Source organism: Solea senegalensis, linkage group LG9, assembly GCF_019176455.1.
Source record: "Solea senegalensis isolate Sse05_10M linkage group LG9, IFAPA_SoseM_1, whole genome shotgun sequence".
NCBI lineage: Eukaryota > Metazoa > Chordata > Actinopteri > Pleuronectiformes > Soleidae > Solea > Solea senegalensis.
The window spans coordinates 1,993,630-2,133,202 of NC_058029.1; the positions used below are offsets into that span (position 1 = coordinate 1,993,630).

Sequence of the window (139,573 nt, forward strand, 5' to 3'; positions counted from 1 at the left end):
GGGAAGGGCATCGTCAGGGATTTATTGATACCAATACTGATACTGGTGCTGGTAAATGATACAGATGCTTGGTCTTGTTCTCTGTAATTGGTGGAGAGCTGTGAGACAGCTACAACTACTGGGCTGTAAACGTTTTACCATGTTTTCCTCCAGTCACCTCTTTTGGATGGAAAGATCCGATGGAGGATGAAAGGTTGGACTGATTTTGACCAACATTGTCTTTTGGGATTATTCCCTGCATTTATTGTGTTACCTTCAGGTTTGCAAGCAGCAGCAGAAACATCAAACACGTTGCACTGGTTTCCTCGTAACTTAAACCTGAAAGTCAGGGTGCAGCCACAAGGGACCGAGATGACTGGATGTGTCTAACATTCTAACATTCATATATGTTTTGATAGCCGGAGGAAACAAAAGCATGTCTCTGCCATGGCGACGGGAGTAAACAATGCAAAGTCACATCATGTAATCACTTTGTGTCAGCAGCTTTTTCTTCATTAGGGAACAGGTTGTAGGAAGTGGGAAACGTCAGCAGACTGAGGTAGCATTTTCTAACACTGATATCTATAGTGGCACCATTTGTCCAGACACTTTATGATACTTCAGCACTGACAAATGAGGAACCTGTACCAAGTTTGTACCAGTTCTTGATACCCATCCCTATTTGTTGGAGAAGGATTTTAAATGTAGACTTCACTGTTCAAAGGAAAGAATAAAAAGACAATGTTGTGACATCAGTTCATTTAATTATCTACAATAGTTACGTTTCTTATACGTTTGTATGCACAGAATTGTGCATTAATGTGTGCCATGTGTCAGTCCATGCAGCACGAGCAGCATTTGGTTGCCTCCAAACTCTGCTTCGTACTTTGATCCACTTTTTCTCGACAGCATCACAACTCTAATTTTGGTCTCCCAGTGAACTAATGAATGCATGTGAGTCATGTGCTCGCACTTCTCCTCCTGTAAAGAAGGTTTTGTGTTCACAGTGGGGGGTGACAGAGAAACCACCACAGGGACTGAACAGATGACCCGTCGTCGGTTTGGGGAGCATCTCGCTGCCAGTGGTTCTCAACAAATATGTTTTAAACACGCTTCAGTTTTTATCATGGAGGTGATTTACTGCACTTTTTGTGCTGAAAACTCACCCAGAGTCACAGATCACAGAGGGAGGATATGAACCTTTGATGATTGAGGTGCAGTCTGGAAAAGTGCTAAAGAGAATTAATATGTTTGTTGACTCACTGTAGTCCAGTGAGACAGTGAGACTGCAGATTATAACAAGCACATGACTCCACTCGCTCATCCCTTTCTTAAGCTTGTCAGGGAACTACGGTGGCCTTTGCATAACAGAAAGGATGTCATTCTTCCTTTTGGGTAAACGGCCGCCTCAAAACACAAAACTCTTTCAGATAAGTTTTAATTTATGACCTGGAGATGACGATGGTGTGTCATCGACCAGAGGGCCTGGACCAGTTAGAAGCTCTAACCAACTTCAACAAAAGAGAGCTTCAGGTTCTCTACAGGGGCTTCAAGAATGTAAGTGACGTTAAGGATACCAGACGGACTTAAACCAGAACAGTCTGTGGCATGTGGATCACTTGATCCGGTACTGAAAAGAATAGAATCAGTATAATCAATAATCTGCAGTAGAGATCATCTGTAAAACAATGTGAATAATCTTTCTTATCTCATATTGTATTGTTATTCTTATGTGTTGTTATTATTATATTGTTTAATTTTCCTTCTAAACTCTAAATACACTTTTTAGATTAGTGGATCTGAGTCAGCTTATCATCATCCTCATTGGCCCATAGATGATTCTGTTGGTTTCTCAGCTGTAAGGTGAGGCGTTATGCCACGGTGCAACAGTGACACCCTCGACAGAAGGTCACAATTCGTTGTTGCAGTCACACGTGCTAAGATGAGGGGAGTTTTGTAATGGTACGCTATAAAACTAGTCTAAATGAAGTGTCCTCACATATACTTGCAACCATAGACATATCGTCTGTTTATAGCTTTGATTCTATTTTATCACTCTCTCCTCTGCCACATCATTTGTTAATCTCTGTCCACCTTGGTTTGTCCTTCCAGCAGAGTGAGTCTGTTAAATTCATACGTTCTCCTCGCTCTCTCTTTGTCTTTGTCCCAGGAGTGTCCAAGTGGAGTTGTAAATGAGGAAACCTTCAAGCAAATATACTCACAATTCTTCCCTCACGGAGGTAAAGAGAGAGAGCGTGCGTTGTAATGTTTGTCTTATCCTCTCTCTCTCTCTCTCTCTGTGTACCGTCACTACAGAGATTTTCTTTTTCCACCTCGCAGATGCCAGCACCTATGCTCACTACCTGTTCAATGCATTCGACACAGCACAGAGCGGCTCCATCAAGTTTGAGGTTTGTTTTTGTTTATTTAGTTAACCAAATAAAAACAATTGTCCTTTTTTCAGAGGTGGAAAGTAATGAATTACATTTTCTCACATTACTGTAATTGAGTAGGTTTTTTGTGTACTTTTTAAAGTCATTTTTACAATTTGTAATTTTACTTTTACTTAAGTATGATCTTTTTGCAATTACTGTACGTCCCTATGTTTTTAATCACATCCGTTACTGGGTAAAAAGTGAGTGAGAGTGAGTTGAAGCATTTGTGACCTTTGACCCATTTTGACTGATACATTATGTGTTTACATATTTTATTTTGTCAGCACTTTGATTTGTACAGGTTTGCCTTTCATTCCAAACAATTCATGTGAGATTTTGAAGAACCCCAACCTTGTTAAAAAAGTAACTAAGTAACTTTTACTCGGAGTAAATTTTAAACCAGCTTCTTTTTTCTTTGATCTATTTGATATTACCTGGTAAACCACTACAGAAGAACATGTGTACTAGTTGTATGAACGACACTTGATACAACTAGTTTGTGGCCAATATATTACCTGGGTTCAGAGGAGTTTGCATGTTTTCCTGTGTGTGTGTGGATTTTCTCCAGGTTCTCTCAGTTTCCTTCCAGTCCAAAAACATGCATATTTGGGGATTATGCAAATAGGACCCTCTATAATGACCGTAGGGGTGAGTGTGAGAGTGAATGGTTGTTTGTCTCTGTGATGAACTGGCGACCTGTCCAGGATGTACCCCGTCTTTCACCCTATGTCAGCTGAGATTGGCACCAGATAAAGTGGTAGAGGATGGATTAAAATCTGGCATATTGTTCCGTACTACTGTTTGCATGAATCACAGGAGACTTAACTCTATTATTCACACTTGGCTCGCATAGTCGTCTATGAATCTCAAATCCGTCAGTGCTGAGTAAACATCATGTGACACCAATGATGTTGTCGTGTGTCTCGTGTCAGGATTTCGTCACAGCTCTGTCCACCCTGCTGAGGGGCTCCATCACCGAGAAGCTGCAGTGGACGTTTAACCTCTACGATATCAACAGAGACGGCTACATCAACAAAGAAGTGTGTTTTTCATTCACGGCGCTGGTCCTTACACGCGACGTTTGTGTCATTATTGATCACGTGCCATTGTTCTCGTCTCGTTTCTGTTCACGTCAGGAGATGACAGACATCGTCAGAGCCATATATGACATGATGGGCAAGTACACTTACCCTGTCCTGAAAAACGACGCACCCAAACAGCATGTGGATGCCTTCTTTCAGGTGAAGAGTCTTTTTTCCCACTGTTTCTCATTAAAGCAAATTAAAGAGAGAGAGAGGAGCAATATTTGAATTCACGATAAAGAAAATGGCAGGAAATACATCATAGTGGTGGAGACGCTAACTAGATAATGATGCGTGTGCTTTTCTCTCCACAGAAAATGGACAAAAACAGAGACGGTGTGGTCACTCTCGACGAGTTCATCCTGTCTTGTCAAGAGGTACTCGGAGTTTTCTCTTCACGTTCTCTCCTCTCCTCCCCTCAGCTCTTCTGACACGTCACAGAAAGAGAAACACTACATTCAATGATGCTTATAGACAAAATGTTTTATTGTCTCCACCTTGACAAGTCGTGCAGAACTGGATATTCATTATAGCGCTTATAGCTCTAAAAATAATGCTTTTATTCACTGTGTTTGGAGAGCGAAAGAGAGAGATGACTGATTTGTTTACACAGCCTTCCGGTAATGAGCCTTTGGTGCCCTCTAGTGGCGAGTAAACTGAATTACATGGTGATTGTTGCATGACTAACTCTGATCTGATTCTTCAACTCCCCTCTTCTTCTCTGTGCAGGATGAAAACATCATGAGGTCTCTACAACTCTTTGAGAATGTCATCTAGAGAAAAGAGGGAGCCACTGAAACAGACAGAAGCACAGAGCAGGAGGAGAGGAGAGAACGAAAAGAAAGGGAAGAATGAATGAGATGAGGATAAGAACACGCGGGGGAGAAAGAGCTTGCCGCGTTCCGTGTGATGGTCGCCACAGAACTTCACGGAACGCATCTTTGCTGTGTGAAATCCATGGCAACCACTGTTTTTTTGGAAAATGTCCTTCAGACTTTCACCCTTCATTTGACCTTTCCGTGAACATTCATTCCTGTAGCCTCCAGGTTCTCTTGTTTGTCTGTTGTCTTGTTGGACGGTGTGTACTTCATGTCATCATGTAAATACTATCAGTTTATGTCAAACAGGACTGGAACTCCAGCTTAGAAGTGAGATCAACTGAGTGCATACTTTGTGCATTCGAGGCTTAAATAATGTTCTTTTTTTTGTGTCAATACAACAAACGTGAGCAATATTTGTGAAGCATGCAAGACCAGAGGCCTACAGTTACTTTAACACATGTATAGTGCCATAAAAGAAAAACCTAATCGTCTTGCTAAGTGGCTCCGTTCTGGAGGACAGGTCCGGGTGAAGCAATCTCATCTGTGGTCCGACAAACACCAAATTCAGACGCAGACATGTGCAGGCTTGCACAACTGAGTGTGACGTCAGGCGGCCTGCCACCGCCTTACATCTGGTCAATACTTCAGACTCTGTCTGACACTGACCTGAAATACCAGTGAACGTGGTTTTCAGCAGTGCTGTCTCTAAATCCACCAGACTCCTCTGTTCAATATCGACATTTTAGACATTTTTAGACAGCCGAACGCATGTTTTCAGGATTTTTTATGTCTTTTTAACTTTGATCTACAGTTGGACATTGTTGGCTTTGATTCCTGTGTCGGACGTCAGGAGAGTGTTAGGAGTGTGACTCACGATGCTCACAGCGACAGCCGTGATGGTCTCCTCGTCCTCCTCGTGTTTCTGCAGGTGTTTCTTCAGCAGACCCGGTCGGTTGAAGCTCTTGCCACACAGCGAACAGGTGTGTGGCTTCAGCCCCGTGTGGATCCTCACATGGTCTCTGAAGGACGAGCGCGTGGTGAAGACCTTCTCACAGAGAGCACACGTGAACTCCTTCTGCTCTCCGTGTATGAACTGGTGCTCGGTCAGACCCGACTTGGAGGCAAAGCGCTTGGGGCAGAGCGGGCAGGAGAACGGCCTCTCTCCCGTGTGTATCCGCTCGTGTTGTACGAGATAACGCCGCTGGATGAATCCCCGCCCACACACGGAGCAGCTGTGGGGCTTCTCTGTGGCGTGACTCAGCCGGTGACGCCGTAGGCAGCTGCGCTGGGCGTAGCTAACCCCGCAGTCTGGACAGGAGAACGGCTTCTCGCCGGTGTGAACGCGGAGATGTGCTGCCAAGTTGACCTTCTTCGTGAAGCACTTGGCACACACGGGGCAGCTGTGGGGTTTTTCTCCCATGTGTGCGGCCACATGGTCCGCCAGCCGGGACTTGCAGATAAAATCCCGGTCACATTTTGGACAAGGGTGACGACGTCTTATCCGATGTCTCTGTTTTTTCGGCGGTGCGGTTTTCTCTGGTGAAGATGGCATCTGGACGCCTGCATCCATCGCTGCTCCTGTACAAAATTACAGCAACGTTAACGTCTCAGAATCATCCAGAAACAGCAGCACAGTCACATGATCCTGATCTACATGAACTAGGGCTGCAACTAACAACTGATTCATCTTGAGTGCTTGTTATATGGAGCAAAGAAAGAAGAAAATATACTAATTTAAGAAGCTGAAAAATCAGAGAACCCTTGTATGAACTTATCCTACGAGAAGACTTATTACAACCACATTTTAGTAAGACACTCGTCTGGACACTGACAGAATACAACTTCTTGCCTGCTTCTTCTTTCACTAAAATGGCTTTTATTTTCTTCACAAAACAAAACAATAAAAAATAGTTGGCACTTAGAAAACACACAAATAAAATAAATTCTATCTTTTAATAATAATAATAATAATAATAATAACTAGTACCGCAAGCGGTAATTGACGGGTTCGAGCTTGACGGCTCGCGAGTCCCCGTGCGTCCACGTCGCAGCGCGAGTCCTCTTCCTCATCTTCTGTTCATTCACCGCTTGTGGTACTGGTTATTTTCAGCTGCATCCCCGCGCAATGTCAGGCGTGTCCTTTTAAAATGGCCGTCTTCCTGTTGGGTGAAAGGCGTGTCCGTAAACGTGTTTAGGGAAGGTACCTTGACTTACATAACAAGTTTCATGTGGATCGGAGAATGTCAGACTTTACTTCCTGTTTCGGGAGTTGTACTTCCTGTAAGGAGGTCATCCTTTACAGACATGTTCAGGGCGGGTCTGAGGTCTGAGGTCTAACAGTGTGATTTCGTCTATAAGTTGTTATTTTTGTGAAAAACAACTGATGGTATCAGAATTGAAGCTGAATTTTAGAAATAACTAGTTATTTTTGTGATAGAACATCTGATGGTATAAGAATTTAGGGTGCATTTTCTCTTTTTTCCCTCTGTTACTTTTTCTCTCTTCCCATTTTCCCTGTTTTTTTTTTCCTTGGCCCCTCTTGCAGTACCTTTTGCCCCATCTTTCCCTTTCAGAGCAGCATGAGAAACTGTAAATGTTAGATTTGATAGATTTGTAGGCAAATGCCTCCATCATGTGGCGAACAAAGGTTACTGCACTGACGAACCACTCAGTAGAGTGGATCCTGTGCAGTGTTCTTATGTCAACACCGTTGAACGATTTGTTATCATATTCAGCAAGCATCATCTACCATGTGTTTTACATGTTTTCATTCATTTTGAGTATGATACAATGAAATTTGTTAAAGTTATAAGGGAAATTGTGAACTTGTATTTTCTGTTACCACCAGAAGGCGCTGTTTTCAAAATGTACAGTTTTTGCATAAGCATCTTCAGCAAGATCCCATCATCGATCGTCACGAGTTTGGTTAAGATCTGACCTTCCATCACAAAGTTATAAGAGTTTGTTGTTGTAGCGAAATACCAGACGTCATATTGTCTGCTGTCAACAGGGGGCACTATTTTTGAAAGTGAATATTTTCATATAGGCATCTTCAGTGATTGACTATCATCAATCCTAGCAAGTTTGGTTCAGATTGGAATAGCATTCGCAAAGTGGTAGCAGTTTGTTTTTTGTCGCAAATATCTGACTTTGCAGTGTTGTCATTGCAACACTGTTGAACAATTTGTTATCATATTAGGCACGCATCATCTACCATGTGTTTTGAATGTTTTCCCAAATTTTGAGTTTGATACAAGGAAATTTGTTAAAGTTATAAGGGAAATTGTGAACTTGTACTTTCTGTTACCACCAGGTGGCGCTGTTTCCAAAATTTACAGTTTTTGCATAGGCATCTTTAGCAAAAGCCCATCATTGATCATCACAAGTTTGGTTAAGATCTGACCTTCAATCGCAAAGTTATAAGAGTTTGTTGTGTGTTGCGAAATACCAGACTTCCTATTGTTTGCCACCACCAGGGGGCGATGTTTTCTAAATGTACAGTTTTTGCATAGACATCTTTAGCAAGGGCCCATCATCGATTGTCACTTGTTTAGTTAATATCTGACCTTCCATGGCAAAGTTATAAGAGATTGTTGTGTGTTGCGAGGAATCGTGATTTTCGCCAACTTTCCTGACCTTCTTCTTGTTAGCCGTGATACTTAATGAAAAGATTTTGATACCTTTGGATCCTCAACTTGTCCACAGTGACCTCACAAAGTTTGAAGGTGATCCCATTAAAGCTCTTTGACAAGTGCGTTCACATACCATTGGTGCGAAATGGCCAAAATCTGCTAAAAATGTACTTTCAATCCAAGATGGCGGCTTTCCTGTTCGTTTCAGAGCTTAGGCTGCTTTGAATTTTTTGACCGTCCCGACCTAAGGAACGCGTGAGTACCAAGTTTAGTGCATGTACATTAAACGTGCTCCTCAGGAGGACAAGTTTTACGGGTTGTAAGAGTTTTGCCTTTTGTTGTGAGAAATATGAATGAACGCCAACTTTGGCGCCCCCTATCTCGAAAACCATGGGACATTTTGAAAAACTTTTAATAACTTTAGATCCTCAACTTGTCCACAGTGACCTCACAAAGTTTAAAGGTGATCGCACAAAAGCTCTATGACAAGTTAGTTCACATACCATTGGTGCGAAATGGCCAAAATCTCCCAAAAATGTACTTTCAATCCAAGATGGCGGCTTTCCTGTTCGCTTTAGAGCTTCGGCTACGCTGACTTTTTTGACCGTCTGGACCTAAGGAACGCGTGAGTACCAAGTTTCATGCATGTACATTCAACGTGATCCTCTGGAGGACAAGTTTTACGGGTTGTAAGAGTTTTGCCTTTTGTTGTGAGAAATATGAATGAACGCCAACTTTGGCGCCCCCTATCTCGAAAACCATGCGACATTTTGAAAAACTTTTAATAACTTTAGATCCTCAACTTGTCCACAGTGACCTCACAAAGTTTAAAGGTGATCGCACAAAAGCTCTAGGACTAGTTCATTCAAATACCAGGCGTCATAGTGTCTGCTGTCACCAGGGGGCGCTGTTTTTGAAAGTGAATATTTTCATATAGGCGTCTTCAGGGCTGGACTATCATCAATCCAAGCAAGTTTGGTTCAGATCGGACTCGGATTCGTAAAGTTGTAGCAGTTTGTTTTTTGTCACAAATATCTGACTTTGCAGTGTTGCTGTGGCAACACCGTTGAACGATTTGTTATCATATTAAGCACGCATCATCGAACATGTGTTTTAAATGTTTTCCCAATTTTTGAGTTTGATACGATTAACTCTGTAAAAGTTATAACCGAAATTGTTTTTTTTTGTATATTTTGTTACCACAAGGAGGCACTGTGCTCAAAATTTACGTTTTTTTCACAGACTTCTTCAGCAATGGTCCATCATCAACCCTAGGTAATTTGGTTGGGATGTGACCTTCTATCGCAAAGTTATAAGAGTTTTGTTGCCTGTGGCGAAACATTAAAATTTTCACCAACTTTGCCGGCCCCTTACTCTTACGCCATAATACCTATTGAAAAGATTTTGATACCTTTGGATCCTCAACTTGTCCAAAGTGACCTCACCAAGTTTGAAGGTGATCCCATGAAAGATCTAGGACAAATCTGTTCAAATATCATTGGTGTGAAATGGCCAAAATCAGCAAAGCATTTACTTTCAATCCAAGATGGCGGCTTTCCTGTTCGTTTTAGAGCATAGGCTACGCTGACTTTTTTGACCGGCCCGACCTAAGGAAGGCGTGTACCAAGTTTCGTGCATGTACATTAAACGTGCTCCTCAGGACCACAAGTTTTAGGGGTTGGAGCAGGTTTTTGGCCCGTCCACTTTCACCAGGGGGCGCTGATTTTGACTTGAAATATTTTCACATAGGTTTGTTCAGGGCCAGACTATCAACAATCCTAGCAAGTTTGGCTCAGATTAGACCAGGATTGGCAAAGTTGTGACAGTTTTTTTTTTTTGTATTTTCTACCACCACCAGGAGGCGCTGTTTTCAAAATTTATTGTTTTCGGCAATATAGTCGCCTTCAGCAACTACCCATTATCAATCATAGGAAGTTTGGTTGGGATTGGATCTTCCATTGCAAAGTTATAAGAGTTTCGCTTTTTGTTGTGAAAAATAGGAATTTATACCCACTTTGGCGCCCCCTATCTCGTACACCATGAGACATTTTAAAAAACTTTTGATAACTTAAGTTCCTCAACTGGTTCACAGTGACCTGACCAAGTTTAAAGGTGATCGCACAAGAACTCTAGGATTAATTCATTCAAATACCAGAGGTCATATTGTCTCCGTCACCAGGGGGTGCTGTTTTTGAAAGTGAATATTTTCATATAGACGTCTTCAGGGCTGGACTATCATCAATCCTAGCAAGTTTGGTTCAGATTGGACTAGGATTCGCAAAGTTGTAGCAGTTTGTTTTTTTGACGCAAAAATCCGACTTTGCATCATTACCATGGCAACATCATGTAACGATACGCCATCATATTGAGCACGCATAGTCTACCTTGTGTTTAGAGTCCTTTAACCAATTTTGAGTTTGATACAATAATTTCTGTAAAAGTTATTCCCGAAATTGTAAAAGTAACTTTTTTTTTTAGATGTTCTACCACCAACAGGAGGCGATGTTTACAAACTTGACAGTTTTTGCATGGCATCTTCAGCAAGGGCCCATCATCGATCGCCACAAGTTTGGTTAAGATCGGACCTTCCATCGCAAAGTTATAAGAGTTTTGTTGTGCGTTGCGAGAAATTGGTAATTTACTCCAAATTTGGCGCCCCCTATCTTGAAAACCATGATACTTATTAGAAACCTTTCAATGACTTAAGCTCCTCAACTTGTCCACAGTGACCTCACCAAGTTTGAAGGTGATCCCATGTAAGCTCTGGGACAAGTTCGTTCAAATACCGATGGTGCGTAATGGCCAAAATCGCCTCTGTTTTGGCGTGCAATCCAAGATGGTGGCCTTCCTGTAGTATTCACAGGGAAGTCGTCATCGACTTTTTTGACCGTCCCCACCTCATGAACATGTGTGCCAAGTTTCGTTCATGTACGGTAAACCCGAGAGCAGATGACCTAATAGAAGTTTTTTGCGTCAGTTTTTAGCCCCGCCCTCTTCCATTTTTTGACGCACATTCCTTGAAACATGATATACGTAATTTTACACCAGGTCTGATGGGGTTGCAAAATTTGGTGAGTTTTGGGGCATGGGAAAGGCCTCAAAAACGCGATTCATTTGGAGGAATAATAATAATAAGAATAACTAGTACCGCAAGCGGTAATTGACGGGTTCGAGCTTGACGGCTCGCGAGTCCCTGTGCGTCCACGTCGCAGCGCGAGTCCTCTTCCTCATCTTCCGTTCATTCACCGCTTGTGGTACAGGTTATTTTCAGCTGCATCCCCGCGCAATGTCAGGCGTGTCCTTTTAAAATGGCCGTCTTCCTGTTGGGTGAAAGGCGTGTCCGTAAACGTGTTTAGGGAAGGTACCTTGACTTACATAACAAGTTTCGTGTGGATCGGAGAATGTCAGACTTTACTTCCTGTTTCGGGAGTTGTACTTCCTGTAAGGAGGTCATCCTTTACAGACATGTTCAGGGCGGGTCTGAGGTCTAACAGTGTGATTTCATCTATAAGTTGTTATTTTTGTGAAAAACAACTGATGGTATCAGAATTGAAGCTGAATTTTAGAAATAACTAGTTATTTTTGTGATAGAACATCTGATGGTATAAGAATTTAGGGTGCATTTTCTCTTTTTTCCCTCTGTTACTTTTTCGCTCTTCCCATTTTCCCTGTTTTTTTTTCCTTGGCCCCTCTTGCAGTACCTTTTGCCCCATCTTTCCCTTTCAGAGCAGCATGAGAAACTGTAAATGTTAGATTTGATAGATTTGTAGGCAAATGCCTCCATCATGTGGCGAACAAAGGTTACTGCACCGAAGAACCACTCAGTAGAGTTGATCCTGTGCAGTGTTCTTATGTCAACACCGTTGAACGATTTGTTATCATATTCAGCAAGCATCATCTACCATGTGTTTTACATGTTTTCATTCATTTTGAGTATGATACAATGAAATTTGTTAAAGTTATAAGGGAAATTGTGAACTTGTATTTTCTGTTACCACCAGAAGGCGCTGTTTTTAAAATGTACAGTTTTTGCATAAGCATCTTCAGCAAGATCCCATCATCGATCGTCACTAGTTTGGTTAAGATCTAACCTTTCATCGCAAAGTTATAAGAGTTTGTTGTTGTAGCGAAATACCAGACGTCATATTGTCTGCCGTCAACAGGGGGCGATGTTTTCAAAATGTACAGTTTTTGCATAGACATCTTTAGCAAGGGCCCATCATCGATTGTCACTTGTTTAGTTAATATCTGACCTTCCATGGCAAAGTTATAAGAGATTGTTGTGTGTTGCGAGGAATCGTGATTTTCGCCAACTTTCCTGACCTTCTTCTTGTTCGCCGTGATACTTAATGAAAAGATTTTGATACCTTTGGATCCTCAACTTGTCCACAGTGACCTCACAAAGTTTGAAGGTGATCCCATTAAAGCTCTTTGACAAGTGCGTTCACATACCATTGGTGCGAAATGGCCAAAATCTGCTAAAAATGTACTTTCAATCCAAGATGGCGGCTTTCCTGTTCGTTTCAGAGCTTAGGCTGCTTTGAATTTTTTGACCGTCCCGACCTAAGGAACGCGTGAGTACCAAGTTTAGTGCATGTACATTAAACGTGCTCCTCAGGAGGACAAGTTTTACGGGTTGTAAGAGTTTTGCCTTTTGTTGTGAGAAATATGAATGAACGCCAACTTTGGCGCCCCCTATCTCGAAAACCATGGGACATTTTGAAAAACTTTTAATAACTTTAGATCCTCAACTTGTCCACAGTGACCTCACAAAGTTTAAAGGTGATCGCACAAAAGCTCTATGACAAGTTAGTTCACATACCATTGGTGCGAAATGGCCAAAATCTCCCAAAAATTTACTTTCAATCCAAGATGGCGGCTTTCCTGTTCGCTTTAGAGCTTCGGCTACGCTGACTTTTTTGACCGTCTGGACCTAAGGAACGCGTGAGTACCAAGTTTCATGCATGTACATTCAACGTGATCCTCAGGAGGACAAGTTTTACGGGTTGTAAGAGTTTTGCCTTTTGTTGTGAGAAATATGAATGAACGCCAACTTTGGCGCCCCCTATCTCGAAAACCATGCGACATTTTGAAAAACTTTTAATAACTTTAGATCCTCAACTTGTCCACAGTGACCTCACAAAGTTTAAAGGTGATCGCACAAAAGCTGTAGGACTAGTTCATTCAAATACCAGGCGTCATAGTGTCTGCTGTCACCAGGGGGCGCTGTTTTTGAAAGTGAATATTTTCATATAGGCGTCTTCAGGTCTGGACTATCATCAATCCAAGCAAGTTTGGTTCAGATCGGACTCGGATTCGTAAAGTTGTAGCAGTTTGTTTTTTGTCACAAATATCTGACTTTGCAGTGTTGCTGTGGCAACACCGTTGAACGATTTGTTATCATATTAAGCACGCATCATCGAACATGTGTTTTAAATGTTTTCCCAATTTTTGAGTTTGATACGATTAACTCTGTAAAAGTTATAACCGAAATTGTTTTTTTTTGTATATTTTGTTACCACAAGGAGGCACTGTGCTCAAAATTTACGTTTTTTTCACAGACTTCTTCAGCAATGGTCCATCATCAACCCTAGGTAATTTGGTTGGGATGTGACCTTCTATCGCAAAGTTATAAGAGTTTTGTTGCCTGTGGCGAAACATTAAAATTTTCACCAACTTTGCCGGCCCCTTACTCTTACGCCATAATACCTATTGAAAAGATTTTGATACCTTTGGATCCTCAACTTGTCCAAAGTGACCTCACCAAGTTTGAAGGTGATCCCATGAAAGTTCTAGGACAAATCTGTTCAAATGTCATTGGTGCGAAATGGCCATAATCAGCAAAGCATTTACTTTCAATCCAAGATGGCGGCTTTCCTGTTCGTTTTAGAGCATAGGCTACGCTGACTTTTTTGACCGGCCCGACCTAAGGAAGGCGTGTACCAAGTTTCGTGCATGAACATTAAACGTGCTCCTCAGGACCACAAGTTTTAGGGGTTGGAGCAGTTTTTTGGCCCGTCCACTTTCACCAGGGGGCGCTGATTTTGACATGAAATATTTTCACATAGGTTTGTTCAGGGCCAGACTATCAACAATCCTAGCAAGTTTGGCTCAGATTGGACCAGGATTGGCAAAGTTGTGACAGTTTTTTTTTTTTTGTATTTTCTACCACCACCAGGAGGCGCTGTTTTCAAAATTTATTGTTTTCGGCAATATAGTCGCCTTCAGCAACTACCCATTATCAATCATAGGAAGTTTGGTTGGGATTGGATCTTCCATCACAAAGTTATAAGAGTTTCGCTTTTTGTTGTGAAAAATAGGAATTTACACCCACTTTGGCGCCCCCTATCTCGTACACCATGAGACATTTTAAAAAACTTTTGATAACTTAAGTTCCTCAACTGGTTCACAGTGACCTGACCAAGTTTAAAGGTGATCGCACAAGAACTCTAGGATTAATTCATTCAAATACCAGAGGTCATATTGTCTCCGTCACCAGGGGGTGCTGTTTTTGAAAGTGAATATTTTCATATAGACGTCTTCAGGGCTGGACTATCATCAATCCTAGCAAGTTTGGTTCAGATTGGACTAGGATTCGCAAAGTTGTAGCAGTTTGTTTTTTTGACGCAAAAATCCGACTTTGCATCATTACCATGGCAACATCATGTAACGATACGCCATCATATTGAGCATGCATAGTCTACCTTGTGTTTAGAGTCCTTTAACCAATTTTGAGTTTGATACAATAATTTCTGTAAAAGTTATTCCCGAAATTGTAAAAGTAACTTTTTTTTTTAGATGTTCTGCCACCACAGGAGGCGATGTTTACAAACTTGACAGTTTTTGCATAGGCATCTTCAGCAAGGGCCCATCATCGATCGCCACAAGTTTGGTTAAGATCGGACCTTCCATCGCAAAGTTATAAGAGTTTTGTTGTGCGTTGCGAGAAATTCGTAATTTTCACCAAATTTGGCGCCCCCTATCTTGAAAACCATGATACTTATTAGAAACCTTTCAATGACTTAAGCTCCTCAACTTGTCCACAGTGACCTCACCAAGTTTGAAGGTGATACCATGTAAGCTCTGGGACAAGTTCGTTCAAATACCGATGGTGCGAAATGGCCAAAATCGCCTCTGTTTTGGCGTGCAATCCAAGATGGCGTCCTTCCTGTAGGATTCACAGGGAAGTTGTCATCGACTTTTTTGACCGTCCCCACCTCATGAACATGTGTGCCAAGTTTCGTTCATGTACGTTAAACCAGAGAGCAGATGACCTAATAGAAGTTTTTTGCGTCAGTTTTTAGCCCCGCCCTCTTCCATTTTCTGACGCACATTCCTTGAAACATTGATATACGTAATTTTACACCAGGTCTGATGGGGTTGCAAAATTTGGTGAGTTTTGGGGCATGGGAAAGGCCTCAAAAACGCGATTCATTTGGAGGAATAATAATAAGAATAATCTTAGCGATTATAATAGGGTTCTTGCGCAACCAAGTTGCTCGAACCCTAATAATAAGAATAATCCTAGCGATTACAATAGGGTTCTTGCAACCAAGTTGCTCGAACCCTAATAAACACAAATAGACAGTATCTGTAGTGCAGGATATTGTGTATACTCAATAATAATAATGATCTGTAAATATGTCAATATTTACCAGAGTGACCAGATAGATAGATAAGGAAAATGGAAACATTAAATAAGATGTTAAATAAGGTATAAAAAGCTAAATAAGAGAGATAATATATAAAATATTGCTATAAAATGTATAAATATAAGGTCATACAATTAATTGATTTTAGATTAATTAATTGATGCTAGAAGATTCTCTTATTTTTCAGCTTCTTATTTTTAAGAACCAAATAAGCACTTATCAACAGATTAATCGATTGTGAAAAAATTCTATCTTTTAATAATAATAAACACAAATAGACAGTATCTGTAGTGCAGGATATTGTGTATACTCAATAATAATAATCTGTAAATATGTCAATATTTACCAGAGTGACCAGATAGATAGATAAGGAAAATGGAAACATTAAATAAGATGTTAAATAAGGTATAAAAAGCTAAATAAGAGAGATAACATAACATATTGCTATAAAATGTATAAATATAAGGACATACAATACAGCTACACAGGAAATAAAGAACAAATGATTAATTCATGAATTAGTTTACGTATTTGAGTGAGTGGGAAGCTGATGTTTGTGTTTATTTACGTAGCTGCAGCTAGGTGTGTGTGTGTGTGTGTGTTAGCACACTGAATGAAGCTAACAGCTAGCCAGCGGTGACTCAACACGTTACCGTGTTCGCTTCTACGGTTACGTCATCGGCTCTTCTGTTGACGAGAAGTGAAACGAGTCTTCCCGGAAAAGTAGCGGCTTCTGTGAGAGACACTTTGAATTCGCCACAGCTAACGCTGACGCTTGGTTGACTTAGCTTAGCTTAGCTCCGGCGGTCACAGTGCTGCGGCGGACACTGTGCTGCATGACAGCTGCTCACCTGCGCCCCTCACTGGTAAACGCGTGTCACTTTCAACTCACGGTAAAACCTCAGAAGAAGTTTGACTTGTGACAAAAAAGTATTCCAACTTTATCACACTTACTCTGACAAAAAAATGCACTTTTTCGTGTTTGTCTAATTTGTTCCCCTCTTCTCTCAAGTTTTTGGGCAACAACTTGAGTGCAACAGCGACTCTTCTGGACTGGAGGGTGATCGGACTCAAACCGAAGTTCATATAGAAAATCTGTGATTTTAGCCCACGGTGGACACAGGAGATCAAACACTGATTTAAATCCTCACCTAAGAAAATACACACTGGCCTAAGTCTACAATATCCTAAGAACATGTCCACGTCTTTATCTCACAGACCTTTCCAACAGGAAACTGTTGTAAACCACTCTCCCACATCAAACCCCATAGAGAAAATAAGTGATTTAAAGGGGGCATATTATGCAAAATCAACTTTTTAACCATTTCAATACTTATATTTGGGACTATGGAGGCCCTACCAGTCACCAAAGTGTGGAAAAAGAATACTCAGTCATGTTTTTGTGGTCCCCCTTAGTGTAAGTATAGGCGATAAAACACTTGATGTTGAATTCCCTGCGCATACGTACAGAGCTCCACCTTAGCTCCACCTTGTCCCTGCGAGAGTGCAGGCGAGGGAGGAAGAGCGGTATTATGTCAACACGGAGGGACAAGTGTGCTGTTGGTGGCTGCACAGTGGAGCACAGTGTTTTACAGAGGATTTTATATATGAAGCTAATGTGCCGGATAAAGTCAGCAAACGTGTGTTCATGTGTTCGCACCACTTCGCATCAGATCACATCACAGCACACGAGTTGTTGATCCACTGCTGCCTCTATCACTAAATTCAAATGTCTTATTAGGTAAAATTCAGCATCTGAAATTCTTTGATTTTTATTCAGACTTACCTCAGTGACACAAAGTGACCACAGGAGGCAGCAGTGGGCTAAAATCACTGATTTTCTTTATGGACTTTGATGTGGGAGAGTGAGTGGTTTACAAACTTCAGTTTCCTGTTGGAACAGTCCGACAGTGAGATAAAGACATGAACATGCTCTGAAGGTATCATAGAGTGGCTAATTGTTGCTTTTTTTATGTGTCCCTGTGTGTCCACTGGTACTGAGATGGAGCCTCTGTCCACACACGGACAAAAAAAACACACTTAATATTAACACTGCATCAAGTAAACATTTTTGAGTTTGTTGTCATGACGCATCTTTATTGGTTTCACACAAGATATTTACAGTTCAAATGATTGAAGTTCACTGATGACACCAAGGCAGATTCCTGTCACACAGTCTGTAGTTGAGCAATCGTCGCTGCCATAGCGACCGCCACCCTCACTATTGTTTCTTCTTGACCACATGAGCACAGTCGTATTTGCCTCGCACCACTTTGAGCTTGACGCCGGGCAGGTCCTGCGTCCTGCCGCCCTCCACCAGCACCACGTTGTGCTCCTGCAGGTTGTGTCCTTCTCCCGGGATGAAAGCCACCGCCTCCTTACCGTTCGACAGGCGCACACGCGCGCACTTCCTGTTGGCAGAGTTGGGCTTCTTGGGCTTCCGGATCATGGTCTTCAGGATCACGGCCTTGAGCTGCGGGCGGCCAAACGTCGCACCGAGGGTCTTGGGAGGTACTTTGGGTTTGCCCTGCCTGTGCATCTGGTTGAGGGTGGCCATCGTCCTGGAGAGGAGGGGGCGTGGCCACACAGAGGCATGATGGGATGCTGAGGAAAGAAAAAAAACAAAAAAATATATAACTGCATCGTAGTCTAACTTGCATACGGAGTTTGATGGAGTGTATTAAAGGAGAATTCTGTGAACATATGTTTATAAATGTATTGTCGTGTATGTGAATATTCTGTCCTACTTTAGCTTAAAGTTCTTATTTTCACCAATAAATGGCACTGAAGAACTCAAGTGGTTGCAGGAAGATCAAAAAAACATCTCGGAATTCCCGTTCAAGTTTATAATAAATAACACACATTATTACACATGCACACGCGTGTACGTGTTATGACGGGTGTGTAAAACATCAGTTGTACCTAGTTCTTAGGATTTGGTTTCATTTGTATATTTATTCCATTCTATCCCTCTGATTATCTATTGAATAGAAGGAAATTAGCATTGCTTCTCTCAGAATGTTAAACATGTCCTCAAGGTGTTAAACTTTTTGTTATCTAAACTTTATGTGTGTTAGGTTTAGATAACACAAATTTAACAACAGAATAAGAGTTAAAACCAATGAAAAAGTGTAGTGCTTTAGTCTTTTAACCCCTGTCGAGGACATGTTTAACCCCCCACCACAAATGCACACACACCCACAACACGCACGTATGCATCACGTCATAACATGCACACGTGTGCACGTAAAATAATGTGTCTTTCATTTAATACTCAAATTATTTCTTATATTTGATTATTTTTTATAAAAAGGGTGAATTCTAAGCAGTTAATTATGATTAATTATTTTGACAGTGGATTCATCAGTTGATTATTTCCTAAATCATTTATGAATTATTTTGGCCATAAAATATCAGAAAATGTTAAAAAATGTTGCCAAAACCTCAAAATAGTCTTGTACCCACAAACCAAAACAATATTTCTTTGTTGGAGCAAAGAAAGCAGAAAATATTCACATTTAAGAAGCTGAAAAATTACAAAAACCGGTATTCACAATTACTGGTAGGATCGATCATCAAAACATTAAATTAGTGATAATTTAAGAATCGATTAATCGCTGCGGTTAATCATTAAACCATAATATACTAAATGACCTGAAACCAATAAGTGAGACCATAAAACACTCATAAGTCTGGCTAACTAGTCAAACCTGGCTCTAACAGCAACATTAATCACCAAATAAACCCATTTGTGAGGTTCTGTTGACACAGGAACACATTGAACTCAGAGTGACATCATTCACAGTCCACAATTATGATAAAACTGCAACTTTTTTTTCCGTCTGTGGTGCAGGTGCAGAAACTCACCTTGAAAGAGTGACGTCAGCAGTGGCTTCAGGTTCCACAGCGACGACGACATCCCTGAAACACAGACACAGACTGTGAAACGCACACATTTACTCATTCTATCATGATATTGCAATAACTAGAATTAAAATAACAGAATTTGCTTGTTTTTATATTGAATGGTGTGCATTTTGCAACAACTAAACTCCAGATGTATTGTATATAATTTGATGCTTAATTAAATACATTTAATAATGAGATGAATATAAACAAATATTATTATTACAATAACTATTATTATTATTATTATTATTATTATTATCAATAACAACAACTATTGTTAACGAACATATCTAGTATTGTAATCTGTCTATATTCTATAACCTCAGCATACGCTTTCAAGCACTTTTATAAACCTTGTTCTAAAAAATGATTCATGGGTTCAAAGGTGCAACAACATAAACACACAGTACATCATGATAAAGAAAAGCAAAATATGAAAGTAGTTAAGCTGTAAAAAATCTAATAAGATCCATGCCAATAAAAAAAGTGAAGTCCAGATTGAAGTGACTTTAAATGTTCAGTAGTGCTGGTAGATCTATTTTGAAGGGATAAATTGATCTATATCTCAATCTCTAAGGCCTCAAGGAGCTAACAAATGTACTTTTTATTAATTACGGAACACAAGTGTCTTTTTTTAATCTCAGTGATCCCATGAGTGACTCAAACAACAATAAGATGCTGTGGAACACTACAGGTTAAGTTTTAGACACTATTAAGAGACAGTCACTGTTTGAAACAGTGTTGTAGATTTAATTTCTATGATTTAACCAGGAGACTAGCCGCTAATAAACACCTGAAAATCATACTATTGTAAATGTTGTAAGAGTGAAACATAGGTGCCTTTGTGAAGAGTGACCCCTGATGATAAACTCGTCAGGGGTCACAAGTGTTTGCTGAATGGTGGCATTCAGCTTCCTGAAGAGCTGTGAATCTAAAATGCCAGTTTTTTTTGAATGGAGTCTGGTGTTCCGTTTGGAGCAGTGATGAAAACATAACCGGACGTGGCTGCAATTCACGCGTAGCGTTTAAACGTACACGCAAAAAACAACAACCTGAGGCTACGTGCTAATGCTAACTGACAGTGTTTCCAGTCTATCGGCTAACATGCTAGCAGCTAAGACACTCCACAGAGGTTATGAGTGATTTTTATCCACACACCTGCTCAGAGTCGCGAACAAACTGCGCCGAATTCCGGTGAAAAAAATCCCCGCGAAGATAAACTTTAAAAACACAAAAATCAGAATATCTTTAATGCATTTTTAATCAGGAAAAATTAACCAAATACTTCATGTCTCAACGCAAGGGTTGAGGGGTGAGGAACTCACCTGGAAGTACTCCTCGAAAATAGTACTTCCGGTTCTGTCTTACGCAAAAAAATAAGAGTTGTGTACATTTTAAGTCAGTGAAAGTAAAAATAAAAACATCACAGCAACTCTTAAAACATTTAACTAACACGGAATACGCAAAAAGTTGACTTTTGAAACAAATACATTCAGTTTGAAACACATTATAACACATTTTCTGTAAAATCGTAACACAAAAAGTCAGTTGTCCCATAGATTTTGTCCCAACACATTTATAATATTCTTTTTAAATTTCTTAATTCTCTTTTTGAAAAATATTTACATTAAAAGTCATTCACTTACAGTTGACCACATTGTTAACCCATAATTATACTACCAAAACAAAGACAAGAACATTTTTTTTATTATTTAAATTTACATTTTAAATGAAATTATTTTATTGACGGTACATTTTATTGTTATTTGTGAAATGATTGACTGACTTTCATCAGTGAGATAAAATAAATAATTTATCTGATAACATGAATTATCAATGTTCACATAGAGTAATAAACATTAATCACGGTTGTTGATCGTAACAGATCACGTATGTGTGTGTGATGAGTCATTTAATGAGCAGAAAAACAACAGACTTTAATCCTTTTAAGAAATCTAGACGTGTGTGTGTGTGTGTGTGTGTGTGTGAGGTTTGTCGAGTAAAAACTCTTCCAAAAAGTCAAAAGAGATTCAGAGACAAAGTCATGTGACCAGATGTCATCACATCTGAGTATTATCAGATAAACCTGAGCTAATGATGAATATGGTACTTTTTTAATGACAGTATATGTGTTACTATAAACAGTACACAGACTTCATTGTACGTGTTATTTTCTTTGACAGTACATTTTTAAAATGACCTCTTTCTATGTTTAAAAAACTTATCTCCTAGTATTTTCTCTGACAGTTCCTGTACCTCCTGGTACTTTTGTTGACAATCTGACTATTAATGATAGTACCTGTACTTCAGGGTACTTTTTATTGACAGTACCTTTACCTATTTGTTTAAGAGTACCTGCTTTTGATGACAGTAGTTGTACCTCCTGTGCCTGATGGTAGTTTTGAAGAATATGTGTACCTCCTCTTTCATTTGATGGCAGTACATGTACCTCCTGGTACATTTGATGGCAGTACTTGTACCTCCTGATACATTTGATGGCAGTACTTGTAACACCTGGTACATCTGATGGCAGTACGTTTTACCTCCTGGTACCCTGGTACATTTGATTACCTATGGTACATTTGATGGCAGTACTTGTAACTCCTGGTACATTTGATGGCAGTATGTTTACCTCCTGGTACATTTGATGGCAGTACTTGGAGATACATTTGATGGCAGTACTGTTACATTGATGGCAGTACTTGTATCTATACATTTGATGGCAGTACTTGTATCTCCTGGTACATTTGATGGCAGTACTTGTACCTCCTGGTACATTTGATGGCAGTACTTGTACCTCCTGGTACACTTGATGGCAGTACTTGTACCGCCTGGTACTAATGATGTAGACGCTGTTGTCATCATAACTCTTGTTACTGTAAATCAGGTTTATCGCTCGTCCTCAGGTCACAGATCACAACCGTGATGAAACTTCATCTGTTCAGCCGAAGGTCTCGTCCTTCACCGAGGGTCAGCTGATCTCTATCACAGAGCCGTGGTTACACATTAACCTGCCCACAGGTGTGTGTGTGTGTGTGTGTTTGGTTCAGGTGTGTTATTTAGCGAGCGTGTGAGTCTGAGCTGCTTCAGTCTGGACGAGGATGAAGACACTGGAGCTGCTCCTGGTCGTCGCAGCGGCGCTTTGCGTCGCAGCAAAGCCGCTGAACGAGAGGACGCCTAGAAACAAGCTGCTGCTGATTTCCTTTGACGGATTCAGGTGGGACTATGACCAGGACGTGGACACACCGAACCTGGACCAGGTGTCAGTGGACGGGGTCAAGGCCAAGTACATCACCCCGCCAATGCTGACCATGACATCACCGTCCCACTTCACCACCATCACGGGTAACAGTTTACTTCTTTTATTCTGTTCTTCTTGACAATTTCAATTATTTCTTTTTCAACATTTGAAAAACTTTTGTCTCAGGGTTGATTTAAACGTCTCAGTCAGGATCTTGAATTTATGTAAAATGTTCAATTAAAAACAAAGTCTTACCTGTAGCAATAATAATACTACTAATATTAATGGAAGAGAAGGTACAAATACCACTGTGTATAAAAACTGTAAAAGTCTGAGTACGATGAGAGAAATGACAACATTTCAATATTTGTATATGAAGTAAACAGATTAATATTAACTTGGGTTGATTATTTGAACTAAAACATTAAAAACAAGCAGATGAAGTAGAAACATAAACTGTTCAAAATGAAAATAAACAAGTGTCGATTTAATATGAATCTAGTAAACGCTGTAATAATTATCAATGACGCTGTCTTATCGTTTTATCTCTCCACCTGAGATTAGATAAAATCCACAAAGTCCAAAGTCTATCAGCTGCACACAGGAAGTGTTGTGTTCATATTTTGAAATATGAGAGGAAACTTCTAGAAATTTAAAAGTACGAAACACAGCTGTGGCCAAAACCTGTTAAATCTGATCTTCGTTGTTGCAGTTTTGGCTGTATACTGACAATAAAGATCATTCCATTCCAACTTGGCCTGTTACCGGAGGGTTGCCGAATAGAATTCCGGCCAGGTCAAGGGTTGGGCTACCCCTGAGCAAGGTACCAATCCCCATTGCGGGGATTGACCTCAGCCACAGCCAGTGTGCGCCTAGTCTGTCCTAAGCCCGAAAAAGTGGAAGGGTTGCATTATGAAGGACATCCGACAAGAAAAACTTTTGCTAAATCAAATGAAATATACCGTGACGACCCCTAAAGAGGGAGAAACACGCGAGTGGACACCAGTGTGACCGACCGCTTGTATCGTCCAACATGAGCCTGGTTTCAGACGGAACTTCCATTTGGAGAACGTCAACGAGGTGTCGGATAAATTGTGATCCAGACTAGAGGCTTAAAATCGGGAGTTCAGATTCTGACGGCTGACGATTTTTCTCTGAAGTGAAACTTTACTTCCTGTGTGTCAGGCAGGTGGGTGGAGGATCACGAGGTCGTCCACAATATGATGTACGACGCCAAGACGAACCTGAAGCTGCCTCACAAAGTGACTCTGTCCAAGTCAAAGTGGTGGGACAACGGTGTCCTGCCGTTGTGGATCACCGCACAAAACCAGGTGAGTCGTCAACTATGAGCCATGAGAAACGTCAAGTCAAAACATAACTCATAACCAAAATTTTGCATTTTAGGGTCTGAAAACGGCTTCCTTCTACTTCCCAGGAGGTGGCGCCAACTACAGCGGCCAGGCGGTGAACCGAGCACTGGTGGAGCCGCATGGTCTCCCGGATGACAATGAGACAGAGTGGCAAGAAAACATCGATAAAGTGATGAGCTGGTTCTCAGAAGAAGACTTCGACCTGGTGACGCTGTACTACGGCGAGCCGGACAACGTGGGCCACGTCAAAGGCCCGGAAACCGCAGACAGGAAGAAGATCATCGAGCAGATCGACCGCACCATCGGTTACCTGAGGAAGACCATGGGTCAGCACAACCTGACTGACAGCCTCAACGTCATCATCACCTCCGACCACGGCATGACCACCATCAAGAAGAAACCCCTGGTGGACGAGATCGTCCTCCAGAAATACTTGAACTTACTCAAGCTCGCCAGCTTTGAGATCCTGGACTACGGCGGGTTTGGTATCCTGACACCACGGCCAGGAAAGGAGCAGGAGGTTTACGACGCTCTGTCCAGAGCGCCGAATCTGACGGTCTACAAGAAAGACGAGATCCCGGAGGACTTCCATCTCAAGAAAAGCAAACGCTTGCCTCCCATCGTGGTCGTCGCAGATTTGGGATTCAACCTGAACTCAGTGAGTTTCACCTTTAAACTTTCACTCGTGTTTACATTCATGTTAAAGTCAATGACAATAATTCAGTTTTCTTAACATCGTGTAAACATGTTAGTCCGATTATATCGAGCTAGTCTAGTCGGACTAACATACCTGGATAATGTGATTCATAGTCCGATTACTCCTGCATGTACACACTTAGTTGGACTGGAGTCGGACTTGGAGTTCTGCGCATTCACCAAAATGTCCTCCCCGCTCTTTGACCCTGAAATAGAAGGAGACGATGTATAAACTGCAGTACCGTTGTTGGCCACCATACAACGGCGGCATCTTTCTTCAGACAACACAAGGACCGCCGGCCAATCAAATCACGTTTATGAGTTAGGGCTCAAACATCGCTGCTCGAGGTCAAGGCTGTTCTGGCCTAGCATTGACATTAGCAACCCATGCTACAAAGTCGGCCATGACACTGACTGTTTCCTTTTTGTTTCCCGCCAGAGATTCATCGTCTACGTGAACAAAGGCGACCACGGTTTCCACAACAGAGAGATGGACATGAAGACCATCTTCAGAGCGTTCGGACCCGACTTCAAGAAGAACTTCCTGTCGGAGCCATTCGATAGTGTCCACATTTACGCACTGATGTGTGAGCTACTGCAGATCCAACCGGCGCCGCACAACGGCTCGCTAGCAGTGACGGAGAAGATGCTGCTGCGCAGTGGTGAGGAGGGGAACTGCATGTTTCACATTATTTCATATGTATCAGAGACATCCCATCAAAAGTACTTAATATACCACAGTTCTCCTCATGTAATCAGATTACCTTACATGTCAGTAATGAGTGTATTGCATATACTACAGTCCTTTTCATATAATCAGATTACTATAATTACATATTCCAATGTACTAATTTAGATTACTTCATATATCAAAGTACTTCATTTAATCCAGTACTTCTTATATAATCAGTTACTTCATATATCAAAGTACTTCAATTAATCCAGTACTTCTTATATAATCAGCTTACTTCAGAGTACAGTCCCTGCCACTGTACTCATCGTGTAATCAGATTACGTCATATAGCAAAGTAATCAGATTACTCCATGAGTGTGTTGTTAATGTCTGTTGGTTTCAGGGGGGTCAAAGGTCACAGCTTCCATTTCTGCTGCCCTGCTGCTGCTGCTCTTCACCATCATCTGACTGATCCAGGACTGGGGTTCAGACTGATCCAGGACCGGGGTTCAGACTGATCCAGGACCGGGGTTCAGACTGATCCAGGACCGGGGTTCAGACTGATCCAGGACCGGGGTTCAGAGCGATCATGTGAAACATCACGTCTCCATCTGAATTATAAGACTTTAATATTTATGCATATCATTTGTTTTTATGACTTTGTCAATAATTCACTGGTTCATTACGAGCAGATTCACCAGTTCATCTGAAAAACATTTCTTTCTTTTGTTTAAAATTAATCATGTGACATTTTTGTGCATTAAAAGACTGATGTTACGTGTGTGTGAGTGATGTGTTCACATGAACCAGAAGTCAAACGAATGAATGAGAAATGACTTAAAAAACTCTGATCGTCATCACCAAGTTGATTTTATTTAAGCTTCGATGACGACTGTGACATCATTCAACCAATCACCGTAGCAACAAGGTGACACGCACACGCACACACACACACACACACACACACAAATAAAAGACAAATCACAATCAGAGTAAAAACTTTAAATTTTAAATGAGAAATTAAACATCAGGATTCCCTCAGATCATTGGACGCCTGTGCTTCAGCAGCCAATCACAGCGCAGCAGAGACCAGAACCAAAGAAACCACCAGCAGCCGTGTTCACTCGCCGGAGGGCGGAGTCTCTGTGATTCATCATAAAACGATGAGAAAAATAAAACGTTCACCTTTGTCGCAGGAAAACGCAGTGTCTCAAAAGTGAAGTGGAGCCTGATTGGTCCTCCAGTGACCTTTCACCTCAGTTCAGAGAGGACGGCGGATCACAGCAACGTCTCCGAGTCCACGACGCTGTGTCCGTCTTCGTTTTCCAAGTTAATCTGGATGCTCGGCAGCTTCTCCATGCTGGAAAACAACAACAACAACAACATCAACGACGACAACGACAAGAGCAATAAAGAACCTGCCACTGATGAACCACTCACTCCCCCGCACCAAACCTCACAGAAAAAAAATCTGGGCCGTTTCTCAATATCCATACTTGTGTGTACTTGTGTGTACTTGTGCGTACTTGTGCGTACTTGTGTGTACTTCCGTACTTGTGAAAACGTCATCAGCCTCAGTCCAAGTGCTGTTCCAATTCTCAAGTAAGCGAACAGCGAGGACGGTTCTCAAACCCAGAAGTGTTCTCACTCCGCCCATTTTTACCAAGTATGCATCGGAGGTGACTTAAGCGTACTTGGGATGGCCATGTATCCCAGAATACATTTCGGCGGAGCATTGCAGCAGATAATAGAAATATAAATCTGAAATAAATATTTTTCTTTGTCCCGGAACAAAGTTTTAACATCATTTGAGGCGAGAAATTAGTCATTTAGAATTCAAACATGTGGTTTGTGTATGAAGATATGACGTATTTATAGTTTGGCAGCGACGTTTGTCGGAGGTGATCAGCTCCGCCTCTGCGGACGCTCAGCGCTCACTGTGCCCAGCACAGAGCAGCGTTTCCTCGGCCTGTCCTGATGAAATGATCCGCTGGCTCAGACGTTGCTGTCATTACATGCTCGGTGTGATCCATAGATTTGTTGTTGACGTGTTATTTTGATTTTAATGGAAACGTTTTGACCTGACAGTTTGAAAGTTTCTTTATTATTAATTTTTTTTTAATTTCAACTTTGAATGTTAGATTTATATTAAAGTCGCACGGTCATTGTATCTGTATTTAAATATAATATGTAAATATTAGATATGTAGAGTAGTATATATATATATATATATATATATATATATATATATATATATATATATACATATATATATATATATATATATATGGACATTTATTAAAAGTATTTCATATGTTAATTTATCAACACCGTAGGTGGCGGTAATGAGGCTGCAGCACTTGGTGCCAGCCACCATTCAAACAGCGGAACAATACATACATACTTGCATACTTGAGTGTTGAGAAACAACCACATACTTGTGTACTCCCGTACTTGGCAAGTATATACTCCCAGCGTACTTCTCAAGTATATACTTCCCAAGTAAGCAAGTACATAGTATTGAGAAACGGCCCTGGTTTTAGCTGCAGGGACACAGGAGCTGCTGGTCCTCTGCTGCCTCGTGTGGTCACTTTGTGTCACCGAGGTCAATCTGAACGTTGGATTTCAAACAGTGAAGTGACAAAATAATGTGATGGCGGCAGCAGTGTGTGTGTGTGTGTGTGTGTGTGTGTGATGTTAAATCAATGATTTTCTCTATGAGGTTGGTGTGGGAGAGTGAGTGGTTTACAAACTTCAGTTTCCTAACAGTGAGATAAAGCATCACTTTGTGCTTTCCTCACAAAAACCATCACAAACTACAGTCATGACGCGTTGTACTACTAATAATGGACCAATCACAGTTGTGCATTTACCTGTGACAGCGTTTCAGAGCTTTGCTGCCGTCAGACTTCATGGTGACGGATTTCCAGATCCCGCTTTTCGCCATTTCGTCCGAGATATTCACCACAGACGGGTCCAAGCTGCAACAATCGTAAAAACAAAGAGCGTCGTAAAAACCGGAGACACATGCCGTCGTTTCTATTATCGCCTCACACAAGTGTGAAAGACTTTCTCGTAGGTGAAACGGGCGCGGAGACATGACACGCTTCTTCTTTCATGACACACTTACACGTTACAACACAAAGATATCACTCCAGCGCACGCACCCACATCATGACACACACAAAAAGACCCTTGTTTATCGCCACATCCTCCTGACAGCGACACGCCCGTCGCCCGTGTGCCAACGCCAGCGTTCCAGAATCAACTCATGAACAATCACACAACGGCTCCTGATCCACGCCGTCCGTCATCCACTCACCGTCCTTTGAGGCTTTTGATCGGGAACTTGACGACGTCGCCGCCGCTGTACAGCGGACCATCGTCCGCTTCCTCCAGCATCTGCTGAGCATTCTGGGAAAAAAAAAAGATGATGAACACGTTAAATTTCTCGACTTTCTCTGCTTCTCCTCCAATCACTTTTGAGTCTTCACTTGGAGGAGGAGCCTAAACACGAGGAGGTGTCAAAACAAGAGGAGGAGCCTAAACAGGAGGAGGAGCCAAAACAAGAGGATGAGCCTGAACAAGAGGGGGAGCCAAAACAAGAGTAGGAGCCACAACAGGAGGAGGTATCAAGACAGGAGGAGGAGCCAAAACACAAGTAAAGGAATGTTGGAGCCAGATGAAAATCACCTCCTTCTCCTTCTTCTTCTTGTCGTCGTCCTTCTTCTTCTTGCTCTCTGGTATCAGGTCGTCCAGCCAGCTCAGCTCTCTCTTGGTGAAGCAGAAGTCCAGAAGCTTCCTGATGAAGACCAGAGCCAGAACCTGCAGAGGACAGGAAGAGAAGGCATCACCGCGGGAATGATGAACGCATGATGAACGCATGATGAACGCATGATGAACTGGCTCAGTGTCTTGTCAGTTTTGACCTCACCATCATGGGGAAGATGACGGCGGCGGCCGACGCTTTGATGACCCAGAGGACGATGAGGCAGGACAACTGCACCATGGTGAAGACGTGGACCTTCCACAGAGGGACGTAGCGCAGGTAGATGAGGTCCGGCTGGTGTTTGGCCGGCATCCCGAACAGTTTGATCCGGTCAAAGAGCTGCAGACAGAACCACAGGAAGCACATGAACTATCCCATATAAAGACAAGTGGACCATGCAGAAGACGCAGGAGAGGCAGCCATGTTTGTCCACAGCAGGCGCTGCAGGACAAATGGACAGAAACTGACCTGGATGCCTTTCAGCGAGGACACGCCCATGTAAAGGAAGACTCCGTACAGGACAGGCATCGGGATGAACTGAGGACAGAAGACAGTTTAACATCAGACAGAAGCTGCTGGTCCTCTGCTGCCTCGTGTGGTCACTTTGTGTCACTGAGGTCAATCTGAACAAAGCACTAAACTCTGAAGTGACAAAATAAGACATTTGAACTGAGTGAGTGTGTGTATGTGGTTTACAAACGTCAGTATTCTTTATTCACCTTGAGGGCAGAGGTCATGAAGACGGAGCAGCCCATCAGGACAAAGATCATGAAGCCGGTGACTCTCTGCTCTCGGATGCCCAGGAACTTTGGCTGCTCGCCGGGCGCCGCACACTCCGACTCCAGCTTCAGACTGTTGACGTGCGAGATGGAGAGAACGGTCGCCGCCACGAACCACGGCAGGCCCATGATGGAGCACACGCCCAGCATCACCGCCACCACCAGCAGGTCCAGGTGGTAGCCACAGCCTTTCTGCAACCACACACACAGTCAGACAGGGCTGGGCGGGGCTTAATCCTTCATCTGACAGAGAGAGAGGAACCCTCACCTTCAGCTTGTTCTCCTTCCTGTTGACGATGACGGCGGTGATCTGCTGGTCCATGAAGATGAGGATGGTGCAGAGGAGAGCGGGGACGGCGGCAGCGAGCAGTGTCCACCAGGGGTTAGAGCCCAGCGGTGAGATGAGCCAACCACGACTGTTCGACGTCGGCTGAGGAGGAGGAGGAGGAGAAGACGAAGAAGAAGGAGAAGAGAGGAAGTGGAAATGTGAATCTGAACTTTGTCAGCCACTCGCACACTCGTCATAAAACAGACAGGAAAGTGAAGCCGAGGAGGTTGGACAGAAGGAGCCGTTAGCCACTAGGGGGCGACTCCACAAAAAAGAACTCTCAGTCGACGTCACAGGTTGGTCTCGGCTCAGCTGAAAGTCGTGCTCATGAACAAACACACCAGCTTCTGTCACTGATGGAACAATGAGAATAACATCAGAAACTGTGTGGAGTGTTACCTCGAAGCGGTCGGGCACGTTGAGTTTGGGTGAAGGAACTCCGACCAGATAATCCAGCAGCACCATGATCATGATGGTCAGGAAGACGGCAAAGTCGCTGATGGTCGAACGAACCTGGAGGAAAAAGAGAAGTGATCATTTCAGATGTGAGGTTAAAGAGACAGCTTCACTTATCTTCATCATTGTGAGAGGAGGAAGACTCTGCAGACACTGGACCTTTAAAACTACATGTGTGACCTGTGTGTGTGTGTGTGGACTCACCTTGGTGGGGAAGTATCTCTTGGTCTTGAACTGTTTGAGGAAAGCCGAGAGGAAGAACGTGGTGAAGAAGAGGATGACGGACCAGAAGAGGACGTCGGGGACGTAGGGACCGTCGTGGCTGCAGGCCGAGCCCACAAAGACGCCACGGAAACGCGTACAATCCTAAAAAGACAGACAGACAGACATGAGCTGCAGTACCACTGAATGTCCACTAGATAGCTGTGGTGATTAAAGTGTGACTGTTATATTCATGAAGTCATTCACAGTAAAAACAACAAAGACAAAAGTGTTTCTCTGTTTTTGTTACGACACAAATCTGCTCTCACTGTGTGTGTGTGTGTGTGTGTGTGAGATTCATGTCCCACCTCCACACTCAGCTCCTCCCACTGGACACTTTCTGCTGTTACATTGTTGTTGCTCCAGATGTGCAGGACTTCCTCTGAGGCATTGGCAGGTGAAGAACAGTGACACCTGCAGGAGAGAAATAAAACTGATTTTCATCTTTTATTTAACTTTTCTTTATGTTGGAACAACATTGTCTGCTTCATCTTTGCTCTCAGACAGACTTTTCTAACAGGAAACGGGAAGTTTGTAAACCCCACACACACACACACACACAGTGACCACATGAGGCAGCAGAGGACCAGCAGCTCCTGTGTCCCCTCCAGCTAAAACCACTGATTTCCTTCCTCTATGGGGTTTGGTGTGGGAGAGTGAGTGGTTTACAAACTTCAGTTTCCTGAAGTCTCACAGTGAAATAAAGACGTGAACATGTTCTTAAAGAGAACATAAACTTAAACTGACGTAGATTTTATGATTTTTTTTTCCTGCTGCTACGTTTGCTTCGTAAACCAGAGAAGAATCTCTTTAGTGAATCAAGTGTGCGCGACTCCGCCACACTAGGGGGCAACATACAACCCTCGGACATTTGAAAATTGTGTGGATGACTTGGCTCCGCCCCCTCACCCGTAGAAAGTGAGGTTGTCCAGGTGGTTGTCCATGTTGACGGGGTAAAGCTCCCCGAGGTGGAACAGCTTCTCCAGAGCTTCGTAGATGAAGATGATGCAGATGAGCGCGGCGAACGCTTCCTCTGTGAAGCGAGTGATGTAACACACCAGAGAGCTGGCGTCTGTGGCCACCAGCACGAGGCACAGGAACGCCGTCCACAGTCCAATACTCGTCCTCAGAGACAGGTAGGACAGACCGTAGTCTCTGTGTGGACCAGCAGAGGACAGGTGCAGAGGACAAGGACAGAGGACAGAGAAAGCAGAACATGATCCGATTTAAAGATACAATACGCAACATTTCTTCATTAAATCAAAGAAGACTCAAACACATAAACATCAGTTTTTCTATTACAGACACAGATCATGGTGTTATTGAACTCAGCAAATGATTATGAAGGAATTGAAAGACGAGGGTCAGAACACAAAGTGGCTCTATACGCAGATGATCTGTGGCTGTTTATCTCTAACCCTTCCAAATCAGTGAATGCCATAATGTCAACCGTGGGAGATTTTGTCAAAATATCTGGGTACAAGCTCAACCTTTCAAAAAAAAACAATGTTCATAATTAACCCAAAAGCCAGACAGAGCATACATACTCTCGACTCTCTGCCATTTGCAATTTCAAACCAAATTAAATATCTGGGAATAAACATTACTGACATTTTTTCTGATTTATTTAAACAATTTCTTGAAACTGTACGACCAAACAACGCATAACTTTGATAAATGGGCAAATCTTACCAAAGTACTTATTTCTCTGTTATCATGAACAAAGCCTTCTTTGACAAATGTGACACAGCAATATCCCAATTTATCTGGAATAAAAAACCTCTGAGAATTAAGAAAGCGTTTCTGCAAAGACCTGCAAAGACCCTTGGTGGTATGGGGTTGCCTTGCTTTCGGCTCTTTCGGCTGAGTGAGCAAAGATCCAAATCCAAAATAGCTTTCCTTCCTCTTTAGCAGCAATGCTTTTTTCGGCTCTACCAATACAAAAGTTAAAGATGAAAAACCCAAGTATTTCACACTCAATTATAATTTGGTATTGTTTTTAGAATTGTTCAGGACTTCCACTGATAATAAATAACCACTCATTCCCTCCATTACTTGACCTGTCATTTCGCAAATGGCATTTACAAAGAATTCGGACAATCAATACGTGAGCAGAATTCAAGCGAGAATTTTCACGTGGAAATTATTTGTTTTCTAACGAAAAATTACCAGAAAAGTCAGTCAGTCATCATCTAACCGCTTTATCCTCCACCAGAGGGTCGCGGGGGGTGCTGTGCCAATCTCAGCTACATGGGGCGATAGGCGGGGTACACCCTGGACAGTTTGCCAGTCCATCACAGGGCCACATACAGCTAGAGACAAACAACCATTCACTCTCACACTCACTCCTATGGTCAATTTAGAGTGTCCAATTCACCTAATCCCCACATTGCATGTTTTTGGACTGTGGGAGGAAGCCGGAGAGAACCCACGCACACACGGGGAGAACATGCAAACTCCATGCAGAAAGGCCCTTGTTCCAACCGGGGCTCGAACCCGGGTCTTCTCGCTGCAAGGCGAGAGTGCTGACCAGAAAAGTGTAAAGTGAAATTCTGATGAATAGTCATTGATCACAGCAGTTCTGCTGACTGACATTATCTTTGTTATGTAACCGATCAAAGAGCACAGCGTCATGGTAACTGAACAATGACCCCATCAGTACATCATCAATAAGTAACCACAGAGATATGATGATGATGACGATGATGATGAGGATAACTCGGAGTCTGTGACACAAAGAAGCATTTAGCAGCTGAGGAGGAGGAACTAAACAACAAGATGAAGATTTTCAGTTTGGAGTCATCAATAGGGCTTAATCAATTAATAATTTATTAATAAAGTAACCTCCAACTTTTTTCAGCTTACAGTTGAAACCAGAAGTTTACATACACTATATAAAAAGACACATATGACACATATTTTTCTCACTGTCTGACATGAAATCAGACAATCACTTTTCCTGTTTTAGGTCCGTTAGGATTACCAATATTATTCTATTTCTATTTGCTGAATGCCAGAATAATGAGAGAAGGATTTTTTTTTTTAGACACTTTCTTCAAATTCAGAAGTTTACATACACTAAGATTATTATGCCTTTAAACAATTTGTGAAAGTATCAGAAATATCAGGAAGAAAACTGTGGACTTGTACTTATTTTCTAGTTTCTTTGATTTTTCCAGCTTCTTAAATGTGAATATTTTCTAGTTTGTCATTTTTCAGCTTCTTCAATGTGAATATTTTCTACTTTCTGTCATTTTTCTGCTTCTTAAATGTGAATATTTTCTACTTTGTCATTTTCAGCTTCTTAAATGTGAATATTTTCTACTTTGTCATTTTTCAGCTTCTTCAATGTGAATATTTTCTACTTTCTGTCATTTTCTGCTTCTTAAATGTGAATATTTTCTACTTTGTCATTTTTCCTTCTTCAATGTGAATATTTTTCTACTTTCTGTCATTTTCAGCTTCTTCAAGTGAATATTTTCTACTTTCTGTCATTCTTCTACTTTCTTAAATGTGAATATTTTCTACTTTCAATCATTTTCAGCTTCTTAAATGTGAATATTTTCTACTTTCTGTCATTTTCAGCTTCATCTTTCTACTTTGTCATTTTCAGCTTCTTAAATGTGAATATTTTCTACTTTCTGTCATTTTCAGCTTCTTAAATGTGAATATTTTCTATTTTCTGTCATTTTCAGCTTCTTAAATGTGTATTTTCTACTTTGTCATTTTTCAGCTTCTTCAATGTGAATATTTTCTACTTTCTGTCATTCTCATTTTCTACTTTCTGTAATTTTCAGCTTCTTCATGTGAATATTTTCTACTTTCTGTCATTTTTCAGCTTCTTCAATGTGAATATTTTCTACTTTCTGTCATTTTCAGCTTCTTCAAAGTGAATATTTTCTACTTTCTGTCATTTTTCAGCTTCTTCAATGTAAATATTTTCTACTTTCTGTCATGTGAGAGTGACATCACAACGATCGCAGCCGCGTTCATCCGTTCGTGCATCACAGAGAAATTAAAAAAATGTGTCTCCAGAAACTCCTAAAGTTGCGTTTGCTGCCTCGCTGGGAGGAAACTGCCTCGTGAAGACACTCGAAGGCAACAAAGACCTTGTCTACAAGGATGTCCTGACCAACGTGGGCGGAGCTTACAACTCTGAGACAGGTGAGAAACGACGAAGAGTCACAGTGAGTAATTACCAAATCACTGCCGTCCTGATTTCACTGTCACAGGCGTCTGTTTAGATTAAAAAATCAGGACATGTTTCCCCGCAGGCGAGTTCACTGCACCTGTGCGCGGCGTCTACTATGTCCGCTTCACCGCCAACACTCCCGCCCCATGAGCGCCGTGCTCTACAGAAACAACGCCCAGATCCAGCTCATTGTGCACGAGCAGCCGGCAGGCGACGGCAGCGACACGGCGTCCAACGGCGCCGCCCTGCTGCTGGAGCGAGGCGACACGCTGAAGATGGTGCCGTGGCACGAGACCCAGATCTGGGACAACAGCAACCACCACAGCACCTTCAGCGGCTTCCTGCTCTTCTCCATGTGAGTGAGGAACCTTCGGCTGCGCTAACACAGAGAACCACGACCACAGAGAACCACTCGCTTAGGGATCATTTGTCTTGTTTGTTTTCACAGGGAAGAAGAAAGTCCGGCAGAGTTCGAAGCTGAGCTGAAATCTCTCCAGGTTTCACTGAAGCAGCTTCAGACCGAAACCTCAGGTGCTGAACTCCCGTTACTGACACCTTCACCTGCGTGGGGCAGAAACCTTACATTAGTGTGAGCTCGGTGTGATCTACACCGCGTGTGTGTAATCTCTGCAGGCCCGAGCCACGACTGTCAGCGGCCGAAACGGCTCCTGACACAAAGTAGTGTGAGGAACCGGTCGTTAATCCCTCAGATTATTCTTCTATCTGTGGATTTGTCGTTTTTGAGGACGTTAACGAGCAGAAAAACTCTAGAAACTTGGCAAAAATGCCATGTTGGAATTATTCCCGGACCTGTGTTGCTCAAGGGCTCTGTAGCGCCACCTAAGGTGAAAACAAAATTGAGTTTCACCAAATTTTTCGACTTATTATCATTATTATTATTAGGGCTGAACGATTGTGAATTAATATCTAATTGCTTTTATTTTGATACGATTCGTGATATCAGAGGGAACGTATATAACATAATTATTCAAATTTCGATTACTTAATCAATTGCCAAATATTTTGATATCCCATTAATTGGTTTGAGTGTTTTTTTTTTTTACTTTAAAACAATTTCTCCAACTTAATTCATTGTGTGTGTGTGTGTGTGCGTGCAGGAGTCAAAGAAAGACTGGTGGCCACAGAGCAGGAGCTGAAGCTCATGAGAGGTCGGTCACTTCTTACTCTTTTTTTAGTCTCTTGTTTACTTGTTGTGATCGGACGCTGCTGTGGTTTCGTAGCATTCATCTAATCCTATTCTGAGGCTCAGTTTTAGTGGAGGAGGAGGACGAGCAGCGCCCCCAACAGGACAAAAACAGTACTGACACCTTCACCTGTTGGTGTTTGAAGTCTTCTCAACCGTTCACGCGGTTAATTCTGCCTTAAAGCAATCGCTGTTATCTGTTGTGTTTTTAACTCTTCTGTCACAGGATTTGAATAATGCACAGATTGTACTGGGATTATTACCTCTGTGGGATTAAAATGTACCGAGAAGTAATTTCAGACAATAAGATTTTGCTCCAACGACTCATTTACTGAAAATAAACCATAAATACTCTGATGAAAGAACTTGACGTTTTTCTCCAGACGTGCCTAAGGTGGCGTTCGCTGTGTCTCTGGGAGGAGACGGTCTTCAGAAGACGACGTCCAGAATCAAAAAGCTCATCTACAGAGACGTCCTGACAAACATCGGAGAGACATACAACTCTGAGACAGGTCAGTAACAAACAACGTTATTTATGAGCGCCATCACACCTGAACCCATCAGTCAGGTCCCACAGTCATTACACACACTTGAACTCACCACTGCTTTGAATGTCCCACAGTTATCACACACACTTGAACTCACCACAGAGACTTGAATGTCCCACAGTTATTACAGACACCTGAACTCACCAGAGACTTGAATGTCCGAAGTTATTACAGACACCTGAACTCACCAGAGACTTGAATGTCCACAGTTATTACACACACCTGAACTCACCACAGAGATTTGAATGTCCCACAGTTATTACACTTGAACTCACCACAGAGACTTGAATGTCCCAAAGTTATTACAGACACTTGAACTCACCACAGAGACTTGAATGTCCCACAGTTATTACAGACACTTGAACTCACCACAGAGACTTGAATGTCCCACAATTATTACACACACTTGAACTCACCACAGACACTTGAATGTCCCACAGTTATTACAGACATTAGTTAATCCTCCCGCTCCTGCTCCAGGTGAGTTCACTGCACCTGTCCACGGCGTCTACTACGTCCGCTTCACCACTCCATCTGATTACCCGATGAGCGCCGTACTCAAAACCAAATCCAGCTCATCACGCACGAGCAGCTGTCCGGCGCTGGCAGCGACACTGCGTCCAACGGCGCCGCCCTGCTGCTGGAGCAGGGAGACACGCTGTCCATGCGACTGTGGCACGATACCCAGATCTGGGACAACAGTAACCACCACAGCACGTTCAGCGGCTTCCTGCTGTTCCCCATGTGAGCGCAGCCACAATCAGACTCATCTAATCTGTCCACACCGAATCAGAACTTGACTCTGAATATGTTTGGTCTTTGTCGTTACATCCACTGATCCAGTTTGACTCAACGTCATTCAAATAAAATCGAAGATTTAAAAATTGAAGATTTCTTATAAGTCTTCGTGTTTTTATTTTTACAGTTTCACAATTGAATCAGGAACTATGACAACATTTTAGCTAAATGGACACCTGAATGTCACAGTCATTATGGACACATGAACTAACCACAGACACTCAAATGTCCCACAGTCATTATGGACACATGAACTAACCACAGACACTCAAATGTCCCACGGTCATTATGGACACATGAACTAACCACGGACACTCAAATGTCCCACAGTCATTATGGACACATGAACTAACCACAGACACTCAAATGTCCCACAGTCATTATGGACACATGAACTAACCACAGACACTCAAATGTCCCACGGTCATTATGGACACATGAACTAACCACGGACACTCAAATGTCACACAGTCATTATGGACACATGAACTAACCACGGACACTCAAATGTCCCAGCTTATTAAAGTCACATGAAGCAACCACGGACATCCACAGCGCCCCCTGCTGTCTGATTAAAATAAAAACCTGGCAGGGACTCACCTGCAGAACTTGAAGAGGATCTTCTCAAAGACCAGAACTGGACCGGTGCTGCCGAGGATGGTGAGTGGCTGTCCGGCAAACAGAGAATAGGCCACGCCCGTCATCGACGCCCCCAACAGAGACTCTATGGCGCTCTACCAGAGAGAGAAAGAGAGAGAGAGAGAGAGGGGGGAGGACAGTGAGAAGGAGAACTTGTTGTTGAGAGAAACAAAGTCCACGGTCAGCGCGACACTCACGATGTTTCCTTTGGTGGCCTCTCCCAGCAAACCTCCGAACGTGATGACGGGCGACATGCAGGCGCAGTAGAGGAAGAGCACGGACGCCAAACACTGCAGGTTAAAGGAGTCTCTGACGTCGCTCCACAGGAATGGCACTTTCCTCCGGACGTCGTTCACCAAACCACCGAAAATCCTGACGGGAAAACGGAGCATTTACTCGCGTCCAACTAAACTGGCCTAACTGAGACGGGAAGTAGCGGCACAACGACAACACAAAGTCGTGAAGTTACGAGCAATGGCTGAACATGTGATCTCACGGACCTCCCCGTCCTCTGCAGCTCCGGTCCGGTTTGATGCTCCGCCTCCTTCCCTGTGCCAGTGCCGTTGGCAGAGCCATTAGGGACAGAGGGCATCTTCCTCTTCTCCTGTAGAGACGGATCGGAGGACGTCACCATGTTTTTATTTTATTAGCAGAGGAACAAGAACACTGCAGGTTCAGGTTCGAGTCTTACCTGAGACGGGACACTTTTTGGTGGCTCGATGCGGATGCTGGGATCCCATTCGCCTGGAGGCAGCACGGTCACCTGATCTAGGAACTCATCGATCCCTGACAGGAGGTCGTTCCTGTCCTTCGCTTTGTAGGCGACATCGTGGAAAATCTACGTTTTTTTTAAAAAAATGTTATGTTAGTTGTGTTGTGTTTCTTATCACATTAGTTTCGTGTTTTTTCAAAATGCTATTTACTTATTTATCTTGAAAAACATTTATAACCAACTAAAAGCAACTAGTTATGTGTTTTTTGGCAACCTTTTATAAAAACAAAATGTGGGTAACAAAACGTTTTTGATAATTGTTATTAAGCATAATGCAAAATGTTACATAAGCATGTTGAGAACCCTAGATCCACCCTCTGTAACATTACATTTTGTTTTGGTAACACAAGTATTTTTTTTGAACTTATGCGTTTGATAAAATTACAACTTTTTTTTGGGAAAAGTAATTCATGTTTTTGTTTGTTAGCGTCAGACGGATGTTTCCCGCGTTCTCGGTGATGTGATAGTTTGCGTTTCTGCACGGTCTCACCTCGTCCGTCATCAGCGTGGCGATGGAGCGTCCGATCTCGTGGTACTGTGGACCTTTTCCAAATGGGCCAAGCAGCAGGAAGAGAAACCTGGGGGGACAGGAAGATGGTTTAACAACACAATAAAACTAAAATCCCTCCCTCCATCCACCGATCGTCCCTCCATCCACCTGGTGGGCACTGGAACCTCAGTGAGGCCCGTCAGCAGCACAGCGGGAGACAAACGGACGAAGGCGATGATCGGTTGCTCCAGGAAGTCCACTTCACCCACCAGGACGTTGGAGGCCTCGGCTCCAGGAGGAATCTTCTTCATGAAGTTCATGTCCACCTGACACACACACACAATTACAATGATCAAAGACGTTGTGATGTGGAGGCTGTAATTCACTCTGCTGTCTGCAGGGGGCAGAAGCGGACGAACACTAAAGCACCGAGAAGCGACGTGGACCTGATTTGATATTTATGACGTCATCAGGTAACAGGTAAACCTGATGACACACCTGTGATGTCACTGCAGCACTGACATCACAGAACTACCAATGAATGACATCATCAAACTGAATGATGTCACTGATGTCACTGTATTCTGAACGACATAGACACTAAAATCATGACATCATCAAAATCCATGGCCCACTTTAGAGCTGGTATTAACATCTGTCTCCAGGGTCCACACAGACACTTTTAATGACTCATCCTCACTCAGGGGGCGTGTCTTCACTCTGTGTCCAATCAAAAACCTTTCTGGTACTTCTAACTCCTCCCCCTGTGACAGTTAGCGCACGGCAACCTACGCTGCCTGATTTATCTCTTAAATCTCTGTGAACCATCATCACCACCGTGACCTCACAGCTTACAGTACAGTTACCGCTCCACACCATGTGGTGGCGCCCCTCAGTGGCGGGTGCTGGTGCTGCGTTACCTTGGTGAAGCCCACTGTGCTGTTTTCTCGGCTGTTGCTGTTGAAGCGGCTCTCGGCGATTTTGTTGTCGAGGTTTCCAGGAGCCGACTGAGGGGACACGAGCAGACCTGAGGACACCAGAGGACATTTATACCCCACACACACACACACACACACAGTTAGTGTTCTGAAGGAAACCACACTGTAGTCACATGCATATACACGACACTGACTCATTTAAGAACATGGGGTTAAATGTGAAGTCCTAGTTTCAGGAAAACACAAACTAACTGATTTTAGCCACTTAGAGCGACAGACGTCATAAGAGGAGCAGTTTCTTAGTTCTATAGTAACTCACACAACATGTTCACGTCGTTATCTCACTGTTACACAGACTTTTCCAACAGGAAACTGAAGTTTGTAAACCACTCACTCTCCCACACCAAAGTCTATAGAGAAAATCAGTGATATTAGCTCACAGGGACACAGGAGCTGCTGGTCCTCTGCTGCTCCCTGTGGTCACTTTGTGTCACTGAGGTCAATTTGCACAAAGGATTTCAAATGCTGAAATTGCAAAATAACACATGTGGGAGAGTTTCTGCCACTGAAAATTAGACCTAACATTTTACACACTAGACCTTTTAAGTGGCTAAAAACCGTTTGAAGTATGGTTTTAAACACACACACACACACACACACACACAGATCATCAACAGAATGTGATGAGACGTTTCCACACCGTCGTCGGTTGAGCAGATAAAACACGAGCCTGTTCAGAACTATCCTTAAACTTTAGAAACCTACAGACGTGTGAACATGAAACAAGTTTAAAGGTTCAATCTGAAACTTTCCCCACAGTCGATCGTCAACAAACCAGACATGTGTGTGTGTGTGTGTGTGTGTTATCGAGCTGCTGCGACATCACATCATTTTTTTTTAAATCGTGCCTTTCCGTTGAACTAGAGCTGCAACTCCAAACACTCCGTCAGTTATTGTCACGAGTACTTGTTTTTGTTTGGAAAACATTGATCAGGTGTTGTCAAAGGTCTTGTTTTTGTCCACAAACCAAAACAATTCCGTTTTCATGATTTCTTTGTTTTATGGAGCAAAGAAACCAGAATATATTCACACTTAAGCTGAAAATTGTTCTTTTAAATGATGAAAAACAACTCAGAGTGGGCGATCGGTGGAGACATTTTCACTTATTAACACCAAGTGTCTCATTTATGACCTTTGACCTCTGGTGTTGTTCCACTGGAGTCAGGCCCGTCCCCGAGGTCGTCGCACTCACTGACCGTTTCCTGTTTACATCAAAAAGCCGTCAACTTCAGCTCATCAGCAGTAACTCAGTAACAGACGATCCATGCTTCCAAACGACACACTCAGCAAATCAGTGTTAGTCGAGAGCGTTCACACCGTGCACCGTCACGCGCGTGCAGGGATTTGCCTGTTAAAGTGTCAGGAAACTCAAGGTCCTCTTCATCCTTCATTCTCATTACCTCCTCCTCTTCCTCCTCCTCCTCCTCCTTCACATCCTCAGGGATTCTACACTGCAGTGCCTCCGGAGCTGAACCTCGCCTCAGGCAAACCGGGGGGGGAGGAGGAACGTGGAGTGAGTGGCGGAGGACGGGATCAGAGGGCTCGGAGAGGAAGCGTCCGAGCCCGCTGGACTGGTGAGGCGACACGGAAGGGGAGTATGCGCCGCACACGGCCACGGAGGAGCGACGCAGGACAGAGAGACGGGAGGAGGGGGCGCAATCCTCGCCTGGAGGAGGAGACGAAGACGAAGACGAAGACGAAGAAGACGAAGACGAAGACGAAGAAGAAGAAAAAGAAGAAGAAGAAGAGTGAAAGGACAGAAATATCAGCAGGAAGAGACAGAGCAGGTTTTATCTCGGGAGGAAATGACACCGCTGGTTTGGTGTCCAATACCGATATCACAAACCCAAATATCTACTGATACTGAAATCGGTCTAATTCAGTTTTAGAGCTTTTAAACTATGGTTATTAAAACGCTGACTCATATTAAAAAGCAGGTTATCAGTCGGCTGACTCAACAGGAAACAGACACAAGACTGAGTAAATATTAACAGAGTTCAGCCGTCGTCTCCTGTGACCTGGACGTGAGAGACTGGCGAGTGATCAGGTGACTGTCTCACCGTTACGCTCCAGCAGGTGAGGGTCCGATTGTTTCTTGCCCATGTCGGCGATGGATCGCACCAGCGGGATGCGGTTGCTCAGCTTCTTCTCGTTCTGGTGGTGGTGACGCCTCAACATGGCCTCCCTCACCTTCTCCTGCACGCTGACCTCCAGCTGACCTGATGCCAGCATGCTGTCAATCACCATGTCTGCACAGGAAACAGACAATAATATTAATAACGATGACAATCCCCCTGAGCACAGCGAGCGCGTGCTGAAACGTGCTGACCTGCGATCTCCTCGATGGTGTTGGCTCTCATGTCGAGCAGCACGGTGCCGTTGAGGATGCAGGAGCGCAGCTCAAACAGACTGTGCAGAGACAGCGTGGCCACGTACGGTTTACTCCAGCGCTCGCCGCCGTCCTCCACGTCCTCCTCGAACTTCAGCCACCTGAGCGCAAACACGCAGAACACACCTGACGTTAGACGCACACATTTATCGCAGAGTGAGCGACGTCGTTAAAAGACTCGGGACTAAAATTCTACCGTGTTTCAGGGATTAAAATTCTGCAAAAAAACCTTTCTCTTCAGATGAGAAAATATCTTTGGTTTCATGAAAAACTCCCAAATTTAATTCCGAATTTAAAAAAAAGAAATTCCATGTTCTTGGGTTTAATCCTGAGATTAAAAATTCATGCTCCTGAATGTAACCCTGCAATTTTAAAATCCAAGTTTCAACATTGAATCCAAGAAAAAAAAGAAAAAGAAATCACGTTCCCAGTTTAATCCTGAAATAAAAAATCCATGTTTCTGGGTTTAATCTTGAATTTAAAAAAATCTCTGTTCTCAAATATAATCCAGAGATTTAAAAAAATCCATGGTCTTGAATATAACCCTGCAATTTAAAAATCTATGTTCTTGGGTTTAATCCTGAATTTAAAAATCCAGGTTTCTGCATTAAATCCAATGATAAAAAAAAATTTCAATCCTGGTTTTAAAAATAATCCATTTTCCTGAGTTAAAATCTTAAATGAAAAATAATCCATGTTCCTCAGTTTAAACCTTATATTAAAAATAATCCATGTTCCTGAGTTTAAACCTTATATTAAAAATAATCCATGTTCCTGGGTCTAATCCTGGGATGTAAGAATCCTGGTTCCCAGTGCCTTTGTAAACTGTAACGAATACTTTCACCTGTTAATCTGTTTACTTATTTGTGTGGAGGGGGCGTGTCCTCACCTGGCCGTCTCCTTCCACTCCTGCAGATCTCCATTTCTGAAGGCCAGCTCGTCCAGCTCGGTGAACAGGTCGTGCGGAATGTGCTCCTCGTCGTCGTCTTCCATACCGAGGATGAACTGGACTCGCTGAGACGGCGTGTCTGTGGAGACACAACACACCCGTCATCACATCACATGACCCTCGTGTTGTAGTTCAACAACGAGGCGGAGACTAACCGTTTGTGGGCGAGTCCTGTCCGTCGGCCCGATCGGAGCGATCCCGTCTCTTTCGGTGATGTCGGTGTCCTCGGTGACGGTGACGTCTCCGTCCCTCTCGTCCCAGAGGGACGTGGACGCCGACGTACACCGCCCTGTGGCCTGACGAAGGAAACACACTCATGTTACGTTTGTACGTTTCCGCACAGTTAGGTCGCAATTTACCCATTTTGCTCTCCTTGTCCATGTGAATGAGCAAAAACCAGCGTATGCACCTCCCCTACACTAGGTGGCGCTATGTCTTACATCAGGTACTGACACCCAGTGTTGTCACGTAACAAAGTACAAATACTTCATAACTGTGTTTAAGTACAAAATGCACGTATCTGTACTTTACTTCGATGTTTCTTTTTCTAGCAACTTTTACTTTTACTACAAATTCTTACAAATACAAAATACAAATTTCTTAAATACATTGTGTAATTTTACTGCTCTACATTTCCTCTAACTCTCTTTGTTACTCGTTACTACCAAATAAAAACAGGAGAAGAAGAGTTAGTATTATGGTCTGTTTTTATATAGAGCTTTTATAGTCTTGATGATCTGCTTTGAGAAATTGAACCCACAACCTTCTAATTGAAAGACAACTCACTGAGCCACCATGACATAACCTTTCATTTACTTTAAGACTTTTACTTAAGTAAGATTTATAAAAAGTAATTTTGGATTGTATCAGATTTTACATTTGTATCTGTCTGATTTCTGATCCAGTGATTTTGTATTGTTGTGATATAGGTATCGGATGCAAAAAAAGCGATATTGTCCCATCCCTGCTCTTTATCCTTAGACCCTGACTGGAGTTTTTTCTCACTCCAGTCAGAGTCTAAGGATAAAGAGCAGGATGGGACGATACAACTCTTTATCCTTAGACCCTGACTGGAGTTTTTCCTCACTCCAGTAGGGTCTAAGGATAAAGAGCAGGGATTGGACGATACAACTCTTTATCCTTAGACCCTGACTGGAGTTTTTCCTTACTCCAGTCAGGGTCTAAGGATAAAGAGCAGGGATGGGATGATACAACTCTTTATCCTTAGACCCTGACTGGACTTTTTCCTTACTCCAGTCAGGGTCTAAGGATAAAGAGCAGGGATGGGATGATACAACTCTTTATCCTTAGACCCTGACTGGAGTGAGGGGAGAAGGGTCAGGACAGACAGGTGTCACATTATGTACAGAATCAAGAGACCAGGAGCATTTCACAAACACAGAGAAGACTCACTCTCGAGTTCCTCCCTCTCAAAGTTGGTGTTGAGGGTGGAGCTGGTTTTCCCCTGATCCAACACGGCCTCCTCATCGTTCCCCTGCACACACACACACACACACAAACAAACACTCCCTCAGGACATTCTCCAGATATCACGTTCAGAAGTAGCGTTACGCTCGTATTGAAATCCCAGACATCTGATTTAACCGAGCCAAAAATGCGTCCCGATCTTTAATGAGCATTCCGACGCCAGCGAGGATAAAAATACAGATGAAAGAAGGAGCGTAAATCAGAGGGAACTTTCTATATATTTATAGTCTCAGTCTCAGTCTCCCACACACACACACACACAGGAGAGGTTTGAAGTGAACTCCAGGGTCGCAAAGTCCCAGTCGACTGCTCCATTATTTACGAGTTAAGACATTTTGTCGACTTTTTTCCCGTGTTAATTTCATACAGCCAATTTTTCGTAGAGAATTTAAGCGCTTCGGTCAACCAAGAATTTCTTTGGTTGATTACAGTTGATTTATTATCATCATACAAAGCTGTACGACAACAATTTAAAGTGCTACAACTGAAGCGGCGCAAGAAAATATACCAATACTGATCAATATTAATGAAGAATGGAGTTAAAACAAGTTAAAAAAAGCTCAAGGACTTCATCCCGCTGCTGATGTTTCACATTTGTTTTGAATAGGATTTGATTTGCAAATCTGTCTGACAGAGAAGTTCCATCCAGCTGAAACTTTCTGGTTTAGAGAAAGTTTGACAACACCACACTGTGTTATGGAGAAGTTATGGGATTTATTTTTACAAAGACAATCAAATAGCAAAGAGGTGAAAGAATATTCTTTGTAGGTACACAATCTAGCCTAGTTGAATGTTCTCACCTTTCCAAATACATTATAACGTGACCATTTTTCAAGATACAAGTCCGTCTGGAGTCGAAGGTTTGCCGTTATGTGTTCAATGCAATTTACATCCTTAAGCCTTTGAGACCACTGGTCCAGTGTGGGAGGATGAGGTTTAAGCCAATTTACTGCATCTCACAAATTTGTCGCTTCACATTCTCCCAGAATCTTTGCAATTTAGGACAATCCCAAAAGATGTGGGAAAAGTCCCCTGTTATACAGCAACCCCTCTAACACAGGGGGGAACAGTTATTATCATAACTAGCTATTACCAAAGGAGTTTTGAAATATCTTGCCCTCAACTTCCAGCCAAATTCCCTCCAAATTGGGCTGCTTAAACATTTCTGCCAGGGCACCCAAGAACCCTCCCACTCCTCATCAGCAATTATGGTATTAACTTCCAATTCCCATTTAGCTTTCACATCAAGTGTATCCACTGAAGTATCCATACAAATCGTGCCATATATGCATGATATTATGTCTTCATCTTATTCTCAGCTATCTCAATCCAATATTGTTCAAAATTAGATGGAACTTCTTTAATTTTGTCCCACTCTTTGTGTGTCATCAGGTAATCCCGAATTTGAAAATATCTAAATAAACCCTTAGAATCAGTGCCATACTTTGCTTGAAGTGAGAAAGTCCTAAGAGTCATTCCTTCAAATAATTGATCTATTGTGATAAGGCCATTCCCCGCCCATCTAATGAAACCACTGTCCATTTTTGCTGGCAGAAAGTCACGGGCAGTAATTATTTTCGCTGCCCTTGATAGAGATAGAGGTCAATTCAACAATCGTCTTGTCTTCTCCCAAACCTTTAATGTATGATTAACCCATTCGTTTTGTATCCTAAATTTATGCCTTACTTTTGGATTTAGAAAGGGAAGGGTTGAGAGCGATTGTTTTTTACTGAACCTTGCTCTGTACCCATTTTGTGTCCATATCTAATCTCATCCATGAAACCAATTTTCCAAGTTGTATAAGTAGATTTTGGAATAATAAGTAGATTTTAGAACAATAAGTAGATTTTTGGAATAATAAGTAGATTTTAGAACAATAAGTAGATTTTTGGAATAATAAGCAGATTTTAGAACAATAAGAAGATTTTGGAATAATAAGTAGATTTTGGGAATAATAAGTAGATTTTAGAACAATAAGCAGATTTTAGAACAATAGGAAGATTTTGGAATAATAAGTAGATTTTGGAACAATAAGTAGATTTTGGAATAATGAGTAGATTTTGGAATAATAAGTAGATTTTGGAACAATAAGTAGATTTTAGAACAATAAGTAGATTTTTGGAATAATAAATAGATTTTGGAATAATAAGTAGATTTTGGAACAATAAGTAGATTTTGGAACTTTAAGTAGAAATACACTTTAAAATAAAATATACTCTTAATAATCGGTATTACATGATATTAAAATATACACTTATTAACTTTCCTTATCAATGCATCTAATATTTTGTGTCTTTCATCACAGAAACACCTGTGGTCTCATGTCACCATATACAGATATAATCACTTTGTTTTAAATCTGTTACAGGAGGAAAACTGAACTGCAAGTTTGACGTGAAGTTCTCGTCTGTAACTCTCAGATGGCAGATTACATACCAGTGTCGTGGCTCTGGCTACTCTCTGATTCGCGATATATCCCCAAAAGTCTCCCATGGTCGCTGCTGCGTCCACAAACTGTGTCAAATTAAGTCCACAGCCTCCACAAAGCCACGAGTGACAACAGGAAACGGCCGCAGGACCAGCGCGAGTGTTGCAGTGGTGAGAGGGAAGAGAAGCAGCAGCTGCTCCACAGTAAATACACACACTGTGTTGGGATTCATGTATTTATAGCTGCTGCTGCTGCTGCTGCTGCTGCTGCACTGACTGTGTCACACGCAGCAAGTATGAAACAAACATAGAAAACAAAACAAAAAACAGAGCAGGCGGAGTCTGTGGATGACCAATCAGAAACTGTTCTGAGCAGAAAAAAAGACAAACAAAAACAGAGCCAATCAACACAAACTGCTGAACCCATGGTAATCTGATTATGCCGTAATCTGAACCCACAGTAAACTGATTCAGTCCTGATTTGATTCAACACTAATCTGATTCAACTCTAAACTGACCCAACAATTATATGAACCCACAGTAATCTGATTCAACACTAATCTGACCCAACAACAATATGAACCCACAGTAATCTGATTCAACATTAATCTGATACACCTCTAATATGATTCAACACTAATATGAACCCACAGTAATCTTATTAAACACTAATCTGAACAAACAATAATCTGACTCAAAACTAATCTGATTCTACTGTAATCTGAACCCACAGCTGTAATCTGATTCAACATTAATCTGTGGGTTAGTGTGTATTATTGGAAGCACTGCTTTAATCGATCTCTTGTGTGTTCACATTGTTATGTCGTTAATTATGTGCTTCAACCCAGATCTGAACCGAATGATCGCATTAAACCTTAAATACAAAGTCACTGTTCAATCGTTTAAACTTTGACATTAAAGTGGATCAGAGGCCAAACTGTGCTCACAGCTCCCTCTGCTGGACACTCCAGGTAGAGCATAAACACCTGAAACTGTTCACGTTCTTTTGTTTAAAAAATCAAATAATTTCCCTCCTGAAATGAAGCAGAGCAGCGATGATGATGATGATCCTCCTCCTCACACTTAATACCAGAGTTTTTCCACTGCTCCATAACAACCTGACCAACAAATGACCAAAGACAGACAAACAACAAACCCTCAGAGACCACAGCACAAACAACACAAACAGCACAAACAACACAAACAACACAAATCTACAGACTTCATATAAAACTCAAAACACATTCAAAAACATTACTTAAGAAAATAGTTATTAAAAGGCACAAAGTCTTTGTGTAGTGTACTTGTACAAGGTACTGACACCGAGAGGTGGCTGCAATGTGAGCAATGTGTGATTCTTAGTAAACTAGAAGTGTATAGCTGACAGTCAAATTGCCCTTACACTGTACGTGACTTTATCTCACTGATAGACAGACTTTTCCAACAGGAAACTGAAGTTTGTAAACCACTCACTCTCCCACACCAAAATCTCCTAATCCTTTGTTCATATTAACCTCAGTGACACAAAGTGACCACACGAGGCAGCAGAAGACCAGCAGCTCCTGTGTCCCCGCGAGCAAAAATCACAGATTTTTTCTATGGACTTTGGTGTGGGAGAGTGAGTGGTTTACAAACTTCAGTTTCCTGTTGGAAAAGTCTGTCTAACAGTGAGATAAAGACGTGAAATTAACCGATGTGCATTTTATTAGGTGAGATTTAGAGAGAAAGACACTGACAGAGTAAGTCATCTGTCCCTCTGTTGTCAGCCACATCCTTGAGTTTCTGTTGCTGTGGCAACCAAAACAGGATGTTTTACACAGGTGCTCCTGGATCATGAGATACAGCAGAGCAGCTGCAGACAGACAGTCTGCAAATGGCACATACACTTTCTCGCAGAGTAAACAGTCAGTGCTTCTTCTTCTTCGTAGGTTTCCCTGCAGAGCGACAGGATCCGGCGGATCAGTCCACCAGAGAGTCAGCTGACGTCAAACACTAACCTCCAGAGACGCAGCAACAACACTAACCTGCTCACACGACACAGTGTGTGTGTGTGTGTGTGTGCTTAAACACCGTTAAACACCTGCCTCGCAAATGACTTTAAACCATCTGTCAATCAAACACTGGGGGGCGGGATCAGACAAAGGTGAGAGACAAGCAAGTGGCCGTTGATAAAACGTGGAAAACGGACTACTCAAATGCCAGGGAAAAAAAAGCCAGATCACAAAATAAAATCTATGTTAACTTAAGTCTATAATGTCTTCAGAACGTGTTCAAATCGTTCTCAGATTTTTCCAACAGGAAACTGAAGTTTGAAAATCACTCACTCTCCCACACCAAAGGCCATAGAGAAAATGAGTGATTTAACATCACAGCACACATGAGTTGTTGTTGTTGTTGCAAACTTCAGTTTCCTGTTGCAAAAGTCTAACAGTGAGATAAAGACGTGAACATGTTCTTCAGTTATTGTAGACTTAAACTGACATAGATTTCATTAGGTCAGACATTATTTAAGTGGAGAAAAAAAATAAGACGTGGAAAACGGACTACTCAAATGCCAGGTAACATAAAAAAGTGTATTTTATTTTGAAAGAATGACTATAATGAAAGATAACATGAAAATGTGCATTTTATTTTGAAATAACTACTAAATAGAATGAAAGTTAACATAAAACGTGCATTTTATTTTGATAGAATATCAACTAAAATGAAAGATAATATATAAGCGTGTATTTTATTTTGAAAAAATGACGACTAAAATGAAAGATAACATAAAAATGTGTATTTTATTTTGAAGGAATACGACTTAACAGAAACATAAAAATATCTATTTTATTTTGAAAGAATAATGACTAAATTTAAATATAAGACAAAAATGTCTATTTTATTTTGAAGGAATACGACTAAAATAAAAGACAACATCAAAACGAGTATTTTATTTTATGAGAATAATAAGAATAACAACTAAAAACATTTTATTTTGAATAACGAGGAACAGCTGACAATTAAAAAAACTGTTGGTTTTTATCCCCCCCCAGATAATCTGGAACAGAACGTCTTAGTTTGTTTGTTTTAATGTGCTTATAGTTGATCGTTGAGATTTGTTCCCACAATTTTGCAACAAAAATCTAATTTTAAAACCAAAAATCTGTGATTTATCTTATGTCAACAGGACTAATGAGTTAATGAAGGAGGTGCTGGGCTTCATCTCACTAAGTGACGCCTTCACCTTTGGTTCACACGGAGGATTTAACACTAGTTAACGAGCCGTCGCTGACAGTCACCGTGTCCTTTGTTCGCTTCGTTCACAACAGAAACCTGAGCCGCTAAAAATCCACCTGGACTTTTACGTCAGAGAGAAAGAAACAATATTAAAAAAAAAGGTCAGTGCAGTGCTGGATTTAATCTAGTTAAGTGAACTCAGAGAAAACATGGCTGCCAATGTTAACTTAAGTCTATAATGTCTTCAGAACGTGTTCAAATCTTTCTCAGATTTTTCCAACAGGAAACTGAAGTTTGAAAATCACTCACTCTCCCACACCAAAGGCCATAGAGAAAATGAGTGATTTAACATCACAGCACACATGAGTTGTTGTTGTTGTTACAAACTTCAGTTTCCTGTTGCAAAAGTCTAACAGTGAGATAAAGACATGTTCTTCAGTTATTGTAGACTTAAACTGATGTAGATTTTATGACATTATTTAAGTGGAGAAAAAAAATCCGTCTGCTTGGACTCACAAGTATAGCAGAATAAAACGACATGGCTCTTGTCATATCAGCACAGTGAAGCAAAGACTGGTTCTCAGTTTTGTTTTACTTGCAGTTTACGGACCTTAAACCACACAGCGCAAACTTCCCAATAAAACAGAGCTTTACAACCAACACACACTCGTGTCCCGTCTCCACGGCAACAGCAGAGCAGCATCCGGCAGCAGGACGATCAAGGGGACTCTCTGGAGGCAATCAAACCTCAGCAGGTTGACTAATGTGTGTGAAATGACACCATTAGGTCCACAGGTTAAAGGTCAGCCGCGAGGATTCTGTGCCTTGCCCACAGGCTGTAGCAGCCTCTTCCTGCGAACTTTCTGCAAAGTTCTTTTATCATAATGCATTGTATGTAACATTGTATATAACTGACCCATCTTTAATTTCATCTCAGTTAACGCCCCCTCCTGGTTGAAGGCTTCCTCAGAGATTAAAGTGGAAAAGCCCAAACCAAAGCTTATTCATTAAATCATTACGTTTGAGTCATTCCAGCTTACAAGAAAAGTAATTACTGTAACGAAAGAAAATCAAGACACTTTGTGACTCAATGAAACGCACCCTCATGTTCCGAATATAAACAATTATTACGACTATGTTTGAGGCTGATCTGCTGCCTGACACGCGCACAGACTGAATAACAAATGAATAACAAAGCCAACAAAAAAGTAGAGATATTACTGAAGCGATAATACGTGGATGGATGTGGTTTATGCCGAATGTAAGAGCACTTCGCCGTGACTGTAATTTATTTGTCAAATCATGTTTATGGCGTTCGTATATTTAACGACGCGTCTCTAAAGCGAGAATCACTCAACTTCACCAGGAGGTTCCGTAAATGTTGCCTCAACGGCCAGCGTCGCATCATCACTTCACTTCCTGGCACAAGCGTGGTATCTGACGGACGAAAGTCGTCGCTTGGCAGCGAGGTTAAAAACTTTCTGCGGTTTACCGGCGGCCGGTTCTCTCAGCACGGTCACCGCGGAGCTTTTATTGAGTACTGACGGACTCCATGTTAGTTTTCTTCCCGGGGAGAGAAGTCGATGAGAGGCAGCGGAGGAGGCGCTAGCGCCGCGGCTAACAGGTCCAGAAGAAAGAAAGAGGGAACTTACAGATGTGAGCAGAGGCTTCATCTGCTCACTGTGCTCTTCCTCCATTTTGTGACACACGGGGTGAAACGTGCTCTTCCTCGTTGTTTGTCCCCGCTGAAGACGACCACTCATCTGACCACTGAAGGGGCTTCAGCAGCAGCCGCCGGCTCCGCTGTTCCTCCGCCACTTAAACGCGACGACCTCGATATATAAACTCCAGCTGCTAAGCCCCGCCTGCTCTTTGATGGACAGCGCGGTCCTCCATTGACGCGGTACAAGTTGTTTTGCCTCCGCCAATCAGCGAGCAGGAGAGAGGAGTGGGCGGAGTCATAACGGTAATGGAGCATGGGAGCTTATTTTCGTCACCTGTGGATTAACGACAAACTTTAATAAGAATAAATAAAAGTATAATTACACTGCATTATTCTTTTATTATTTCATTGTTTTATCGTTGGTTACATCTGATTGTGTTTATTTCATTATTTCGTTACGACAGTGTTTCGCAATTACTTTAAAGTTGCAAAGTCAATGTGCAGGAACACAAAAGTATTGCGATGGAACGCAAGTTATTGCAAGGGAGTTGTGATGTAGCACAAAAGTTATTGCGATGTAGCACAAAAGTTATTGCGAGGGAATTTCGATGGAACGCAAAAGATTGCTCTAAAAAACATACCCACCCTATTGTTATGGATAAAAACATTAATTTTAATAGTTAGTTGTGTAACAACATTAATATTAAAAACCCTGTATGTTATATACAGTGTGTGTGTGTGGGCATATACATATACATACATATGTAACAATGATTTGTGCGTCATGTCATGGGAGAACGTTGAAGTGCAAAGACAGCAGCTGTCGTCACTTTTAAAGGAGCGTGGCTTATTGTTTGTGTGGCGCGACAGACTCACAAAAGTGAACGACACAAACACACATTAGTGACACATTAATAACACTATTAACCAACACTATGAACCCTGTGTTGTCAGATGTCAGTGACAGAGAGCAGGGAAGTGGCTTTTTCCCACTATGTGAGACAGTCCTTGAATGCAGCAGCCCCTGCCGTGAGAGGTTTAATGACACACAACAAAATCAGAATTGTTCAAATCTGAGGAGCCACAGGAAGGTGGAGCAGCTTATCGCTAATAAGCAGCTCCGTGTGAGTGTGTGTGTGTGTGTGTGTGACAGATTATTTCATTCCACGCCGGTCATTGTTGTTCCCACAGAACAGCCTTTTATTTAAAGTGTTTCACACACACTTCATTAAATTTGTACTTCTAACATCTGTTACCGTGGAGACAGCCATAACACGGTGAGGTCAAAGGCAAAGGTCAACACAACATCCTCACATACACGTACAAAGACCCACACGGTCACCTTGTGTCACTGAGGTCAATCTGAACAAAGAATTTTAAACACTGAACTATGTGATGGAGGCAGCAGTGGATCAACAGCTCCTGTGTGTGTGATGTTAAATCACTGATTTTCTCTGTGGGGTTTGGTGTGGGAGAGTGAGTGGTTCACAAACTTCAGTTTTTCTGTTATTATGTAAAAGATTAAAATTTTCTATGAATTTAAAGTGTGTGTGTGCGTGCGTGTGTGCGTGCGTGAGCGCGCGTGTGTGTTTCATTACCAGATTAAGAAACCCTGCTTGTGTGCAGCTCTCTTATTAAAATATCAAATGACCTTTGACCCACTGTGGTTAGGTAACATTTTTCATGGTCTTTTGTTAAAAGTGGCCTGAAGTTAAAGCATTAAAGGAACAGTTCACTGTTTGAGGGAAGTTCTTCATTGAGAGTCAGTGCTGAGACACGTCCTCCTTTGGGACATCGATAAGCAGCAGAGGACGTCGTTGCTGGGACGACGGTGGCTTTGTCGGAAGTTCTTCGTTAAAGAGAAATCCGTCTGATTGGCTGTCAGATGTGCAAATCACATCTGACATACTCACCTCTGTTCTTGTCATGTCAATTTATTATTTTATATTTGTTTTACGATCTCACCAAGAAACCACCAAATAAAAAACAAAAAGCACAAAATCAGAATTTCCCGAATTATATTACATAATAAAACATATATGGATTAAATTTTCGGGTTTTAGCTTCTCAGCTGAACTTGTAAAGATCGTATTTACTCGTGTTCAGTTTGTACCGTATCTGGTTTAGTTGGGACTTTCCATAGCGCTCATATGTAGCCAGCTGTTCACAGTGAGACTGTATTGTCCACAGTTCTTATACTTCTCCTCAATTCCTTCTATTATCTGTGAATCTATTCCCGCTCAAGACAAAGTCTTCATCGTCCATGTAATTGAACGACTCATACGTGGCAGAGTCATCTGAGGTTTTTCCAAAAACACAATCCGATTTCAATTTCTATGGACCTGTCGTTGTTATGAAGAAAGACACATACATATATATATATATATATATATATATATATATATATATATATATATATGTATGTGTATGTATATGTGTATATATATATGCATACATGAATACGCACTATAATAACAAAATAACACACAGTCAAATTAAAAAAAGAGAGACTCCCAGCTCTTGCTCATTAATTTTATTATTTAAGTTAGAGAAGAGAGCAAGGGTCAGGTCAGGACTGGGTTTCAGGGGTTCAGCCAGCCTTCCTGTTTCCTGCAGCGGGGCACAGCTTGTCACAGGAAGCATACGTGTATTCAAGAGGTAATGTCTTCTCCAAGTCCCGGCGTGGGCGTCTGCCTCTCGGTAGTATCCGGCACACCCAACTGACGCGTGTACCCCTCTGTAACAAACAAAACCAAATCATCAATCATGGATTTTCACAGACACTCAAAACCGTGAAAATGTAACTTGTCGTTGACACGGACAGAATCCTCCATTTACCCTGGTAAAGGACAAAGATGTGGTTTATTTATTATTTTATTTGACAGGGACACTGTGTGGCTTTGTGGCTGCACCAGAGTTCGTTATAGTCACATTTTAACCTGTATATTGTAATTAAGAAATAGACAAAGTCTTCCCATTTTGAAACCTCAGGGTAATTTATAATTTGACAGATTCTTCTTCTTCTAATAATAATAATAATAATTTCCTTCAAATACCATTCGTGTGAAATCCACAAATCAACCAAAAGTGAACGCTCAATAAAAACTGGCGGCCTTCCTGTTGGGTTTGGATCAGGGTCATCGTTTTTTCTTCTACACACACAGGTCTGAAAGGGATTCATTTGGCAGAAAAATAAGAATAATAACTCTTCATGTCATCTTCTGGGGTGTCACCAGTCCCTCACAGGGACACATAGAGTGTCCAATTGACCTAATCCCCAAATCTGCATGTTTTTTTGGACGGAAGGGGAGGAAACCTGCCGACCACATACCGTGGTACATACAGTTGAACACCAGCAGAGGTGACTCATACCTGTTGTAAGCGTGCCTCTCCGTAGCGCACCTCGGTGCCGATGTGTTCACAGTTGTTGGACATGAGTCGATACCTGCCACAGTTTCTGTGCAGAGCGATGATACTTGCACGCATGTCTGCTGGGATTCTGGGTGTCAAATCGTTATCCAGGTAATTGTCCAGCTGGAATGTACCCTGGTCGTCCTCCAGTCGTCCAAAAATACATTCTGCCTGGTCTTTTGTGGGACCTGCCATGAATGTGGAGGACAAAAAGTAAACATTCCGCTTTCACAACATACATTATCTCAAGGCTCTGAACAAAGACAACATCATGGAGCAGAGAAACCCAACAATTCACACAGTGAACAAACACGAGGCGTCAGTGGAGAGAAGAAGAAGAAAGAGATGTGCAGCATCTGCCAAGACAGGTTGGGGTGAAAGAAAAAATGGGGGAGAGAGGAGAGGAGAGATGAGAGAGGAGGAGGAGAGACAGAAGAAAGAGACCAGGAGCAGATTTACAGAGTTTATACAGGACAGTTAGAGTCAGTGATGACATGTTTATACAACTATGATATCATTTATATAAGCAGCATCATAATAATGGTGATGATAAGTATGATCATTAGTAATTAATTAAGTACAAAATGATAAACGTGAAGCGACAAATCCCAGAATTATTAGTGTTTTAAGCTTCACTTACCCGTGAAGTGGAAAATGTTCTGACCCGGCTCTTTGCCGGGGAATTCCTCGTTTCCCACAAAAACTGCAAAGTGTTTATAGACGTTCGGGCCCAGGCACCTACACGAGCTGGCACGATTGACAGACAGCAAGTCTCCAAAGTTATACTGTGACAGGAACACAACACAAACATGACAGTGAGTGAGTGAGTCTGACTTCATCAAATGCAGACTGCAGGTGTTCAGGATTGAATTGTCTTTAAACGGGAAGGTTGTTGGTTCAATTCCTGGCTCTGTCTGTGTGGACACTTAAGCCCGCGTTGCAGCGTGTGAATGGGTTATGAAAGATGTGAATTGTGAAAGATGTGAATTGTGAAAGATGTGAATTGTGTTCAGAAACACAAAAGTTTGTGTTTCTGAAAACAGACCTGTCCGTCAGTCTCATAGATGAAGATTCCCAGCAGCAGGAGCAGAAACATGAAGATGAGGGTCTTCATTTTACAGGGCAGAGAGAGAGAGAGTCTGGGACAGAGGATGTCAGATATCATCGTTATTATTATAATAATAATAATAGTCTTTATGCATTCTTTATCCTCTTTATTGTAAGAGGTCAGAGGTCAGACGTCTTACCTTCTTGCGCTGAGACACCGGCGATCGGTGAAGAGACGGAGACACGTGTCCCCCTTATATACACGTTTCAGGTGAAGAAAAGCGAGGGCTGTTGTCGTTACGGTTCATTTGTTTGACTGTCTGAGTTCAGGATCAGCCTGAACACACATATTATAAAGTATATCTTTGTCAAACACAGGGTTTCTCTCTGCGTCTCAGTCGCCGCTGACCACCGGCGCACCTCGCTGCATGTTCTGTGCAGCGCTCGTCTGCAGACATTAAAGCCTGGAACCTTCTTAGCTTTAACGAGGACAAGACTGGGGTCATATTGTTTGGATCCACTGGTGTCACCAATGTCCTCATGGCTCGGGATTCTCTTGCTCAGAATAGCGACTTTTAGCGAAGGTCAAGTCTTTCTTTGAATGATGTTGAGAGGGTGATTCATGCTTTCATTTCTACTCCACTGGAACTCACAGAGCGAGTGCTTGTATCAATCCTGTGTTTTTGTCTCAACCTATTTTAGAATTCATTTTAAGATCCGGGCCACACGGTTGGTGTAGTGGTCAACACTCTTGCCTTTGCAGCAAGAAGACCCGGGGTTCGAGCCCCAGTTGGAACAACTGTCTTTCTGCAAGTTTCCCCGGCTTCTTCCCTCAGTCCAGCAACATTATAAAAAAGTTAAAGTTACATTTTTAATCTGAGACACACATTTAGGTGAATGTGATCCACTTCCGTAGTCCTGTATTAGTCCTGCAGTGGGGACATTTATATTGTCACAGCAGCAAAGACAGTAAAAATACAGGTAATAAATAACAAACATGCATTAAAGTACAGCAGACCAATATTAACAAAAAGTTCAAATAGAATGTACATTTGACTTTAATGTGTTTACTTCAACACTGTTGAATTGTGGACGTGGGACACAAACTCATTTATCCAGAGTCCAGGTCCAAGTGTCCCTCATCACCAAGTCTGAAGACAAATATGGTTTGTTTCAGACGTTGGTCGTTTGAATTTATTGTCGTTTTGAATACGAGGTGATACGAGCGCGACAGTGAATGAGTGAATAATAAATGATTATTCACCCTGTGGTCAGATAATGTTCAGTTTCTCTTATCATTCAAATAAGCGACAGTAAAGTCAGCACACAGTCGTACTACGACGTGTGCTGAACGCCAGCAGTTACTATTTTATTATTAATATTATATAACCTTTATTTAACCAGAAATACATCAAATATACATGACAACTACTTAGAATACGCATACGAGTGTGATGAATAAATTCATTACAGTTTGTTTTGTTCTTGAAAACGAAAAATAATTCACTATACATCTCTCAAAAAACAAACATTTAAACACCGACACATATTTATCTACATTTATTACAGTTTTTCGAACATAAACAACCCTCTTTAATCTCTTTAATTACAAGTTGAAGAGTTTCATTTGTCTCGTTACACTCATCATGTAACAGTGAAATGTTAAATATATATACATATATTTGTATTTAGACAAATTGTATGAAGTGGTATTTTTGCGGAATCAACCATTAAAATTCAGAGAGAGAGAGAGAGAGAGAGAGAGAGAGAGAGAGAGACTATTTGCAGCTGGTCACACAAGCCCCTCCCCCTCCCTGATCCCCCTCCTCCTTCCAAACACCTGTTTCTAACTGTCCAAAACTGGTAAAAGAGAGTAAATGTTTGGTGTGTGAGCGCCTGGAGGCTTTCAGCTGCTCCCACATTTACATTTGTGACAAACGGCTGTGAATTGACAGAGAAATGACAGTTTTAAAATCCCCCTCGTCTTGATTTTTAAAAAACTCCAGAGCAGAGTTTTAAGAATGGGAGCAGAACTCTCTATGCTTTTAGGTGATTTTAAGAAAAACTGTAAGTCATATGAAAATGAAAACAACACACAGGGTTAAACAACAACCAGCGCAACGTCTCAAGAGTTTGTTTGGAGATTTTTGTGATTATTTTCATGGACTTCAGCAGCAATGACCCAACACGCACTCATTATGAAATCTGAAAAAACAGTGATTGTTTAAAAACTGTAATATGTTAATGACATATAGTGACATCATTAGAAACAATTGTAGATTATTGGTTAGTTGGCAGGATGTCTCAACTGCACAAAATAATCAGCCTCCGCAACTGGAAGGCGGCCATTTTGGACCAAAAACAGTCATTTTGGGCTCATTTTGTCAGTTTTCGCACATGTGGCATTTGAGCAAATTCCTCCGAGTGTTTTACTGTGATAAAATTCTAATGTGGTCTGGTCACTCTGGACAACATGCGCATTAAAAGCTTGTATGTCTCACAGTTTTGGTACTGGGGGGGCCGTCAACATTGAAGACCCATGATATGTAGAATATGGAAAATATTGCAAATGTGTTTTTTGTTGAGATTAAAAACTGTGTCATTGCACATTTACACATTTTCGCTCCTAAGGTGGAGAATGTTATTATTTTTAAAGGTTGCATCATGGTTAAACAAACAGTAGAGGGCAGTAGAACAGAGGTGCGCAGCAGAAACATCAGCAACACCAACAGAAGAAGAAGTAAGAAGCAGAAGCTCTGAAGACTCTGATCTGTTTACTTTCAACCAATCACGACACTCCATTCTCACACGTGGCCAATCAGAGACGGGGCTGGGGGCGGGTCCTTTCTGCCACTTCAACGCTGAGGTGGAAGGAGCGAGAAGCTGTCGCCCGACTCGCCGTAGAAGCTCAACCCGGACCTGGGCGCTGCTCCACGGGCAGCTCTCCGCACTCAGCTCCGGAGCAGAGCGGGGTGTCGTCGGTGGTGCAGCCGCGCAAAGAGCCGCTGTGTGATGTCGGAGCGGAGCCGGTAAAACCAGGGACGAACCGGCTCCTCTTACAGTGAGTCCAGTCCTGTTTACATGAAGTATTCCGGTTCCTCCTGTTGATTCAGGACCAGGTCCAGCAGCAGCAGGAGCGGGCCTTTGGTCCAGACTGAGCTTGTCAGTGAAGTCAGTGTCGCGGGTAGTTTTTCTCTGTGCGTAACGAACACAAAGTACACAAGTCACCTGTATATGTACAGAGTGAATGTGTTCAACTTTAATTTCACCACTTTATGTGTATTTGTTGTGTAAAATGACGTCATTTGATGTTAAGTTCGTTTTTTTTGTTGAAGGACTGATGAACAAAAAGACGTAAAGCAGCTTTTCAGGTTTCTGTTGTTCAGTCAGACTGGTACAGGTGTGTGTGTGTGTGTGCACGCGCGCGTCTTTGTGAGGACCAAAACAATCATGTGGACATTTCTGTTTGGTCCTTTTGGGGCTAAATACCTAGTTTTAAGGACTAAGGGCCTTTGTAATGCATTATGTCTTTGAGTGTCCTCACTAATTATGCAACGCAAGAATGTGTGTGTGAAAACAAACCACTGAAGTGAGGACCTTTTGAAAAAGTGAGGACATGTCAACTGCTCCTCACATTCTGTCACAGCTTAAATGGACTATTTATGGACAGAGACCTGTGTGAGGGAATATCTGTGGTTTTAAGACCTTGTTAGAATTGGGTTTAGGTTAAGGGTTAGGCATTTAGTTGGATAGTGGTTAAGGTAAGGGGTTAGTGTCCTCACTAAGAATGCTATGCCATAGTGTGTGAGTGAGTGTGTGTGTGTGTGTGTGTGTGTGTGTGTGTGTGTGTGTGTGTGTTATATAGTTATAGAAAGTAAACATGACACTCAAACCAAACAAACCGGCAGTCAAGTCCTGGAGAAGGATATCCTGGTACACACACACACCTGCACAGCTATTCTTGTAAGGACAAACCCTAACCCTAAAACCCAGTCTTAAAACTTAAGAAAAAAACATAGAAAGTTGTGAGGATGACACAAAATGGTTGTACTTCACGTTAGTTCTTCGTACAGCCACACTTTTAAAAAGACAAGCTGTTCCTTTAATACTATGTATGTCTAAGTCTGACGTATCAGCCAAGTGTCCGACTGTGACGATCATCTGTCTCTGACTCGTCGAGGCAAACGTTTTAAATCGGTGTTTCTCTGACGGTTTGACTTGTATTTGACCAGACAGCATAAACTGCTTTGACCTTTGACCTGTCACGCTTCCTCAGGTGATGGATGCAGAGAGTGGGGAGCTGTTTCCCAGCGATGGCGGCGGCTGCGTGGCGGCAGACAGCTGGCAGCTCCATGCTCCGTTTTCCTGCTCCGAGCTGGTCTTCCACAACTCGGAGAAACCCCTGCAGGACTGGGTGGTGGACCCCGACTGCGTGAGTTACCTTCACATCTCCGATAAAACAAAAAAAACTTTGAACAAAGTGTCGTCATGGTGACTCGCTGACTCTGTCTCAGGCGAATCATGACAGCGAATCGGAGGACATGCTCCACGGCGTGGACCCGAACGAGGTGTTCCCCAGCACAGCGCCCGCAGACCTGTCGTCTGAGAGCGACAGTGGCATCTCTGAGGATCCTGTCATGGAGAATCCTGTCAACGTGGTGACACAGGTGACCGCGGCGGCCGTCCAGCCGGCGGCGGTGTACCAGGTGGTTTATGACATTAGCGGACTGCGAAGTGTGAAGGCGGAGCCTGGACATGAGAATGTCATCTCCATCGAGCTCGGTGAGGTCATGACGTGAATGATGTAGAAAAAGAAAGAAAGAAACGACTTCCTCTGACGTTTTTTAACAGATGAACAATATTATTGGCGCGACATCGGACTATATTTTCTTTAAAATGTGTTTTCAGATGTCGGCAACATGCCAGGATCCCTCGATATAACTAATGACTAAAACAGTCGGTGGCTACCTCCTTGATTTCTATGCTATTATTAGCTAACTATTATTAGCTAAGGCTAAGGTAGGCAGCTAGCTCACATCGGACGGTAGTTAAATAGATGGTAGCTAACTAGGGTTGGTAGGTAGTTAAAAATCTAAGGTTGATAATTAGGTAGATAGATAAAAGGTGGTTAACTAGGGTAGGAAAGTAGATAGCTAGGGTAGGTATATCTCTAGCTAAGGTAGGTAGGTGAATAGATGGTAGCCAGCTCGCTAGGCAGGTAGTTGTACAGTTTAGGTGGGTAGGAAGGTAGTTAGATGGTTGCTAGCTAGGCTAGGTAGATAGATTTGTAGGTAGGTAGGTAGCTAGGTAGCCAGTAAAGATAGATAGATAGTTAGTTAATGGATAGTAAGTGGTCAAGTATGTAGATTGTAGCTAGCTAGGGTAGATAGGTAGTTATATAGCTATGGTAAGTAGGTAGATGTAGACAGTTAAGGTAGGTAGGAAGTTAGTTAGATGGTTGCTAGCTAGGCTAGGTAGATAGATTTGTAGGTAGGTAGGTAGGTAGCTAGCTAGGGTAGGTAGGTAGCTAGCTAGCCAGTTAAGATAGCTAAGGTAGGTAGATACATAGACAGATAGATAGTAGCTAGCTTAGGTTCAGTCAGTGTGATTGTAACGTCGCCATCATTCTTTGTTGTGAACAGACGAGTGGAGCTCTCAGATGTTGTTTTCAGACTCGTGTATCGTTAACGAGTTGCCGGTGGTGGCTGCGGCTCGTCTGGACGGTGGTCTGCCCATCATCAGTCCTTCCAGCTCTGACGACTCTCTGGTGAGGCTTCTTTAACAGATCTGTCTTTTAGTCTCCTTTAAAGCCGAGGTTTGGTAGGTAGGCAGGTCGTAACTGTTGTCCTGCTGTCACAGTTGGCCCCAGAGCTTCAGCTGACGGAGGAGGAACAGAAGCTGCTGACTCAGGAGGGAATTTCTCTGCCCAACAACCTTCCACTCACCAAGGTCTCACCTCTCAGACCTGTGTATCCATCCATCAACTCCATGAACAAAACCAGGACACTGATTCTGAACCTTTTGTTTCAGGCCGAAGAGCGAATTCTGAAGAAAGTTCGGAGGAAAATCCGTAACAAGCAGTCGGCTCAGGACAGCCGGCGCAGGAGGAAGGAGTACATTGACGGGCTGGAGAGCAGGTACACGCAGAAAGACCCTAGTGTTTTTGTGTATACAACTAATATGCAAATTTGGGAGAACGATGACATCATAACTCCACCTCTTGCTCTTGCGCTTGCCGTCTTTGTCGCCTTCCTCTCATGTTTGGAGTTTTACTCGGGCTTTATTCGCATGCTCGGTGTCTTCCTTGGTGTATTTCTATGGCAGCATTACAGCGCCACACACAGGCCGGGCATTTGTACTGCAACATTTAGAGTTTGTGTTTATGGAAAATGTTTTTAAAGCGGAAAAAGAAAAATAATAATTTGCACTTCCCTCTGCTTCTCAGTGGATCTTTGTTTTTGCTTGTTTTTCACGCATCAGGCGACGGTTGACTTGTGTTTCATTCAAATACCGCTCAGTTTTTAACGGACGCTGATGTCTCTATCTGTGTTTTACTGTTTTTATATCAAATGTTGAATATTTTTGGTAACTCTGGTTCAATAAAGTGGACAGTTTGTTTATACTGTGTGTGTGTGTGTGTGTGTCAGGGCTGCAGCTTGCTCCGCACAGAATAAGGAGCTGCAGAGGACGGTGGAGCAGCTGGAGAAACGTAACACGTATGAGATCAAATCATTATTGTCTATTCAAACGTACACAGAGTTGTGGCCTCTTCACTTTCTCCACACGCAGCTGTGAAGAGAGTTGTGTTTTTCATGTGTTCACATTCAAAACGAGTTACCAGATATTGTCTAAAACTCTGATTTCAAATGATGGATTCTAAAAACATGTTTTAACAGTAAGACCATCAAAGGTTCTTTACAGGACACATTAACAACATCAGGACAAACAAAAGTTTACTTTATAAATCACAAAATAATCTGATTTTCCAGCTCAGATGTTGAAAAATGACGATTGAGTAAAAACCTGAGCAGCAGAGGGCGATGTTGTCTTTCTTTTCAGGTCTGTTCCATGATCAGTGCTGAGCTTTGTTTGTGCAGTGAGTCTGTCGCCATGACAACAACATACATGTAGAAAAAAGTCTCAATGTCCCTTTATGTCCCTTATTCAGCTGAAAACAACCGTTTACCAAGAAGTGACTTTTCTAGGTTTTAATAAACTTTGACTGAATGCACTTCAGTAAAGTTTGTTTGTTTGTGTGTGTTTGATTGTTTGTGTGTGTGTTTGATTGTTTGTTTGTGTGTTTTGTTTGTTTGCTTGTGTTTGTGTGTTTTGTTTGTTTGCTTGTGTTTGATTGTTTGTGTGTTTTTTTGTTTGTTTGTGTGTTTGATTGTTTGTGTGTTTTTGTTTGTTTGCTTGTGTTTGATTGTTTGTGTGTTTGATTGTTTGTTTGTTTGTTTGTGTGTGTTTGATTGTTTGTGTGATTGTTTGTTTGTGTGTTTAAATGTTTGTGTGTTTGTTTGTTCAGGTCTCTGCTGACTCAGCTGCGACAGCTTCAGTCTCTGATCAAACAGACGGTCAGTAAAGGAGCCCAGACCAGCACGTGTTTACTGGTAAGACACACACACACACTCTCTCTGTCTCCGTCTCCATGGTAACGGTCGTCCAAACTCACTGTCTCTGACTGTGTGTCCCAGATCATCCTGGTCTCTCTGGGTCTGATCATCATGCCCAGTTTCAGTCCGTTCCGCCGAGTCGGTATCTCGGATGACGACGACTACAGGCCCATCGGAGGTCGGTCCCTTGTGACATCACTTCCTGTTGTTTTACATTTGTTTCTAAGAGGAAAAAAAAGTCTGGAATTGTGTGTTGTTTTTTTTGTAAATATCAGAATGAACAAAATGTGCCTTTAAAGTCACTCCCCAGAACCGCTGCCCTCTTGTGGTGAATTTACACCAATTTACAAAAATGATCAAATATAAGTCCTTGAAAGTGCTTGAATTTTGTCCAGGAAAGATGTTGCGTCGATATTTAGGGAAAATCTTTGTTCTGCAGACAAACTCTAACATGCGATCCTCCCATCTTCAGCTGTGTCAGCACATTCTAGTCCTTGAATTTCAGGGAATAGGTCCTGGAAGGTCCTTGAATTTGATGTCAACCAAGGTGTTCTTTAAATTGTTCAATGATTTTGAATTCTGAATTAGTTTTGAGAGCACGAAGCAAACAGAAGCTCGAGATCGAGACCAACGATAAAGCGCTGAGCGTGTTTATCGCAGAAATGAACGCATCCAGAACGCTGAGGACAAAGTGTCGCAGAATTTGAAGAAGAATCCTCGATTTTGCCTGAATTAAAATGTGTTTTTTTTAATTAATATTTTCTCTCCAGTTATTTCCAGAAACATCCTGACAGACCCCGCCTCCTCACAGCCGACTGAAGACCAGGTCGGGAGCGCGGCCGCGCGGCCGGACTCGTCTCCGCCCTCGTCATCTCTGCCTCCTTCTCTCAGCCAATCAGGAGAAGGAGGAACAGAAGTCGTTAGTGTTGCTGCTGCCGTCGACCCTAAAGAACCAATAGAAACCCTGGAAATGTCGAGCGTGGAGGTTTCAGTTCGGGACGGAAACGTCTCGGCTGCCGTGAGCGTTCAGACTGAAGCGGCGGGAAAACTCAGCCATGACGTGTCGGTCAAACCGGCGCACGCTGACGAGATGTAGACGAACTGTGGACGCCGCGGTCTGTTACGTCCTCACCAAAGCTCTATTGCAACTTTTTTTCTTCATTCATTCTGCACTGGAGCAATGCATGATGGTACTATTTATTCTTACGGAAAAAACGTCATTTTGGGAGAAATTAAACGCGACTTTTTGGGAAACGTGTCTCAGAGTCGAAACGGCAAACTCGCAAATTTGGGGAAAGTTTTATAATCATTGTCGTGGTGTTTGTGTGTACACAGCGTTACAGCGCCACACACAGGTCTGGCACAGGTACTGCAGCGCTCCGTGTATATGAAGTCATTTCTGGAAATGTTTTATGAAGGAAAAACAAAGTTCTGTTTCTGTGCAGAAACCATTTCTGCACAATGCATGCTGGGATACCGTGTGTCCGCTGCATGTGCTGCAACACTTTCTCTGCTTTGTTTTCATGTAGCCAGGTGATGGTTGTCGTGTGTTACATTGAATTAGCGCTCAGTTTCTAACGGTTTAGTTTTTTATAGGCAATGTTGAAGAAAAGGAACTAAAGTGGATTAGATGTTTAATTTATTATTATAATAATTACATTAATTTACATCAAGGATAAAAGGAGGGGGTTTCATATAACTTTAATTCACCTTTGTCTATTTTTAATAAATGGGAAAATAATTGAAATTATTATCTGATTTATTACTGGTTCATGTGCTTTAAAGCAACAGTGGAAGGTTGTTTTTTTGAAGATTCAATAAATGAGATTGTGACATAGAAACTGAAGTTTGTAAACCACTAACTCTCCCTCACCAAAGTCCAGATAGAAAATCAGTGATTTTCGCTCACAGGGACACAGGACCTGGCCTCTGCTGCCTCGTGTGGTCACTGTGTCACTGAGGAAAATCTGAACAAAGGGGGAGTGAGTGAGTGTTTTACAAACTTCAGTTTCTGGTTGGAAAAGTCTGTCTCAAAGTGAGATAAAGACGTGAACATGTTCTGTAGATATTATAGACTATTGCAGATTCCAGCAGGGGGCGCTCAAAGCACAGACAGAGTATCAGAACCTCATTCAACCACACTTCAGAAAACCTGAACTATCCCTTTAAACAAATCCGAGTCTAATTTATCCTCTGCTTCTCTGTGTTCATCCTTTCATCTCAATTAAAACAAAGTTAAGTTAATATTTATTTTTATTATGATTGTAGCCAATAATCAAAAATAACTGACTCATCATTCTGAAATTAAATGCAGTAATTGTGACACATTTGACCTTTTTTCATGTAAATGTCTCTTTAGTACGAATAAACGCTGTATTTTGCTTTTATTGCCTTGTTTGGATACAGATTAGTCGATGGTTTTTGTTTCTCATTGTATCACACCACAGGTGATGATGATGATGATGATGATGATGATGAGGCAGCTGAAGATGGACGTTTATGTTTCGTTTATGGAGGTTAAAAGGTTAAAGGTTGCCGCCGTCTGCCGCTCTTTTCTCTGACGTGACATTTAGCGCCCGTTACGTGTGTTTGTGTTTACTGCTAATGAGCCGAGTGTTAATGGAGTCAGAGCAGGTTCATCATCATCATCGTCACTTTCTTTTTAACATTTGTTTTGTTTCACATTCTGTCAACTTTTACATTTTCAGATGTTTTATCTTAAAGTTGAAGACAGACTCCAAACTGTATTCATTTAATTCATTCTAACGTTTTACTAAAACACAACCAAATTTGACGAAAACTGACCAAAGTTTTACTAAAATACAACACAATTTTACTTAAACTCCACCAAAACTTACTTTAACAACCAAATTTGACCAAAACTGAACAAATCTTTAGTTAAAAAAATAACCAAATTTTTCTAAAACACAAGCAAATTTGACCAAAACAACATTTTTTTTACTAAAATACAACAAAATTTTACTAAAACACAACCAAATCTTTCCAAAACAGTACAAATTTTGCCAAAACACAACAAAATGAAGTTTAACACAATTAAAAAAACGTGTTTTCGAGCATTGACCTTTATCTTTATCATCATATCTAACAAATACACGTAAACGTTGAATAGAAACGGGTGAGTTGACATTTTGTGCTGTTGTTTGACACAGTGGGCGGAGCTTGTGGTGCAGGTGGAGGCCGGCGATGACGACGTTGTCGTAAATCTTAATGCTGCTGTTGTGTGTTTTTTCAGCAGGTGTCAGTGAACGCATCATCACCACACTATGAACGTGAAGTCTGTGCACTTTGACGTGAGGATTCTTCAGTTTACTTCACGTCAGGTGTGTCATGTTATTATTATTACTGAAGGATAGGAAGAAGATAGTGCGTTTTTCAATCAGATGTTTTATTTATTTGGTCATTTTTTGTGCAGAATTTGTTACATTTTATAAAAAATAAAACAGTTGACAAAACTATTTGGCCTCGATCGTCTTTAACTCTTTAACTCGTGTTCCTCTGCACATGCGGCGCAGACCCACGGCTCTGTAAAGATTTCCTGGTGTTTTATGATGAATGTGTTGAATAATTGAGAAGGTCACTTCCTCTTCCTGTTGAAATGGCAGCGATACACAGAGGAGCTGCTGATTAAAGATGAATAAATGATTTGTGGATGAATGGATGATAGGTAGATGGACAGCAGACGGATAAATGAGCGGTTCATTTATTGACAGTGAAATAACTAAACATGAAATAAAAGTGTTTATGAATTTGTCATCACTTTAAACTCATTAAAATGATTCATTATAAAGTGTAATTGACTTTTTATGTCAAGTTACTTTAAGCGTAGTCCACACACAAAACACCCGTCACTTAAAAAACATTTATAAATAACAAGGTTTAAAACATGACATTTACCGAAACACACATTTCACTTAAACGCTACAACATATATCACAACACAACAAAATGTACTAAAACACAACAAAATTGACTAAAACACAACAAAATTAAAACATAACAAAATTTACTAAAACATAACAAAATTCACTAAAACACAACAAAATTACAACATAACAAAATTAACTAAAACATAACAAAATTCACTAAAACACAACAAAATTAAAACACAACAAAATTTACTAAAACACAACAAGATTTACCAAAACACAAAATGTAACAAACCTAACCATTTACAAAACGTTTCATAAAACACCAGTGACTAGTATCCTGGAGCTAATGCTAAGCTAACTACAGTAAAATGGGATTCAAGTAAATTACTTTTTGTTTGTAGATGACATTTCAAGTGTTACGCGGGTTAACACAACTAGGGACTAGTTTCCTGGAGTTAATGCTAAGCTAACTATGTTCACTGATGTGATTCACAGCCAGATAAGTTTGTATAAGAACGAGATAAAGTGACGCACAGTGGTAACAACACTTAAAATAACCCAGAACTATCTCAAAGTTTGTGTATAAAGGAGTTTAAAACATATTTCCGTTCCGTTCTACAGAACGAGGTAAAAGTAACAAAACAGAAAATCTGTGTCTGTCTGAATAAAAATTCCATAATTGATGTTTATTTTCTTGTACGTGGCTGCATTCCCTCTAACCCTCAACAGGCTCTCAACGCTTTATATTCATTAAATTTGCATTCATGTTCCATGTTTGCGTCCTGTTTTTAAAAAGATACACTAGTTTTCATGTTTTTGTGCTTCCTGAAGCATAAAAGTATCTGATTTGATACAATATACAGCGTCACCACTTGATGTCACGAAACCCCCCACACTGGTCCTTTAATTTGATTATTTGATGAATACATTTGTATCTATAATATACAATTTGATTATGTAATTGTACGTTTGTTTATATTCTTTTTATTATATGAATTGTTAGAGAAAACAAAGCCGTTTTTATTTAGTTTTTTATTTTTATTTTAAATAAAAAATAATTGAATCACCCGATTTTTTATGATACACAAAAAACAAGTACCCAAAATTCTTTCATATGATTTTATCATCATCATCAATTCAGACATTATACTTATTTTTTAAATAATTTAATTTAATTTAAAATAATTGGCTTTTTTACAGTGTATTTTTAAAATAAAATACATTTCTAACATTTAGTCAAATTGCCAAATAACTTGTTTAGTTATTATTATGTTTATTTATGAACTAATTAGTGTGTGTCAATTCAGACCAAACAACTTTCCTCTTTCTTTCTCCTTTTTGTGAATTAAACGACAAACATTTGAGAAAAGCTCATCAAACGACCTCAGATATTTACTCCACTCTGCCTGAGTGCCTTCAGGCTCCACGTTGACCTCTGACCTCTTCAGATCATGACGTGGAGTGATTATCTGCACGACGGAACATTTACATACTCATTTAACTTCAGGTCAGACCTGTGACGTTGCCACGGTTACCTGTCAGTCTCATCCATAATCGGAATAACCGTGAGTGTCGTCTGTGGAAATTACACAAATCTTTTCTCTCATCTGAATTATTCTGCTTGATGTGAAGCTGAGGGAGGAGTTTCTTCTAATCGTTTATATGACCATAGCATGCTAAGCTAATGATTTGTCTCTAATTTTAGATTAGCAGTGTAAATCTTGGTCCTGATCATTAGCTATCACTTAGCTACAAAGCTAACTTCACTTGTAAAGCTATTAATAGCGCTAACATTAAGTCCTGATTACAGCTATCACTTAGCTATAAAGCTAACTTCCCTTGCAAAGCTATTAATAGCGCTAACATTGAGTCCTGGTCGCCAGCTCTGACTCAAACTCAGTCTGAAATTATTTCAGTGAACTAATTATTGACATTTTCAATGGTCTCTTCACTTAAGAAGAGAAAACACTCAAAAGATGATTTGTATGCATCATAACATAAACTACGACCTCAGCTTTTTGAGTTATGCTGCTCACATAAACACAACCTACGCCAAGGACGCGTATTATAATAATAACACAAGCAAACTAACAGTGTGATGGTCGTGGTTTTCATGGAGCTCTGTTCACAGATGAGCTGACGTGATGAAAGTGCAGCTAAGTGGCAGTAGAGGGTTAATATGGAGGACGTGCAGGAGACCCCAGCTCCCACGCTGTATTAAGCTAATGGCTCTCCTCAGCATCTGAAGTCCACCAGGTCTCCTCTCCTGACAGAACACAGTCAGATAAACACACACAAATCACATGTGAGGGGAAACTTTGGCTGGAGGAGAAAAACGACTTAAAGAAAAAGAGAAAAAAGACGTCCATATGATGTCCATTTGTGATGTTCTCTGCTCTGTGTCTCCATAGCAACACTTTTATAACCCTCGGACATGAGCGTATCAGAGGAGAGGCCAGGTGCAGCTAATTATCGGCATGATACAAGCTAGTGTAGCTAATTAGCTAAGTCAGAGCTTTGGTGTCCATGACCATGGTTTATCTGTCTTAAGTAACATTATTAGCATTCAAAGCTCATCAGCTATGAGCTCTGTTGATTGTCACTAGCATGTTATCATCTTTAACAAAGTAATGGTTCACTAAAAGTGCTTATCTACTGCATCTTGGAAAGCTAAGGTGGCTAAGACCTGGTGACAAGGACCTAATGTTAGCAATATGATTGGCTCACACATTATTAGCGGAGGTAGCTATGGTAGAGCTGGTGAATAGGACCATGGTTTAGTGAAATATTATTAGCTCTATTTGCTAAGGTAGCTACATTAGAACTGGTGAATAGGACCAAGTTTTAGTGACACATTATTAGCTCTACTGAAAAAAAACAAAAAAGAGTCTTGTGGGGAAAAAACAACTGTCATGATCCCAAAATAATTTGTTATAAAAATATATCAAAAACAGACAGGATCAAGTCATACGTTGATGTTAAGAGGCGGGCCGTGTGAAATCACACGGTGGGCAGCGTGTGGCCCACGAGCCGCAGGTTTGAGATGAGGTTTTATGGTGACTTTAGTGAAACTGTGACGTATATCAGTTTAAATAGTTCCGGAAGTGATTCTTTGTGCTTGAGTCTGTGCGTCCTCTAGGGGGCAGTAGCTGCATATTCACCGTGACATGATTGTGATTGCTCTTCATATCACACACACGTATAGATTCATTCAAATGTTTGTTTTTCAGACTCTTTATAAACATGATGTCATGAATAACCAACGTCTGTGGTTCTACAGATTCAAAACCTAAACTTTATTAAAGGCAGACAGTGGACCTCAGTGACCGCCCTTTCCCTTTTTTAGTTTTTTTAATTGCGTGTTGGCATTTGCTTTTATTGATCTGTGGAGTGCTTGTAAAGGGAACAACGAGATGATCCTCGACCTGCACTGATGGAAGATAACACAACCATAAAATCTAATGGCAAGAAAGAAAACAATGGTGGGGGCGGGGCGTTAGATACAGTGTAGTGCTGAGAGGAATACGAGGTAATCTCATACTTCATGTTTAATTTACAACACACACGCACACGCACACACACAGACACACACACGCACGCACACACTGAAATACAAGCCAAGCTCCATGAAAGTCCCAGCACAGACACACACACACACACACACAGGAGACTGAGGAGACTCTCCTCAGATTCACAGTATATTTATAACCTTTAAACAGAATACACTGTAAAACATTGATTTAAAAAAAAAAATTGCTTAATTTCTGGGAAATGTTTTTGCCAAAATGGAAAAAATACCAGTAACAAGATAAAACTTTTGTTTGTGTGTGTGTGTGTGTGTGTCACAGATGTGTGTGCAAAAATAAGTAAACATTCAGCTTCATCAAATAAAGCAAAACGCACAGTTCTGAAATGTGGGTCCTTGTTTTAAGGAACGTTCCAGTTGTGAAAGTGTCATTACCGCAGATTATTTTAATCTTAATTAAAAAAAAAAAACCTAAAGAAATGTAAGAATATTGGGCTGAGTTCTGTTTTTGCAGCAGTGTACATTTAAACACATCCTCATTGTTGTGTGTCATACATGTTGTTAAACATGTATATATATATATATATATATACATATTTGTATACGTAATTATACATTGCACTGCATTTCATTTAGATGGCAATGAATTAAGTGAAGGGGATTGACTCACAATGTTTTCTGCAGTGTTGTGTGTGTATAAAATAATCTACGTCAGTTTAAATCAACCCTTTAATCATGTTTTTATCTCATGATTTCATGATTTAATAAACATATTAATTATGGTACAAATGACAAAAAGATCTCACACAATATAACACGTTTCAACATAGATACAGTTTAATTATAAAAAAAATCCTAATTATTTCTGTGTAATGACCTCTGATAATCTCACATGAGATTATTTAATCCACAACATCATCAACATTTTATTTGCAAAAAGAAAAACTGGTGAAACAGAAAGTTTATAAGAGTTAAATTAAAAATATATACAAAACAATTAAATTAGTGTTTTCCTCTTCACTCCTCCCTTAATTGATTCTCTCTCTCTCTCTTTCCTTCCTTCCTTCCTTCCCTCCCTCCCCCCTCTCTTCTCTCCTCCCCCCTCTCCTCGTGTCTCTCTCCGCCCAGACTCCCTCACTCTCAGTCGGTCAAACTGAGTCAGAGGAGTCGCTGTGTCTCTCACCATCAACATCCAGAGTGAGCGGGTGAATGTTCACCTGTGTGACCGGAGGAACCCTCTCACCTGTCGGATACCGAACCTGAACCTGACCTGACCCGATCCGGACCTGGAGACCGCTCCTCCTCCTCTTCCTCCTCATTCACTCACTCTTCACGATGCGGATTAACGCACTTTCAACGCAAACTTTGCGCGTGTGAACCGCACCAAAGGCGCACGTGGCGCAGGTGTGAGCACGCGCAGGTGAGACTCGTGACTGATGATGGTGATGGAGGACACGGTGGTGGACACGTTTGTCGCACAGTGACGCGATGCTGTGAACGTTTGTGTTTCCACTGAGAACCGGAGCGGAGACGTTTCCCCGCGGAGCAGCGCAGCGCAGCGGGGACGGAGCGGCGCACGGAGCGGCGCTGGTGTGCGCAGGACGCGGGCATGGATGAGTGGATTCCTCCGCTTTAAAGTTCCAGAGAGAGAGAGAGAGAGAGAGAGCATGAGGAGAACAGAGGTGAGGAAACAGAAACACGTGATATCGATTTATATTTGAGAAGATACTGGAGCTGTGCGCAGTTCAGTCCACAGGGAAAAATAAGCTTTTAGCAGCGGATCAGTCCATTACACAGGACTGTTCCCAACATGGCCGCACTAATCTGCGAGGGGTGCAGGGGCAGTGTTTTGGCCCCAGGTTCCACAGCATTCACATCATTTACGTGCTATTTTTGCATCCGTCGCACTAAATAACTACAAATGACAAATACTGCTGACGCAGCTCCACTCGACTCGACTGGGTTTTCTTTTTCTTTTCCATCAGTGATAGAAAGAACCGTTTGTTTTTTTAACCGATACTAAAATGTGACGCCAACTGAGAAGAGTCATGAGCATGAAGTCCGATACAAGAATCAAAACCAACAATGTCCAACTGTAGATCAAAGTTAAAAAGACTTAAAAACCCTACTTATAATTGTGATGTGTTGTGCGCAGCGCGACTTTACTCACGATGCTTACATATAAAGGCCTCTGGGATTCTTTTAGGGCATTTTATTATATATTAAAAAAGTACATCCACCTATCTTTAAAACCCACCATTAACATCATCAAGTAGGGCTGCAACGATTATTGGATTAATGAATCATTGTTCGATTACTATTTTTGTCAATAATTAAAACCAGTTTCTCTGTTTTTTTTTTCAGCGTCTTAAATGTGAATATTTTCTGTTTTCTTTGCTCCATATAACAAAGAAATCATTAAAAGAACTCAATCATTTGAGAAACATAATTATTTCCAGCTTTGATCGGCATCAAACAAGTGCTTAATGAATTGATTATGTAAATAATGGTTAGTTGCAGCCCTGCTATCAAGTGATTTCTGTACATTTTTTCACTTCCATCATAAATAACTTCTTATTGTGAACTAAAAACAAACACTCTTATTATGAAATTGCGTGAAATATCATCGCAGATGTGGTTGGTGTGATATTATGATGTCATTTTAAGCTCCCCTCTACTGAACAGGTGCTTCTTTATCAAAAACTTTAAGCACCTGACCGGACCCCTGCTGAGCAGACTACACGCCTCGTGGCCCCAAAGTCATTTGAGTCTGAGACCCCTTCACCGGGGTTGGTCAGAGCTGGGAGTGAGGAGTGAGGCCACCTCTAGTTTGACCACCTTCCTGAGAAATCCACAGACATTGAAACACAAGGTCTCATTCTCAAGAGAGACCGGTTTCAGACAAACAAACATAATAGAAGTGCAATTAACAGCAAAAGTCGGGCTGCTCCAAACGGTCAAAGTGGAGCAAATCCCACCTGAAGGGGCCTCGAGTCAGAAATTCTGACTTCCGGTTACAGCAACTGGAATGCACCAATGGAATCCTGAGCCGAGCCTGTCGGGACCCGTCAGGTTGCGCTGAGTTCAGACAAAAATCCAGAACAGGCTGAGGTTCAGGTGGCGTCGTGTCCGTTCACGTGTCCTTTTCAGGTTCTAGAGCAAAATAGAACAGATTCAAGACTACGGTGTAAACATTCAAAAAAAAAAGAAAAAAAAAAGGGGTCACGCGAGGGTGTTGTGCCAATCTCATGACATCGGGTGGAAGGCGGAGTCACACCCTGTACAGATCGCCAGGCCGTAGATTTTGAATTGTCTAGATATCACATCAAACGGTCCAAGAGTTACGGTGAAGACACGTCTGTGACGACAGGACGGTGACAGAAGAGTTAACCTCACTTAAATCTGTCATTTCAGGAGAAACAAGGGTTTTTTATGACCACTGCGTCCTGTATGAGACAGACGGGACAGACGGGAGAGACAGACTGGAAAGACAGGACAGATGGGAGAGACAGGAGAGACGGGACAAGCTGTCCTCTGAATGTGTAGCATTGAGGAGTTTTTCTCTCTGATCCCAAACTAACAAAGGTCACTGAGGACGGACGAGGACAAGATTATTACTGTGAATTTGACCGTGACCAACTGAGGCAGGTCTCGGTCTCTGCGTAATTTGATTAAATTTCAGTCGTAAGAGGAAGTTCGCTTGATTGTTCAAGCTCAAGTGACTCGGCTTGTCTGTGGTGAATGTTTTGCTAACGCCTCCTCGCGTGTTTTCACAGGGATAAGTTATTCGTCTGAGGTGGAAGTGGAATACCTGCCGGACAGAGGATGGCCTGCTGGAAGGAGAGCGCCACCTTCCTGCTGGTTCTGCTGGTGCTGCTGGTGCTGCTGGACCTGCCGCCGGTCACGGGACGGTCATCCCATCACCGCAGCTTGAGACGCCAAACTCGGGGGCACCACGAACTCCGGGCGCTGCAGAACATTACGTTGGCCGTCATTTTACCGCAGAGCAACACACAATACCCGTGGGCTTGGCCTCGCATTGGTCCCGCCCTGGAGCGGGCGGTCAAAACCATCAATGCTGACCCCACCATGCTCCCCAACCACCATCTCACCTACGCCTTCAAGAACAGTGAGGACAAGGATGGGATCTGCTCCGAGTCCATCGCACCGCTCATGGCGGTGGACCTTAAACTCGCGTATGACCCGTGGGCTTTCATCGGGCCTGGGTGCTCCTACACCGCCTCCCCTGTTGGTCTCTTTACCACCCACTGGGATGTTCCCATGGTTACGGCGGGCGCTCCGGCAGTGGCCTTTTACGGTGGCGTTTACCCGTCGATCACCAACACGGGTCCCACCCACAAGAAGCTCGGGAGGTTCGCCCTGCGGATCTGTGAGCACTTTGGCTGGCGGGAGCATGTGATGCTCATGTTCAGCGACAACAAAGTGGACGATCGTCCGTGTTACTTCGCGGTGGAGGGTTTGTACACGGAGCTGAAGAGCATCAACATCACCCTCGTGGACCGAGTGTTCGAAGAGAACAAACCGCCCATCAACTACTCCCAGATCCTCGCGGACATCCAGGGCGACGGCCGAGGTGAGTCCCCTGACCGCCAACTCAACGTTGGTTCATTTCATAAGTGCTAAATATGATATGTGTTGGCAAAGGCTGTGGCTGATCGTAGTATTTGACCAAGCGAGTTATCTCAGGAACGTCCTGAGGGAATTTCCTCATATTTGGTAGCAACCTTCACTTGGACGTGAAGGATGTTCTCTCTGCGTTTTTGGTGGTCAAGGTTCAAAGCTCATGGTCACTGTAACCTCAAAGATAAACTATTTATATTCCTCCACACACGTGTCAACCATTGCCAGTATTATCTTTTTTCGCAGTTACTCACCGACCTATTTTTACGAACGCGATATCAGAGCAATGCCTTGAGAGAACACTTTCAAATTTGGTACAGATGTTCACATGGATGACCTGCGTTTTTTTTTTTTGTTTTTTTTTGGTTGGCAAAAGTTTGCGTTGGTTCGTAACGAATCTGACGTTTGAGTTCATCATCGTTGGTAAACAAACACGAACAAACCCCTCGCCTCGCCCTGCGTGTAGACTGAAGTTGTCGGTCGGTGTCGGCTAACGTTTGGTTCCTGGTTCCTGGTGATGCTTCCTGACTTTATCTGGGCTGGAAGTGTTCGTCTGAGTATGTGAGCAGAACATGTCACTGAAGACATTTACTGCACCAAGGATTGAGCCATGGTGGATCAGTGGTAGGGCACGTTGTGGGTTCAATTCCTGGCAAAGACACTAAATGTTGAAGCGTGTGAATGTGTGAAGCATTTCATCAAGTGAAGCATTAAATACAGACCATAATACCAACTCTTCCTCTCCTAATTTTATTTGGTAGTAACGAGGAAAAAAGAGAGTTAGAGAGAAATGCGGTAAAAGTACACAATTTATTTCGTAAAAGTACACAATATGTAGATTTTGTACTTGAGTACATTAGTACTGCCTCATATAATCACACGAAAAATAAATTTAAATAAAATAAAATAAAATAAATGAGTGGCTCCGTTTCTGTGGAAAGTGACATAAGATAAGATAAGGGGTTTTCAACAGTAAGTTGAGTGTTAATCTTCTGTGCACATGACACACGTTTCCTCCGTGTTTCACTTGTTTCTTGTCGTGTTTCCCGTGTTTTCCGTGTTTTCCGTGTTTCCCGTGTTTCCGCCTGCTGCTCTGTGACTGAGCCGGGCAGAGATGGTTGTTAATCCACACATGAGGTCACGATCTTTGCCGCAGGGCATCGTTGTAGCAGCAGCAGCAGCAGCAGCAGAAACATGATCCGAATCGATGTGTTCTCGAGTCCAGACGGCAGCTCTGTGCTGTAAATGCCTCTGACACAGTGGAAAAGTCTGCATCAGTGAATGATGCAGCAGATTTCCACAGAGATGAGAGCGACAAACGCGTCACAGTGGACTGTGAATATGGAGCGAAACACAAAACAACAGTTCACACGCAGCAGGTTTTAATATTCATATGTGATTCTGTGTGTTTTGGTTTTAACAAAGCTGTTAAAAAGATTCTATTTGCTGTTAAAATGACTAAAATCTGTCTTTCAGTCTCCCACACCAAACCTCATAGAGAAAATCAGTGATTTAACATCACACGCACAGGAGTTGTTGATCCACTGCTGCTTCCATCACGACGTTCAAATGTCTTATTTTGTCACTTCAGTGTTTGAAATCCTTTGTTCAGATTAACCTCAGTGACACAAAGTGACCACACGAGGCAGCAGAGGACCAGCAGCTCCTGTGTCCCCACCAGCTAAAATCACTGATTTTCTCTATGGGGTTTGGTGTGGGAGAGTGAGTGGTTTACAAACTTCACTTTCCTGTTGGAAAAGTCCGTCTCACAGTGAGATAAAGACGTTAAACATGTTCTTGAGACTTAATCAGGTGTAGATTTTATTACATGAGCTAAATCTGCTTCTCCATGTTTTCATCGATGTGTAACACACTGATGATGATGATGTGTGAGTTCACTCCAAATATCAGTAATGAATACCAACTCACTTTGATAGTAGAGTCTGTTTAAATGCTTAAATGTAAATGTAGATAAAATAAACATGATCCCAGTGAGTGATTTCCACCTAAAACACTGGATTTTTCCCTGTGAAAAAGCTCCTCGCTGCTCCTCGCTGCTCCTCGCTGCTCCTGGTGATAAAGCGAGTCGTGTCACTGTGCTGGAGTTCAGTAATGCAGTCATAAATCCACCTCTGTGCGGAGGTGTATCAGTGTGTAAACCAGTCGAGAGCACAAACAAACACACCACTGCGGTTCCCACAGAGGCACAAAACCTCCCGGCGCGTCATTTATTAACAGAGGTCAGGAAGTCGCCGCCTTATATGGAAACTACAGTCGCTCTATCAGATGTGTAGGTATTTCCTGACAAACACACTCGGGCTAATTTTACCTCCAGTCAAACGCTGTGTTCAAACCTCCACTTATTACACACATGACAACAAATATCAACACAAACGGTGTAAACAAAGTTTAATCCTTACACACCTGCCTATAGGAGTCTAGAAACTGATTTTTGAAAGGTCTATGGTAATGTAAAAATATGTTACTTGCTGTTATACACCCTTTTATTGCAGGGAAAACACCACTCACTCTCCCACACCAAAGCCCACAGAGAAAATCAGTCATTTTAACATCACAGCACACAGGAGTCGTTGATCCACTAAGTTCTAACGTCTCGTAGTAGAATTCTGTTTTTGAAATCCTTTGTTCCGATTCAAATCAGTGACACAAAGTGACCACACGAGGCAGCAGAGGACCAGCAGCTCCTGTGTCCCTGCGCGCTAAAATCAGTGATGAGGTTTGGTGTGGGAGAGTGAGTGGTTTACAAACGTCGTCCGTGTAACGGTGAAATAAAGACGTCATCGTGAAGTGAGTCTTAAAAGTCAGTTTTCGCTCACTGAGACCTGGATGTTTGGATGAGTGGGTGGAGCTTAGTGTTTAGCTTTTATGGTCTGTCTGAATCTTCAATGGAGCAATCATTTACAAAATGGCCGCCATGCTGAAATCTTTGATTGTGGAGCATAAATGAGTCTGCATGTTCACTCGCCGGTGATTGAACAACCCTCCAGCTGATTGTAGCTCGCAACACTTTTCTGTTTTTTAGGTCAACAACAACAACAACCTGATCAGACGGGGAGGTTGATTACTTTTGTCTGACGACCACAGAGTTTTAACCACCGCTTTGTCTACAACGCTGCCGTCTGTGTGTGTGTGTGTGTGTGTGTGTGTCCAGGTATTACTAATGTTGTGGGGACCTAAACCTGTTTACACAGTCACATTATGGGGACTTGTCTTTTCCTCTGGGGACAAAACTCAAGTCTCCATAACGTAAATTACTACACTTTGTTTAAAGGTTAGTTCAGGATTAGGATTAGTAATCCTGTAGTAATTGTGGTTAAGTTTAGAATAAGTCTCAAGGAAGCAGAAGACAGGAAGTCAACACCGAATACAACATTAAGAGTCTGTTTTTCCTTTCAGAATAAAAGCCCCCCATAACATAACATTTCACTTAACTTCACCGACAACACGTTCAGCTCAGCTTTCTTCTCTCTTCTCTCTTTCTTTTCTTCTCTCGTTCTCTCTTTCTTCTTTCTTCGTTCTCTCTCTCTCTTTCTTCTCTCGTTCTCTTCTTGTTCTCTCTCTCTTCTCTTTCTCTTTCTTTCTTCTTTCTTTTCGCTCTTCTTCTCTTCTTTTCTTCTTGTTCTTTCTCTCTCTCGTTCCTCTCTCTCTCTCTCTTCTCTTGTTGTTCTCTTCATTCTCTCGCTTCTTCTCTTCTCGCTCTTCTCTCGTTTCTTCTCTCGCTCTCTCTCTTGTTCTCTCTCGCTTTCTCTCGCTGTTCTCTTCTCTTCTTCTTCTCTCGCTCTCTCTCTCTCTTCTCTCGTTGTTCTTCTCTTCTTCTCTCGTTGTTCTCTTCTTCTCTCGTTCTCTTCTCGTTCTCTTCTCCTCCTGTCCTCTCTTTCTGTTTCCGGTGAATGTGAGCGCGGGTGACGGTGGTGGAGATTGAATAGTTTTTTGTGTCTGGTCTGTTCTTCCACTGTTTCTAACTGCATGATCAGGTCAGCTGCTTTCAATAGTGTCTTCTGTGGAGTTGTTGGTGTGATTCTGGGTGTTGCTGTCGGGTAGTTCAGGAGGAATGGCGTCCTCGGAGAGCGGATAATCCCTCTGGATGTTTACTGTCCTGTGGAAGTTCTGCTGGCTGCAGGTGAACAGTCTGAAAATGTGGTTTCTGCATCTCGTTTGAACAAAGCTGTGGTTGTGTTCCTGAAGTGTGAGCCACTGGTTTACAGGCTGGAGGCTGAGGCCGGGTCCGGCTCCGTTCTACCACTGATCCACCGTGTCTCCACACTGTGTGTGTGTGTGTGTGTTCCTGCTGTTTTAGACATGAAACACACGCTGATCATAAATAAACGTGTGATAATTGCTCTGTCACCCGGTTTCATCATTTACACTGTTTTTATTCTCACACACACACACACTATAACCAGTTCTGCCTCATTAGGACCAGGTTTTGGTCTCCATGAGGACTACAGGTCCTGACCAGGTCAGAGTCTTGTAGAGCGTCCTTAGTGAGGACACTCATGATGCGTCTCCGGGCTCCTGAACTCGTCTCCGTCCTCCTGCTGCCTCCGTCTCTCAGGACAGGAGGCGCTGACGTCACACACATCACCCCCCGTCCGTCCGTCCGTCCGTTGCCGTGATGGCGAAGCGGACGCCCAATCATCCTGAACTAAACTCTCCACGCGGGCCGTGCCTCAGCCCGCTTTTCCGCTTCCTCGCCGTTGTTCCCGTCCATCTGGCAGTAGTTAAAGATTAATATGCTGGAATCTGAGCGGAGGCTGGATTAGTCCAGACTGAGGAGAGAAGACATCAGCACAGGTGTGTGTGTGTGTGTGTGTGTGTGTGTGTGTTTGGCACAGGATGTTCTCTGCTCGCGTCGATGTTTTCACTCAGCCACAGATTTAATTCCACCATATTTGATCTTTTTTTATGAGACTCATTCTACAACGTTCAGGATCTGGTCTGAAACGTGAAGCTTTTCCACGACACAGTGCTGGTACTGCACGACTCGGCACACGACCACTTACAGTTCCAAAATCTACTTATGTAGATACTGGATCATGGAAAACAGTCATAAGTGTGTGTGTGTATATTATGGGCTGTCTCAGCAGGGATCTGCCCTCTGGGACTATAAACAGAGTGTGAGTCTGATGACGACACGCTGCTGAGTCTCAGTGCAACTTCATTTTCGTTCCCCCACGGTTTCCTCTTCATCAGTCCCACCCCCCCCCGCCCCGATGAACCGTCCAAACATCATCTGCTTCTCTTTGGCCCCCGCGGGCCCTCACAGTAACTGGGGCCTCACCGGTATTTTCCTATACATTTATAGTGGGATTAATGTCTCTCTCGCTCTCTCTCTCTCTGTCTGTCTCTCTCTCTCTGTCTGTCTCTCTCAGACGTGATTCAGGTGGACCTCAGAGGTCAGAGGTCACTGCTGTGTGTGTGTGTGTGTGTGTGTGTGTAACATGACCAAATAAAGTCAGAACCTGCTCAGTAGTCAGTATTATGTCTATATTCGGTCAGCGGAGCAGACGCTCATGTGCAGTTTAAATCAGAGAAGAAAAAAAGACATAAAAAGCAGTTGGAAATCGTTTCTTGTGAACGACGAGTCGTTATTCTGTCCAGAAAATGTGATGATTTTTGTTTTATGGAGCAAAGAAAGAAATTGTTCAAATGTTATGAATCAGCAAACGATGTTTTTCGTTTGTTGTAAAATTCTCATTGAGTCAAATAACGAGCGCTGAGTCTTTGTGTTGTGAAAATGTCTCATAATTAGGACTTTTTGTCTTTTATCTCATGACTTTTACTTTTTTATCTCTTAGTTTCAACCTTTAATCTCATCATTTAGAATAGAGTTTTATTCAGTAATCACAACATTATCTTGTAATTATGACGTATGTCTTCATGATCTGTTTTGAAGCTTGCTGAGAGGCTAATTCATAAGTTTGGCTGTTGTCGGGAGGAAATGCTGGGATTAAAACTAAGATTCTGTTGACTGATGTCTAATCATTACATGTCGCAGTCAGCAGGTGGTCTTCATCACGGACTTCCTGCTCTAATCAGACTAAATCAATGAGGAGGAGAAGGAGAAAGTTTCAAAGAACCTTCTCACCTCCTCTGACACTAACGTCCAATTAAAGAGGCTGAGAGTGAAGCTGATGACGAACCACGGGTTTCACACAGTTCATAATGAAGACCAAGCATGGACACTTTCAACATCCACTTCATCCTGGTTGGAACAATGTTCTGACGTGTCCTCCCTGTCCCTGTCCCTCCTTCTGTGCTCATCGATGTCAGAGCTGCACTGTCCTTCTTCTAGAGTCACGGTCCAGAGTGGAGACGCCAAAAAATAACCTCATTACGAAAGCTGAGGTCGCATCCAGTTCTCGTTACCTGAGTCTAAGTCATCAAAACTCACTGATTATCAATTCAATTCAATTTTTTCAATTCAATTTTATTTGTATAGTGCCAAATCATAACATACATTATCTCAAGGCACTGTACATAGATAACATCAAAGAGAGCAGAGAACCCCAACAGTTTACACAATGAGCAAGCACTAGGCATCAGTGGAGAGAAAAAACTCCCTCTTAACAGGAAGAAATCTCTGACAGAACCAGGCTCAGAGATGTGCGGTCATCTGCCTCGACCGGTTGGGGTGAAAGGAAAAATGGGGGACAGTGGAGAGGTGGGGGACAGAAAATGGGGGAAGAGAAAGGACAAGAGTATTGTCCTTTCTCTCCCCCCAGTATTTATTTATTATTTTAATTCATATATATATATACATATGTATGTATTTATATATGTATATATATATATGTATATGTATATGTATATATATGTGTATATGTGTATTTATATATGTATATGTATATATGTGTATGTATATATGTGTATATGTATGTATATATATATGTGTGTATATATATATGTATATATATATGTGTGTATATATATATATATCTATATATATATATATATATATATATATATATATATATATATATATATATATATATATATATATATATATATATATATATATATATAGAGAGAGAGAGAGAGAGAATGTATTGCTACATGAACTAGTCCTTTAAAAACCTTTAAAAACTCAGCTGTTTCTGAGATGAAGAGGATCCTGGCAGAAAATGGAGATTAGGAAGATAATTACGCTCATCTTCATCTCATTGTTCCCGACACGAGCGTCGCTTCATTCAACGTCGCTCCTGCTGTTGCGCGCGGTGGAGGTGGCGGCAGTGTTGGCAGCAGGGGTTCAATGGGTTGATGCTCAGAAATGAAAGTTTCTTTGTTTTTCACACGTAATCTGGTCTAATCTCTGTGGAAGTGGGTCACCGTTCATCTCCTCACATCTGTGAGTGAGGAAGTGAGCAGGGGTCAGAGGTTAGTGGGCGGAGTCAGAGCCACGACTGTTCTCTTCCTGCTGTGTGTATGTGTGTGCGCACTCTGACCTGTGTCACAGCAGCAAACTGCTGACTCATCCTCTCACACACTGATGATGTCATAGAGTAACCAAAGTGGTTGCTTAGTAACAAAAACTGTTTCAAAGTAGCAACAGTGAGAAAATAACAAAATAAAAGTCTCAGTTTGCGTTTGTCCACACTAAAACACGACCCTGCAGTTTTCAAAATAAAAGTCTCAGGTTGCGTTTGTCCACATTAAAACACGACCCTGCAGTTTTCAAAATAAAGGTCTCAGTTTGTGTTTGCCAGTCAGTCAGTCAGAACCCACGCACACACGGGGAGAACATGCAAACTCCATGCAGAGTTGTTGTTCCAACCGGGGGTCGAACCCGGGTCTTCTCGCTGCAAGGCGAGAGTGCTAACCACTACACCACCGTGTGGCCCCCAGTTTGTGTTTGTCCATACCAAAACATGATCCTGCAATTTTTAAAATAAAGGTCTCAGGTTGCGTTTGTCCACACTAAAACACGACCCTGCACTTTTCAAAATAAAAGACTCAATTTCTATTAGTCCCCACTAAAACATGGTGCAGTTTTTTAAAAATATTTTTTTACTTTTTGTTCACACAAACACAACCCTGGAGTCTACAAAATAAAAGCCTGGGCTTTTGTTTGTCCAGATTTAGTTCTGCTCTGATCATATGTAACAACATTAAATATCGCCCCCAGAACATACGACAGGCGTGGCTTCTCTACGACAAAATGACCTTTCACCTGCTGAGGTTTGTTGTGGACAGTGGCTCCGCCCTCAGTGAAACACCTCTGCTGCAGATGTGAGGTCACAAAGTGCATGAGAGTATTTTTAGAGAGCAGCGTTTTCAGTTTCAGCAGACGGTAAAACGAGGAGGAGGAGGAGGAGGAGGAGGAGGAGGAGGAGGAGGAGGAGGAGGAGGAGGAGGAGGCTTTTAGCCCCGTTTGGTTTCTGTGGTTTCACGCTCACTTCCTGCGCAGAGGTTATTAAGGCCTGAAACACAATAGAGGCGGAGGGACAGGAATGTCATCACGCCTCTGGAGACTTCCTGAGGCTCCAGCGCCGTGAGCGAGATCTGGGAGAGGAAGCTGAGGAAAACACTGAACACTGAAATGTCCGTCACTCAGTAAAGACGCGTCTTCAATAACTGAACAATCACTTTACTCAACGTCTGATTTTCATTCATTTAGAGATGGAAATGTTTTTATTTGCAATTGTACATTAAAAATAATTACTAAAAAAATTAGATGTTCACTCAAGTGTTATTTTTCCACATAATAAAAATCATGTTTTATTGTTTTTATTTCTTTAATTATTCATTTATTTGCTCTGACCAACGTTCAATGGATGTATTTTTAGATTTAGATATTTGGTGTCATCTTCCTTCTTTACCTGAGGCAACAGTTTGTTTTCTGCTGTAAATGAACTTAAATAGAACTATTTTTAAAGATAATCAGTGCCATGATGGAGGACAAATATCATAAACATGCATTTCCACGTCTGTGAATGTAGAAAACAAACATATAGACTTCAACTGTGTTACTGATAATAAGAGAGAAAACCTGGCATCTGCCAATCAATACCTCCATCAATAACATTGATTTTTTTTTTAACACAAAAAGTGTCTTAATTGATTTTTTTTCCCTTTAGCGTTGCTACAGAAACAAACCACTAATGTAAGAACCAACACACACACACACACGGCAGCTATTCTCGCCTCCTGCCGCCGGACTCACACCGGGCAGACGGCACTCATTCATCCTCTCACCAGCAGTGTGACATCATCATCATCATCATCATCATGAGTCATGATCAATAAACTGTATCCCAGAGAACTCTTAATCAAATGATCTTTAAGAACACAAAGAAACCTCCATGTAAAGTCTGTGATATCTTTAATAACATGTTAATAACATTGAGCTTTCGTCGATGTTTAACACACTGATGATGTTTAAACAGTTTCATTGTTTTTTAAAAGTTAAAACAAGTCAAACTTCATAAATGTGAATATTTTCTTCATAAAACAAAGAACGTCATCATTTACAGGTTTGACAAACACTGATCAATACTTTTATACATGGTCTGATATTTTCTGGACCAAACAACAAATGGATTGACTTGTTGTGTGTTGCTGCAGTCAGTGCTGACTCTGTCTGTCCCTCAGTCCATCCACACCAACTGTGTGTGAATGTCCTCACTAACTGAACCCGTGTTCCTCTGCGTCGCAGTGATGTTCGTGTGCTGCTCGCCCGACGTCTTCAGGAAGCTGATGGTTCAGTTCCGACGCGCGGACCTTCCTCACGAACAGTACGTCTTCTTCTACATCGACGTGTTTGGAGACAGTCTCAACTCAGAGCAGAGACAACCGTGGGCGCGCGGAGACGAGGACGACGCCATCGCCAAGGACGCTTTCCAGGTACAGTCAGCTGTCAATCATCCTCATGTCTCCACCCACATTTAAGTTTTTATTAGCGTGATAAGAACGAGCTACACTCACAGAAAAATCACTGATACGATATTATCATGATATTGAATTCACGATACGATATTATCGCGATATTGAATTCATGATACAATATTATCGCGATATTTAATTCACGATACAATATTATCGCGATATTTAATTCACGATACGATATTATCGCGATATTGAATTCATGATACAATATTATCGCGATATTGAATTCACGATACAATATTATTGCGATATTGAAGTCACGATACAATATTATCAAGATATTGAATTCATGATACAATATTATCAAGATATTGAATTCATGATACAATATTATCGCAATACGATATCATGATATTGAACTCACAATAGAATATTATCACATTATTGAACTTGCGTTAAGATATCATGATATTAAGCGAGCAGAGAGACTGAAATATAAACATCTGATCATATATGGTCATTTTGTCATGAGCCTGATACTGTAACAAGATCAATAAACAACGTCTCTGTCTGTCTCTCTCTCTCTCCCTCCCTCTGTCTGTCTGTCTGTCTCTCTGTGGATCGATGTCACCAGATTCTTCAGCTCATTCAAACCTTATTAACGTGATAATAACACAGTTAACGATCGATTCAGAAGAAACATCTGAGTGAGTGTGTGACGTCTGACGGACGCACAAACACCACAAGTGTTTTTTATCTGTATCACACACACGCGCACACACACACACACTCATGCTGCGTCCACCTCTCAGAACAATTACTGTCTACATCACTTCTGTTTTCCTGAGGTGTGAGAGATTGATGTGAAGCAGATAACACATGGGATATGTTTTCCTCCCTCTCTCTATCTGTCTCTCTCTCGCTCTCTCTGTGTGTGTCTCTCTCTCTTTGTCTCTCTCTCGCTCGCTCGCTCTCTGTCTGTCTCTCTCTCCCTATCCCTCTGGATGGATGATAAATCATTGGATGGATGGATGATAAATCATTGGATGGATGGATGGATGATAAATCATTGGATGGATGATAAATCATTTGATGGATGGATGGATGATAAATCATTGGATGGATGGATGGATGATATATCATTGGATGGATGATACATCATTGGATGGATGGATGGATGGATGGATGATACATCATTGGATGGATGGATGATACATTGGATGGATGGATGGATGGATGATACATCATTGGATGGATGATACATCATTGGATGGATGGATGGATGGATGATACATCATTGGATGGATGGATGATACATCATTGGATGGATGGATGGATGGATGATACATCATTGGATGGATGGATGATATATCATTGGATGGATGGATGGATGATACATCATTGGATGGATGATACATCATTGGATGGATGGATATATGGATGATACATCATTGGATGGATGGATGGATGATAAATCATTGGATGGATGGATGATAAATCATTGGATGGATGGATGATAAATCATTGGATGGATAAATAAACACTCTTACAGTCACAACTTTATACGTGTGACTTTTCTTTTATACAAACGTGGCATCCATTTTCTAAGTCTCAGGCCTGGTTCCAGTCTCAGGCCTGGTTCCAGTCTCAGGCCCGGTTCCAGTCTCAGGCCTGGCTCCAGTCTCAGGTCTGGTTCCAGTCTCAGGCCTGGCTCCAGTCTCAGGCAATCAGACGAGAGATAGGTTTGTAAACTCCTCCTCTTCCTGTTTTGTTTTTTTCAGAGCGTGAAGATCCTGACGTATCGAGAGCCTCAGAATCCAGAGTACAAAGAGTTTGTCGTCAACCTGAAGGACGACGCCAGGACCAGGTTTAACTACACTGTAGAGGACACACTGGTGAGTGTGTGTGTGTGTGTGTGTGTGTGTGTGTGTGTGTGTGTGTGTGTGTGGACAGAAACACATTCTTTGTGAACTTGATTCAGTGGGGAAATGAAAAATGTTGTTGCTTCACAAAAGTCGTAAACTCAGACTTTTTACGAGTTATATTTGACTTCCGATCTGAGATGTATTGTCTTTTTGTCTTCATACGTTCACTTGGACTCAGACGTGATGAAGTTTTTCCTCATAAACAACTTCTCTGTTTTTTAAGGTTTTTGTAAAAAGTCTCATCCTCTGGTGTCAACATAATTCATGTCATCATATCAACGTCTCTGAAAAGTACAAAGATCTTCTTCTTCTTCTAATAATATAATGTAATAATAATTAGAATAATGATAATAATGATAATAAGATCATACAAATGTGTGAGAGCGAGAACCAATTCAACAAGAAGAAGATCATTTTGTCTTGTGTCAGTCTGTCTGTCTGTCTGTCTGTGTCTGTCTGTGTGTGTGTGTGTGTACAAAAAAAATCACGTGTCAACCATAAGAAGAAGAAGCAAATGTCAAATGTTAAGGGCTTTTTCAGGGTTCAGATTGAGTTTAAGGGTTAAATTAAGGGTTTTGGCATGTACTGTACTTGTGATGGTTAAGATTAAGGTAAGGGGCTAGGAGATGAATAAAGCATTAAATGGATGAATGATGGATGTATCTTGAAACCCTGAAAAAAGCCCTTAAAAGACATGAGGACCAGACTAAATGTCCTCACGATGTTTTCTGGTCCTCACAAAGCTACACATACAAGAACACACACACACACTCAGGACTCTGCATCGACGTCGGTTCATTAAAACAAAGTCTGATCACTTACCCTTAACCACAAACTCCTTAGTTCTAAACTCAGAAATTAAGTTCTGCCTCATTAGGACCAGGTTTTGGTCTCCATGAGGACTACTATTTATAAACAGACAAAAAAAGTTGTGCAAAATTAGGTTTTGGGTTAATTTTTTAAAAATGATGACGTTCTCAAACGTCTGGTTTTTGTCCACGAACACAAAAATGATTGAGTTTGAACGATTTTCTGTGTTTTTTGGAGCAAAGAAAACTATTCGACATTTAAGAAGCAGTGTTTTAATGATTTCAAACAAAAACACTCTCCGAGCAGTGATTATCAGAACAGTTGAAGTGTTTCTGTCGCAGGTCGTCGTCTGATCTCGTTAACGCTCGTCAGGAGCAGCAGGAGTTTCTGTCACGTCTCGGCCCTTTTATAGTTTTTCTTCTTCAAACGTTAACGAGGACGTCTCACTGTTTCCCCTTAATTACTGAAGTAGCCAGTAGTCATGTGACCTGCAATTAAAACTCCAACACTGTTTCACTTATAAAACTGTAACATCATCTGCTTTAGTTTGAACACTTTTTAACTTTTTTTCTTCAAAAACCAAAAGAACAAAAGCATAAAACCTGGGGTTACTCTTGTACTGTACTGTATTCATCTTGTTCATCTAGCTGCTGTTAGCTTAGCGGGAGGAAGGATGAGATTAATGTCAAATGTTGACAAGAGTCGTGTTGTATTTGTGCTAAAATCGTACGTGCTAACGTCGCTCTGATAACCTGTGATACTTGATTCATACGTTCATATTTTTTCGACGTTATGGCAAATCTATAAATTTAAATTCCTCTCGTCTTTCAGATGAACATCATCGCTGGAGGATTCTACGACGGTCTGATGCTCTACACTCAGGCGCTCAACGAGAGCATGTCCGTGTCAGGCGGTCGACCTCCGGGTAAAGTCGTCAGAGAGAGGATGTGGAATCGAACCTTCCACGGTCAGTGCTTTTCTTTTTCTGTGAGATTTTACCGTTTGTTCGTCTGCAGCGTTCCTCAGAGTGTGGCCTGGGGGCCCCCTGGTGGCCATAAAAGATAGTTTATACATTTATAGTCTATATATAGTGTATTCCAGGCTGAAGTATTTGTAAAAGACTGACTCATTTAAGTTGGAAAACAATATTAATATATAATGATTTTACAGCAGTTTTTGGGAAGGTGACATTTTCTGCCGCCAAGAACCAATTAGTAAGTTTTTATTAACTTCTTAAAGGTTCATAAAGTGGCTGAAACTTTACAGTTCACATCTTCAGGTTCTCGTCTCTGAACAACTTCAATCTCTTGGTGAAAAGCGTTGACGTGAACGAGTGAGTGAAAGTCAAGTGTGGATGAGAAAGCGCTTGGGTCTGAGTTCCTGCGTGGAGTCCAGCTCTGAATCATGGCATCTCTGAATCATCACGTCTCTGAATCATCGTCTCTCTGAATCATCGCCTTTCTGAATCATCGCCTCTCTGAATCATCGCCTCTGAATCATCGCTTTCTGAATCATCGCCTCTGAATCACTGCTCTCTGAATCATCGTCTCTGGATCATCGCCTCTTTGAATTATCGCCTCTGAATCATCGCCTTTGAATCATCGCTCTCTGAATCATCTTTGAATCATCTCTCTGAATCATCGCTCTCTGAATCATCCTCTGAATGATGGCGCTCTCTGAATCATCGCTCTGAATGATTCTCTGAATCTTGGCCTCTTTGAATCATCGCCTCTGAATCATCGCTCCGTCTCTGAATCATCGCCTCTGAATCATCTCTCTGGCCTCTGAATCATCTCTGAATCATCTTTGAATCATCGCCTCTCTGAATCATCGCGTCTCTGAATCATCGCCTCTTGAATCATCGCTGATTCTCTGAATCATCGCTCTGAATCATCGCCTCTGAATCATGGCGCTCTGAATCATGGCTCTTTGAATCATCGTCTGAATGATGCCTCGAATCATCTTTGAATCATCGCCTCTGAATCATCGCTTCTGAAATCTCTGAATCATGGCCTCTTGAATCATCTCTGAATCATCGCTTCTGAATCATGCCGTCCCTGAATCCTCTTTGAATCATCGCTGAATGGGCCTCTGAATCATCTTTGAATCATCGTCTCTGAATCATGAATGATGGCTCTCTGAATGGCCTCTTTGAATCATCGCCTCTGAATCATTGAATGATGGCGCTCTGAATCTTCTTTGAATCATCGCTCTCTGAATCATCGCTCTCTGAATGATGGTGTCTCTGAATCATCGCCTCTTTGAATCATCGCCTCTCTGAATGATGGCGTCTCTGAATCATGGCCTCTTTGAATCATCGCCTCTCTGACTTTGTGACGTATGGGTTTTGATTTCCTGCCGAGCTCTGATATCAGAGCAGAACATACTCTACATTCTTGAAAGGTTGCAAAAGAAAACTGGCATCGGCCTGAGGGTGCAGCCGTTACAGATACAAGCTTTAAGATAAGAGGGAAGTTCTGCACAATGACCCGGAGCGGAGGCTAAAGACACCAGAGGTCAAGGGTCACAGGAGCATTTAGACATAATGAGAGGAAACAGTTTGATTGAGTTTTGGAGCATTGTCGTCCTAAGTCATTACATTCATGTGTTTTCTGTTACTCAACAGGAAACTGAAGTTTGTAAACCACTCACTCTCCCACACACACACACCACACACACACACACACACACACACACACACACACACACACACCCACACACACACACACACACACACACACACACGCCAAACCTCATAGAGAAAATCAGTGATTTTAACACCACACACACACACAGGAGTTGTTGATTCACTGAGTTCAAATGTCTTATTTTGTCACTTCAGTGTTTGAAATCCAACTTTCAGATTGACCTCAGTGACACAAAGTGACCACACGAGGCAGCAGAGGACCAGCAGCTCCTGTGTCCTCGCAGCTAAAATCACTGGTTTTCTCTGTGGACTTTGGTGTGGGAGAGTGAGTGGTTTACAAACTTCACTTTCCTGCAGGAAAAGTCTGTCTAACAAAGTCAAATGTGGAAAAATATCCTCGTTTTCCACATTATCTTCTTGTTAAACAGCTTTTTTTCCCCCCTCTCTATTTTTACTGTACTTTACTCTCCTGTATTTTTTTTTTTACAGTGCAGTAAAAGTTTCTGCTCAGCAGGAACAATAATCTTTGACTTTTCCTCAGTAGAAACAGATTTTCTTCTTCTCGCTCGCAGCAGCAGAGAGTTATTAATAATCTTTCATCACTCGCTGCGTGCCTCGCCTGCGTCTCGTTACAACAGAAAGTCATGTTTCATTCTTACCTCACCAAGTATCGGTTTATCTTCTCTGACCCGCAGACAGCTGACCCTCCCCCCCCTCCCCCTCCCTCCTCCCCCGCTGTCAGACGAAACACAGAAGAGAGAGGAGCTGGATTACAGTATCGTTCATCAGGAAAACACAAACCAGATGACATCAGCTGTTCACTCTGAGAAACACTTTTAATAAAAGGAATGATTTTCCTCAGTTTGTCTGAACTCGACTGCGTCAGCGCTGCGTCTCTCTGTGATAAGAAGGTGAAGTTGGTGTGAAGATAGCAGAAACTGCTGAGTGTCCAACTTCAAACTAACTTCACAGTGGAGCGTCGCGTTGTGTTTTTATATTCTTGTTTTTTTCTTAATCACAGAATGTGATGAAAGAGCAGAACACAAACAGAACCCGGATGAATCGGATTCAGGCCTCATGATCATAAATCTGTGTGTGAGGCTCCGCCTCCGTTGGGTCTGCAGAGGCAGATGTTTCCCCTCTGTGAAGAGGAAAGAGGAAACACTGAGGGAAAGCGAACGCCAGCGTTTCCTCGTCTCGTCCCCTCTGGCGACGCAGATCAGCTCCGGTTTCACTTTTCCATTTTCTGTCACTGGAAGTGTTTGCACTCGGTTCTGATCCGTTTTCAGAAATGACACAAACGACTCTAAGACACACAAACCACACAGCTGACGGATGAGCGAGTCCGCTCAGACTGATCTGTCAGCTCTGATGGATCAGTCCAGGCTCTTTGTTTGGGTCCAGATGCTGGTTTACTTTGAAGGGTCACTGGCTCAGAGGTCACCAGTGAAACCAGTGAGGAGGAGGAAGAGAGTGCTGGGAGTGGCTCTTCAGTATAGAGGTTTAAATCCTAACTTGGAATATTCAGTACCACTCCTCAGTCACAAAGATTTAAGGGTCAGAGGTCAAGACTTGACCAAACCCAACCTTACATCAGACGGGCAGCATGAGATGGAAGAATAGATGTTGTCACATGTTCAAATGTGTGAAACAGAAACCGGAAAGGCCTCCGTGACCGCCACCAATTCTGATGGACTCTACCAGACCTGACCTACCTTTACCAAACCCTACGTACTTCACTTAACCCGACATTACCCAAATCCCACGTGCCACCAAACCTTATGCTACCAGAACCTTCTACTGAACCCTAAGTACCTCTCCATCCTGACGTACTGACTTACTAGCCTTAGCAGCAGCAGCATGTGAAGAGACATGTGATGTGTTCCACACTCATGCTCCTTCACCTTCTAAGACCTTCCAGTTTCTCCAGAATCCTCATGAGATGCAGAACCTCAGAACCTGCCCAGAAAAGCTCCAATGCAAGGAGTCCAGGTGTCCTTTTGATCCGATGAATCGTCTCATCTGGTCTCTTTTGACGTGAGGGAGCAGTGAGCGAGGACAGTCCACGAGGACGATGTCCGCCACAGTGAAAGAAGAAAAACACATTTCCGATGAATACAAGACAATTTTCCGAGTTCTTTTTTGCTGCTAAGTCATTTGTTCAGTGCGGAGACTCCAGGGTCAGATGTCTGTCTGTGGCTTATTTGTCCTCCTCCTCGTTTCTTTCTGTCCTCCTTCAAACTGTCTTCTTCTCTTTGCCATTCATCCTTCATCAGTGTCTCTGCTGTCATCGCTCTCTTTGACCTCGGGTTAAAGAAACACTCGTCAACACAAACCGTCGACTGCCTGTGATTGACACACTTTTTTAAGCTTTGGAAACTTTTTTCAGGTAAATTCCCACAAAAAAAACCCAAATTTCTCTTTAAAATGACGGTTAGGCTACAACTAACGATTATTTTCGTGATAAGTTGATTAGTATTTGGTTCATTAAGTGTCAGAAAATGACGACTTCATTTCAAACAAAGCAAAGATATTCAGTTTTTACCGTCAAACAAACCACAAACACAATTGACTTGGAAGTTTGAGGGAAACAAATGGAATGATTGACATGTGATCAGACAATAAATTCATCCTGAAATGTAAATTCAATCTTCATCCTTTGTGGAGGCGTCGCTTTCCCTTTGTCTCATCTCGTTATCGACAGAGACCTGATCTGTCCTCGTCTCACTGTCAGAGCCCCTGAAAGGTGATGACGGAGACCCCAAAAATAGCCTGTAAATCTAATGGTGTGAAACCAGAGCCTGGTGGCCCCTCCCACCGTCCTCCAGCTCCAGCGCTCGTCCTTGTTTGTCCTCCACCATGATGAACCTGAGCTCCTCTGTCTGCCTCCTAATCTCTGATCTTCTTTCTTTGGTCCAAAAATGTCACATGGTCGGTTAAAAGAGATCTTTCTGGGAGCAACAACTGTCGGGCGGAGGCTCTTTGTAATTCCTTTATTGGCCACAAGAGGCCGATGGTGCACAGGAATCCAAATCTAAAATCATCATAATTCACAATTTGATTATGTGAATGACTCATCATAAATTTGCAAGAAACAAACAGCAGTGGATCAACAACTCCTGTGTGTGTGTGAGTGTGTGTGTGTGTGTGTAATGCTGACATTACTGATTCTCATCACTGATCACTGATGGACTTTGGTGTGGAAGAGTGAACTCAGAAGTTTGATATATATGTGTGTATGTATATATATATAAATATAGTGTGTGTGTATATATATATATATATATACATATAATGTGTATATATATTATACATATAATATTTTTAACTGTCTGGTGTTTTGATCTTGCGTTGGCGTCGTCACACATTTATGGCCGCTGCTCTGAAAGACGCAGGTGTCAGAATCAGTCAGACGCATCAGTCGTGATCTGACGGCGGCGGCTCGCCCTCGCTCGCCCTCTCTCTCTCTCTCCTCTGACCTAAAGTGACTGTTCAGACTTTTCACTCGTATTGAAAACACATTTTCTAAACATTTTCTTGCCGCTCCATCGTTCTGGTTGTTCTGAAAGAAACAGACACACGTGTCAAGATGACACCTGCCGTACACACACACACAGGTGGTGTGTGTTCGTGTCTCCCGTCGTTTCTGCGTCAGCGTGTGATAAAAGAGCTCAAATGTAATCATGAGATCATCAGCTTTTTCTGATCTTTGATGTATAAGCCACTAGCAGGAGGAGTGAAGTGGTCCTGGTTACTAGGCAACAGGTACCAGCTGTCAGGACCTGAAAAAAAAAAAAACCCTGATGTACCTGTTGTTGTGTTTGTCAGAGAAACAGACGCCAGGTTTGCAAAGTAAATATTCTGTTAAATAAGATTAATCTTTAATTTTCTGACATTTTACTATGATTAATATTCTTATGAACTAATATTGTATTTTATTTTTATTGAGACAATTAATGAATTCCTGTCATGACACAATTGTTCCTCACGAGGGCAGAGTGTAAGGTTCTTGTCCTGATGCTAATTTGGTAACCTGTTAGCAAACGTAGCTATCAAACTACACATTTCTATTAAAGACTTGGGCCAAAGGACGACTTTTAAAAGTAAGATTTTCAAGTGTGGAGTTTCACAGCTGCTTTCTTCTGTGGTGTACTGCACTTCTTTTTTAGCTATTAAATTATCCATAATAGTTTCTTGCTAGTTTAGCTATTTATCTACAATGTCTTTTGCTGGTATTTATGTTGAAAACTCGGCCACAGACATGTTAATCGTGTTCTTATACGTTAAATTTTTCAGCGACTTCTGAAAGTGTTAGCTCCTGATATGCTGTACGCAGGATTCCTCTGTCACACTTTTTAGCTAAGCGGTTTAGTTTAGTAGCAGTTAGCTTCTCACATGTTGACATGATTTCCCCGTGACTAACGCACTCTTGTATCATAGTCAGTCAGACAACGTTTGAAAGAGAGAGATTTAGCGTCCAACTTTAGCTAGTGTGGGTGTGCAGTTGCACAGTAGCTTCTGTGTTAGCCTTCTTGGTCAAAGATTAGCTACCACTGGAAGTAAACAAACTTAGTAAATGAGTTTATATATATATATATATCTATATATATGTACATATATATGTACACACACATATATATATATATATATATATATGTACACACATATATATATATATATATATATATATATACATATATATATATATATATACATACATATACGCATAAATGTCCCCTCTCAACCACTTTCGGTCACATGTCTCCTCTTACACTTGTAGCTCGACTCTACACAGTTTATTTTTTCTTTTCCATCAGTGATAGAACCTGGTACCCGGGTGGTTTTCTTAGTTCCTGCTCTGATGAGGTTCAGCTGAGCCGATACTAAAATGTGACGCAACAGACTGATGGTCACTGATTGGTCAGAGAGTGTCGTCACTGAATAGTCATGAGCACGACGTCAAAGCCAACCATGTCCACGTAGATCTGTAGCAGTGTTAGAGTTAGCAGCAGCAGTGTTAGATTTGCAGCAGCAGTGTTAGATTTGCAGCAGCAGTGTTAGATTTGCAGCAGTTAGAGTTAGCAGCAGCAGTGTTAGAGTTAGCAGCAGCAGTGTTAGAGTTAGCAGCAGCAGTGTTAGAGTTAGCAGCAGCAGTGTTAGATTTGCAGCAGCAGTGTTAGATTTGCAGCAGCAGTGTTAGAGTTAGCAGCAGCAGTGTTAGAGTTAGCAGCAGCAGTGTTAGTTAGCAGCAGCAGTGTTAGATTTGCAGCAGCAGTGTTACCATAAACGTTTTTCACACATAAATGAATTGCCATTTGTGTGACGTAATCAAGGTGAAACGTGTGTGAATAATGTTCCACTTTTTTGAATTAAACTTTATTCAAATCAATGTTTGTGCTGCAAATAGTGCAGTTTATTCTGCTTCTGAATCTGTGAAGATGATTTCCTGTTCATCCACAGATTCAGACGTAGAAAGACATTAATATTTAACAGAAGACGTGTGCGTGTATGTGAGAGAGAGAGAGAAAGGGAAGGAAAAGCAATAAATAAGTAAGTGGGGGAGGGGTGGGGGACACAGATGGGGGAGTAATAAGATTTGATCAGAGATAATAACCATGACAAACAGAACATGAAGGAAAGAAGCAGAGCGACTGAATAGAAGCGAGATCAGATTACAGCTTCCTCTCGCTGACGTTTCCGCTCCATTAACTAATGGACGTCCACTTCCCACTGGACCTGTGCTCAGCAGGTCCACTGCTGTCCCCGATGTCCACGCTTCCACCCACCAACTGTGGACCCACGGGACAAAAAGATGGCGCAGACGTTAGATGATCGCCAGCTGTTTTTCAGAAACCTAACAGCGTTAAGTCGTGACAGGACCGTGTTTGTGTGTCATCACTTAAAAATGCACTGTGATACGGATCAACAGTGCCGGCCCAAGCATTTATGGGGCCCTCAGCTAAATTTAAATCTGCTTAGGGCAGGAGAACAGTTTTGTTTGTACACACACACACACACACACACACTCGTGAATCGATCTCTACAATCGACAATCACTAAAACATCATGTTGTAATAAAAGAGACAATTACAACAACAAATGTTACAACACCTGCTAACACTGTTGCAAATGCTAACACTGCTGCTAACTCTGCTAATATGTAATATATTATTGTAAGAATAATAATAATAATCAAGGATGCATGAGAACTTTAATGTTTTTGTTTCTCTAAAAAAATGTTTTTATATTTTGTGTGGGACTGTTATGGTGGAAACATTCATCTCAAAATACTAATAAACAAAACAACGATAACGGCTGACAGGGCCAGTGATGTCAGGAGGGGGCGGAGTCAGAGGGATGAAATATAAACGACATTCAACTGTGACAGAAATATGAGAGAACTTATCATAATCAAAACACACAGACACACAGTTAATATTGACTTATGTGACTTTTATGTTGTTCTGGTAAGTGAAGCAAGGCTTTCAGGAATAAGTGTGTGTGTGTGTGTGTGTGTGTGTGTGTGTGTGTGTGTGTGCACGAACAGTGAAAATATATCATATTCTGCTTCACAAGAACCGCCCTGAATGTGTGTGTGTTCAGGTCTATGGGGTCACGTCAGGGTCAAAAAACATTTATAATCACATTAATTTAGAAGAAAAATCGCGTTCATACAAGTTGCGATCGACTGTTTCACGTCAGCGGTGAAGTCACACGGAGACAAAGCAGTGAAAAAAGTCAGCGCTCAAAATTCCCACACTGTGTGTGAGACCCTGAATCAGCTGTGTGATCACATGAGTTAAATTAGCCACGTTAACAGTTTCATTACTATCATAATGTTAAGTGCATTTTAATTATATTAAATTAAATAAGGGGTTGCAACTGATTATTTTCATAATCTTGTTTAGTCCACAAACCAGAAATGATTCAGTTTTAGTGAATTATTCATTACATTTGAGCAGCTGTAGCATTAGCAATGTTAAACAATGGTAATATATTATAACCCTGTTATTTGCAACAAAAGACACGTTTACAAACAAAAAATGTTTTTACTATAATTATCTGAAAACGGGCTCTGTCAGCAGCAAAGCAGGGGCGGCCGGAGACGAGACGCAACTTTCGTAAAGTGTGTGAGATTTAGTGACATCTGCTGGTGAAGTTTCATGTTGCAGCTGAATCTGTCTGCGTAGCCTTTAATTAGCATCAAAACATAGATTAGTTGTCCATTAAAATGGCATCAAGATTTGCTCCTAAATGAATGTAAATTCTGTGGAAATGAAAACAACAAATTAAACAATCAGGTGATTGTTGTTCATTTTACACACTGGAACTTTAAATCAATAAAATAAATGAATTAATAAAAGAAAAAGCTGGCTAGCTACGGTTGATAGTAGCTAGCTCGCCAAGGTAGACAGATAGTAGCTAGCAAAGGTAGATAGACAGATAGTTATACGAGCTAGCTAAGGTAGATAGATAATAGCTAACTAACGAGGGTTGGTAGGTAACTAACAAGCTAGCAAAGTTAAGTAGATAGATAGATAGAGGCTAAGTAGCTATGATTGGTAGGTAGATAGTTAAATAGTATCTAGCTAACGAAGGTAGGCAGATCATTAGTTTCTGGATTCCGTCAAACACACACACAGATAACCTCATGTCCTCTTTCTAAAAATCAAACATGTGGCTCACGGGCCACATCAGGTCCACCATATGATTGTTTTGGGCCCGTTAGATAATTCTACTGTTTTTCCTGCTCCTCCATTGAAACATGTATTAGTAGCACACATCTTATCACCTGTGAAAGAAACAAATGTGGACTTTGAAAACAAATAAGTTCTCTTTTGTCCCTTTGGACAATTTCTGGATCAAATGTTTTTTAATAATAATAAGACGACTGAAACATGAAAGGGTTTTTTCCACTTATTTCTAATTTGAATATAATGATGATTTGACAAATCTCCTCCCCTCAGTCTCACTGTGGTCATAATTTACTGCTGTTTGTTGTTTTTGTATGTGTGGCATAAATTTGAATAATTACAGCCGTGAAGAAAAGTCAACACAAACGGAAAAACCTGCTCAATTTCATCTCCCATTTTATTCTCTTTTATACTCGGTTTAAATTCTATAAAAAACACACTTCTTGTTGTTTACAATGTGTTTGTGTCTTTTATGTTACTGGTGTACAGACGTTCTGCGTCTGTAACTGCTCTGTTTCCATGGTGATGAGTCGTCGAGTCTCTATCAACACACACACACAGATAGAGGCAGGCGCTAACTGCTAATTGGCTATAATTAACCTCTGATCTATTTTCATTTTTCTCCACACACACACACGGAGCAAGTACTGCCTCCTTTCATTCACATCGCCTCCTTTCCATGTGAAATGAAACCATTAAAGGCATAGTTAAGGGTTTTTGAAATGTGTTTGTACAAGGTACAGACACAATCACAGGCAGAGCTGCCGCTGTGGACTTAAGAGGGAAAAAAGAACAGATTTTAGCAACTTCAACAAAAGACTCACGTGATAAAATCTACGATATCTTCAGAATGTGTTCACGTCTTTTTCTCAAACGGAAGTTTTTAAACCACTCACTCTCCCACACAGGGACACAGGAGCTGCTGGTCCTCTGCTGCCTCGTGTGGTCACTTTGTGTCACTGATGTCAATCGGAACAAAAGATGGTGGCCGAGGTGACAAAATAAGACATTTGAACTTAGTGATGGAGGCAGCAGTGGATCAACAGCTCCTGTGTGTGTGTGTGTGTGTGTGTGTGTGTGTGTGTGTGTGTGTGTGTGTGTGTGTGTGTGTGTGTGTGTGTGTGTGTGTGGGGTAAATTATTACACAAGTCTTTTGTTAAGTAGCTAAAAAAGATACACAGAAGCCTTAATTTAATGTGCCACTGACTGTGTGTGTGTGTCTCTCAGGTGTAACGGGACTTGTCCACCTGGACGAGAGCGGAGACAGAGAGACAGACTTTGCCTTGTGGGACCTGATTGACACAAACAGCAGCGCCTTCCAGGTAAACACACACACACACACACACGTAAGTCATGGAGGTGATTAAAGGTGAAAGGTCAACGTCATCACCATAAAGTAGACACAGTCTTCCAGTTCTGTGTCAACGAGCCACCAGGGGGCGACTCTGCTTGTTGCAAAAAAAACCGTAATTAGGCGTTAAAATGAATGAAGTGTGATTAACTGACTTATTTAAATATCGATTCCATGTATTTTTTTAAATTAAAAAATCAATATATAAATCTTGTCAATGGAAAAGTCATCACAGATCTGGTCTCATGTCATCGTACAGATTATCTTTTCACATTAACATACATTTGTTTGATTGCAGATAGTTTTGGTTTACAACAGTTCAGAGGAGCAGCTGACGGCCATTAACGGAACGTCTCTGCACTGGCTGGGCGGAGTCTGTCCTCCCGACGTCCCCGTCTGTGGTTTCAAGGACAACCCCATCTGCCTCGCAAGTAAGTCATGTTTTGTGTCTGGTCTTCACACTAAAAGAGTTAAAGGGATAATTCTGGGCTTTTAATAAAGTGTGTTTGTGTGAGATATCAGAGCTGACTGAGCCGGGAGGAACAGAAACAGATTTTAGCCACTTAGGATTATGAATAATATCTACACCTGTGCAAGTATCTTCAAGACATGTTCACGTCTTTATCTCACTCTTAGACTGACCTGCAGGAAACTGAAGTGTGTAAACCACTCACTCTCCCACACCAAACCTCATAGAGAAAATCAGTGATTTTAGCTCACTGGGACACAGGAGCTGCTGGTCCTCTGCTGCCTCGTGTGGTCACTTTGTGTCACTGAGTTATGTCTAAATTAATTATTTTAAATGCCAAATTCACTAAAATAAGACATTTGAACTTCGTGATGGAGGCAGCAGTGGATCAACAACATCTGTGTGTGTGATGTTAAAATCACTGATTTTCCCTATGGGGTTTGGTGTGGGAGAGTGAGTGGTTTACAAACGTCAGTTTCCTGTTGGAAAAGTCGCTGTTGTTTCCAGAGGAAGCTTTCATGTGCATTATTGGATGATAAATGAATATGAAATGTTACTTAAATGATTGTCTCCTTCAGAAACCATCACCATCCATCAGATGGTTTCCATTGTGGTCTTCTTCATCTTCACCATGTCGCTCACCGTCGCCGTCTTCATCTACAGGTGAGAGAAGCTGCAGCACATCCCTTCCTGCCTCCAGGGGGCGCTCTGTCTCTGGGACATGATGACATGACTGGCAGAGTTACATGTGCTCGGTGATCCAGATCCCACGCTCTCACACACACACACACACACACACACACACACGCGCGCACACACAAACGTTTTAAAGTCAATGTCTGCCGATAATATGGTGCATGCCGCGTGTGAGTGGGTCAGGTTTGACAGGTGAACAAATCAAACGCACCCTCCTTCTCTTCCTCACCTTCACTCTGCTCATCATCAGGAGGATGAAACTGGAGAAGGAGCTTGTGGCTCAGCTGTGGAGAATCATCTGGGACGACATTCAGATGAGCAACATGGACAAAGTTCTACGCAGCGGCAGCAGGATCACACTGTCCCTGGTCAGAACACACACACACACACACACAGACACAGACACACACACACACAGACACACACACGCACACACAGACACACGAAAAAAATAAATCAGCAGTAAAAACAGCAGTTTTTTTGTAAAAGAAATTGGAAGAAAACACATTTTTACACAAATAATCTTTTCTACATATCTACAGTTTTTTTCTGTACAAATGTAAGAATTCTACATTTATGTAAAGAAAAGTTGAATTTTTCAACAAAAACATGCACATTTTTCTTACCGTGACAAATCCTTTATACCACTGTTTCCCAAACTTTGTATATAAAATTACAAAATATCGTTACAAAATATCAAATTTGTTCAGGGACCGCAACCCGTCTTTGGGCCCCGAGCCAGTGTTTGGGAACCACTCCTCAAAAAGTGTTCATTTGTAGAATTGGTAATAAAAATGTGTGTTTTAAGTTGAAAAATGTCATTTTTCTTTAACAATGTCGAGGAACAGAAGTGGTTTGTGTTTGTATGTAAACATTTTGACATAAAACAAACTTTAAAAGATTTGTATTATTATTTTTCTTTAATGGTCACTCGTTGAAAAGATTGGTATTTGATTGAATAATTATAAAATGATGTTGTTGTTGAGATTCTAGAGACAAACTGTTTTTAGTGAACACAGATTTACACGTTTAAACACCAGTTTCACCCTGAACCTTTCATTCAGACTGATTAGATACATTTGTCCATTGTTTGTTGTCTAATGACGGACGACCTTGTGTCCGTTTGTCTCCAGCGAGGCTCAAACTACGGTTCTCTGATGACCGCAGACGGAAACATGCAGGTTTTCGCAAAGACTGGTTATTACAAGGTCAGTGTGTGATTAAACGAGATCAGACGTGTCATTATAGACATTTTCCTGTCCTTTGTTTCGTCTCTGTCTTCCTGCCACTTTCCTCTCACCCTCTTCTATTGATTGTCACAGTTTGGAAGCTGCACACAGGAAGTGAGGAAACCTCACGTTTACAAAGCTGTGTTTGATTTAGTCTTAAAGCTACAGTGTGTAACTTCTGTTGTGTGTTTTATATTGTCATCTGAAAACAGACAAATCTATCAGACCTGACTGTGGGAGCGTTTGTGTGTATACAGCAGCAGAGCAGGGTTTAACCCATGGTCGGTTTTCTTTTAATCGCAGTAGAATTCACTTCTGACGCGTCTTTGTTTTTTTAACAGTCGTCTGACTTTAGACGAGTTAAAAACTCATTAGTTACTGAAAGAATCCTCATAAAGACGTGTAGAAAAGATTTGCTCCTGAAATTAAAACAACAAATGCTAGCTAGCAAAGCTAGGTGGATTTAAAGTAGCTAACCATTATAGTACCATCACTGTACCTGCTCTTTGTGTCGTTTCCAGGGAAACATCATCGCCATCAAATACACTAACAGGAAACGCATTGAGCTGAACAGGATGGTGCTGTTTGAACTCAAACATGTGAGTGTTTTTTAAAGTTTAACACTCTTAAGCCAATAAAAAAAGCATGTGACACAGAATTAAATGTCTAATAAACACTTTCACACTGAAAAATCAAACAAAAAACTTGATTAAACGACTGATAAAACTTTTCTTTCCTGTTTTTTTTTTCTAAATGAAGATGCGAGATGTTCAGAACGAACACCTGACGCGCTTCATCGGCGCCTGCATCGACCCTCCCAACATCTGCATCATCACAGAGTACTGTCCCAGAGGAAGTCTGCAGGTACCACTTCCTGTCCGTCCCTTCTACTGTCTTTTGTTTTTCCCCCCCCCACACACACACACGTGTGTATTTTGTGTCTTCTCAGGACATCCTGGAGAACGACAGCATCACTCTGGACTGGATGTTCAAATATTCTCTCATCAATGACATTGTGAAGGTAAACTTGTTTATCTTCTGTCCGTGTGAAGTCGTGAGCACAGACGTCTTCATCATCGTCTCTGTCTCTTCAGGGCATGGTCTTCCTCCACAACAGTGTCATCTTGTCTCACGGCAAGCTCAAGTCGTCCAACTGTGTCGTGGACAACCGATTCGTCCTGAAGATCACGGACTACGGTTTGTCCAGCTTTCGCTACGACAGCGACTCGGGGAAGGACGCTCATGCCTACTACGCCCGTGAGTCTCTGCCTCCCTGACCAGGGGTCTCAAACTAAAATGACCTGGACATTTAGAGTCGGTTCTGCTAATGTCGCATTTATACCAATAATTACCTTCTTGTCCAAACAACATTAAAGTTGCAAAGTTTGAAGTCTTTAAGGAAGTATGGAGAAAAAGAGCCCGCGTGATGTTTACGTCCTCCCACCTTGGTTCTAAAAGTGGTGTCAACACGTGCTGTTTGCCAGAAAGCACCAAAGTTCTGAGGCTCCAGAACAGAACCTGAACTAGAACCATGACTATGACTATCTAGTCTGGTCAGAGGGGCTGCTGAAGTGGGGAAGTCCTGACCTAAATGACCTTAAAATGTAGTCACCACATATCACAATGACGATATTTGTTACAGGATTTAATAGAATTTCAAAATAAAAGTGTTTGTTTTGATATAGAATGAGAAAATATTTTATTAATATATATATTAATTTTATATATATATAATTATTATTTATATAATATTAATTTTAGAAAAAGTATTTATGATGCAAAATGAATAACTCATTATAACTTGATATTAAGTGATAAAAAGGTTGGGGGTCACAAGTTTGAGACCTCTGAGCTAGACCATAACTCAGCAGAAAAGTCATTTATTTGTTTAGCCATGTGTAAAATCAAACTAGTCCAGTACCTGCATCTCGCTTTAACTTGAAATATCGCACTTTTTCTGATATCTACAAAACATCATATCCAAATAATGTTAAAGTTGCAAAGTTTGAACGGTTGGACAGTTGGACAGAACAGATGTACAGACGCTCCTGGAATAAGAAACATGGAAATAGGACGGAAATCAGGAACCACACAAATAAACCTTGAGTCGTCACACACGCACACACTCACCGCTGACCTGACTCCGCCCCCTCCCCTCCCCCCCTGCAGAGAGGCTGTGGATGGCTCCTGAGCTGCTCAGGATGGAGGCTCCGCCCGCACACGGAACTCAGAAAGGAGACGTCTACAGCTTCGGCATCGTCCTCCAGGAGGTGGCGCTGCGTCGAGGAGCCTTCTACCTGGAGGGAGACCCGCTCAGCCCCAAAGGTTAGACACGACTGAGCATGTGCTGCCTGCTGTAAAGGAGCAGTATGTAGAATTTAGTGGTGACACTGCAGACTGCGATCCAAGAATATAAGAACTTATAACGTGATTTCTTCAGCACATGTGCGAAGTATGACTACTTCCTGTCGAACCAATTTATGGCAGATTTGAAAATTGTATGTTTTTATTAGTTGTAGTAGTTCTTTTAAAATCAACACGTTTTCATGTTCTCTAAATTTTGTAGTAATTCCTACAAATTCTGGTTTGAGACCCACAGATGGGTCACAGGAGATTTTTTTGGGGTCCCCAAACAAATTTGCTGAATTTTTCCAAATTTTATTTACGTGTAATGGTTTTAAATAATATGCATAAAAGTAATATAATTGAACAAACATCACTTTGAAATCAGTAAATTAGTCACTACGTTACGTAATAAATTTGCTCTGGTCACGATATTCTGCCGTCTTTAAAAAGTTTGTATTAAAGGATGGATGACGGATGGTTCTGGAACAGTGTAGTTGTAGTCGTGACAACGACTGAATGAGGAGAATTAGACTTGAGTGAAAAGGGTAATTAGAAGAGGAGGTATAGTGTGAAGCAGTGACAGAACCATCACAGCTTCATGTTTTTAAATCAGACTGACGTCTCAGACTGAAATCTCCTTCTGGACTTTAAAAACTATATTATAGAAAAGTAAAATTCACCTACGACCATGTGACGACTTTATATTATTATATCCTCTTCATCAACCTTCTCACGCTTTCATTCCTGTGTGTAAATTAGAGAGTAAAGTAAAAGTGTTGCTCAGAACTGTGTCCTCTTCTCACCACAGAGATCGTGGACCGGGTGATTCTGGGTGAGTGGCCGTGCCTGAGGCCGACCATCGACCCGCAGGTTCACAGTCCTGAGCTGGGTCAGCTGATGCAGCGTTGCTGGGCTGAGGAGCCGACGGAGAGACCGGAGTTCAGCCACATCAAGCTGCTGCTGCGCAGACAGAACAAGTGAGAAGCAGCCGCGACCAGAGGGGTTAGCTTAGCATCAACACCAAAGAGGGGTTAGCTTAGCATCAGCACCAGTAGAGGGTTAGCTTAGCATCAACATGAAAGAGGGGTTAGCTTAGCATCAATACCAGTAGAGGGTTAGCTTAGCATCAGCACCAGTAGAGGGTTAGCTTAGCATCAATACCAGTAGAGGGTTAGGTTAGCATCAGCACCAGAAGAGGGTTAGCTTAGCTTAGTGATGAGAATAGCGTTAGCTTAGTGACAAGAAGTAGTGTTGCTACTTTTAATGACTTGTGAAATAACTGCTAAATTAAAATGTGTATTTTCTTTTATTAGAATAATTACTAATACAAAAGTGTGTATTTATACACAGAGAGTCGAGGACAAATATCCTTGATAACCTGTTGTCTCGTATGGAACAATATGCTAACAACCTGGAGGAGCTGGTGGAAGAAAGAACACAAGCTTATCATGAAGAGAAACGCAAGGCTGAGGCTCTACTCTACCAAATACTACCACAGTGAGTACTACTGCAGAACTGGATATTACTATAGTGAGTACTACTGCAGTACTACACGTACACGACTACAGATTCAGTCTGACATGTTCTCTCTGTGTGTCGTAGTTCAGTAGCAGAGCAGTTGAAGCGTGGCGAGACGGTTCAGGCCGAGGCGTTTGACTCCGTCACCATTTACTTCAGTGACATCGTTGGTTTCACCTCCATTTCAGCAGAGAGCACGCCCATGGAGGTGAGCGAGAGGGCGAGAGAGTGACTTCACCGTCATGTGACGAGACACCGTGGAAAAACTCAAAATAACGTCTTAAAAGGCTGTGACATTTTTATATGATGACCTTTTTTATTCTAAAATTAAAGTGACATTTTTATTCTGTTAAATGTCACAAAGATCATTTTAAATGTTACCATGAAAAAAATGAAAAAAGGTAAAATATAAATACGGACTCTTCAGAGGGACTGATGATGCTTTTGATGATTTAACGTAGAGACATGGTTAAAACTTTTTTCACTTAAATCCATGTTTTAATTTAAGGGTTAAAATATTCAAAGATGAATTAGTATTGGACATCAATAATTAGATCAGAATGTAGAATATATAATAATGTAGAATGTGCAGAACATTTTTTGTTCAACGGTGCGAGTGTGACTAATATATTTATAAGGTTTAAAACATGAATAAATTCACATTTTGTGTCTCTGCAGGTTGTGACGCTGCTCAACGACCTTTACACGTGTTTCGACGCCATCATCGACAACTTTGATGTTTACAAGGTGAAGCAGTCGACTGAGAATGTTGTTTCCGCGTCAAAGTGCTAGGATTAATCGATTACCAAAGGAATTACAAGCAGTTTGTTTGATTTCTCAGCTTCTCAAATGTTTTTGAGAAATAGTTTCTTTGCTCCATAGAACAAAGAAATCATTAAAACTGAACCTCTTTTAGTTTGTGGACAAAAACAAGACATTTGATCAACATTTTATGAACCAAACTAATCGATTGATCAAGTAATTGGTTAACACCTGTAGTCAGAGTTACACTGACAAACTGCTTTAATCAAGTTTTTAAGACCAAACTGTCTTAACTTGAGTAAATAAAGTGATAATCAAGCGATTAATAAAATAATAATCTAACTCAATGTAGTTGTGTTATATGTGTTAATAAATAAACAAAATGCAAAAATCTTTTTCTGGACCAAACAAGTACACAATTCATCATGAAAATATTTTATATATTATATATTGTTTTTCAAATATCTTGTGTCCAAAATTATTCAAAAATATTCTCACTTATTTTAAACAAATGAAATATTTGACAGAAAACAGACCGTCAGTAAATTTGAGACGTCTGTGCACAGTTGTCGCTGACACTCACCAGGTGTTTGTGGTCCTGTGGCGCCCTCAGGTGGAGACCATCGGTGACGCCTACATGGTGGTCTCCGGCCTGCCGGTCAGGAACGGGAAGCTGCACGGCAGAGAGATCGCCCGCATGGCGCTCGCTCTGCTGGACGCCGTGCGGACGTTCAGGATCTGTCACCGGGCGGAGCAGCAGCTGAAGCTGAGGATCGGGATCCACAGTGGTGAGGGAGGGGTGGGGGGTGGGGTTTAAAGCCACCTAACAAAGGGCTCACGACTTGATTTCAGTCAATCATACAGCCACATTTAAAATATCCTGAAATACCCCTTTAAACCTGTTTTACGACAATGAAAATGTGTAGATGACGATATTTCTGGACTGTCATAAACTGCAAAGTTGTTAAAGATTTCAAAGTCACATTTTCTCTCTGTGTGTGTGTGTGTGTGTAGGTCCAGTGTGTGCGGGGGTGGTCGGTCTGAAGATGCCTCGTTACTGTCTGTTCGGCGACACCGTCAACACATCGTCACGTATGGAGTCGAGCGGCGAAGGTCAGAAGGTCAAATTACTCGTATCAACGGCATCTTTACAAGCACAATTCACGTTAAAGCATCACTTTTCTTTTAACAACAATAATACACTTTTTAAAAAAATGAATACGGCACATTGAAAAACTTTTTTGTGACTTCTGCACAATTATCACTACTCCCAATATAGAATTAATCCTAACTTTGACCCATAAGAGTATGAAAGTACGACACATAAGACAACGAAAAAATGCAGTTAGTAAAGATAATATAAGGAGTCGTGTATTATTCCCACAACAATTTAGGTGTTGTTGTGGATTTATTTATTTTGGGTGCACCTGCACTTAGGGTTAAAATGCATAATTTGAACGAAACCCAATTTACATAAAATAAATAAGAGTACAGAGTTAATGAAGAAAACAACAAGTTGGACTAAAATGTAGCTTAAAACCATAATGCACCGTAAAATGTATTTAAAAAAACATTAATTTTAAAGATTAATGCTTTAAAGACTTAAGCTTAAGTTTTTAACCTGGATTTTTCCTGTGTTTTTCCGCAGCGCTGAAGATCCACGTGTCGTCTGCGACGCGCGACGTCCTTCAGGAGTTCAACTGCTTCCAGCTGGAGCTGCGAGGAGACATCGAAGTCAAGGGCAAAGGAAAGATGACGACCTACTGGCTACTGGGAGAGAGCACCAGCCAATGAGGACATGTCCTCGTCCGACTGTGAACAAATGGTTTTCAGGAGACAACGGTACAAACTTTAACAGACAGAAGACACGGGAGGACAAAGACGGGTTGAGGTTCACATTCACAGACTCACACCGACTCAGTTCACCTGAAATTTGACGCTGCGTCCGAACGAAATGGATTTTTTTTCTATATTTACGTATAAACACAACTGGCTAAAGTTAACTACATTCAGAGAAGAGTCAGCGTTTCCAGGGCCAGCATCATTTATAACAAGCATGACTTTCGACTGAGACCAACACGTCCACTGATAAACACACGACATGCGCCGCTTTGCTCCGAGAGTGAGACTCAACGAGCTCATTTAAAAGTCACCTTACTAAATAAATAAATAATCTTATTTTCCAAATCCACCTGGTTATTTTATGTTGGGTCGTAACAGAAGCGATAAATAATAAATAAATAAATAATCCTTAATGGTCACCCGGAGCCAAGAAGGTTTACGTTTTTTTAGTAAGGTAAAGTAAGTATAAAGTTCCGTGCATGCGTGTGGACAGCGCATGTGCAAACTGAATTCCCGCCCTATTGGTAGGTAGAGTATTAAGCCCCACCCACAAAGCAGAAAAAACATTTTGACAACAGAAGTATTCGTCAAGGATCGTCCTCCTCCCCTGTGTGCCAGCTGTGAGCTGCTGTAGCATCGTTCTCTTCTTCTTTGGTAAGAAAACTTCCGCCACCCGATGGTAAAGTGGGATACTACAGGACCCTGACGCGCGAGTATACCAGGGTCTGCGATATGCAACACGCAATGCAGTGTGTACACAGAAGTATACCACGGGTTTTACACATCGCAATAAAAGCTCGTAAAATAAACAAGATATTCAGCGCTGAAGTTGAAGTTAGCGTCGACAGTTCAGGGAAAACAGAATTTGCAGAACTTTGCAAGTCTGGTCACTGTATTCTCTATAGAGCTCCCCCTACAGTTTTGGAGTACTTATTGTTATGTCCGTCTAACTCCATTTCACCCTGGTACCTTCAGTGAAAGAAGGTATGAAACGGTTGGGCCCGGTTATTTTGGTACTATTATACAAACCACGTTCCACTCCATGCATTTTCGCCCTTTTGCCCTGGGAGTACATATTTCATTTTATATCACCGTAAACATCGTCTACCTCTTTATTCTCATGGTTCTAAAAACTCACCACTGACTCCTCCCCCTCTCTCCTGACCATATGCGTTGGTTTTCAGCTGGTGAACACATGATGTTTCCTCGTGTGTGGCTTCTCACTTGGTTAGACGCTTGTTTCCTCTTCCTTTCTTCCTCCGTCACCGGTTTTCTCTGCCATTAAACATCCAGCGTAGTTCTGCTTCCACTTTGTCAAAGAGAATAAATGTTTTATTTAAGAAATACAGTAAGACTTTACATAAACAACACACAACATCAGTAAAATGCTTTGAAAACACAAGCGCCGTAAGTTCCCTTAAGTTTCCACTTAACTGCCCGACCGTGAAGCTGTGAAACGACAGAATCACTTCTCTGTGGTTCCACTTCCTTCGTCCTCAGGAGCTTTGGTGATCTGGTCAAATGTCCCTGACTGTTTCAGCGCCCCGACTCACACCATCATCCGTCCACTATCTTCACTTTTTTAAAAGATGGCGTCACCTTGGTTCGACATCGTTACAAATGTCTTGAGGTCAAACGTGTGATGTCACAGTTACTGGATGCCTCCCTGACCTCTGACCCCCCACAGACTCAGACACACCGCAGCCGTGAAGCCGGACGAGAACTGTTTCTCAGATTTGTTTGTGACAGAAACGTGTTCAACGTCTTCATGTGATATTTTTCTAGTGTCATTGACGTGTGTTAGACATGAGGACGAGTGTGGTTTTAGAAAATGTACTCCATCATTTGTGGGACGTGTTATTAAAGCAACTAATTTTGCTCATGTTTGGTTTGTGACTCCTGATGATGGCCCCCTGGTGTCAGCTTCAATTAGTGAGGATTGAGAGGTGTGCATTTGTTTGTACTGACCCGTTTGCCCTGAAGTGCCGTTTCAAGCTTTTGGTTCTGGACGAAGGCTGAAGTCTCCGCACGACACTGGAGGTAAAAACAGTGAGTATTATTCTCTCATGGAAGATCGTATTATTCATTCATTGTGGTTTTATATCACGTTCCAGGAATAATCTGAGGTCATAACTTTCCAGTTATGAATAGGAAATAAAAGGGCTGCTGCAACGACGACAATTAAAAACAAAATTATATATATGTATATACATATATGAACATAGTAAAAAAAACAGTTTGTGTGATTTTTCAGCTTCTTAAATGTGAATATTTTCTGGTTTCTTTGCTCCAGAAAACAAAGAAATCATTCAAACTGAATCATTTTGTTTGTGGACAAAAAAATTGATGACATTTGGGAACATCATTTTCTGGTTGCAACCCTAGAGAATAATCAAAATGACAAAATGACCTCGTTAGCCGTAATATTAACAGTAACCACTAATTAACCTGGTTTTGTGTAAAAATTGGAACAAACGCCGTTTCTTTTCCCCACAGTTCTGACGCCATAGACGATTCCATTTCCTGGTTGACATAAAGTCAGACTGATCTGCAGCGCCCCCTGCTGTGGTAAGTTGGTTTGAACTCTTTCAAAATGTTTTTTAGCACCGTTTTTGTCGTACACTCACAACTGTCCGACTGGTGCCAGTGGACATAACTTCTTAGTTTCAAGCACTTTCAATGACCCATGTCTATTCAGGGTGATTTTCAAAAACTTTCAAGGGCCTTGAATCTCTTTTTCTTCAAATTTACACACTTTCAATGACCTATGGAAACCTGGAGGTCTCATTGGTGGTTGGAGACATTCACAGAAATATGAACTTCACTTCTTTCTTGAACAAAATTCAAACTCTTTGTGCCATGTCTATTTAGGGCGACATTCAAGGGCCTTGACATTATTTTTTTTTAAAATTCAAACTTTCAAGGATTTCAAGGACCAGTGGGAACACCTCAGATCAGTTTCTCAGTGTAGAACATTTAAAATTGGTCGTTGTCCCTTTAATTTATATAATTTCAAGTCTTCGACCAGTTTGAACTCTACATGTTTGGAGTTCACAATTCAAAATGGCAGATCGCATTTACTTCCAAGGTTCACTTATGATTACTGTTGAATGTGAAGTGCATTTACGACACACTTACGCTGTAATACACCTGTCCCAGTCACTAGGAGGCGCTATGAAGAAAGAGCTGAGAGTGCCATGTCCAGATTCTTCTCATCAGGTACTGGAAAAGAAAAAGTTCCTCACACTCTGACAATCGAATGATGATCAATAAGAATAAAGTCTGTCACAATTCATCACAAACATTAAATTAACTCACCTGAAACATCTTTAAAGCCCATATTCAGTTTAAAAGTACAGTAGAAAGTGTAGAATTCATTTAAATTGTCTTTTTAATAGAAAAATGTGTCATAATCAAAAGAAAACTATGATATAAATCAACTAAAAACATGTTTTTAACACAAAGCTCAAACTGCTGTAAGAAAATTTCAGCTTAACAAGGTTACATTTTTTTTTTTAAATCTTAATGTAAAATTCTCTGCAGTTAACGTGTAGATCCATGTTTGAGACAGAAAACAAAACAAAGCCACTGTTTTTCTTCACAATCAACAAGAAGTTAAAAAGAATCAGCTTTAGTTTATCACAAACAAATTTACAAATTTTAATACGGGAATGAGCCAAAAAAAAGGATTATTTATTTACAAGAACATTTGAGTCTGAGAATAAACGAACTTTACAAACATTTAAAACAGAAAAAAACAACATGTTTTAAATTGTCAGCGTTTCAGGAACCTCGTTCTTCAGATTGTTTTATTTTACTGAAACTTGAGACGATGAACACTGGAGTTAGTCTGAAAACCTACAAACGTCTCATAATAAAAATAACAGGAAACAATATGCAAACAAGTTCAACTAAAGAAAAGAAGCTTTTTTTCCTTGCGAAGTTTCTGTCACTTCGTTCTTCTGATCTTCATGTGATGAGCTGCGAGGAAACATTTGTTAAATTCAATCATTAGAATCAGTGGATTAAAAAGCTTTGTTCACAGAATGGTTCAGTCCTTCAGTCACTGAACTGAAATACCAGTGAACGTGGTGACGATGGTGCCGTCTCTAAATCCACCAGACTCCTCTGTTAAACACATTTGCTAAATGTTGGAGATGAACGTTTACAGGATTTTTAAGTCTTTTTAACTCTGACCTACAGTTGGACATTGTTGTATTTGATCAGTATTGATTATCAGTGGGATTTAGAATTATCAGTAGGATTTTAAATCTTTAACTGATCTACAGTTTGGGCATTGTTCGCTTCGATTCTCTCCTTGGACGTCGCGACCTCTGTTGATCGATTAGGGATGAGCAGGGATGAGCAAAGACACAATTCAGTGGTAATATTTGTCAAATATTCAACATCGTTTTGAACTCCAGCGAGTGAAAGTAAAGCTCCTGTTGGCTCAATGGGAGCAGCTGACGAGATGCACTCAAGGACCCTGGAAAATTTGTTTTATTTCGGCGGGATCTACGGCGCAGGTAGCAACTGCAGGTGTTACCGTAGCAACAGTTTTCAAATTAAACTGTAATGTGGCATCAGTCAGATGTATGTGTGTGTGTGTGTACTCACAGATTTAACTGTCTGTTTGATGAAATCTTTCTTGCTGGTCATGTCGTGGTCAGGGAAAGTGTCAAACACCTGAAAAGTGTATTTCCATTATTGTTGTTGAATAAAGAGCAAAGCCTGTGAATGATGATCGTCCACGGTGCCTCACCCTCTGGCAGATCTGCTTCATGGTCATCTCCTCCAGGTCAGCCTCCTTCAGCAGGCTCTGCACCGTCTCCTTCAGCTGCTCGTCGCTCGGCGACTTCTTGATCATCTTGATGAGCGGCTCGTCGTCGTCTGAACTATCGTCCGCTGCTGCCAGAACAGAGAGCACGTCATCATCACTCTCCTCTTCTACAGCGGTGAAACACGCCAAGAGGCTCCACCCACCAGGTAAACATCAGTGTTGTTTTTGTCAACGATATGTATGTGTATATATATATATACATATACATATATACACTTTTATATATATATATATATATATATATATACACAAACATATATATATATATACACATACATACATATATACATACTTATACACACATACATACATATAAATATATTTATTTATATATACATATTTATGTATATATATATATACACACACATGTGTATATGTATATATATATATATGTGTATATTTATATATTTTATATATATATATATAGCCGATTTTCTTCTATAAAAAGTGAATGTTTGCTAAAACTATCACATATAGAAATGACTAAAATGTGACTAAAACTAATAAGTAGTCCAAAAGACTAAATCCAGAATGACTGCCAAAAACAACACTGGTTATCATTCAGCCAATCATAGTGGTGACTACTGTTTATAAACCATGTGATCACAGTGGCCTCACCTGTGTTTGACTTCTTTTTGCTGTTGCTGCTGCTGTCGGCCTTCTTCGTTTTAGCTGCAGGTTTGGCTGGTGTAGATTTCTTCTTCTTGGGCTGGAAAATTTAAAATCTCCAAAGATCAAATTAACGGCGCGGCTTCACGTTTTATTGAACCAAAACTGAAAAACGAAAAGAAAGTTTCACCTTCTTGTCAGCTTCGCTGTCCACGTCAGACTCATCCGACACGTCCTTCTTCGCTCTCTTTCTCGGAGGAGCCGCCTTCTTCGACGACGTCCGTTGTCTTTTCACTGGAGCAGATTTCTTCCCTCTGGCCGACTTCGGTTTGGCAAACTGACAAAAGAGGTTTAAGATTAAGATTTTAAAAAAGCACAAACTGAAGTTAAGTGAGCAAGCAAGTGTATTTTTTGATGATGAAAAACATCACATTTGAGAACATCATCATTTTCTGACATTTAATAAACAGATGAGTTGATGATGATTAATTGCAGCTCTACTGTTGACAGCCTCACCTCTTCGTCTTCATCCTCGTCTGTAGACTCCTTAGAGTCCTTCTCCGACCGCTGCTCCTCTTTCTCCGACCACTGCTCCTCTTTCTCCGACCGCTCCTCCTCTTTCTCCGACCGCTCCTCCTCTTTCTCCGACCGCTCCTCCTCTGCCTCGGCGTCTGACCCCTCGGCCTCCGATCCCCCGGCCTCGGCGTCAGACCCCTCCACCTCGACGTCAGACCCCCCGGCCTCAGCGGACGCGCCAGCCTTCTCGTCTTCCTCATCGTCGTCGCTGCTCGAGTCCATGACGATGGCCTTGGACTTGCTTCCTGCTTTGGACTTCTTGGGGCTGGACGACGACGAGCTCCTGGGTTTGGACTTGCTCTTCTTCTGGGTCTTTGCCTTCGAGTCGTCGCCCGTCAGGTTCTTCTTGGATTTCCTCTTCTTCTTCACAGGGAGGCGCTGGTGGGGGAGAAAAGAGTGAGAATCTCAAATAGAACGTGATTTCTTCAGTTTGATGACGTTGAGGCGAAGCGTAGAATTATGAGCTTCTGCTCACTCAAAGGTTAAGTGACTGATCCTCTCAGTATTTTGATAACATTTTCTACATAATCTAATGTTTATGGTCTGTATTACATATTAAAATATACATTTATTATCTTTTTTTATTGTTATTTTCAGATTTTACAGGAATTAAATAATAAAAACATGTTTATATTTATTATTTATCATATTTTAATTCTGTCATTTTGTCTTAATCTGTTACAGGATGAAAAATGAGCTGCAGTTTGACGTGAAGATACCGACTAACTCTCAGACAGCAGATACGTACCAGTGCCGTGGCTCTGGCTTCTCTCAGACCAGATCTTGTCTCATGTCACCATATATAGTATGGTATAGTATAGTATGTACATAACATTGCCCAGACCTAGTAGTAACACCTCCCTGTTTCGTAAACATGACTCACCTTCCCGCTGTTTTTGGGTTCGATGAGGAAATTCAGGATCCTGTCGACCAGATCAGAGTGAGTTCCTTTCTTCTCCAGGTCCAGGACACCACAGACCTCTTTCAGCTTCATATTGGTGAAATGTGAATTTCTACATTGAAAACAAAAAGGGAAGAGACGGTGAGTTTTTTTTCATTTCTTTCTTCTTTTCTTTTTAAATCGTGTTAAGTTGAATAAGTGAAAACTGCTGAGATTAACCAAATTAGTTGAACGTATTTCTACGCCACAAACTTACTTGAGGAGCTTTTCTCGTTTCTTGTTGTACTGCTCGCTGTCGGCGTCGAAGGGAAAGCCGTTAAACAGACGCAGGTTCTTCTTTATGCTGGACATCTGTTCAAGGGCAAATTCATGATTTCTTTAATATACGGATGATAATAATGATTATAAATTTTGTTGCCAATAATTTTAATCGTTGCAGCCCAATTATTTTTTAGTCATTAGTGGCAAATTACGACCTCAGAAACCAGAAAATTTAACAGAATTTAACAAGGGGAAAACATTTGGGAGCTTGTTTTTAAGTGATTAATGGATTCAAATAATTGACAATTAATTTAGTACTACAGCTAAACCTACAGGGGGCAGTGCAGCATGGGTCAGAATCAAAGGCTGCAACAAGTTGTTCAATTACTAATCGACCCCTGAATCATCCATCTTGATAACGGATCAATCTTAAATGTGAATATGTTTCTTTGCTTCTTTACGTCAGTGAACTGAAAATCTTGTCGTCATTTTGACGTCTGGGAAACATAGCTGATCAACTTCATTGAGAAAATAATCAACAGAGCAAACAATAACAACATTCCTCCTTAATTGCAGCCATAAAAAGATTGTCATCATTGTTTGTCGACTTTAGTTTCACTCCAGGTTTGAGTTCTCGCTCTTGATGAATGTTGACGCAGGTATTCATACCTTTCCCGGTCTGTCGAACAGGATGGCGTGAAGAGGCTTCAGGTCGGCCAGCTTCATCTTGGTAATCTGGAAGTTTGTACGAGGAATGTCTCCTAACTTATCTCCACTACCTGGAAAACATGGGACACACGGGTCGTGCTGCTTAGCTCCATCTTTAAAAACCACAGATGATTCAAATCCAACAACTGAGGGACCGTCCACACAGAAACAACTGTGGGTGGATCCTAAATCGTAAAGTGGAAATTAGTTTCCTACTGACGACACTGCCTGGTTATATCCTACTGATACAACCGCACATCAAAAATCCTTAACTGTCCCTTTAAGTTAGTTGATAAGTATACAGCTATAACAAAAATATTTACCATCTCCGATCTTGAGCTTCTCTCTTTGCTTTGGCGCCTGGAAGTCAAGCCTCTCCACCTTTTTTTTCGCCCGTTTGCCCTCCATGATTTCACCAGCAACTGAAATGACAGAGTGAAAATGAATCAGTTTTATTTTGTGTCAACATCTAATGAACCATATATTAACTCACATTTTTATTGGTTAGTGAGCGAGTCACAGGTGGTTAAACCACCACAGAAGAAGCTTTTCTACTGTGTGTCTTTACCCGGTGTTTCTGTTTGACTTTTGTTTGGACTTGACTGGTTGTCCTGCGACGTCTCCTCCTGCTGCTGCTGCTCGTCCACTTCCTCCTCCGACACGGCCGAGCTGTCCATCGCTTCCTCGCTCATGTCTGCGCCGAGTATCAACCTGTCCTGACCTGAAGAGGACCGTTGACATCAGAGCTGAAATGATTAATCCACTATTCAATTAATCGTAAACGACTTCGATATTATTAGTTTGAGTTTTTCAAAGCAATTGCATCAAGATTTTTTTTAGATTTTTAAAACAAGACATTTGAGAACATAGTTTCCAGGTCTGAAATTTTCTACACCAAACAAGTACTTGATTTATCTGGAAAATCATCAAATATAAAAATACTTGCCAGTTGTAACCTGATTTGACAAAGGTTTTGACAAAAAATGACACAGTACGTCATTCTATTGTACAGCATAAATCACACAAGAGGTGCACAATACTATTAGTACGACATCAGCAAATATTGGCTTTAAAATGTATTATCGGGTGTCGCTTGATATGATCAACAAGTGCAAACAGTTTTTTTGTTACTATTTTACACAAAGACAATATCTACAGAGCGTGAAAAATATGTTAATTTCAATGACAAATAATTAAGTTCGCACTTTCGTTTTTGTCCTTGCTGTGTTAAACAGTTTCTGTGAATAAAACCTTTCGCCAATAATCTGTATGCAACGATCTGTTAATTTCTCAAAAATGAAAGTGAGTCAAGGTAAGAAGCTTGTGGCAGCCTGTGCAGAGGCTCATATCTGGTCCATTGGTTACATTACATTACATTACATGTCATTTAGCAGACGCTTTTATCCAAATCGACTTACGATTAAACCAGATTCCGTTTAAAATAAAAGCATTTTTGTCCCCGAGTTCAAACCAAATTGTATGTGGGGGTGAACTTTGTTATAAGGACTTTTCTCGTGTTCCTTGGACGTTTTCGGCTTACCGTCTGTCAACACGCGGTTGAAGGTGGCGCTGTTTCGGGTCTTTATTTACTCCGTTATTAACGTCTGCGTCGTTTGGCGCGCTGCAACTTCTCAACGCGCATTTCATGGAAATTCAAAGACGTTCGCTTCGTAAAAGTTAACCCGGACCAGACTGCGGTGCACCGTGCACACGTAACAGTCGTCACCGCGTCCCGCGTCGAGTGTTTACCCACCGTTGCCGCTGTTTGCTGTGAGTTTCAGCAGGTAAATACAAGGGTTATCCTCCGCGCAGCAGCTAGCCGTCGACTGCTAGCTCTGACGTTAGCGCTAATAATAACGTCAGTGACGCTCGCGCTCAGCGCTGTTCACGAGCGAAAAAACGCGACAAAGAAGCTCCGCATCACCGTACAAAGCGACACAACAATCTGCGCTGCAATGTCGCCGAACGCCCGCAGCGTCAGCGTCACGTTAGCGAAGAGAAAAACTCAAGTTTACCTTCTAAGAACCGGGACACAGCGACTCTTCTGTCAGCGTCCTGTTTTTGATTTCATGATGGCGGTTTCTCCGCTGGGCGGGGACTAGACCCGCAGCTGCTCCACTGATTGGGCCGAAGCACAGATGACGTCACGTTCGTTCTTGCTCTTCCTCGCAGACTGAAAGGGCCTCGATATCACCCCACTGCCCCCTGCTGTCACACACTAAAATCTCACAGAGTCAATTTCACACCCCTTATCCCTCATCACTTCCTTTCGCCGTGGCCTTTAAAATAAGAGCCACTGGCTTCGTCTCCAACAACTTCCTGTATAAACCTTTTGCACTTAGCAATAAAATAGCTTACAAACAACTGTAATAATAATAATAATAATAATAATAATAATAATAATAATAATGATAATGATAACAATGACAATACAAGTCTATGGTTTTTAAAACAGTTGTGTTATGACAACGATAGTCAATAAAAGAGCCGAGTAATAAATAAAAACAATAAAGATAATAAAATTAAAAAACGCAGTCAAGAGCAACAAAATGTATGTTATTGACGGATAAGATAACAAACCAGTGTACTTAATAAAGTGACCAGTGTGAGTTTGTGCAAGGGAAAAAGTCACCGTGAGAAGACGCAGAGACTCAAAAAACCTAGATTTTATCGCGAGACCTGCCGCTCGTATTTTGCGATTCACTTACACTTTTACGAAAGTCTTTCCTCGTAGCGCCCGTCGCGCGGGGGCGGCGCTGCGCGCATCGTCGTGCGCAGCTCGAGTGACAGAAAGCGGAATGTCGGCTCGTGAATGATCGGTATTTGAGAGGCAGCGGCGGCGACAGGGAGCGTCTACGTTATGGGTGAGAACCGCTGTCGTTTGCTTCTGTCACGACTTCTTCTCCTGAAAACCGCGCTGTTTTCCCCCGCAGCTCTGCTTGTTTGGCTGACGTTAGATTGGCACTTTGCGGCGAACGGCTTTGCCGCTGTTGGAGCTTGTGCTGTTGTCTGAGCAACCAACGCCCTGTCGTCCGCCTCCGGTTGGATGGGCTGCTAGCCTAGCCTAGCCTAGCTGGCTGGCTAGCTGTAAGCCTCGGCTTCGCTAGCAGGCTGTGTAACCGAACCACAGTGTCATTTCCTGCCTTTAGCTCTTTCATATTTAATATAACATTTAATTATAACTGTGCGTGTTACGATCTATCATCACGGACCGCGTTAACAACCCCCGGTTGTGACTTTGAGGCTAACACTCGAGTGTCTTGAGAAAGCTTTGATTTGAGCTCATTTTAATGTCGTACGTTGGATTAAAAATGCTCCCGTTGATGCAAATGTATGTGGATGTAATTACTTGTAAATGACCTTTTCTCGTTGTCTTGTAATATTTTGACATAGTTAATTGTGAGATAGGAGTATAATATGCGATGTTATCGAGCGTCGTGATTAAAATGAGCCACGGTGAGTTTGATTGTGGTGAATTTTCATTGTCAGGATTATTGTAAATAATGAAAATTGGTAATATTTCACTTGGGTGACTGGAAAATGCTGTTTATCTCGCCATCATACTGTCCTGGTGATTTATGTTGAAGTGCCACAAGGGGGAGTTTGCTTCTTTCCACTCAATCCAGGACTTGGTGATTTATAGCCATTTCAAAAAGTAATTTCTTGGTTTTCAATTAAAAAATGTCAGTATATATGTCATATGTCAGAGTAGAGGCAGGCAAGCGACATCTGCCACTTTCAATTGACTAATTATTGCAAATTATGCATTTCTAATTGAAGCCCAAGTACATTAGTATTTAGAGTTTATGAAATATACTTGTGGAGTCGGGCTGAGCAATTGATGTTGAAATATTATTGATATCGCAATATGGCCTCCTGCAATTTTCTAATCACAAGAGACGCTTAATCCTAAATGTGAGTCAAAATACCATACACACATTGTTTCACACAGATCTGCACACTCATACATGGTTTTCAATGAAAATGAGAATAATTAATTACATATTTATATAAGATCGCTCACCCCTTTTTTTTTCAGTTATGTGTTATTAGGTACAGTAGAAAAGAGCCAGTGCAGATTGTTCCAAAGTCTTTATTTAAACAGGGTGAATTGTCATTGTAACTGTGCAGCAGGGATCACAGCGGCCTGTGTGTGTGATCAATAATGTGATTAAAGTGCAGTTATTGGAACATCTAGATCAGACAGTCGAAAAAGAAACAAAGCAGGAAGTTCTCTTACAGTTGGTGAGGTGCTGCTATGAAGAGGAGATTTAATCTGTCTGGATTATACTTGATCTTGCAACTCACATTTTGTTCTTTTTTGAAGTTCATTATCTTCACACATTGACCTCCAAGAGTTTTGATGAGAGCATTTTTCTTTAAAACAACAGCTGCCGTATTCCTTCACCTTCCACCACTTCCTGTAACAGAGATGTCAGACATTACCAGAAAGGAAACTTTTTAACATTTTTCTGTCCTCACTTTGCTTGTGAGGTGATTTACAAACATTGATTCATGAACTAAAGCTGTAGGGCTGAGTTTAAACTGCACGTCCTGCAGGCAAATCCGATTCAATCACAGGCTTTGTTCAGACTTGATTATTTTCATAACCCCCGTTAATCTGCCGATAATGTCCTCAATTAACGAGTCTGTGTTTGATTCATAAAATGTCAGAAAACATAGAAAAGTGTTTCCCAAACCTTGTAATTAACAGTCCAAAGATCTGCACTGTTAATTACAAGTGAAGGCCGTAGTCATGTGAACATAGTCCTAACTTTGTTGCTCAGGTTGTAGGACGCTGAGTTTAAACGTCACAGTGTCACACAGAAGACACTTAGGCTGCTGTTGGTCGGCAGAAGAAGAAGAAGACGCTCCTCAAATCGTCTCCTCGCCACAGGCCAAAAGAAAAAGCTGTCCGGATGAATGGGTTTTTACTTTATGGTGCTTCTGACCTTAAAGGAGCAAGTGGAGAGGAAAATTATGCATCTCACTGGCCAACGTGTGTGTGTGTGACAGTGGTGAAGATCATGAATCCTCTGGCCTCAGGCGCCACAGCTTGGGAAACAAGCTTCTTATGTGATCTCCTGACATTGACTCTCTGTCGTCTTCTCTTGTTTTTCTCCCCTCGTTCACTTTCTTTGACCCTGGAAACTATTCCTGTGCTTCTGGAAATGCATCGCATTGATCTGCGCAAAACAGCTGTAAGTATGAAAGTGTTTTTCTCTCTTTGTCACGTTCAGCGTTACAGTGCTGCATCATCACGTTTTATTCACAAGCCTCAATACAGTCAAAAACTTTACTGTCACCATGCGTTTATCCATCCGACACAGTTCAGTTTAAACAGTCATTCAATATAAATCATCTTTTATACTTAAATGTATGATTTGTTTGTTAACAGAATCCATTAAAGTCAAATGAACACCTTTCTTTTCTTCTTTTTTGTGTGAAAATAAGTTAAGAAACAAAAATGTAACAAATTTAAATTGTAGTTGCAAAATCAATCATTAAAACTGATGTAACACAAGTAGGATTGCAACGAAAGGTTGTTTTCATCATCATCGATTAATCAGGGAATAGTTTGGTTCAGAAAATGTGTGAAAACACTATTATCTTTCGTGTTTTCTCAAACCTGGAAACAATGACGTTCTCGAATGTCTTGTTTTCGTCCTGAAACCAAAATGATTCAGTTTTTAATGATTTCTTTGTTTGTGCAGCAAAGAAACCAGAAAACATTCACATTTAATGAGCAGAAAAATCACAGAAACACAATCGGATTCGATTGATCGAATTTAGTAAAAATGAGATAATTGATGAATTGTTTCAGCCCTAAAAACAAGTGCAACAAATGAATTGAGTACACTCGGGTTTTGCCTTCATACGAATGCTGTTTGATCATTTAAACCTGTATAAATCTATAAATGAACAGATACAGCAGTTACAGTAAACACATAGGGAAAAGAAAAACTAAGAAAAACCCACCAAAAAAATTTCTTTGATACCTCAGACAGTCCATAATCAAACAGACTGATTTTGAAGAGGTTAACGAGCATAAAAACTTTGTATGAAAGTCGGGTCTGGCAAAAATGCGACACTGGCATAGTTCCCTGACCCGTGCGTTGCTCAAGGGCTCTATAGCGCCCCCCGAATTTGATGAAACTTGATGGGAATATGTTATAGACCAAGACAAACAGAAAAGTCCACGTAACCATGGCCTCAACTCAACAGGAAGTTGACTATTTTACTATTTTGCTGATAAAAAAAAAGCATAATTGAAGAAAAAATAAAATGGAATTTGAAAAAAAGAAGAGATTTAAATGTGGCTTTACTCACACTCACACACTCACACACACACACACACACACACACGTGAAGGTGTTGAACTATGTGGGAAAATTCTCTGGACTATAACGATGAGGTTTAGATGTGGTTTGGAGACCGTGAGCGAAGTGTGTTAAACACTGCTCTATTTTTAGCTGTGTTTGGTTGCAACGTGATGTTTCTAATCCTCTCTTTCTCTTATTTTCATGTTTTTTGTTACTACAGCAACAAAAGAATCTGGAAGGATACGTGGGCTTTGCAAGCCTCCCCAACCAAGTGTACAGGAAGTCTGTGAAGAGGGGCTTTGAGTTCACGCTGATGGTCGTGGGTAAGAGTCACACGCTGCTCTGCTCTGCTCTGCGCTGCTGTGTTTGATCTCTTATTTTGTGACTGTGGAAGTGTACAATATTCTTTACTGCTGAGTCAGAGAGGAGTGGACCGGTGTGGGTTTTTTTGCTCTAACTGGAAATGAACAAACGTTGGATGTTGGGGTGTCTGGAAGTTTGTCTCGCAGGAGAAACAGAAACACAGCGAATCAGAGGAGCAGACATTGTTTGAAACTTGCTTGGATGTGGCGCTTGACTCTGAGCCAACTTCCTCCATGGTTGATTGGTCTGTGTTTGGAGGGAAAAATGTCTCTCCGGGTCAAAACCATTTCCTGTCGTGTGTATCTCTCGTTGTTGAGTCTTACAGCAGACACTCTTCTTTACAGCCTGGTACAGACTGTGAAGTTTTAAATTTTATTTTAACCATTAAATCCAGCTTCTCTGTGGAATTCTCAGCTTCTTAAACATGAATATTTCCTGGTTTCTTTGCTGCTTAGAACAAAGAATTCATTAAAGCTGAATCGTTTTGTGTTTGTGGACAAAATAGGAACTTCTCTTTTGAAGTCTTGGAAACACTGATCCGACAGTGGACCAAACAATAGCTGGATTCATCGAGAAAATGAATGATGTAAATAACACACACACGATACTCAGCGACGAGCTGTGAGTCCACATGTTCCCGCTGTGCGACACGTGTGCGCATGCGTGTGCATGACAGATGGAGGAAGACCAAACCAGTGACTGACACGTCTGTCCAGAACCACAGCAGCAGTTTTTCCATATTGACTTTCTCCTCTTTACACATTATTATTATATATATGATAGGAAATCCTGTCTGAGAAACATGTGACAACTGTGGAGGAAAGAGTGAAAACATTTTGTCCTAGAAATGGGTCTCAACAAAATTGTGATTCTTATCGTCAAAGATTCTAAATCGATTCCAAGAATGACGTTGCTTCAGCTTTGATTGGCAGAGTCTGTTTCATTTGTAAACAGCTTCACTTTCAAAAGTAAATGATTTTCTTGGGTTGGCTCGTGTTTACGTTGCCTTTTTCCCAAATATAAAAGCCTCCTGATCTTGTATACTCTCTGATTTCATGCTGCACACAGCACCAGCAGATCAGACCCTCACATTAGCAGCAGAGTCCATTTTGAATCAGAAATAGATTTTTAATCCAACCGAAGTATTGGAATCAGAATCGTATCATGAGGTCTCTGTAAGAGTCAATATATGTTATATTTGTGTGAATCCTTCTTCCAAACAGACTCCGCTTCTTTCACAGTCTCTTCACAGTCCTGGTGCAAGCTCCGCGCTCCTCATCCTGACACAGGTTGCATCTGATCCTCTGAGATTTTGCTTTACTCAGAAGTATTCTCAGAATATTACGACTTTATTCTCCATTGTACAATGATCTCTGCTGTTTGGCGCATGGAAAAAGTATAAATAACAGAGTCTGTACTGATTATCGTCCCAAGCTCTTTCTATATCGGGTAAATGTCCAACATCTTGCATCCTTAGTGTTTAGTATCACATTTTTCAATCAGAGAGATATTTTTTCACCAGATAAACAAATAAACATCCCAGCACAAGCTCCTCACTCCTCTCTGTTCAGCTAAATATTGACTGGTGGCCGTGAGCCACCACAGGCTGTGCCAGTGCTCATTTCCACTAATGATCCTTTTCACTGGAAACTTGGAAACCAGGCTCACAATGGCACAAATTGTCCGTGTTGTTGCTTCTTTTGAGCTTTTTTAACCGTTGCCTAAATGGATTAATGTCCTGGACTTAATGTCAAGTCTCGTCCACCCAACACACACACATTTGACCTTTGATGGTCAACACGAGACTTTGTTTCGCTCAAATGCAAATGAAGGAAACTTGCTGTAGATTTTCACTCGGTGCTTCAGCCTCTTTATGCTAATTTTGTTTGATTTGTGCATAAACATACAAACAAACTGTATTTTCTCTGTGTGTTTCAGGTGAATCAGGGCTGGGTAAGTCCACGTTGATCAACTCTCTGTTCCTCACAGACCTGTACTCTGCAGAATATCCTGGACCTTCACATCGAATCAAAAAGACTGTGCAGGTGGGTTTCAGGACATCAGGAGTCGGTGAATATTTTCTGGTTTCTTTGCTCCATAAAACAAAGAAATTGTGGACAAAAACAAGAGAAACGCTACATTTTCTGGACCAAAATAGTCATCAATCAATCCAGAAAACAATCAACAGATTAATCAGATTATGAAAACAATCTGGAGCTGTAACCCTGCTGTAGATGCAACGATTCCCTGATCAGTGCTGCTGATTTTTTTCCCCTCTTATTTTAAGAGAGGAAAATCTGACGACCTGTCTCACCATCTGTCTGACGACCTGTCTCACCATCTGTCTGACGACCTGTCTCACCATCTGTCTGACGACCTGTCTCACCATCTGTCTGACGACCTCTCTCACCATCTGTCTGACGACCTGTCTCACAATCTGACATCTGTCTGGTCCTGTCTCACCATCTGTCTGGACCTGCATCTGTCGACCTGTCTCACCATCTGTCTCTGTCTCACCATCTGCCTGATGATCTGTCTCACACCTGTCTCACCATCTGTCTGACGACCTGTCTCACCATCTGTCTGACGACCTGTCTCACTCGCGCCTGCGTCCTGGCGTCTGACGTCATGCTTCTCTCCAGACACCTGGGCTTGTTCTGGTTTACCTGCATATTGAAGCTAAACGCTGGCGTGTGAGTGGACGTGTCGCCACACGCTGCTGTCAGTTCACAGAGATAATGATTTTTCCGTCACGTGCTGTTGTTATGAATCAGAGGCTTTGGTCTCACAGCGACACGTCCTCTCTCCTCTGTCCCGCCCTCAGGTGGAGCAGGCCAAGGTTTTAGTAAAGGAAGGCGGCGTCCAGCTGCTGCTCACGATAGTCGACACCCCAGGGTTTGGAGACGCTGTCGACAACAGCAACTGGTAAGAATCACCACAACTGCAGCTCTGATTCTTCTCTTTATTAATGACAAGAGGCTTTTCTCTCTCTCCCTCTCTCACACACACTCTCTCCCTCTCACACTCCCTCTCTCCCTCACACACCCTCTCTCCCTCACACACTCTCTCTCCCTTCATTTTAAATGCTTCCATCTGGACGACAGCGTCTGTTGTTCATTTAAAGTCGTACAGGAAGCAGAAAGTCCATGGAGCCGGGAACGAGGTGCGGCGTAAACACATGATCACTCAGAGAGCACAGACCTGGATCTGTATAGAACTTTACCGTCTTACACAAACATCTGAAGATGTCGCTGAGATATTTACACGTCTGACTGCATTCACGTTCCACATTTTGTTCATATCCGATGACTTGTGGCAGCGTTGTGATGACAGATTTGCTGACTATAAGAGACAGGAGTTTCTATGATTATTTTTGTGACATTATAGAATCATACTGACCCATCACAAAAACATCAGACTGATCTGTCCAAAACTGTAGACAGGAAGTTCTTACCGATAAAGTCACACTCATGAGAACAGAGAACCTGATGTGATGTAATGTTTGTTATTGTGGATGTGTTGAGTTGTCCCAGTAATTTCTGCTGTTGTTTGTTGTCAAAATGAATTCTTGTAAGAATTGACGGCCCTAATCTACCTAACAACCACGTCTGCTGTGTACCAGTCACTTCTCCTGGTTTCTGTTCTTTGTGAAGAAAGTTGTGATTGTGTCGTTTGCAGCTGGCAGCCAATCATCGACCACATAGACAGCAAGTTTGAAGATTACCTGAACTCAGAATCACGGGTGAACCGACGACAGATGCCCGACAGCCGAATCCACTGCTGCCTGTACTTCATCGCCCCCTCAGGACACGGGTGAGTGTTGTTCTGAAAGCAGCTGGAGAGCAGCGAGGTTTACGGCAGGCTCGAGTAAAGGTTGTCAGAGGAAGAGTGAACAGAGGCAGGAAATGAGCGAGAATAGTGTCAGAAGGGAGGTCTCAGAGGTCAGACGTGGATTCACTGCAGTGGAAGGTTGCTGGTTCAGATCCTAGTGCTGTCTGAGAGATCCAGTGAAGACATGTCACGAGACATTAACTTCCTTCCTTAAGAGTTTCAGAGCTGCAGGACCCTCAGCGTGATGTTTGTGTGGATGTTATAATTCATATTTACTCAAGCGTGTCCAGATGACCACAACTAACTTCTGAAGATGACCTTCACAGAAGTTCTTTAAATTCCTCTTCTTCTTTATCATCTTCTGGTTCTTCTGACTCTTTGGTCTGATTCTTCATAATATTCTTCTTCTTCTGACTTCTCTGACTCTTCTTATTCCTGATTTTCTTTTTCTGGCTCTTCTCACTCTTCTTCTAAATGTTCTTCTCCTGACTCCTTTCAACTCTTTTGTTCTATTTGTTCTACCAACTCTTCTTTCTTTATCATCTGACTTTTCTCACTGCTTCTGAGTCTTCTTCTTCTTAATCTTCTTTTTAATCTTCTCTTTATGACTCTTCATCTTAATCCTCTTCTTCTTCTGACATAATATACATGTAAATAGTAAATACTACTCTGTAATCAGAGAAATACCAGGACTCTGTCGCTCCTGCAAATATTTCACAATAAAAGGGAACGGGAAGTGCTTTTACTTTGAAAACGAAGCAGAAAAAGTTTTACATGTTACAGCACATGTAACTAGTCTGCATGTCCTGGATGTCCAGTGCCGTAAAAACAGGAAAACCTGCAGATAAAACACAAATAATCTCTCAAAATGTGACCGTTTATATCAGTGATTGATGGGAATGGGTCCAGATCTGGACTGGAGTCCACCCCCCCCCAACTGCAAAAGAAAAAACAAATCTAGGGAGGGAGACATAAAGACAGAGATGGTTGTAAAAGGCTCAGCAGATGATGTCGTTTGCCAAATGTTTCAAGAAGGAAACGACAGTGTGGAATGTTTTATTCTTTTATTCAGAAGCTTCCAGAGCGTCTGCAGTCAGCTGACAGCTCACATGTTTACAGAGCAGAATAATGTGTGGGAGTCGTGAAAATTGAAAAATGAGGCTTCAAGCTGTTATTTCCTGCTATGAAAGAAGCTTTTGCTGATATTCACTCAGTAACTCATTTAAATGCCCGTCCAGTATGGCTTTTAGAATTATGATAATGTGAGAGTTTGCCCCAGAGTCTCGACTCATGACCTTAAAAAACAAAGAATGATATATTTTTACCAACTGAAACCTATGTACGGGTCGTTTTGGCCAACCCCTGAATCCTATGACTAAAATACCATCTAGTTTTACTTGTATTTTAGTCACACCATTAGTCAAGTGTTCAAATTTACAAGGTTTCTTGAATGCATCTTGAAGCTACTTCTTCAAGCTCAACGAATTGTAGATCCCACAGAAGTGATGATTTGCAGCGGGCTTTGAATTAATTCATTGTGAACCCTGCATTCATTTCACTACTCTCATGTGCTAGACATTAAGATATTCAACCAATAATACCGTCAAATTCCTCTTATGAGACATTGTGTTTGTATCAGCTTGAGGATGTGCAGCATATGTTGTCTCCTCATAACACCAGCTGACACAGCAGCACAGTCAGCGCCGACACTGAGACACTGTGTGAGTGTTCAGCTGTTTGACGACAGAGACTCATGAAAGCGTCACTCACTCAAATCCTAAAAGGTGGTTGTTGACAATCTGTGGCTAAACTCGTTATATTTTTTATAAAGTTTCATAAAGATTACAGCAAAAAAAATCCCTTGGTACGTTTACATGCACAGTTTAATCGAACTCAAGCGAAAGGTCTGACTAAGACAGACGATCAGACAACAACCGAGTCAGAGTGTACATGATTACTGACGACGGTAGTTCAGCGGTGGAGCGATGCCGATGTGTCCTTGGGCAAGACACTTAACCCCATGTTCCTCCTGACAGCTGTGCCAGCAGCGTGTGAGTGGGTATGAAAGATGAGTGATGGAAAATGTGCTGCACGTAGATGCGCTATATGTAAGTGTGAGTGAATGGGTGAATGGCAAAACTGTAGTGTGTATATAAATACAAACCATATACCATTATCATGACTCTCATGAGAGGGTGAACATCACACTGACTCTGAAGCTGTTAAAAATCTTGCATAGTTGTGCTTTAAATGGCTTAGTTTGGGTCTTAGCTGTCGCCTCTGCTGTTTCACTCTCAGCATGTCGTTTAGGACGCCGTCTCTTCACGTGATTATAAAGGTTTGTCAGGTTTTGCCGTTGTCGGAGTTCTTTTTTACCTCCTCAGTCAGCAAATGTCATAACTCAACCAACTAAGAGTGTGGACAACATCAATTACATCATCTGTTAGTTGTTATTGAGTTTCATGGGATCCTCATTAAGTGTTTTCTAATCTGATTGAAAGTGTAACTGCTTTCCTTGTTGCTCCTTGGTCAGATAATCACTACCAGTTGTTGTGTTGAGGTTTTGTTCAGACAGAGGAGCTCTGTTGTTGCTGCTGCTGCTGCTGCTGCTGCTGCTGATGCTGCTGCTGCTGCTGCTCGTGTTTCTGTCGTGTATCGACCTCCAGGCTCGTTGGCTGCGTGTCAAACACACACACATTCCTCTCAGAGTTTGATTCACGGGGATGTTTTACAGGACGTGCAGTTGTTATATCGTCATACACAGAGAGAGAGAGAGAGAGAGAGACAGACAGACAGACAGACAGACAGAGAGAGGGAGAAGATGATTTTGGTTAAATGTTAAAATGATTCCAGCTGCTTCTCTGCACTGTGTGGTTTTTACTATGTTTGTTATTGTTGTCAGAGGAAGAACGGTGGTCAAATAAACCTCAAACAAATGAACCTCCCCTTTTAGTCCTGCAATGACGAGTTCAGTCATTCATTATTACTTCCTATTCTGTTTTTTGTGATGTTCTGGGCGTGTAGGTCAATTGTTGGATTAGAAGAAGGGAGCAGAAGTATGAGTTGAAGGGAAGCAACATAAATAACCAAGATGTCAGATGTAATAATTTATTTTACAATGGAGTTGAAGTTAAATTCTCAAAAGAAAGAGCTAAGTTACATATTAATCAACTACAGAAATAAAACTCCACTTGAAATGAACTCAGGTTACTTTAAGAAAACCAAAGATTACAGGGAGAACAGCATCACTAAACCTAGTGTCTCTAAACAAGAGTAAAAACAAGCCAACAGTGAAGAAGGAGGATTCAGTTTTATAATCTAATCTAACCTGAGCCCAATTCCCATGTAGCGGGAGGTTCAGAGACATCACTCAAAGCAAACTCAAACAAGATCACAGTCTGATTCTGATTCAACTGTTTCTCAACATGAGGCGCTCTGGTGTGGACTGGGAGACGGCCTCTTGTCTTCTTCCGGTGGGAGTGAGACAAGAAAAAAAACTAAAAACTTGATTATACATCTCACTTATGACTCGCACTTCATAGTTTGGCTCACTTGAAGCTCTTACTTACTTCTAGCTCTTATTTGTACCCAAATGTTTAAATGCACTTACTGTAAGTCACTTTGGATAAAAGCGTCTGCTAAATGACATGTCATGTAATGTAATGTAATGTAATGTAATGGAAACTGAGTAATGCTATGACTGTGTTAATGAAGTGTGTTAATGACTAACTTTATCTCTCCACAGACTGAAACCTCTGGACATTGAGTTCATGAAGCGGTTGCATGAGAAAGTCAATGTCATCCCACTGATCGCCAAAGCAGACACGCTCACCCCAGAGGAATGTCAACAGTTCAAGAAGCAGGTCAGTGATTCCACAGCTGCAGAAACAAACATGTATTTATGTTTTCTTTTCCTACTGTGGTCACTGCTACAACAGTGTTTCCCTAACTTTCTGTTCCACTGTTAATGTGGATATAAATCGTGACAAGAGCAAATTCATGCATTTTTAAGGATTCTACATCAAAGCCGGAATGATTTTTTGTGATTTAACACAAAACTGAGGTTGCTCTAATTGTATTTGAGCTATTTCCTGTCGGCAGATTCTGCTAGGCTAGGTTTTCTTGTTTCTCCTCCGACAGGAGCAAGAAACAGGAGCACGCTGGTCTTACAAGGATTCTTTCTGTGATGTAGTTCAGTCAAATATGATGTGGTGTCAACTTGCGATCTTTTATTTTCTTACTTCCGCTCCCACTCGTGCTGAATTGAAATGCTGCGACACACAGACACATTGACTAGAATGATGTGTATCAGCTGTGTATTTTTGGGGTCTTTCACTCAGTCGCTGTTTTCTCCTCCTGTTCTTCACTAGATCATGAGGGAAATCCAAGAACACAAAATCAAGATCTACGAGTTTCCCGAGACGGACGACGAAGAGGAGAACAGGCTGGTGAAGAAGATCAAGGTAACGTCGTCTCCTGGATCCACACGTCAAACAACAATTTGGATCAATTTAAAACAATATATGGTTGTTTTTTTACCAGGACAAGTTGCCACTGGCTGTCGTAGGAAGCAACACCATCATCGAGGCCAACGGGAAGAGAGTCCGAGGGAGACAGTATCCGTGGGGAGTAGCAGAAGGTAGGAGTGTATTTTATCAAACACGGAACCAAAGGGTATAAGAAATTATTTTCCTGAAACCTGGAATCAAACACTCTCTGAAACGACGAGAACGTCAGACCAATGATGTTTCATGAGCTGCGAAAATCGAAAAATCAATGTTCACAAGATCTCGCAAGACTTGGCCACAGTAGTCTCACGTAGCTTCACCAGAGCTGTACACTAAAAGCCGAGTCTGCAGATTTGTTCACTACCAAGCTGTGATCACAGCACCCCCCGCTGGGCCTCGCAGGAATAACTTAAGATGTGACAGATGTACTTCAAGGCTGTAAATTTTAACCTCAAACAGGTTTTTAAGGTTGGAATTTGAACTCCCCGCGTTCTCCTCCCCAAGTTCAAAGTGATGTCAAAAATTCTGCATAAAAAGTGACGGCACTACGATCTAACAAACTGTGGGTTTTTCTCCGTGTGACATCACCATGTGCGGCGTTCAAACTGTGATAGAAAAATGTTTAGTTGTTGCTGAGTTACTTTTTTTGTTGTGTTTTCATGATTTGAAAAGGGTTTGAATTTTGGATAAAGTGCTTAAAAATACTTGAAATACTCGACCGTGTTTCTGTTCCAAAAATAACTGATTGGCGGAAGTTTGCTCATAAGGAATAAATAAAGACTAAAAACCACACGTGTCTGTGTGAGAGACAGTTATACATATACATATTTTGGTTGTTTTAATGCGATCGAAAGAGCAAAATAGTCATTTTGAGTATGTGTATATTCATATTAATTTACCACAGCTGCCGGGTGCTTGAAAAACATTAAAAATAAACTTTAGAGTGGTTGAAAATTGCCTGAATTTGACCTTGGAGAAGGTGGAAATAGGAAAACAAACCTTCCCCTCTCTCTGGCAGCTTTACCTGTCTATCATAACGCTGTGTGCATGCACTCATTTAGTAAAAGACTTGTTGTTTTTAAAGGTTTGAACTGGGCGACTTCTCTGTGACTAACATGTGGTTGTTTTTTTCCCTCCCAGTTGAAAACAGTGACCACTGTGACTTCACCATCCTCAGGGACATGCTCATCAGGTAACACAAAATCACTCATTTCTCATTGTGTGTGTATATGCTGGCGTCTCAGATGTTGTGTATTCCTCATTTTTCTGTGTTTTTTTCTTCTTTCAGAACTCACATGCAGGACCTGAAGGACGTGACGAACAACGTCCACTATGAAAACTACCGCAGCAGGAAACTGGCCGCCGTCACCTACAATGGAGTGGACAACAACAGGGCCAAAGGTCAACTGTGCACCAAGTAAGTCCTAATCCAACACAACACCACAGAAACACAGTTAAGATTAGAGATTAATACTGTCCACTCGTGTTTCTGTCTCGTTCCTGAAATAAAAATGTAAATCATGGCTCTGATGTTGCGTCACACTGCTAATGCTAACACACGGCTAACCATTCACACGTTCATCATTTTCACTCACGTTGTTATCTTTTCCGATCTCCTGGAGCAGTTTGAGTCACAGAACAAGACTAATAGGCTGTGTTTATTTTTAGTGCATGACCTCATCATTGCATGCCGTGTGTGTGTGTGTGTGTCTGTGTGTGTGTGTGTGTGTGTGTGTGTGTGTGTGGTTGTGTGGTTTTTTAGACTTGACACAGTTGAAGGAAGGAATGTAAGTGGTCATATTTTTTTTCAATTTAAGATCTCTTCCCCCGTCCTCCTTGGCTGTGTTTGGGTTGTTCCTCTCTTCCCTCTTAAGTTTTCCTCTTCATCATCATCCTCCTTCTCTGTGTGTGTGTGTGTGTGCGTGTGTGGGCTACATGTTTTTTCAGGAACACTGGTGAAAAACTGTGAATTTTAACAGCTTTACCTCCAAAACCTCTTTTTGGACCAGTAACACAGACCATAAACTGCAGAGAAACCTAAAAAATAATGTTTAATGTCTGATTATAAACACGTCATTTATCAAACGTACGTACAGCAGAAAATAGAGGGTGTGTGCGCACTTTTCCACTCAAAGATCGCGTTTTAAGCACACAACTCTTTTCAATTTTTGCACTTTTCAAACCGTGAAAACACAAACATGAAAAGTCAAGACTTTTCAAGGTTTTTAAGTCCAGGTGGGAAACGACAGAGACACCACAATACGATATTATCACGATACGATATTATGACAATGTTTAAGTCGCGATACAATATAATCACGATATTTAAGTCACGATATGATATTATCACGATATTTAAGTCACAATACAATATAATCACGATATGTAAGTCACGATACAATATCGTCACAATATTTAAGTCACAATACGATATTATCACGATATTTAAGTCATGATACAATATAATCACGATATGTAAGTCATGATACGATATCATCACGATATTTAAGTCGCGTCGATATTTAAGTCGCGATACAATATAATCACGATACGATATCGATATTTAAGTCACGATACAATATAATCACGATACGATATCGTCACGATACAATATAATCACGATATTAAACTCAAGTTACGATATCATCACGATATTTAAGTCACGATACAATATAATCACGATACAATATAATCACGATATTTAACTCAAGATACGATATTATCACGATATTTAACTCAAGATACGATATCATCACGATATTTAAGCCATGATACGATGTTATTACGATATAATAATCCTGCAGACTGCAGCTTTACATTCTTGGCATGGCTTTTTTTCTTCACATTTCCACTGTGATAAACTGTCCTGTTGAGCTTTACTAACATTTTTTTTCCACGCTAACACTTGATTCTCTCTCATGATTCTCGTGATTCTCATGGTTTGGGTCCTCGTTGCTTATCCAGCCTTGTTGGATCCTGGCGTTCCTCACCCTTCAGACCTAAGTCTTCCTCCTGAACTCCAGCTGTCTGTTTTTCTTCGGGGTTGAAATTTTGTGTGAAAGATTTTTAAATGATTTTAAATGACTTCGTTTCTGTGTGTGTGTGTGTGTGTGTGTGCGCGCGCACAGGAGTCCTCTGGCTCAGATGGAGGAGGAGAGGCGAGAACACGTGGCAAAGATGAAGAAGATGGAGATGGAGATGGAGCAGGTGTTTGAGATGAAAGTCAAGGAAAAGGTGCAGAAGCTCAGAGACTCTGAAGCAGAGGTAAACACACACACACACACACACACTGAGCTCCTTCCTTCCTCTCAGCGCTTCATGTTTGTATGAACGTGTGTGGTTAGACCTAAAACCAGATCTCAGATAAGAGCAGTTTGTGTGTACACAGTTAGTTTGAATCTCACCGTGAACACGTGCGTATTTCTATATTTTGTATCAGTTTTTGATAAAGATAAGATTTTAGTGTTTTTATAGAAGTATGACTACTGTTTTTGAGACAGTAGATACTTGAGTTTTTAATTTAGGTATCAGTAAGTATTCATTGACATAAGTGTTGTGACTGTCATGTCTGATGCAACACTGCCCCCTCTGTCCCTGTGGTGTCCCTGCAGCTGCAGCGTCGTCACGAGCAGATGAAGAAGAACCTGGAGGCTCAGCACAAAGAGCTGGAGGAGAAGAGACGTGTGTTTGAGGACGAGAGAGCAAACTGGGAGGTCCAGCAGCGCCAGGAGCAGCAGAGAATGGAGGCCTCCAGGTACAAGCCACACCCACTTTCGTCTGTGTCTGTGTTTGTGTGGTTGACGTTATTTTATTTCGGTTTTTATTTGATGTCTTTTAGAGTTTTTTTGTATGTTTTACTGCCTCATGTGAGCTTTTCTCTTTTATTTATTATTCTGCGCTTCACTGTGGTTGTTTTTAGGTGTTCTGTCACCATTGTTTTGTAATTTCATAAACTAAAGAGTTGAAATGGTGTTTTCTTCTCCTCCTCCTCCTACAGGACTCTGGAGAAGAACAAAAAGAAAGGCAAGATCTTTTAGAGAGAGTCGGGAGGACCAACACGAGCCAGATACTTTTCATTTGCCAACGTTTGCCGGTCAGGACACACACACACACGCACACACACGCACACACACGACATTCTCTTCCTCCTCTGAACTGTCAGCACAGCTGTGCTCCTGCTCCCAACCACTAGATGGAGTAGTTGGGAGTAATTACTCGGTATGTGAGGAAGGGGCGGGGCCTGCATACTAACAGCCACCACGGAGGCCCCGCCCCCTTGCTGCCTCGGGACTCATCATGAAAGAATGTTGTTTACTTTAATAACAGAGTCAAATAATCCCATTTTAGCAAATATGCCAAACTCATATTATTGTTTTAATTATTATTATATTATTATTGATGTTATTATTATTATTATTATTGTTGTTGTTTTTAACTGAATACTGTCCCTGCCCCCCCACTCCTCGCTGCTTTTAAATGACTGACGTGTAAAGTTTTATTGACAAAAACAGTGAAACAAACAAATGATTCATATCTGACTGTCGCACAATCAAAGGACATTTGTTTACAGGGTGCAAAAGAAAAGAATAAATGATGTGAAGTCGTTGTGTGTTAGAGTAAGAATCTGGTTAACTGTTTACCCCAAACTATACAAATGGTGTCAACAACAGAAAAACGGGACAATGAATAAATAAAACAATAAAAAACGAACACACCTCCGACCATTTTTAATTGTTTTTTTAAGAACGAAAAAAAACTTCAGTTTTTGTTTTTCCCCTTAACTATAATCTTTAATCTTGTTTCTCTGAAATCCACCAAACCATGGACCACATTTATAATCTCATTAAGTTAATTGTTAGAATTCACTTTACTTCATATATATATACATATATGTATGTGTGTGTGTATATATGTATATATGTATGTATATATATATATATCTATATATATATATATATACACATACATGTATATGTGCTGAAGTAATAACTTGTTTTGGTTGTTTTGTATGTTCACTAAACAGCAGCGCCCCCTGCTGTTTTGGGAAAAATAAACATTTAAAAAAACTAACTTAAACATAAAAATAGTGACAAGTTGGATTGTGTGGTCACTGTGTGGTAAACAGATGAAGAGTGGAAACCTTTGGCTTCACATGTATGAACTCCCTCTCGTGTGTATTTTTAATTTTATTTTTCATTTGTATTGTGTAAAAAGTCACTTCTAATAAACCTGTGATGATCCTGAACACAGACCACGCTGTGATTCATGTCAACATTTCAAAAATAAGACATGTACGATATGTTTTTATTACAATGAAGATGATGTTGGACAAACTACGGCGTGTGGGAGGTGACAAAAAACATGGCCGCACTTTAAGAACGCATCTCAGGCACCGTCTACAAATGACAACACAGGCATTAAAGCAAATGTCTTCACAGTAATAAAGTGCAGTGTCTCTAAAATGGCTGCACAATCAAGAAAGCCCATCAAATCCAAACCAGGATTTGAGCCTGTAACGTTCTTGCCGTGAGGCAACAGTGTTAGCCCCTGGGCCCCCTGTGTGGTCCTGTCCACTTCACTGTGGTGGAGGAGAAATCCACCACGTAATATTTTAATATATTGATACTGAACGTCTCCTCCCAGACTCCAACAGTTCATTCTCCATTTAAAATTTAATTTACAGAACACAAACTTTATTAATGTGTTGGTTTGGTGTTTATGATCTGTTGCTCCACCCACCACCAAATGCTGGACCTTAATGAAACTTCACCTGCTCTGAAAAAACGTGGAGAGAAGTTCAAATACAGACGGGTGAGTCGATTTTAGTGTTTTTATACAAGTACGAGTGGATTTGAGTTTTACAGTAACCCACAGTGGACAAACGTAAACATGTTCTGATTGTGACTGAAGGTCAGGTTCAACCCTCACAGACACTTGTGAAGAGAACAGTGAAGTGAGTGTTCATCTGTGACAGGAAACTACACCAAAAACTGCTGAAAACATTTTATATACAGTGCCTTTAAGGTCGCTGTTGTACATATTTAACATGCATTATGAATTACGACAGATTTACTGTGAAACAAACACGACACAAGTGATATTAACGTTGATTGCGTTGGAATCCTGGACTCGAGGTACGTGGAGTTTCTGAGTTCCGATGACAAATAGAACGCAGCGGTGTGAGACCCAGTTTTTCAGACCCTCTTGTGTTTATCAATTCTCTCCACTAGATGTCACTGTTTGGCAACAACTCGACTCTTTAACCTGACATCGTTGTGACAGAGGGTGAAACGTTTTCTTCAGTCTGGACTGAAATGAAGCAGCAGGTAATGTGAAGATGTTTGTTTGTTGTGTTTTTTTCTCCTCAGTCGTCCTCGTGCCTCCTCTGAGCTCCTGCAGGGACGAAATCATCTGTTACCAGGCAGAGTTCACTCTCATGTAGCCAATAAAGGCGTGTTGAATAAATTCAAACCTTCATCCTGAGAAAAGCTTCTTTTCCCCATCAAACCCACGAAGGTTTGAAACTTGCGA

General features: G+C 41.5%; 11 protein-coding genes and 1 long non-coding RNA gene across 21 annotated transcripts in view; 6 read left to right on the top strand and 6 right to left on the bottom strand.

Annotated features, from left to right (window-relative positions):
* Window positions 1-1,429: 1,429 nt before the first annotated feature.
* Window positions 1,430-4,327, top strand: LOC122774262 (Kv channel-interacting protein 1). The gene is made up of 7 exons (XM_044033371.1): window positions 1,430-1,536; window positions 2,150-2,219; window positions 2,320-2,390; window positions 3,347-3,454; window positions 3,551-3,655; window positions 3,811-3,873; window positions 4,226-4,327. The coding sequence occupies exons 1-7, from the start codon at window positions 1,435-1,437 to the stop codon at window positions 4,271-4,273; spliced, it is 567 nt and encodes a 188-aa protein (XP_043889306.1). The 5' UTR covers window positions 1,430-1,434; the 3' UTR covers window positions 4,274-4,327.
* A 626-nt stretch (window positions 4,328-4,953) lies between these two features.
* On the bottom strand, window positions 4,954-16,633 carry LOC122774660 (gastrula zinc finger protein XlCGF67.1-like). The gene is made up of 3 exons (XM_044034125.1): window positions 16,556-16,633; window positions 5,144-5,895; window positions 4,954-4,983 (listed from the first exon to the last, which is right to left on the bottom strand). Exons 2-3 carry the CDS (start codon window positions 5,885-5,887, stop codon window positions 4,954-4,956), a joined length of 774 nt encoding a protein of 257 aa, XP_043890060.1. The 5' UTR covers window positions 5,888-5,895; window positions 16,556-16,633.
* A 1,036-nt stretch (window positions 16,634-17,669) lies between these two features.
* Window positions 17,670-20,858, bottom strand: mrps12 (mitochondrial ribosomal protein S12). Of its 2 annotated transcripts, none has more exons than XM_044033436.1 (3): window positions 20,669-20,858; window positions 19,469-19,534; window positions 17,670-18,205 (listed from the first exon to the last, which is right to left on the bottom strand). In XM_044033436.1, exons 2-3 carry the CDS (start codon window positions 19,518-19,520, stop codon window positions 17,823-17,825), a joined length of 435 nt encoding a protein of 144 aa, XP_043889371.1. In that variant the 5' UTR covers window positions 19,521-19,534; window positions 20,669-20,858; the 3' UTR covers window positions 17,670-17,822. The 2 variants fall into 2 exon arrangements, with proteins under 2 accessions (XP_043889371.1, XP_043889370.1); XM_044033435.1 differs by having other exon boundaries at window positions 19,469-19,522; window positions 20,669-20,857.
* A 1,720-nt stretch (window positions 20,859-22,578) lies between these two features.
* Window positions 22,579-26,117, top strand: zgc:153896 (uncharacterized protein LOC569930 homolog). Its single transcript, XM_044035136.1, has 5 exons — window positions 22,579-22,855; window positions 23,937-24,082; window positions 24,156-24,779; window positions 25,257-25,479; window positions 25,894-26,117. Exons 1-5 carry the CDS (start codon window positions 22,612-22,614, stop codon window positions 25,956-25,958), a joined length of 1,302 nt encoding a protein of 433 aa, XP_043891071.1. The 5' UTR covers window positions 22,579-22,611; the 3' UTR covers window positions 25,959-26,117.
* Window positions 26,118-26,344: 227 nt separating this feature from the next.
* Window positions 26,345-53,036, bottom strand: LOC122775284 (sodium bicarbonate cotransporter 3-like). 3 transcript variants are annotated; one of them, XM_044035130.1, is made up of 26 exons: window positions 52,849-53,036; window positions 45,476-45,557; window positions 44,218-44,358; window positions 44,003-44,141; window positions 43,054-43,214; window positions 42,785-42,973; window positions 42,073-42,390; window positions 40,647-40,753; window positions 39,895-40,052; window positions 39,727-39,814; window positions 39,156-39,302; window positions 38,965-39,068; window positions 38,662-38,836; window positions 38,426-38,559; window positions 31,993-32,238; window positions 31,392-31,497; window positions 31,027-31,188; window positions 30,766-30,879; window positions 30,307-30,468; window positions 29,979-30,230; window positions 29,728-29,796; window positions 29,425-29,598; window positions 29,184-29,315; window positions 28,813-28,904; window positions 28,364-28,471; window positions 26,345-26,850 (listed from the first exon to the last, which is right to left on the bottom strand). In XM_044035130.1, exons 1-26 carry the CDS (start codon window positions 52,957-52,959, stop codon window positions 26,769-26,771), a joined length of 3,753 nt encoding a protein of 1,250 aa, XP_043891065.1. In that variant the 5' UTR covers window positions 52,960-53,036; the 3' UTR covers window positions 26,345-26,768. The 3 variants fall into 3 exon arrangements, with proteins under 3 accessions (XP_043891065.1, XP_043891066.1, XP_043891067.1); XM_044035131.1 differs by lacking the exon at window positions 42,073-42,390 and having other exon boundaries at window positions 52,849-53,035; XM_044035132.1 differs by lacking the exons at window positions 42,073-42,390; window positions 52,849-53,036 and adding an exon at window positions 47,987-48,220.
* LOC122775288 lies at window positions 36,055-36,878 on the top strand. The gene is made up of 3 exons (XR_006361082.1): window positions 36,055-36,120; window positions 36,394-36,444; window positions 36,863-36,878. It is a non-coding gene; the product is annotated as an uncharacterized LOC122775288 (long non-coding RNA).
* Window positions 53,037-55,386: 2,350 nt separating the features above from the next.
* LOC122775287 (phospholipase A and acyltransferase 4-like) lies at window positions 55,387-57,532 on the bottom strand. Its single transcript, XM_044035137.1, has 5 exons — window positions 57,518-57,532; window positions 57,316-57,409; window positions 56,911-57,055; window positions 56,232-56,458; window positions 55,387-55,596 (listed from the first exon to the last, which is right to left on the bottom strand). The coding sequence occupies exons 2-5, from the start codon at window positions 57,382-57,384 to the stop codon at window positions 55,450-55,452; spliced, it is 588 nt and encodes a 195-aa protein (XP_043891072.1). The 5' UTR covers window positions 57,385-57,409; window positions 57,518-57,532; the 3' UTR covers window positions 55,387-55,449.
* A 2,636-nt stretch (window positions 57,533-60,168) lies between these two features.
* On the top strand, window positions 60,169-67,317 carry creb3l4 (cAMP responsive element binding protein 3-like 4). 2 transcript variants are annotated; one of them, XM_044035133.1, is made up of 10 exons: window positions 60,169-60,378; window positions 61,594-61,749; window positions 61,832-62,099; window positions 62,960-63,084; window positions 63,177-63,266; window positions 63,348-63,454; window positions 63,965-64,033; window positions 64,843-64,927; window positions 65,012-65,108; window positions 65,701-67,317. In XM_044035133.1, the coding sequence occupies exons 2-10, from the start codon at window positions 61,597-61,599 to the stop codon at window positions 66,024-66,026; spliced, it is 1,320 nt and encodes a 439-aa protein (XP_043891068.1). In that variant the 5' UTR covers window positions 60,169-60,378; window positions 61,594-61,596; the 3' UTR covers window positions 66,027-67,317. The 2 variants fall into 2 exon arrangements, with proteins under 2 accessions (XP_043891068.1, XP_043891070.1); XM_044035135.1 differs by having other exon boundaries at window positions 62,990-63,084.
* Window positions 67,318-73,459: 6,142 nt separating this feature from the next.
* Window positions 73,460-112,000, top strand: LOC122774958 (atrial natriuretic peptide receptor 1-like). The gene is made up of 22 exons (XM_044034608.1): window positions 73,460-74,028; window positions 76,123-76,940; window positions 86,664-86,851; window positions 88,615-88,728; window positions 90,400-90,535; window positions 101,137-101,231; window positions 101,559-101,691; window positions 102,308-102,392; window positions 102,676-102,793; window positions 103,559-103,633; window positions 104,176-104,253; window positions 104,414-104,518; window positions 104,604-104,675; window positions 104,749-104,911; window positions 105,824-105,979; window positions 106,809-106,977; window positions 107,351-107,497; window positions 107,603-107,726; window positions 108,197-108,265; window positions 108,894-109,068; window positions 109,295-109,393; window positions 109,929-112,000. The coding sequence occupies exons 2-22, from the start codon at window positions 76,172-76,174 to the stop codon at window positions 110,072-110,074; spliced, it is 3,216 nt and encodes a 1,071-aa protein (XP_043890543.1). The 5' UTR covers window positions 73,460-74,028; window positions 76,123-76,171; the 3' UTR covers window positions 110,075-112,000.
* A 1,495-nt stretch (window positions 112,001-113,495) lies between these two features.
* dek (DEK proto-oncogene) lies at window positions 113,496-120,115 on the bottom strand. 3 transcript variants are annotated; one of them, XM_044034614.1, is made up of 12 exons: window positions 120,033-120,115; window positions 118,586-118,763; window positions 118,341-118,439; window positions 117,979-118,088; window positions 117,305-117,399; window positions 117,031-117,160; window positions 116,088-116,525; window positions 115,762-115,908; window positions 115,581-115,671; window positions 114,885-115,027; window positions 114,740-114,808; window positions 113,496-114,103 (listed from the first exon to the last, which is right to left on the bottom strand). In XM_044034614.1, exons 2-12 carry the CDS (start codon window positions 118,707-118,709, stop codon window positions 114,092-114,094), a joined length of 1,458 nt encoding a protein of 485 aa, XP_043890549.1. In that variant the 5' UTR covers window positions 118,710-118,763; window positions 120,033-120,115; the 3' UTR covers window positions 113,496-114,091. The 3 variants fall into 3 exon arrangements, with proteins under 3 accessions (XP_043890549.1, XP_043890547.1, XP_043890548.1); XM_044034612.1 differs by having other exon boundaries at window positions 114,885-115,030; XM_044034613.1 differs by having other exon boundaries at window positions 114,885-115,030; window positions 118,586-118,738; window positions 120,033-120,113.
* Window positions 120,116-120,773: 658 nt separating this feature from the next.
* sept7b (septin 7b) lies at window positions 120,774-138,287 on the top strand. 3 transcript variants are annotated; one of them, XM_044034611.1, is made up of 14 exons: window positions 120,774-120,881; window positions 121,103-121,104; window positions 124,561-124,663; window positions 126,642-126,748; window positions 127,528-127,628; window positions 128,382-128,516; window positions 132,280-132,397; window positions 132,905-132,997; window positions 133,077-133,173; window positions 134,183-134,234; window positions 134,331-134,459; window positions 136,171-136,306; window positions 136,654-136,796; window positions 137,040-138,287. In XM_044034611.1, exons 1-14 carry the CDS (start codon window positions 120,878-120,880, stop codon window positions 137,077-137,079), a joined length of 1,260 nt encoding a protein of 419 aa, XP_043890546.1. In that variant the 5' UTR covers window positions 120,774-120,877; the 3' UTR covers window positions 137,080-138,287. The 3 variants fall into 3 exon arrangements, with proteins under 3 accessions (XP_043890546.1, XP_043890545.1, XP_043890544.1); XM_044034609.1 differs by lacking the exons at window positions 120,774-120,881; window positions 121,103-121,104 and adding an exon at window positions 123,042-123,218; XM_044034610.1 differs by lacking the exons at window positions 120,774-120,881; window positions 121,103-121,104; window positions 136,171-136,306; window positions 136,654-136,796; window positions 137,040-138,287 and adding exons at window positions 122,067-123,218; window positions 134,805-135,403.
* A 486-nt stretch (window positions 138,288-138,773) lies between these two features.
* The window catches only part of LOC122774962 (protachykinin), a 1,776-nt gene continuing 976 nt past the window's right edge, over window positions 138,774-139,573 (bottom strand). For both annotated transcript variants that reach the window (XM_044034616.1, XM_044034615.1), the window contains exons 4-5: window positions 139,515-139,573; window positions 138,774-139,435 (exon numbers count right to left, since the gene is read on the bottom strand). The exon at window positions 139,515-139,573 is cut by the window's right edge and continues 1 nt beyond it. In XM_044034616.1, the coding sequence (XP_043890551.1) occupies window positions 139,407-139,435; window positions 139,515-139,573 (88 nt within the window). In that variant the 3' untranslated portion in view covers window positions 138,774-139,406. The remainder of the gene's footprint in view (window positions 139,436-139,514) is intronic.

What these genes read in the sequence shown, in the direction of transcription:
- zgc:153896 (XM_044035136.1), top strand. Translation starts at nt 22,612, where the DNA reads ATGAAGACACTGGAGCTGCTCCTGGTCGTCGCAGCGGCGCTTTGCGTC. An exon ending in GGATCACCGCACAAAACCAG is followed by an intron (nt 24,083 to 24,155) that starts GTGAGTCGTCAA and finishes TTTGCATTTTAG; the next exon opens with GGTCTGAAAACGGCTTCCTT. An exon ending in TGGGATTCAACCTGAACTCA is followed by an intron (nt 24,780 to 25,256) that starts GTGAGTTTCACC and finishes GTTTCCCGCCAG; the next exon opens with AGATTCATCGTCTACGTGAA.
- sept7b (XM_044034610.1), top strand. Translation starts at nt 122,937, where the DNA reads ATGAATGGGTTTTTACTTTATGGTGCTTCTGACCTTAAAGGAGCAAGT. An exon ending in GCTGTCGACAACAGCAACTG is followed by an intron (nt 127,629 to 128,381) that starts GTAAGAATCACC and finishes TGTCGTTTGCAG; the next exon opens with CTGGCAGCCAATCATCGACC. An exon ending in TCCGTGGGGAGTAGCAGAAG is followed by an intron (nt 133,174 to 134,182) that starts GTAGGAGTGTAT and finishes TTTCCCTCCCAG; the next exon opens with TTGAAAACAGTGACCACTGT.
- mrps12 (XM_044033436.1), bottom strand. Translation starts at nt 19,520, where the DNA reads ATGTCGTCGTCGCTGTGGAACCTGAAGCCACTGCTGACGTCACTCTTT. An exon ending in GCTGACGTCACTCTTTCAAG is followed by an intron (nt 18,206 to 19,468) that starts GTGAGTTTCTGC and finishes TTCTTTCCTCAG; the next exon opens with CATCCCATCATGCCTCTGTG.
- LOC122775287 (XM_044035137.1), bottom strand. Translation starts at nt 57,384, where the DNA reads ATGAAGACCCTCATCTTCATGTTTCTGCTCCTGCTGCTGGGAATCTTC. An exon ending in GAACATTTTCCACTTCACGG is followed by an intron (nt 56,459 to 56,910) that starts GTAAGTGAAGCT and finishes CATTCATGGCAG; the next exon opens with GTCCCACAAAAGACCAGGCA. An exon ending in GAGAGGCACGCTTACAACAG is followed by an intron (nt 55,597 to 56,231) that starts GTATGAGTCACC and finishes TGTTTGTTACAG; the next exon opens with AGGGGTACACGCGTCAGTTG.
- LOC122775284 (XM_044035130.1), bottom strand. Translation starts at nt 52,959, where the DNA reads ATGAGTGGTCGTCTTCAGCGGGGACAAACAACGAGGAAGAGCACGTTT. An exon ending in GGAAGGAGAACAAGCTGAAG is followed by an intron (nt 30,231 to 30,306) that starts GTGAGGGTTCCT and finishes GTGTGGTTGCAG; the next exon opens with AAAGGCTGTGGCTACCACCT. An exon ending in GCTCTGAAACGCTGTCACAG is followed by an intron (nt 26,851 to 28,363) that starts GTAAATGCACAA and finishes GTTGTTTTCCAG; the next exon opens with CATGGAGAAGCTGCCGAGCA.
- creb3l4 (XM_044035133.1), top strand. Translation starts at nt 61,597, where the DNA reads ATGGATGCAGAGAGTGGGGAGCTGTTTCCCAGCGATGGCGGCGGCTGC. An exon ending in TGTCATCTCCATCGAGCTCG is followed by an intron (nt 62,100 to 62,959) that starts GTGAGGTCATGA and finishes TGTTGTGAACAG; the next exon opens with ACGAGTGGAGCTCTCAGATG. An exon ending in ACAACCTTCCACTCACCAAG is followed by an intron (nt 63,267 to 63,347) that starts GTCTCACCTCTC and finishes CTTTTGTTTCAG; the next exon opens with GCCGAAGAGCGAATTCTGAA.
- LOC122774958 (XM_044034608.1), top strand. Translation starts at nt 76,172, where the DNA reads ATGGCCTGCTGGAAGGAGAGCGCCACCTTCCTGCTGGTTCTGCTGGTG. An exon ending in GTCCCAGAGGAAGTCTGCAG is followed by an intron (nt 104,519 to 104,603) that starts GTACCACTTCCT and finishes GTGTCTTCTCAG; the next exon opens with GACATCCTGGAGAACGACAG. An exon ending in CTCTACCAAATACTACCACA is followed by an intron (nt 107,498 to 107,602) that starts GTGAGTACTACT and finishes TGTGTGTCGTAG; the next exon opens with TTCAGTAGCAGAGCAGTTGA.
- dek (XM_044034612.1), bottom strand. Translation starts at nt 118,709, where the DNA reads ATGAGCGAGGAAGCGATGGACAGCTCGGCCGTGTCGGAGGAGGAAGTG. An exon ending in ACAGCGAAGCTGACAAGAAG is followed by an intron (nt 115,672 to 115,761) that starts GTGAAACTTTCT and finishes TAAATTTTCCAG; the next exon opens with CCCAAGAAGAAGAAATCTAC. An exon ending in TGAAGCAGATCTGCCAGAGG is followed by an intron (nt 114,809 to 114,884) that starts GTGAGGCACCGT and finishes TACACTTTTCAG; the next exon opens with GTGTTTGACACTTTCCCTGA.
- LOC122774660 (XM_044034125.1), bottom strand. Translation starts at nt 5,887, where the DNA reads ATGGATGCAGGCGTCCAGATGCCATCTTCACCAGAGAAAACCGCACCG. An exon ending in CGTCCGACACAGGAATCAAA is followed by an intron (nt 4,984 to 5,143) that starts GCCAACAATGTC and finishes CTGGTATTTCAG; the next exon opens with GTCAGTGTCAGACAGAGTCT.
- LOC122774262 (XM_044033371.1), top strand. Translation starts at nt 1,435, where the DNA reads ATGACGATGGTGTGTCATCGACCAGAGGGCCTGGACCAGTTAGAAGCT. An exon ending in TCTACAGGGGCTTCAAGAAT is followed by an intron (nt 1,537 to 2,149) that starts GTAAGTGACGTT and finishes TCTTTGTCCCAG; the next exon opens with GAGTGTCCAAGTGGAGTTGT. An exon ending in ACGGCTACATCAACAAAGAA is followed by an intron (nt 3,455 to 3,550) that starts GTGTGTTTTTCA and finishes TGTTCACGTCAG; the next exon opens with GAGATGACAGACATCGTCAG.